The sequence below is a fragment of the Oryza brachyantha genome, chromosome 2, assembly GCF_000231095.2.
Source record: "Oryza brachyantha chromosome 2, ObraRS2, whole genome shotgun sequence".
Classification (NCBI taxonomy): domain Eukaryota; kingdom Viridiplantae; phylum Streptophyta; class Magnoliopsida; order Poales; family Poaceae; genus Oryza; species Oryza brachyantha.
In genome coordinates this window covers 24676335-24816391 of record NC_023164.2, presented here as the reverse complement: position 1 = coordinate 24816391, position 140057 = coordinate 24676335, and the positions used below count along the sequence as shown (strand labels likewise).

General features: G+C 42.4%; 15 protein-coding genes and 2 long non-coding RNA genes across 20 annotated transcripts in view; 9 read left to right on the top strand and 8 right to left on the bottom strand.

Moving 5' to 3' along the window:
• Positions 1-313, bottom strand: part of LOC107303684 — an 883-nt gene extending 570 nt beyond the window's left edge. Inside the window, exon 1 of the long non-coding RNA XR_001549642.2 lies at positions 13-313. This is a non-coding gene — a long non-coding RNA (uncharacterized LOC107303684). The remainder of the gene's footprint in view (positions 1-12) is intronic.
• Positions 1-1737, top strand: part of LOC102703186 (glucan endo-1,3-beta-glucosidase 12-like) — a 4628-nt gene extending 2891 nt beyond the window's left edge. The window contains exon 3 of the mRNA XM_006647914.2: positions 1323-1737. Coding sequence (XP_006647977.1) covers positions 1323-1357 — 35 coding nt within the window. The 3' untranslated portion in view covers positions 1358-1737. The remainder of the gene's footprint in view (positions 1-1322) is intronic.
• A 2731-nt stretch (positions 1738-4468) lies between these two features.
• On the bottom strand, positions 4469-7524 carry LOC102702913 (1-aminocyclopropane-1-carboxylate oxidase). The gene is made up of 3 exons (XM_006647913.2): positions 7363-7524; positions 6843-7072; positions 4469-5377 (listed from the first exon to the last, which is right to left on the bottom strand). Exons 1-3 carry the CDS (start codon positions 7474-7476, stop codon positions 4744-4746), a joined length of 978 nt encoding a protein of 325 aa, XP_006647976.1. The 5' UTR covers positions 7477-7524; the 3' UTR covers positions 4469-4743.
• A 15503-nt stretch (positions 7525-23027) lies between these two features.
• On the top strand, positions 23028-29186 carry LOC102702631 (probable transcription factor At1g44810). The gene is made up of 6 exons (XM_006647912.3): positions 23028-23344; positions 23489-23582; positions 26030-26087; positions 26181-26224; positions 26664-26809; positions 28249-29186. The coding sequence occupies exons 1-6, from the start codon at positions 23070-23072 to the stop codon at positions 28862-28864; spliced, it is 1233 nt and encodes a 410-aa protein (XP_006647975.2). The 5' UTR covers positions 23028-23069; the 3' UTR covers positions 28865-29186.
• On the bottom strand, positions 24796-26207 carry LOC107303711. Its single transcript, XR_001549714.2, has 3 exons — positions 25884-26207; positions 25390-25799; positions 24796-25217 (listed from the first exon to the last, which is right to left on the bottom strand). It is a non-coding gene; the product is annotated as an uncharacterized LOC107303711 (long non-coding RNA).
• A 1864-nt stretch (positions 29187-31050) lies between the features above and the next one.
• LOC102702351 (E3 ubiquitin-protein ligase COP1) lies at positions 31051-37200 on the top strand. The gene is made up of 13 exons (XM_006647911.3): positions 31051-31687; positions 32686-32763; positions 33525-33680; positions 33799-34158; positions 34322-34476; positions 34562-34627; positions 35004-35082; positions 35173-35328; positions 35401-35499; positions 35716-35820; positions 35894-36073; positions 36436-36546; positions 36684-37200. The coding sequence occupies exons 1-13, from the start codon at positions 31337-31339 to the stop codon at positions 36852-36854; spliced, it is 2067 nt and encodes a 688-aa protein (XP_006647974.2). The 5' UTR covers positions 31051-31336; the 3' UTR covers positions 36855-37200.
• A 6176-nt stretch (positions 37201-43376) lies between these two features.
• Positions 43377-46735, top strand: LOC102716852 (nitrate reductase [NAD(P)H]). Its single transcript, XM_040521120.1, has 4 exons — positions 43377-44460; positions 44563-44703; positions 44882-45114; positions 45217-46735. Exons 1-4 carry the CDS (start codon positions 43506-43508, stop codon positions 46546-46548), a joined length of 2661 nt encoding a protein of 886 aa, XP_040377054.1. The 5' UTR covers positions 43377-43505; the 3' UTR covers positions 46549-46735.
• Positions 46736-49257: 2522 nt separating this feature from the next.
• On the top strand, positions 49258-62275 carry LOC102702071 (separase). Its single transcript, XM_006647910.3, has 27 exons — positions 49258-49976; positions 50074-50251; positions 50344-50448; positions 50869-51003; positions 51102-51562; positions 51804-51918; positions 52739-52864; positions 52949-53248; positions 53324-53443; positions 53570-53791; positions 53872-53982; positions 54118-54264; positions 54361-54732; positions 54817-54906; positions 55064-55312; positions 55534-55657; positions 55847-56728; positions 57274-57517; positions 57620-57722; positions 57888-58079; positions 58170-58225; positions 58313-58542; positions 58636-58882; positions 59033-59426; positions 59884-60123; positions 60574-60661; positions 61230-62275. Exons 1-27 carry the CDS (start codon positions 49258-49260, stop codon positions 61736-61738), a joined length of 6759 nt encoding a protein of 2252 aa, XP_006647973.2. The 3' UTR covers positions 61739-62275.
• A 114-nt stretch (positions 62276-62389) lies between these two features.
• LOC102716577 lies at positions 62390-65982 on the bottom strand. Of its 3 annotated transcripts, none has more exons than XM_040520474.1 (2): positions 65752-65982; positions 62390-63657 (listed from the first exon to the last, which is right to left on the bottom strand). In XM_040520474.1, the coding sequence occupies exon 2, from the start codon at positions 63643-63645 to the stop codon at positions 62605-62607; it is 1041 nt and encodes a 346-aa protein (XP_040376408.1). In that variant the 5' UTR covers positions 63646-63657; positions 65752-65982; the 3' UTR covers positions 62390-62604. The 3 variants fall into 3 exon arrangements, with proteins under 3 accessions (XP_040376408.1, XP_040376410.1, XP_040376411.1); XM_040520476.1 differs by lacking the exon at positions 65752-65982 and adding an exon at positions 65326-65739 and having other exon boundaries at positions 62390-63661; XM_040520477.1 differs by lacking the exon at positions 65752-65982 and adding an exon at positions 65326-65738.
• Positions 65983-71460: 5478 nt separating this feature from the next.
• Positions 71461-74132, bottom strand: LOC102701792 (probable WRKY transcription factor 9). The gene is given in 6 exon segments (XM_040521413.1): positions 71461-72256; positions 72412-72525; positions 72621-73022; positions 73253-73399; positions 73535-73945; positions 73947-74132. Coding segments are annotated over 6 exon segments (1881 nt in total). The 3' UTR covers positions 71461-71635.
• An 8833-nt stretch (positions 74133-82965) lies between these two features.
• Positions 82966-86410, top strand: LOC102701515 (protein CPR-5-like). Its single transcript, XM_006647908.3, has 5 exons — positions 82966-83360; positions 84154-84210; positions 84301-84336; positions 84412-85086; positions 85173-86410. The coding sequence occupies exons 1-5, from the start codon at positions 83001-83003 to the stop codon at positions 85707-85709; spliced, it is 1665 nt and encodes a 554-aa protein (XP_006647971.2). The 5' UTR covers positions 82966-83000; the 3' UTR covers positions 85710-86410.
• A 1115-nt stretch (positions 86411-87525) lies between these two features.
• On the top strand, positions 87526-91051 carry LOC102701238 (proteasome subunit beta type-6-like). Its single transcript, XM_006647907.3, has 8 exons — positions 87526-87806; positions 88479-88555; positions 88866-88921; positions 89073-89145; positions 89272-89383; positions 89794-89867; positions 90247-90321; positions 90735-91051. The coding sequence occupies exons 1-8, from the start codon at positions 87665-87667 to the stop codon at positions 90864-90866; spliced, it is 741 nt and encodes a 246-aa protein (XP_006647970.1). The 5' UTR covers positions 87526-87664; the 3' UTR covers positions 90867-91051.
• Positions 91052-91725: 674 nt separating this feature from the next.
• Positions 91726-93317, top strand: LOC102700962 (pentatricopeptide repeat-containing protein At1g05750, chloroplastic). Its single transcript, XM_040520692.1, has one exon. The coding sequence runs from the start codon at positions 91792-91794 to the stop codon at positions 93265-93267; it is 1476 nt and encodes a 491-aa protein (XP_040376626.1). The 5' UTR covers positions 91726-91791; the 3' UTR covers positions 93268-93317.
• Positions 93318-93517: 200 nt separating this feature from the next.
• Positions 93518-98524, bottom strand: LOC102716299 (mitogen-activated protein kinase kinase kinase 1-like). 2 transcript variants are annotated; one of them, XR_005811099.1, is made up of 10 exons: positions 97188-98524; positions 96374-96458; positions 96190-96252; positions 95851-96008; positions 95651-95726; positions 95512-95571; positions 94932-95036; positions 94346-94565; positions 94160-94244; positions 93518-94068 (listed from the first exon to the last, which is right to left on the bottom strand). XR_005811099.1 is itself a non-coding variant. In XM_040520691.1 (9 exons), the coding sequence occupies exons 1-8, from the start codon at positions 98138-98140 to the stop codon at positions 94386-94388; spliced, it is 1680 nt and encodes a 559-aa protein (XP_040376625.1). In that variant the 5' UTR covers positions 98141-98524; the 3' UTR covers positions 93518-94244; positions 94346-94385. The 2 variants fall into 2 exon arrangements, 1 of the variants encoding a protein (XP_040376625.1); XM_040520691.1 differs by having other exon boundaries at positions 93518-94244.
• Positions 98525-99103: 579 nt separating this feature from the next.
• Positions 99104-101157, bottom strand: LOC102716019 (mitogen-activated protein kinase kinase kinase 1-like). Its single transcript, XM_015833999.1, has 7 exons — positions 100868-101157; positions 100444-100506; positions 100140-100297; positions 99932-100007; positions 99752-99811; positions 99550-99654; positions 99104-99465 (listed from the first exon to the last, which is right to left on the bottom strand). The coding sequence occupies exons 1-7, from the start codon at positions 101042-101044 to the stop codon at positions 99115-99117; spliced, it is 990 nt and encodes a 329-aa protein (XP_015689485.1). The 5' UTR covers positions 101045-101157; the 3' UTR covers positions 99104-99114.
• An 18059-nt stretch (positions 101158-119216) lies between these two features.
• LOC102715740 (lysM domain-containing GPI-anchored protein LYP6-like) lies at positions 119217-122220 on the top strand. Its single transcript, XM_006649018.3, has 5 exons — positions 119217-119892; positions 120904-121021; positions 121113-121274; positions 121348-121379; positions 121772-122220. The coding sequence occupies exons 1-5, from the start codon at positions 119217-119219 to the stop codon at positions 122056-122058; spliced, it is 1275 nt and encodes a 424-aa protein (XP_006649081.2). The 3' UTR covers positions 122059-122220.
• A 7720-nt stretch (positions 122221-129940) lies between these two features.
• Positions 129941-130818, bottom strand: LOC102715461 (auxin-responsive protein SAUR32-like). The gene has a single exon (XM_040521209.1). It carries the CDS (start codon positions 130641-130643, stop codon positions 130257-130259), a length of 387 nt encoding a protein of 128 aa, XP_040377143.1. The 5' UTR covers positions 130644-130818; the 3' UTR covers positions 129941-130256.
• Positions 130819-140057: the final 9239 nt, after the last annotated feature.

Here is a 140057-nt window from a genome sequence, read left to right as displayed (position 1 = left end):
TAGGAGGCAAACCTGATCTTCGACGTCGAGGCGGAAGGGGATTGAAATATTTGCTCGCTGCCACAGAAGGATTGCCAGCAGCAAGAGCCTTCAATCCTGCTGCTTTTTGTAAAAGCAGTAGGAGCAGCTAGCAGCAGCGCGCGCGGTGTGGGGCAAGGAGCTTGGCGCGCGAGAAGAAAATTGGCGCGCGTGGGGAGACCAGTGGACGAGCACGTCGACGGCGTCGATGGATATACGCAGGGGATCCAGACGTTGTTGGGAGAAGAGCCGAGGAAACCATTGAGGAAGGCCCAATGTAAAATATATCGTTTCCGGCGGCCTTTGGTCGACGAGAGCACATTGTTTCTGAGATGGGAAACGATTTCTGCTATTTCTCTTCTCTCTTTCTTAACTCATGTGCCACATCAGTATTTTTTTTGAGCTGACATTGGTATTTAATGCTATAGAAACTACATGTAGTTTGGGACTACCCTTAGAGCATTTATAGTATTAAATAAGTTGTCATATAAGATAAAAAATGACGTGGCAAGTGAATAAATGAGGAAAAAGAATGAAACTATATCTCGCATGAGACATGGTTTTTATAACATTTTAGATATCATGTGAGATAAGTAGCATTAAATTTAAATATAAAATAGTGATGTTTGCATTGAAAAACTAGTGTCTAGTACTAGTTTTGATGAAGATAGATAGTTTTTATAACATTTTAGATATCATGTGAGATAAGTAGTATTAAATTTAAATATAAAATAGTGATGTTTATATTGAAAGACTAGTGTCTGGTACTAGTTTTGATGAAGATAGATAGTTTTGATGATGATAAGAAAAAGTTTATAGAAACCATTTTAGACTGCCTGCCTGCGATTGAGTTACGAGTGGTACAGCCAGTGTACTGTAGTCGAAACCCGCACAAGTGCAATTATGACCGCGATGAGATGGGGTCAGCGTGGCTCGCAGCTCAACGTGATATGACTCGTCCTGTATTCTTTTACTAGTACTCCCCTCATCCATAGTGATACGTGCCATGGCTGGATGTTACAGGCCGAGTAGTATAGTAGGAGTAGCTTGCATTTGTACTATCTGCACAATTTTTTACATCATTCCTCCACTTGTTAGGCCTATATTCCCTCGGTTATTGCCAGTATACGCGCCTCTTCCTTTGGACCAGTACTAGTATACATATAGTGGAGTAACTACAATTGGTCTCTTGTTCACATGGTAGCAGCGACCATTGACAGTTTTTTAATGGCATAATCCTGCAGTATGATGCTTTCCTTTTAAACCGTGATCTTACTGTAATCTGTTTGTTCGATTGTTTGCAGAGATGGGCAAGTGCGAGCTCCCGTCGTCGGTCTGAACCGAGGCAGCAGTAGCGAAAGACTGAAGAAGAGCAGCAGCAGCAGCCATCTCGGGATGCGAGGTTTTATGAAAGAAAAATCAATCGGAGCGCAGTGAACAGAGGGAGGTCGGAAAAGAGGCAGAGATGTTGGAATCTTTGCTTCCCTTTTCGTTCCTTTCTTTACCTGTGGTGCTGTGCCCGGTGCTTGACTCCTGCCGAATGTTTGCTGCGGCGTAGAAACAGTGTAGGAGTACCAGTGCTGTAGTAGCTGTATCTCTTCCTTTTGCAGCTTTGGCTAATGGTGGGGGATATCTTTGTTTAGTCCATGTAACTATGATGCTATTGTTATTACTACTATATGATTAACCTAAATTACTACTATTATAGACTAATCTGTAGCCTTTTTGCTGGCCATTTGAGTGACCCACTAGTGCTTGCCCCGAGTGCTTTGGTGCCTTGTTTGACTCTTGCTTGCCTAAAACATCGCCTGGTGGATTTGTACCGGGAAATGGTGCTTTGCTTTGAAGCCAATTCGACCGGCATTCGAGTTTCAACTCAGGATAGCGTGCCTCGTCTTGCACGTTGCCGTTGTTTCACTTTCAGGCCACGCTTTTGCGCAAGACCGTGAATATGTTACTAATTCAGTTGGTAGATTGGTTTGAATCCGGTCACTGGGATTTCAGCATACTTTGTTGCGAGGAGAAATTTCGTACCAAACTGCTACGCAAAGATACGCAAACCAACTCCTTTTCTACATTATGTTTGTTAGGTTTCCATGATCTTGTTATGAGACGACTTTGGGACGAACAGGCCCACCCAGAAAGCGGCCACTGGCCAGGACGTTGATCTCAACTTCTCGAGACAACCACACTGCTCTTTGTGCGCGCAGCACCAGCTTAATCATGCCGGGCGAACACGCACTTTGTGACAAACACGACGGTGATCTTACTAGAAAAGTTCGCATAACCACCAGGCCTCCTAACCCAACCACGGCAGTACGGCACACGTTGTCTCGAGGCACATTTTGGGAACCACGCTACGTACTGTGGACGGGTGGGAGTCGCGTCCACGGCCACGGCTCCGGGAGTCCGGGTCACATGGGGGGCTTCGCTTCGTGGGACGTGGCCTTCCTCCGGTACAAACCGCAGCTGTGCCGTGCGTGGTTGCCTCCCCCGCGTGCGCGCGCATGTGAGGGAAGCTGCCAAGCGGAGGCGGCAGGCGATGCTGCACTGGACCACGAGATGGCGAGAGCGACGGGAGAATATTGGGTGTTTCACCGGTTGTTCGCTGTGAAATCTCGTGCCCGGCCGGCTCGAGGACCATGCACTGACATGTACTATGAAGGTTACATGTTTGTAATTGGGACTCGTGGAATCGCGGTGGATTCGTTTTGTACCTCCGCTTTGTTGTATCCAAGCCTCGAGTCGCTGTAGGCGTTACAGCATTGTCTCACATAAAAATGGTTACCCAAAACTGTCCTTCGCGTCCATAGCGAGGCCCAGGGCATTATTAGCTTAGTCCATGAGCCCATGAATGAGGCCCAATCTAGAGCTCTCCATAGAAGCACACGAGCCCATTACACGTTAAGGCTTATCTAAAGCTGGGAGAATAAGTTCACTTTGGGTCTCTCAAGTCTCAAGTTGTCATGAAGTATCAAAATCGTCCCTCGACCGTAAAACCTGTTGGCCCTCAAAGTTATGAAAACTGTTCAAATTAGGTCCCTTGACAGTATTGGAGGGTGGTTTTGCTGACGTGGCATCCTAGTCAGAAAAAAATAATTAAAAAATTCATGGACCTACCTGTCAGTTGTCAAAGTCAGAAAAAATCCTCAATAAAATATGGGGCCCACATGTCAGCCTAATAAGAAAATAAAAAATCCCCTAATCTCCCCTCCCCATCAAGACCGGTGGCTAGAGCGTAGGCGGCGGCGGCAAGCGAGGGCGCGGGCGGCGGCGCCAAGCGCGGGCGTGGGCTCGGGGTTGCTCGACCGCGAGCGGCCGCGGCGACCTCGGGCGTGGGCGCGGGGCGGCGACGGCAATACACATCGCAATCAACCACACCGACGAGCAGCCGCCCACCTCCTGCCGCCTGCTCCACCTCCCCGCTCGCGTCCACGTCGTCGAGCTGGCGCATCACGCCCGCTCCATCCTCGCCGACACCGCGCGCCGCCACGTGGAGCTGGACGCCGCCGTGAAGATCGTCGGCGAGGCCACCGTGCTCTTCTGGTCCCATCGCTTCTCCGTTCGCATCGACAGCCACATAGTCGTCGATCCCGTCTTCCTCGACGTCATCGACCAGCAGAACCACTCCGAGATACAGCTCTACCTCACCTGATTCCATTCCATTCCAATTCTGCCCCAACCAAAAAATACATCTTTCCTTACATTTGCAATGCAATCATGCAGTGAGATGAGATTTCAAATGCAATGTTCATCATTTTAACAAATCTTGACACAAGATTATGCTGGTCCAGTAATTACACAGAAAAACAACAAATAGCTACACATAATAAAACTCTAATGATGAGAAGATAGTGAGGTCGCTGGGGGTGGGGAAGCTGAGATAGCTCGCAACCCACAAGACAACAAGGACACTAAAAACCAACAATGGTGGGAGAGATTGTAAGGGTGCCGGTGCCATTGCCGTGCTTCTCCTGGAGGCCCCGCTCCCAGTAGCCCTTGAGCCCCGCCGGCATCTGGCCCGACAGTCCGCGCCCACTGCCGTCGCCGTCCCGCGCCCACGCCCGAGCTCGCCGCTGCCCCCACGGCCGAGCCACCCCGCTCGCGCTTGCCGCCGCCGCCGGCGCCCTCGCCTGTTGCCGTCGCCTGCGCCAGCTACCGTCGGTCTCGATGGGGAGGGGAGAGAGGAGGATTTTTTTTATTATTTTCTTATTAGGCTGCATGTGGGCCTCATGAATATTTTTTTTGACCCATGGATTTTTATTATATTTTTTTCTGACTAGGATGCTACTTCAACAAAACTACTCTCCAATATTGGCCAGGGACCTGATTTGAACGGTTTTCATAACTTTAAGGGCTATATTACGATCGAGGGACGATTTTGATAGTTTGTGATAATTTGAGGAACCTAAAATGAACTTATTCTAAAGCTGGGACAACACAATACCAGTAGCACAAGGCCCATATAACTTGGTACCCGCTGAAGCACAGAAAATACGAGTACAGGGCTCATTACACACCTTTCTTACGTCAACATTACACACACTTGAGTACTTGACACGATACTTACACCCAGATTCCGTACACAAACTAGTAGTCTTCTAGCACGTACAAACATTAAACAGGCAAACACGCACCGGCGTGGACACCATCAAGTACACTACCGTACTTAACCCGTATGTCTGGATCATGGCACGTGCGGCTAGGACATACGTCCGATCACTCTCAAGCTGTGGCGATGGGCGCCGCGTGGACGACCTCAGCGGAGGACTTCATGGCCTCGAAGCGGGGCTCCTTGGCCTCGAACTTGTGGCGCACGTACAGGTTCATGTAGTCCTCGAACACGAACCTCGGGTAGGACGCCGCGTCGGCGCGCTCCTCCTCGGCGCCGGCGACGAGCGCGGGCGCCGGGAAGATGACGGCGTCGGCGCCGGGGTTGTAGAAGGAGGCGATGGACATGCGGTTGCCGTCGGGGCGCGTGAGGACGCGGTGCATGACGCTCTTGTACCTGCCGTTGGTGATCACCTCGAGCTGGTCGCCGATGTTGGCGACGATGGCGTGGCGCATGGGCGGCACGTCCACCCACCCCCCGTCCTTGAGCAGCTGGAGGCCGCTCACCTGGTCGTCCTGGAACAGCAGGATGATGCCGCCGGCGTCGGTGTGGGCGCGGAGGCCGTCGACGAGGTCCGGACGCGGGCACGGCGGGTAGCTGCTCACCTTGGTGCCGAACGTTGGGCCGTTCGACCCGGCGAAGGCCTTCTTCAGGTACCCCTTCTCCAGGCCCAGGTTCTCACACAGCAGGTCCAGCACCCTCTCCGACAGCTTCTCTATCTCCGACGCAAACTCCTTCATCACTTGCCTACACAAACGCGACACATGGGCTTCAGTTATGACTCGCGAATATTACCAAGTCAATTGCTTGGGTAAAAGTGATTCCAGTTCTGATCGCTATTGATAGTTACTGCACGTAGTTCTTGCAAAATCTGTTGTGCTCCTAAAAAAATCGAATTTTTTGAATTTTATTTATTAAATATTTTACGAATGTAATTTTACATTTTAAAAATTTACATAACTAACCTCCTGCCGCCCTCTAGGAGGGCGGAATGCCGACGTGGCAAACGGCTAGCCGGTCCAGAGGAACGGCGGACAACGGCACGTCAGGCCAATTTTTCATTTAGCCCCTTTCCGCCCTCTGTAAGGGCGGAAAGGGGCTAAATGCAAAATATCCATGTGCGCCCCGGGAACTTTTTACGATCGAATCATGGTTTGATATATATATCTATAGCATATGTAATTGCTTAATCATAAATATTCTCTTGGCTCAGTGGTCATCGCAAGTCTCTTCTATCTTGGAGACTTGAGGTCAAATCCTCGTAGTAGCATATTTTTCTCTGATTTTTGCTTGGGCATTTTAGTTGGCAAAAATAGAATGAATTATGCTCCAATGAAGATTCGACCTCGGTCTTCGAGGTCTTCTAGATATAAAAGGGAATGATGACCACTTAGCCAAGAGAGTGCTTGTGATTAAACAAATACATATGTTATACATATATGGATTAAAACATGATTTAATTACGAAAAGTTCCCGGGGCAGCATGACTATTTTGCATTTACCCCCTTGCCGCCCTTACAGAGGACGGAAAGGGACTAAATGTAAAAATGTCCGACCTGTTGTTGTCGGCCGTCCCTCCCGGTCAGGTGGCCGTTTGCCACGTCAGCATTCCGCCCTCCTAGAGGGCGGCAGGAGGTTGGTTCTGTGAATTTTTAAAATACAAAATTAAATTTATATAGTATTTAATAAATAAAATTAAAAATTCAAAAAAAATCAAGTCTGACGAACTACCACACTTGGCCTGTTACTATCGCATAGTACAAAGATGTGCCACTGCGTCCGTTCAATAGCAGTCGATGCTGCGGATAAGGCACAGTAGAAAGGTAAGCATCTCCTTTTGGTCGATAATCCTGGTCACCTTTGGCTGCAATAACAGTCAGTACAGAAGTAGACATTTCTATAGTAGAGCGCGTCGTGTCAGGTGTAACTTTGTTGTGGTTATGGTCAGGCCTACACTCTACAGTAGCTAGGCCACAGCGTCAGCCTTTGCTTTCTGGTGTACACCGTAGTACTACTAGACTTCCGATTAAAATACTGGCGATTGTTCAGTAGAGCTGGGAACTCTGAAAGATGCGCTATCCATCCGATTAGCTCGAGCTTTTCTTTCAGAAGGATGAAGATAAATTAACAAAGACTAGGTTGTTTGCTTAAGCAGCTATAAGAGGATCGAGTGTCAACGAACGAACGACGATGGCGCATGCAGGTCGCGTACCTGTAGTGGTCGTCGACGTCGGGGAGGTCGACGAGGTTGGAGACGGGGAGGTGGCGGACGAAGAAGGTGCTCTCCCAGTCGACGTCCTTCACGTCGGCGCCCTTCTCGCCGGCCTCCAGCGTCCGCCGCGCGAACTCCTTGAACTTCTCCTCCCGGCAGTTGGCGTAGTGCGCCTTGGTCACCCGCTCCACCTCGTCCATCAGCTCGTGCGAGATGCCATGGTTCAACATCTGCATGGATGTTCAATTTCGACAGCAAAATTAAGGTTAATGCTAGATCCTGATGATCGAGCGGATTACTTGGGCATCGGCTGAGATGATAAGATTGGATTTTGTGGGTTAGGCCAAGATGGAGAATAAGAACATATTTCCATCTTTTCGGCTGGAAAGAATGTTGTACTTTACGTAGAGGTGATCGAAGAACAAAAAATCAAAACAAATCAACAAAGTGTGCCGCCGTTTAGGAATTAGGATCAGATTAATATCTTCATGCATGCGGTATATGTGCGTGGGCGTGGCACCTCGAAGAAGCCCCAGTTCTCGCAGGCATCGCGGATGATCTCCATGGCCGCACCCCTCTCCTCGGTCTCCAGCTTCTCCATGTTGATCACCGGGAAGGAAGCGCCAGTAGCCATCTCTCTCGCTCTCTGGATCTCTAGCTTAAGCTGAGTGTGTCTGTGTGTGCACTCTGAAGCCGGTGGCGAGTGCTCAATTTATAGGCGCGAGAAGCTAGCACGGAATCACTTCAGTACTTCACTAGACCCCAGGGCGTGGTACGCCGTACGAGTTTACGACACAGTTTAGTAATTTGGTCAAATAAAGTAGTGTGGACGTAAGCAAGCTAGCAGCGCCAGCACCAGCAAAGCTAAGCTAAGCAGATTATCTGATTTGATCACACTGTTGCGCGCCGCAGGTTGAGTTCGTGCGGGTTACCCGACACAGTCACAAAAAGGTTCTCTCCCTCAAGATTTGCGCTTACTAAAATTATGGCTAATCCTTAGTGATGTAGTAGTGCTATAGTATAATACTATAATGATAGTGGTGGTTGCTATTCTGTATACCTAACCTAAGTGATCAACTCTATTAAGTACAGAACTACATATAACAAGAGTTTGTCCCTTACTTTTTTGATTGATGATGACAGAATTTTGGGCATAGTATACCTGGCCCAGGACTGCATCAATTTTGGTTTGCGCAAATGTAGACTTCACATGGCTAGGGTCTAGGGACACATATATTCCTATACTAATATCACGTTCGGTCGTATCATAAGTTAATTAAGACTCTCTCGTTTTTCATATGCACATTTCTCGGACTGCTAAACGGTGTATTTTTGTAAAAAATTTTCTATAGGAAAGTTGTTTTAAAAAATCATATTAATCTATTTTATATTTTATAATTAATAATTAATTAATCATGTATTAATCTATTACTACGTTTTTTTTCAAGGCATAAGTTAACTTATATCCCCTGCCGAACGGGTTCTAATTGGTACCATGAGACACAAGAGATCAATGATCAGTGTAAGGTGTAGAATAATTACTTTTCCGATATCTTAGACGACTCCTTCTTTTCTTATTATTGACTATGAATTATCATGATCATGTGTTTTTCATACTTTTAAATGGCAAATTTTGTAAAAAGACATATAAAAGTGTCTTGTTTGATCTTTCTGAAGTAACCTTTTAATCTTAGTGGGAATATCTGTCAACCGCTTGAAAAAACTGAATCTATTAATCGATTTTGTTAGAGATTATATTAAAATCAAACGTCAACAAAAGAAATCAAAAAGTAGCCTGTGGACATGCAAGCACAACTCTTGAAGCAAATATAATGAACAAAAAAATTGATTGATAGATTAAAAAAATTTTAAACGATTGACAAATAGCAAACCTGATAGTTAAATGATTATTTCTACCCTCAAATGTTTATCACAAAATCAGGCTCCAAATTTGAAAAATTGAGCGTAAAGGACAAGGCCGATGTACTTCCTAACACGCTCTTCTGGATAATTTGACACCAAGTGTACAGTTAATCATTTCTCACACTAATTGAATTGTTTCAGAAAAAAACTCATCTTGAAAAATAATGCGTTTAAACAGATCCCTTTTCAATTAGCACAAGCCCTACATGATACACACTTGCATCCACAGGAACCAATTCCTCTTTTCACTGTTCCTAGAGCTGGACCCCCGGACCCACCCCCAGTCCCAACGATTGGCTGATTGTCCTGTCATCCCTCCCTGTTCAACTTCTGATCATGTCCCTTCTTCCTCATCTCTCCTTTCTCCATCATGGTAGGGGCCGGCCGGGTGAACTCCTATATCCATCGCTCCGATTCTCCACTTGACTTCTCTGGACTCCTCCTCGCTGGTGTGCGTACATGCATGGTGACGGTGCGCACTATAGCGTGGCGAGGACCAATATGTCTCCCGGCCGGTCGTGAGTGCGTTGTGCTTTCCCCTGTCCCGCCGGTTTTGGGGGGTCACCGGAACAAATGTGCCCTTACAGTTGATTTGCCAGTGCTGGGCTCACCGGTAGGTTCAGTGCATTCATCCGGAAACGAAAAATGAAAGAAGTGCACCTACCAAAAGAACGTCCCTAAAATGTTAGCTTTGGTATTCCGCTATCGTTGGACATTTTTCAAAATCTGAATAGACTAAAGATGTTATCTGTTTCGCAAATAGTTATTGGGTTCTACGTAAAGAAAAAGCATAGATGTCATCAATAATATTCACGGTGTGTGTCACTTTCTTAGGTAGGAGGTGGGAAAGAGGGAGAAAGAGAATGTGGGAGGACTCACCCAATGATGATGGTGGTGGTGATTCCCTTAACGAGCTCTCGGTTCAACCATTCTCCTGCCCAAAGTTGGAGACATCTAAACTCTAGCAAATTTTGTTGGTTTAGGTTTTTGGGGTGGGGTAGTGGTAAGACGGGGGAAGAGGATGATGACAACGCGTTTAGAGGAAAGACAAATCAGTGGAGGATATGATGTCTACAGTGAATACCCGGGTAGCGAAGAGACAATAGCAATGTCGGAGCCATATGGCCAGAGGGCGGTGGCGGGTAGGGTAGGCGATAACGAGGATATGATTCCTATTGCTAAGGTTGGAAACAACTCTAACATATATGCTTCTTTTCAAATCGTTCGACTAATTTAACATGCATATAACTGACTTGATGTATATATTACCATTCTTGTTAAAGTCTATTGAGCAAACCATCTTAGCAGATTATTTAATTGATTTTTATGTTTAGAGAGTTAAATATTCAACTTATTTCTATATTTAGGAACATCAACCATATTACTTTAGAGTGGTAGTAGTAATTTGTCAAAAGGGAAAAATCGTGCAAACGGTGCTCTATATAACAACTGAGCAGTAATGGGCCTAACCCTTTTATCTACAATATTTAAGGGTTAAGGTTCAAAATAGGATGAGGTAAAATTTTATTAAACTTTTAAGTTAAAATTTTTAAGGGTTAAGTAGCGTAGTGGGAAAATCCAAGGGCCTTGGCCCATACCACCCCATTATAAATGGTTCTATCATTTATTTTGGGCACAATAATTACATATGTAGGACCAATATTAAAGGGACTTTTGATCTAGTTGTAGTGGCGAGCTTGTGGAACAGTTTCTTTTGCAACAATCTCGGGAGGAAGATCGGTGTAGATGGGCATGCGGATTGGCAAGTTGCCTAGCTAGTTTTGCAGTTACCAAATACACCCGAATTGTGTGATTGTGCCCAACGGAGACAACAATAGTTGCTAAAACCAGATAAACCCCATAAAATTTTAGTGAGGGTAATCACCTAAACATCGTTCAAATTGCCTGATTGCCTGCACTGCTATATTAGAATCTTGCTCTCACAAAAACATGAAAAAAGAAGAACAGCCCAAACACTACTTGTTCATTTCAACCTTACCAAAAATTGGCACCGCCAAATTAACTTGGGTATGTTGACATGGGCATCAAAATGAACAGGTTGTAGTTTTGATCGATGTCTTATTAGCTGCCACATGTTTTGATCGATCAGTAACATGGATTTATATATAATTCAAGCTATTTTGTAATATTGTTCTCTCCATTTCAAATCTAAGTATTTCTACTTTGATTAGCCGATATTCATGTTAAGAAAAAAGTAACTATAATATATCTTAATAAATAAACAATGGTTATGATATGAGGGCATATGGGGATAAAGTGGAACAATTGTGTAAAAAGTAATTGATGTGATAATTAGTACGTAAATAATAATACAAATGATTATACTGCACCATAACACTTAGATTCTAATGCATAGATTCTGGGACGTTTTTGGAGAGACCAAGTGATACCTTGGTGAAGAGCAAGGTCAAATGAAGAGCTAAATACCAAAATCATTCCATGTCATTAGAAGATATGATGTCAATTTGTACAATAGTTAAACATAAACATATATTATATCATCAATATATAATCCATCTCTTATATACACTTAGGGCATTTTTGTTTCCCAGGAATTTTAGAGAAAACATGTCAATTCCTCTGGTTTTCCTTGTAAAAATCCTCTGAAACGAAGAGGCCTTTATTGTTTGTGTCGTAGCCCGTATTTCTTCTCCCTTTCAAATATGATATTTGTTCCAGTCTAACAAAAAGTACCTCGGGGTACTGGTACCTCGAAGTACCAAATTATTCTTTACCATTAGATCTAGTTAAGTAGGATGCGCACCATCAGATCCAACGAGTAGAAGCAATTTGATACCACGAGGTATCGGTATCTCGAGATATTTTTATTACTTTTTATTAGACTGAAGCAAATCTCATCAAATATCCAGTGGCAATTTTTAGAGCCGTTTACATCGTTCATTCGTCGTATTCGTTCTAAGGCAGTAACCATAGGAGCACTGTCACGTCGCGCTCCGCGGCGACAGTAAGATAACATACTATCTCTAAATATTTTAAAAGATAATTTTTTCAATGGTCTAGCTCTTAGCAATTAACTCATGTACAAATAACTCTATAATTTATTCTTACTTAGTATTAAAATATGTACAAAGAGACTATTAGTTTTTATTTTTTTCTATTAAAAAATATAAAATATATTTTATAGATAGTTTAACATTGAAGGTGGTCTTAACGATAGCTTAGCTATAGCTAGGCACGGACCGGTGACGGGTCGCCTCGATCGGATTTGCGACGGGGCCGAGGCCCCAGGAGGACGATCTCTGCGGCGAACCGGCGACCAAGATTGGGTTACAACAGTTGATCAGAAACTGGTGGGCGACAACTCGCGGCAGCTGGCTTGCATCCATCCGCCGTTGCGTCGGCGTCTGCGTCCAAAAGAAAAATCGCTGTAGGATGATATGACCCATAAGTCGCCGTTTGTGCTTAGCCACACTTTTCCGGAACACGTACCATTTTCTCTTATGACATGCTTCCTTTTGTCATGGGATATAAGGGATTATTAAAGGAGTACTAAAAGAGCCAGCCACGATACAAAAGACTATATTTAGAGAAATAAATGAAATTACATTAGTACAAAAGTTGATTGATAGAGAATAAATTAGTACAAAGTTCCATAGGTTGATAATAAAGTATTGTCTTGGGTTTAATCCCTTCTATTTTCACTTTTGCTATTGCACGCATGGATGCTGTGGTTAAACTTTGATTCAAAAGATATATAATACATATTTGTTATATATTCATCTTTATGTGAAGTCTCTAATATATATATAGAAAACGTTTGTTTTGTTTCTAAATAAAAAAGTAATTTCTAACGTATATAAACTATATAATTGGTATGATAAATTCTAATTTATATATTATATAATATATAGAAAATCTGCGTAAGGAGATGTGAGTCTGTTACATTCGGTCTTACGAAAATGATTTAGCCATTGGATTTAAATAATAGTAAATGAATGACGTATCATTAGTAAAATCAGTTACTGCATTATAGTTACTGCATTATAGAGTAAATAAACATGCTACGTAAAAAGTACTAATTAAATCCCTTGACAGTAAATAAGTTGTTTAGATTAATAAAACTATTTGTTTAAATAATGGGTAATCATGTTTTACTTAAACAAAAGTGACAGAGAATTATTACATTATTCGCCGGACCTCATAGCTGCTTAAAACAAGAATAACAGAAGACGTGACATGCGACAAGAACGTCACTAAATAGAAGGACATTATTCAGGAAGCAATCATATTATGTAAGTTGTTTTAGATTATGAACCATGCCATTAGCATTATGATTAACGCAATGAGACATAGTAGCATGTTCCTGTGTGCCTTACTTACATTAGAGGTGGGAGATCAATGTAAAAGATATTATCGGCGCATAGGCCAAGCGGTAGATCCATTTATTTTAATTGCACTGTTTTGGAACATATAACTATCGAGCATGTCTTGGGCTTTGGCAGTTTAATGTTTTTCATTCATAAAAAAATATCATAAGGTTTACACTACTCTTCCTAATGGAAATAGACATGATTCAAATAAAGAGTAATTTTACAGAGAAGTTATCATGAGGTACCTCATGATACCATGATATCTTCTCAAGAACTATAAAATTGCTTTCAAATAAACCCTATTTTTTTAACGATGATAGAAATATTTATGATTGATTTTAACTTTTTAGGCTACTCCCCACGTTGCAAATTAAGTATTTATCGCAAACATCCCTTGTTTGGAAAGTTTATAATCATTTATAAGTTTGGTGAAATATAAGTATTTATATTTAATTTTAGAAGTGTCCTAAACCATAAATATTTTTTTGTTAGAGGGAATATCAAAGAAAGGTAGACCAATTATTCGTGCGTCCACCCCTCCATACAACATTGTCTGGCTTTGCAAAACCTCCGGCCGGCAAAAAGCTTACAAGCATGCATGGCTATGCCATCGATCTATCCTCATTTCGAGTATCCAGAATCAAATTATACGTAAGTGCACCTGATGTAATTTCCACGCCCGCACGAAATGCAGTATTGAAATATAGCTAGTGGCCGTTGAGATTTTATTCTTCTGTATACCTCTATAAGATATGGGGAATTGCGCAAGTCAAGATTCAGATGACGGGCCACTGCACCGGCCAAACGCTTGAACGAAGCGGCAGACATTGAAAACGTTCACGAGCAAGCCATTGCTACTCAGAATAATAGCAACACTTTATTTGGACAATATATTGAGACAGTTCCACTACAAGCACAACTTAATTGTTTTATCTATATACGATTAAAATATTATTTATTAGATAAATATGGTCGTTAAATGATTGAGTCATACATAAATCGTATGATCGAGTCATACGTATACGTATAGTAATTTTCATATTCAGATCGACTTGAAAGAAGAGCTGACAGCATCTGCTCATGCAACGGACGGGTGCCTAGATATATATCGATCGTTCGCTGTAGCTAATCCAGATGCCGTGTGATCGTGCCGAGACGTTCGCTGCCTTTGCAACTTTCAACCTCAGTACCGGCCTGGATTTCGATCTTGCATATGGCCATGCAACTCCACTGCGAAAAACAAAAGGGAGATCTAATGGCGACGCCGAAAAGATCCTCCTCCCGTCGAGGCCACGGCACCGAGCGCAGCAAGATCGCGGGTGAAAGGGATGGAGATCGATCGGTGACGCGCGACACGCCGTCCCCCGCTGACTGACCAGTAGTCGGCTCGGCCGATCTCTCGCGGCGATGCGCTATTCATCCTGTCGCTGCTGTGAAACAGAGTCGACCTGAAGCTACGTGCCGTCGCCGTTAATTCCACGACAGCGATGCGAGGAGAAAGGTCGGGAGAAACTTTTACCGCCCGGTAGCTGACCAAGTTCAGAATACCGGTTTGGCCGCAATTACCGTCCCGGTAGTCTCCAATAAACAATAGGGTCATCGGTTTTTTTTTCATAAAAGAAGTCAAACGTTATATTTAAAAATAAAAAATAATTTATAAATGAAATTTTTATATACATATCCTTTAACGATCTAAAAGTTACTAAAGCTAGAAAATAAACTTCGAAAAAAACTCTAAAATCATACGCGAAAAGATGAGAGTGATTAATAATTCTTAGGACTGCGAAGTACGTGCAAATTTCAACCATTTTAAATGGTTGAGATCACATTAAGATTTACTCTGATAATATTATCATTTTCTCTCCTGGGATAATATTATAGTCATTTTTACCATAATTTTATTTTAAAATTCAAAATAACCTCTACTGTCACTATTGTCTTGCTGGTTGGCAACTGCCGGTTCTTGAAACATGAGCCGACCTCCCCTGCTTGACGACGCGTCACTATGAGTGCATGACGCCCGATCCCTGCTGCCGTCGCTGCGTTGGGTGCGTTTTCATGGCTTGATGGCGTATCGGCGTGGTGTGTGTAGCCTAGGGAATCTAGCGGGCGTTAACATCACCGGACGAGCCGTAGAAACGAGATCACATGTTTGGTTTGGTGCGTTGTCGGCAATGCATAGCAGATGGCATGGTGGATTAAAGAAAGCCCCCATTTACTTGGACTATGTTCGTTCAAGTGGACTTCCATGCATACTTGCAATGTTGTTGTTTTTTTTTTCATTATATACCGTCTACAAAAGTCCCTGTCGATTCGTCAAAAAATGGTCAGTGTCAACACAAGTGGACAGTTGATGACATTTGCATACTACAGTTCTATGCTTATCACTATCTATAGAGATCAAGAAGTATTCGAAACTCTTCTAGTAGGGATCCAGCCTCTTGGCGTCTATTCGTTAAATTATCAGCTACTGAGAAAATAATTCTCGAGTTGATTTTAGAATTTTTATTATAGTTTTTTTAATTATTGGTTTTGAGTTGTTATTTATATAGATATAAAAGTATTATTTATGAACTATTTTATTTTTGCTTCTTTTATTTTTTAGTACAACTTGTCAGTTGTCAAAATTATGTTAGACTTAAAGTATGTTCATCATTAGTTCATTCATCTCCTGTCTCATATACAAAATAGAGGACAAAGTGTAAAATTTGTGTTCCATCAATTCCTTCAACACATCCTATGTTTTAGAGAAACTCCAAATTTATATTTTCTCTCTCCTTACTTCAAATGAAAACGCAAGACTAATTCTTTAGTATATTTTTCAGGAAAAATAAGTAGTTGATATATATTAATAAAATATAGTTGTTTGTGCTATGAAGTGGTAATATGAATGTTCTGCTGAAGTTAAAATATATATGTATAAAGAATTTTTTAGGTGGTTCAAATAGAGATGTATGATCAAATTTAGATAAGATCATGGGTATACTCTTAGACATTGGTTTCAAAAAATTATATATATTTCAGACCCAGCAACGCACTCGCTGTACCCCGGAAACAGATCGCTTTTTACAGCTAGCCAGATGGTCCAGAGTCCAGACTTTCAAAACGTATGGTACCTTCAGTTGCAGACTTGCCGGCTATGAAATGAGCATGTGAGATACTTGGATTGTGGTCGCGAGGAAGCTTTCTCGTAGTTGTAGCTGCTTTTCGAAATAAAAAAAAAACTTTTGCCAACATGAGAATCATAATCTAATCCGTACTGCAGCCAGTGTTCTCGCAGATCACACACGACACGACCTTAATTAGCCAACGTTAGTAGACGGGAATTTTCCTTCCTCTTTCCCCAAAGAAAGCGCTTTACAAAAGCTACAAAATACTGCGATTCCATCGGGATAAAATTGTTCCCGTCGTGAACATGTTCGGCAGCTTCGTCTGTTCAGTTCGAGAGCTAGAGAGAGTTGGATGTTGCGCCACTCTTTACTTGTTAGTGCAGGAATATATTTGCATATGTGCTCCTGTTAACCTCTACGCAGAATTCCAGGCAGGAGGAAAAATTATTGCTCATCAAGACTTGCAAAATGTTCCGAATCACGAGGTTAACTGTACTATCATGTTGTCGCTTCACTCGCTTGGCATCTGCTCTATTGCTTGCCATGGAAAGCACTTTGTTTAAGGTGACAGAGAAGGGATAGGCACTTCAGATCATATAAGATGGGTCATCTTTTTGTTTTTTTTAAATCAAACTATATATTTATAAATACAAATAATCTGCTAATAAAATTTTATATATATATATATATTCATAACGACTTAAAAGTTAATGTTAAAATATAAAATATGATAAAATACCTCAAAATTAAATCTACAGTTAGAAAACTTAATTTTTGATTTACAAGCCTGAGGTAAAGTTAAAAGACGGACCGTGGGGGTGGAGATCTTTATCGCTTTAGCCACACAATTTCTTCAGCATTTCCTCATCTCCATCTCTTTTTTTTCCCCGGCACTGAGAAGCCAGAATCTGAACTCTGTTGTGTCAACTCCAACATCACACACAATAATTCGGGTACACGAGTACAACTAGTACATAAACAAGGCGTGGCAGGATGGCCAATCCTTGCAAGAACCAGCCTAACTTGCGATGTCCTGAACTGGCAGAAAATATTCGATGTTTCATCGATCCTGTTCTCCGGGAAAGTTGGAGAAAGGGCTAAGAGCAGGTATAATAGCATGCTATAAACTAATTATAAATATATTTTAAAGAGATAAAAGTGAGAGAGAAGAGAACTAAGCTACCTAATTTGTAGCTAGCTGCAGCACGTGCTTCAAGACACAATGTTTGTATGACATATGGGACCATGTATTAATATTTTATAGATAACTATTGTATAAGTTGGCTATTAGATTGACTATAGATAAATTGGAGCCCGTAGTTGACTATACGAGGAGTGAACGATAACGGATAGATAGCGAATCTGCGGCCCATGCGCTGTTTACGTGCAGTAGGGCCGGGCCATCGCGTATTCGGGGCATGGCTCGCCTGATCCCAATGAATAATGGATCATGGATGAAATTGTCTGCATGCATTCGGTGCAATCTGTTTGATGAGCCATTCCACAATAAACAAATATCCTTGCATGCATAACCAAAGATCATGTACTACATGAGTCTCAGTTGGCCAGTTTGTACATACTGTCATATTGATACACTGGGGCGGCACCGGCAGGTAGCAACTAGTAAACGTTCCATGCCAGCCACTTTGATACTTACCGTGTTACTTACCATGTTGTATACATATGCTTTTTTTTTGGTAAGTGTTGTATACATATGCTTTTTTTTTTTTGTAAGTGTTGTATACATATGCTAGTAGTCTAGTACGGGCGAGTGGCTGATTAGGAGTCGACATCCTCCCGGCCTTTAACTGCACCTCCTCTGCTGTTTCGCATACACGTGTTGTTGTGTGCGCATGCGAAGAGAAAGGAGAGATCGATATCCGCAGTGTACAATCAACCCCCACTTGCTCTGCTATCATAGAAAGCTCAGACTGCTTTCACTAGCCACGCACGGCTCGTTTTTTCCTGCAAATAGGACCCGCATACTATCTGTCATTGGCACAGGCTCGACCATTTCACCGGGTGCACTGTCGCGCCGGCTAACTCACCACGAATAGCGCAGCGCAGTCACCGGACCCCGCCACCGATCACGAGTAGACAGGGCGGCAAATTATTGGCCTCGCCTCCCAGCCCCAGGCAGTTTCCCCGTGGCGCCTCGCGAAGCCGCGGATCATTGGCTGGCACCCTGAAGAGATAAGCGGATAACGCGACCGGACTGTGGTACGGAGCACGTGAAGTCCCCGATCGATCGGCACGGATCGGAGACGACGCGTCGTGTCGTAAGCACGCAGGAACGCGCTGCTTTAGCCGGCGCCGGCGGCCGAGACCGCGACGTGATTGGACACACACTGACGCGAACGCCACGCTCGCCGGTGAGTGGTGGTGGCCACGCCGCGGCGTCGACGATGAGACGAGACTAGCTCCACCGGCGCTGGGGAATCCACGGGCGGGGTCACACAGCCTTCGCTCGTGGGCCTCGTGGAAGGCCGAGGGGCTCGTTGGTTGCCCACTGCCTCCTCGTGGATTTGTGCGCAACCGCGCTTCGATTTTTGCCGGGCGGGCCACATCCAGATGAGTCGCGAACTCGCGATTTGTACGGCCCACCGATTTGTACCGTCCAGAGTTTTTGTGGGCCGGCGGTGATGAATATGGGCATAGATTTCACCGCAACGTCGGCCCCCGAACAGTGCCACCGCGCCGATTAAACATCGATTCAACTGTAAACTTTGTGTGATTTCGAAAGCTGGGAAGGAGCCTAAAGTGACCGACAAATTGTGAACCAATATGTTCCTTTACAAGCTAGGAGAAAGCCATAGGTAGCAAAAGCAACCAAACATCTCGATCGGGCCCTGCAGCTTTGCGAGCCGAAGAGAAAAGCGGATGGATTTGGTAATCCAAAGGAAAAGGCGTGCCTGACCCGGCGCCAATCTTGGAGCGGGATGTTCGTTTCGTGCGTGCACCGTGTGCCTTTGCAAAGTGCCCGAGGTTTTGCCGTATCATTGGAGGATGAAGGATGAGGTTTGTTGGAAATGCCGTGGCAATCTTCAGATAATGTAATATACGGACGCACGGGCCACTCTGACAGTGCGTTTGCTTGCTGGTTTGGGAGTGTAGAAGTAGGACTGAATTTTTGGTTCATTGGTTGCTTGGTTCATTGCATTCACTCTAGGAACCCGTTTTTTCTTTCCAAACAGACGGAGTATCCTTTCTTGGTTTTGCTTATAATACCAAACAATGTTCATCCCCATGCTCCTCGATCGATCCTATACGGGGGTTTCGTTTTTCACCTATCGTCCCCGTGATTTCTTTTACTAACTGCATCATTGTAGCCTGAATAATTTGCTCAGTAGCCTTTACTCATCGTGTCTTTGTTTCTTCCAACCCAAACGCGCCCGATTTGCCCCGTCCGGCCACTAGGGCGTAATATATCGATCGAATCGCTTTCTCAAAGTAGACAACTCTGCAGCAACGTCGCGTCCCATCCATTGGCCCGCCTCGCATTTTGCATGCTGCTCACCTGTAATTTGATCGATTGGCCATGTGGATGTGGTATATACTGCTATTCATCAGCAATTATAACTTTACAACCAACTCGATGTCCTTTTTGTTAAACTTAATTATAGCTATAGATCTGAAAGTAAAAGGGCATGAACGGATAAGCGATACTCTGAAAATGCACTGTTAGTCAGAAACTTTTGTGTTCCTGAATATAAATCAGTGCCTGGATGCATTACTTGCATCTTTTCTGCCATAAATTAGGACTTGCGGATCGCTAGAGTTCATACGCAATGGGACTGCGGCTATTTAAATCGTCGAAAGGAACCATGGTCTCGCTGTCCGACGACTTAGTGTAACAAACGCCGCATGCATTTCTAGTACTTTTGATAACCTTGTTAACAGTGTTCAATTGTCTAAAACTATAGCAGCATTTGGAGTCCATACGGAGCAACTCACCTGATAGTTTGCAGATTAAGGCGAAGATGGCTAACAAAACCTCCTGCTGCAATGACTGTTAACAGTGTGCCCCCCAAATCTTGTCCTAAAGTGCAAAAAATGATATCTGAAGTATAATCCAAATTCCAAAGTGCTGTAAATAATTCAAAACATTGCACAAGCACTCTTATCTCTGTTCGGTAACCCACAGCCACCGTTTTACGTAGGTTAATAATCCACTGTTAAACGAGAGCCACACACATTACAAAGCAAAACAGATTTGTTAAACGACAGGATAACAAATCAGATTTCAGAGAAGAGGGATATCTTTTCCTTTCTTTTATTAGTGGCCTGATGCAGCCTCGCATGTTGCATGCAGGTTTTATCTGTTCTGCAACACTATAGTGGAATGCGACTGGAGAGCCACGCCTGCAATGCATCCTGACTAGGCTTGCAGATGGGAAGTTTTCGTTGGACTGTGTAAAGATTGCTACTTGTCACATTGGAATTTCAAATTTTCCTTTTCCGAAAAGTGGTTACTAAATACTGTAAATAAGAGGGAACCAAAGTAAACGGTGTTTCGTCGGTCGTCACTGGATTTTATTCAGGCTGGTAGTCTATTCGGACAACTTCGGTCAAAATCCTTACTTCTCTAGTCTTCTAGAACATCCGAGAGATGATTATTTGGCTTTATACTGAACAACATATTTATAAATAAACAATAATTTATGAATAAAACTTTATATATATATTTTTAGCGGTCTAAAAACCAGTGGTAGAAAATAAGCTTCGGCGAAAAAATCTTAAAATAAACTCCAAATTTAAGTTTAAAAGTTTATAATTAGGTTATAAATATAAGCAAAAGCGAAAGAACCGAGGGCGTGAATTTTTGACAGGGACAGTTTTACTGCGTATGTTTCTGTTGAGCTCAATGGGTGTTCTAGATACTGAATCTTCTGTTTGACCTACTTCAATTGGTGTTCTAGATACCGATGAAGCTTCTGATTGACCTGCTGCAAATGTTCCAGGTTCAAAGAGGATGGCGGTTGCTGCCGTCGACCGAACCGCCTGGCTGCTGCGAACTTGCAGTGGCTCGATCGATCGTTCACAGCGTCAACGAACGATCAAGCCACGATGCAAGCCGTACCGTGCACGCCACGAACACCGAGAGAGAAGACTGACCTGACCCGATCGATCGACCATCCCCTTCATATTTTCGGTTAGAACGTAAGCCCAAATTTAATCGTAAATTTAAAACTGATTTTAAAATTTTTTATCATAATTTATTTTTAATCTTAACTTGTATTTCATTAAGAAAACATAATTTATAAATTATTTCTTATTTATAAATATTCCGTTTCACTTATTTCTCAGATAAGCGGAAAAAAAGGCTACCTTGCTATAAACCGATGCTCTGCTCCCGTTCGTGGTGTTATCCCCATGAGGGGTTGCTTTCTTGTCGGTACCAAACAGCAGAATAGCAGATCAGTGGTCAAGGACGGGTTAAGAAAATAAGCCCATAGTCCAGTGAACTGGGCAGACGAGTCATGCTGTGATAGCAATGATTTTTTTCTATTTAGTACCCTAACCACGTATACTATTTTCTAACAAAAAAACTAGTGCCTTTGTATATTAGTTATCTTTAAGTAACAAAATTTTATATTTTATAGTACTAAAAATTTAGTTCGAAATACCAGAAACTGTGTAAGTGTAGACAGGGGTGGTTCCAGTGAGTCCATATAGACGCATGAAAACACTAGAATTTGGCCCAGGAGGACCCCTACCCCTGTAAAAAAGCCAAAGTTAGAGTCTAATAGAGGAGCCAACTAATTAAATCTATTAACTTCTGTAAAGCTTTGGACAAACAAACATGTTCTGTTTGATTTGATCTATTCGCTTATTAAATCGGTAGTGATATTACCTGTAGCAACCGCAAGGGATGTGAGGGTGTTTTCCGTATTGAGTCTCGTGAAGGAAGACGAGAGATATTACGTCTGATAAATTGCTGACTGATGGTTTAGTCACATTTCTTAAGCTAGGTATGTTCTTTCAAGTAGTTTGTAAGATATTTGAATTATTTATGTTGCAACTCTCCTGACTTCACTTAAATGATTTTAAGCGATTTGTGATACCATAAAATATAATTTCTATTTGTATGTGATATTTTTAACTAAATTATACATATGTATAGTATTGTTTGTGGAAATACAAAAGTTGGAGCGTCAAGTAGTAAGGGTCTGTTTAGTTTTTTTTTCCCTTAAAAAACATCACATCGAATCTTTGAATATCTAAAAAGAAAACTAATTGCACAGTTAAGAGAATTCATGAGACGAATCTTTAAGCCTAATTAGTCTATAATTAGCTATAAGTGCTACATTAACATACATTTGCTAATGACGGATTAATTAGACTCAAGATTTGTCTAGCGGTTTTCATGCGACCTATGAAATCATTTTTTTTATTTATACCCGAAACCCCAACCAATATCAGGTCAAACGTTCGACGTGATACCAAAATTTTCTTTTGTCGGACTAAACACGCCCTAAGTAACACCCGACAAAAAATTATTGTAGCCGTCACCGATTATAAGCATGCCTTGAAATTTGAGCACAGATTAAACGGCCCACTTCGCAGAATTCATCACCTGACCAACTCTGCACATTAACTAGCGTTTCGACACTCTGGTGAAATGGATCATTGCATCACTTTCACCTAAAATTTCCCCTCTCAAAGCACCGGTCACGTTCAGCCAAGAATTTACAATGCGTACACACGGTCAAAGTCACGTACTCACGTAACCCTCTTATCCTCCTCCCCCTATAAGTAAAACCGCCACTCTCGCAGAGTCTCTCATCCAGCGACACGCGCGCGCCAAACACGAGCACACAAGCTCGGCGAACACCAAGAGGATGCAGCTGGAGATCGCGCCGGCGCCGAGACAGAGGAGCCAGCAGGAAGCGGAGCAGGAGCAGCGGCAGCGCGCCGAGGAGGCGGTGGGCGGCGTCGCCAGCATTGAGCCGTGGCTGCACCCGAAGCTCCCCGGCGGCGACGACGACGACGCGGGCGGGGCGGCGCTGGTGCCCCCGCTCAACTTCGCCGAGGTGCACGACGGCATCTTCCGGTCCGGCCTCCCCGCCGCCGACAACTTCGCCTTCCTCCGCTCCCTCAAGCTACGCTCGATCGTGTGAGTTCTATACCTAATTATTACCTATTATCCTCCTCTTCCGTGGGCTTCTGCTGTGTAAGCATGGCGATTGGCGAGGCGGCGGTGAGCTCATCATGTTTTCTGGCGACGGCGGCGACGCCGTGGCGTGGCTGATCGGTGCAGGTACCTGTGCCCGGAGCCTTACCCGGAGGAGAACACGCGGTTTCTGGAGCAGAACGGGATCAAGCTTCACCAGTTTGGGATTGACGGCAGCAAGGTAAATAAACAAGTCGATCATATCATATCATCAGGGTTGAGTCTTTTAATTTTCTCCGTAATTTTCCGCGGATAGCAACAAAGGCGATCTTCGCATCGAATTTTTTTTTTTTTTTGTTTCCTCGGTCGGTTTGGTGCGCTCTGCTTGTGGAGCCAAATTAACAATCTGCATAAACAATTTGCACTGAAAATAGAAACCGGTATCGCAATTACAGTGGATTGCAAGGTTACTTTCGGTAGAGCGCGCTGTTTACCCGTTTGACATGAGCACGCGCACTTGCGTCTTCTGCGCGTTTGCGTCGTGTCGTGTGGCCATGAGCTCGTACTACTACTTTCCGTTAAAAAAACATGGGAACTGGCAAACTGATGCTGGTGCTTTGCTCCGGCAAATCAACGGGGAAACTAGAACAAACAAAAGTCCCTTTCTCGCTTTATCTTTTCACCCTTTCAGCTAATACTTTAGCCTATCAGCTTGAAAAAATACTTATCGGTTCTTGCTTTTGCTAGCCCAAATTGAGAATGTTACCGTAGTGCATGCTGACTATAAACATCCTGTTTAAGCAAAATGCATCTAGTGCACTGCTGTTTTTTGTTGTTGTTTCAGCAATTCGTTTTCCGTTTCTGCCACAAAGGTGTAGAAAATCCCCTTGTGGGAGGACCTCTATATGCAACACTGTCAATTAGCTGTCCCTGTGTCAGCACAGCATCCACAGGGGTTCCATAATTCTTTATAATGTTACAAAAGTTTCTCTTGATAATGGCCTACTCCATTACCAACAGTAAAGCTTATAATTTTTTTGATGATTATCCTGGTTAGGTGGGGTACGATCGTAAGTGTAGCAAACATTTACAGTACTATTTCATCATCATGAGTTTCAGGTCTAAGAGATCCCTGTCTGCAGTACGCCATTATGGTTTTGAGTTCTACCGAATTATTTAAAGCTTAGGTGATCAGTGACGAAGTACACCATCACCTCATCTTTTTGTTTTTCTTATATTTATAGGCCAAAATTTGAATTTTTAACTTTAAAATTCGAGTTGATTTTGAGTTTTTCTCACTAAAGTTTATTTTTCAGACTTATCTTTTAAACCTATATATATATATATATGATTTACAAATTACTTTTCATTTACAAATATACAATTTGATTTTTCTCATAAAAAGCCAAACAACCACAACAGTTGTAGATGAAAAAAATGATGACCTTGTGGAGTTTCCTCTGTGCATTTGGGCGCCTAAACAAAGATCAAGTTGACTTTGTCAATTATTATACTTTATGAAAACTTATGTGAAAAAAGGATCAAGTTGACTCATAGTATAATCGCACTGTCTTTTAACTGTCGAGTGACGTCTGACCAGCGTAATTCTTTCATAAATTTGTTGGCCGTGACTTTGATCCGTTATAACTAACCACACAAGCTAGCATTTTTCCTGTGTACCATGCAATATTTATTCCCATTTTCCTAGCTCTCCACTGAGCCGTTGCGATGGTTTTGTTTGGCGGTGCATATTAAAAGCTCATTTAGCCGTACTGACCTTAACTTTAGTACTCGTGTCACCGCGCGGTAGCATCCACTGCAACAATGGAGGACATATTCCACTGTCTGTTCTTGTTCATGAAGCCATGACCTGCCACTGCCAGTGCAAGTGATCAAATTTGGTCAGCGTTGGCAACTTAGCATTGATTGACATTTGGTGTTGCCGATGATTAACAGCACCAATGTGCTGACCAACTTAAGGCCTTTAGCGTTCCCCGAAAGAAAAAAAGAAACATATAGCCGAGGGAAAAGACACTGAAGTGGCTAACCTTAATCCAACTGTGAATGGAAACTAGTGCTCGCTTGACATTGTCTGGAGATGCTGCTGCTTTTTTGCCTGAACTAACCTGGTTATCTGAAACCACTGAATTAAGAGGGTCACCAATAATAATTATGTCACCATTAGATGGATTCTAGGGAAATGATCAGTAGTAAACCAAGCTTCTTTCCTTGTTGACTAACTGTACTGATAATGTAGTATACTTCAGTGGCATGGCAATATCTTGCATGTGATCTTTCAAGACAGGTGCACCTTATCAGTTACCGCAGTAGCCTGAAACTGAAACAATTAAAACATCCTTTTTTTCCATTTCTTTCTTAGATGGAATTAATTGAATTGTGCCCCACAAATAAGTCATAACCATCTTGAGTACCCGTGTCATGTGAAAAGTGACGTTTCCTGCAAGTTCAAGGCACAGAATTTATCTCTGAAAAGAGAAATTCTTTGTTTCATAATACTAGTGCTATTACTTCCTCAACTTACCCTACTGCCAGACCAGTACTCCGTAGATCATCAATATTCAGTATGTGTCCAACTGACCATCGTCACCATCCTCTTTAATCCTGATAACTCTTAAAGTTGGTGTAATGATGCATAGCATGACAATAACCTGAACCTTGCTACTACAGGAGCTGCTTGTCAACATCCCTGAAGAAAAAATCCGGGAAGCACTCAAAGTAATTCTTGGTATGTGCCTCTACAATGATCTATCCAGTCCAGTGCCTCAAAATTTCGTCACGTATTTGAAACATCTAACTCGTCTCGTTTTGATCAATTTAGACGTAAGGAATCGACCGGTGCTCATCCACTGCAAAAGAGGCAAGGTAGATTTTATTATTTAGGGGGTGTTTGGATACTCCTAGCTTTTTTTAAGTCCCTGTCACATCGAATGTTTGGACACTAATTATAAGTATTGAATATAGACCATTAATAAAACCCACCTCATATTCTGAACTATTTCATGAGACGAATCTATTGAGCCTAATTAGTTCATGATTAGCGAATGTGGTGCTACAGTAAACATTTGCTAATCATGGATTAATTAGGCTTAAAAAATTGTCTAATGAAATAGTCTTTATTTATACAATTAGTTTTGTTATCAGTCTAAATTTAATACTCCTAATTAACGTCTAAATATCCGATGTGACAAAGAACCCTGGATCCTAATAGCCCCTTAGCATTGCAGAGTCTATATCTTCAATTTTCTTGAAGCCTTTAGCTACATGGAAATTCGCCAGTTTCCTGACCTTGCACATGTTTCAGCACCGGACTGGCTGCGTCGTGGGGTGCCTGCGAAAGTTGCAGAAGTGGTGCTTGGCTTCGGTTTTCGATGAGTACCAGCAGTTTGCAGCGGCGAAGGCGAGAAGTACTGATCAGAGATTCATGGAGCTGTTTGACACATCAAGCTTGATGCACCTGACGGCCTCACAGTGTTAACTGAACCGAATGTTTTTTTCCATATCCGGTCCCGATCTGTAATCATGCTATCAATCTAGCAACATATTATCATGTTGCTATTGAAACAATTCACCAGAGAATAATGTTAGAACCATCAATATCCTCATAAATGTATCAATCAAAATCCAAATCCTTCATCTCTTTCTTTTTTGTACTTACAGCTAGTAGTCGCAGATTCTGATAACTAGAATGAGCATTGGAACTTTGGAGGCTGAATATTTGGAACTTACTGCATCGCCTAACATATTTCTCCCTGGATGCAGAAATTTGGGATCTTGTACTCTTCTTGAAATCTGATTGGAATGTGCAACAGTAAAACATCTGCTTTGGTACCTGTAGAAAAGGATGGATTGCACTGAATGCTCGGCTCTCGGTGCTCTAGCCTCCTGTATTTTGACTCCTGAACCCGGGAGCATAAAATCTAGAAGGGAAAAAATGTTGTAAATTCGCTATCAAGTCTAGATGAATCCTGGGCAACCTCAGCAACAAAAACACGAAGAAAATGAATATTAAAAACTGAGAGTTCAACACGAATAACAGAAGAAAAGGGCGTCATTGGAATTGGACTGCATGACTGCATCCATCAACCCTGAAGAAAGATCTTGGTTCAGTTCAAATCGCGAGGGCGACGAATAGTTTAGATTCAAAATTTGCAGATTAGTTGGATCGAAGTCTGATCAAGTGAATACGGAATACGAACCGCTCTCCGGCCTCCGCCTACTACCTGGTTCGCGCGCGTAACGCATGTCGGTCGGATCCCGCGATCGGACGGTCCACACACACCCGGATATTCGTATGGGCCTCATTCCGGCCCATGAACATGTATGGGCCTGGATTTCGGCCTACCCTAATAAGGCAGATGTATTACCAAGCAAGCAAGCAATAAAGTTGAATGAACTAGGATCGCTAGCACTGATGGGCCAATGGCGATCGAAATGAACGGTAGATGCGGGCTACGCACCCAAATCCAACGGTCCAAGTAACCCCAACAAGCCCTATAAAGTATACCGATACCACGCTGAGCAGGGAAAAGTCCAGAGACCGGCGCCGCCACGACCGCTACACACCTCAAACCCTAGGCTCCGGCGATGGTCCGCTCCGCTCGCCCTCCGCCGCCGCCGCCGCCGCCGCCGGAGGTTTCCTCTTCGGAGGAGACCTCCTCTGGCTCGGACTCCGACGAGTCGGAGGAGGAGGCTATCCCTACTCGGCCTGCACCCGTCGTCCCCAACAAGGGAGAGGAATCCGACTCTTCCGATGAGGAGGAATCGGAGGATGAAGAGGAAGAGGAGGACATGGTAAAGTCCTCCGCTACCAAGAGCAGGGCTCCACCGCCGGAGAATCTCGAGGGGGAGGATTCCTCCGAAGAGGAAGTGGATGAACCGTCCGAATCAGAGAAGGCGCCGCCGCTGCCGCTGAATCCGGCTCCGAAGCAGTGGGCGGAGGAGAATGGCCCGAAGAACTCGACGCCGAAGAAGCAGGCTTTCCAGCGCAGCTGGTCGACCGAGGACGAGGTGCGCATCCTCGAGGCGCTCGCGGCTCACCGTGAGGAGCACGGCGCGCTGCCACATGTCGACGCGCTCGTCGCCTCCCTCGCCGGTATCTTCGACAAAGCTGGCTGTGATCGCAGGGGGCTCCAGGTGAAGATCGGTTTCCTCAAGCGCCGGTACGAGGCCATCGCCCAGAAGGGCGAGTCACCCGGCAAGGGTCACGACCGCCGGCTCTTTGACCTCTCCCAGAGGATCTGGGGCAGCCAGGCGGCGAACGGCGCCACGAGGGGGTTCGACGAGATGAGCGAGTTGTACCCGCACCTCGCTGAGGAGGTGAAGGCGTGGGAGGTGAAGCACCCTGGCTTGTTCAAGAGGCACTTCGGCAGGCTCGACGACAACAAGGCGCGTGCGCTGGATATGAAGCTCAAGAAGCAGAGGCTCAGCGAGATTACCTTGGAGATGCGCGGTAGCGACCTGACCGAGAAGGTGGGCAAGGCGATTGCGGAGCTGATCGAGTGACAGGTGAACTGAAAAAAATGAACAGTCGTACACTCGTTCTAGCATGACGTTAAGGTGTACTACCTGCAAACCTGCCTGCAAACCATATGGTGAACAGCAGCTTTACCTTCAAAATGTTTCATCTTATATTAGTGATAGAGTTGGATGTTCTGTGTTCTTGCCTAGGCAATTTGGTTATCATCACCCGAGCTTGCATCTTATTAGTTGAGTTGGATGATCTATGTTCTTGCCTAGGCAATTGGTCATCATCACCTGAGCCTTGTTGATAGCTCTTTTTTTTTGTCTTGTCAGTTCAAATAGATCGATAATCCGGAATCCAGTAGTAAGATTGAACTTTCGTCTTTGGTGTCTTATCAGCTCAGTCACGCAATCCTGAACTCTTTTGACTCTATTATATTGATTATGGTGATAGCAATCTCGATTTCCATGGAGAGTGAGAGAAAGCTGACGTCTCATCTCTTGCTTATGCTTATGTGTTAAAATTTGAACTTTCAATCTTAAATTTGTAGTTAATTTTGATGTTTTCTCATTGTAATTTATTTTCTAGCTGTTGCTCTTAGACGTTAAAAACACCTATATAAAAGTTTTATTACTAAATTATTTTCGTTTGTAGTCTTTTTTCCCTAAAAATGACAAACCATCACCACACCCTAAGGCCGCGTTCGTTTGTGGGATGGGAGGGTTAGTTATCTGGCGCGAAAAATAAAAACGTAGCAATAGATTAATACATGATTAATTAATTATTAATTATTAAAAAAATATAAAATAGATTAATATGATTTTTTAAAACAACTTTTCTACAGAAAATTTTTATAAAAAATACACTGTTTAGTAGTTCGGAATGCGGCTTAAGTAGTTCATCTAAATTTCTTTAAAAGCATCAATATTTCAATCAAGTGTAACGCCCAATATATAAAGTTCGAGGTTAACCACATAGTTTAAGTTATAGCTTTAAAACATGATGAACAACATGGAATTAGGACATGATGAACAACATGCAACTTATAGAATACAGTTCAAATTCTAGCCATTTTAAATATATTTTCTATTCTTTCCAACATGGAACTTACACAAATACAGTTCAAACTCTAGCCTTTTAAATATCTTTTCTATTCATTCCAACTTTACAGCTAAAAAACTAACAGTAATTTAATTATTTTTGAAAAGTTTATGTGCGTTCAACAAGTATCATATTATCTATAGGATTCTTTTGATTCTTTCATTTTTCGTCTATTCAATTTTGAGTTTCACTAAAGTGCATCGAATTTCCGCTGAGAACTAATCTTAAACTGGATCGGTAAAAGGAGAACCCTGCTTATTGACCTACGATTGATAAGTTTAGGTCAGTGTGGGCAGTGTGTTTCCGCTGAGGTCTCGACTCCAACCTCTCGCATGATCAGAGATCAGTGATCAACAGATGAATCTTAAAAACGCAATTCTTAAGTCCAGATGGCATCTACACTACTCCTGTCCATCTCACGCAAAAACAACCAAGCAAGTAGCAGCGATGAGCCCACCCTGAATTCGTGTGGCGGCCACGGGCTCGGGCAGAAAAATAAGTAACCCAATGGCCAAATTGGGGGCCATGGAGATGAATGTACTGCTCCCTCATTTTTTTTTTATATAACGGCCGTTGACTTTTAAGTCCACGTTTGACCATTTGTCTTATTTAAAAAAATTATATAATTATATAATTATTTTATTATAATATGATTTATTATTATAGAAACTTTAATTATACATTATAATTTTACATATTTGGATATAAATTTTGAATAAGACGAATGGTTAAACGTGATTCTAAGAATCTAACAGTATTATATATAAAAATATGGAGGGATTACTGTACTAATCTTCTACCCTGACAGTGATCCTAGAAATACGGATGATTCTTGTCTGAGAGTTTTTTCTAACAGCATGTTGGCGACGGTAGTGGCTGCGTTTCTCACGATAACAACGGGAGCATCATCTCATCACACACCCACTTGTGCAGTGCACCGTTGTTTGTCTCGCAACCCACGAAACCAACCGGACCCAGCACGTCTCCAACGACGCGTCCGTTCGCCAGCCTGAGAAAAAGTTTTTCAGTTCGTCACCGGACCAGACCGATTAAGCAAAAACCAAACTGCTCAGGCTAAACCGAAAGCAAAATTTCGGTCTCCTTCCCGAAGGAGTAACGGGGGTCGCCGTCGTCGACGAGACGGTGGTGCACTGGTGCGTGCCGTGCCTCCCTCGCGGCGTCCCCGACGTGGTCTCCTCCCACCCATACACCCTTCCGCTCCCACGCCCACAGAACCCAATTCCCCCTCCAGCTCCAGGCGCTCTCCCTCCCACACACACCACACCATCTCCACCTCCACCACCACCCACCCCCCGCGTATGCAATTATTCGCGCCCAGTCGCCTCCGCCGCCGCCGCCGCCGCCGCCTGCTAGAGTCGCCGCCGTAAGCACAGTCTGCGTCTTTCGTCCCCATGGGTGACTCATCGGTGGCCGGGGCGCTCGTGCCGTCCGTGCCCAAGCAGGAGCCCGCGCCGTCCGGGGACGCGTCCACGGCCGCCCCCGCGGCGGGGGCGGGGGCGGGGGCGGAGGAGGAGGAGGCCGGGGCGCGCGCCTCCGCCGCGGGGGACGGGGAGGCCATGGCCGACAGGGACCTCCTCTGTCCGATCTGCATGGCCGTCATCAAGGACGCCTTCCTCACCTCCTGTGGCCACAGCTTCTGCTACATGTGCATCGTCACGCACCTCAGCCACAAGAGCGATTGCCCCTGCTGCGGGAACTACCTCACCAAGGCGCAGCTCTACCCCAACTTCCTCCTCGACAAGGTTCGGTGGCTCGCTGTGCTTGCACGCTCACCCTAAGCCTCGAGTCCTCGATTTCATATGAGATAGCTTGGCGTGGCTTCCATATTCTGCCGATCGATTAGGAATTTGGGATGCCTATCCTAGTTTCAAGCATAAGGCTTTTGAATTTGAAATGTCATTCGATGGCATGAGGCTTTTAATTTGAAATGTCACTCGATGGTAGAGAGCTGCCATTGCGGTTTTGTGTGACTATGGATGTGGCTTGGGTTACGAGTCTGAGTATAGCCAATTTTAATAAATGTACGCTGATTCGTTTGTAGCCTGACAATAATCCAGTCCTAGGTTTTTCTATTTTGAGATTAAGGGGTATAATTCAGACCTTTGAGACGAAAGGAGTATTCAACAGTAGTTAGCCCTTGTGCTGCGATCTTTGTACCACAGTTTATGGTAGCCTTGCAGTAGTAGCATGTGTGATAGCGCAGTTTTATTTGACTTGCACTTGCACGGTACGTTACAGTTTGTTGCAAATATAAGGTTTGTTAGGGCATTCCCAACCCAATGACTAGGATGGTGTCCATAACATTAAATAAGTTGCTATTTAGGATGAAAAATGATGTGGCAAGTAAATAAATGAGAAAAGAGAATGAAATCATGTCTTGCATGAAACATGGTTTCTACATAACATTCAAGATATCATGTGAGATAAGTAGCATTAATCTAAAGTATGAAACAATGGTGTTTGCATTGAAAAAGTAGTGTCTAGTACTAGTTTCTTAATGATGTGGAGTTTATGAAAATTATATCTAGTGTTATTTGTTGGGAATGCCCTTAGAATCATCAGCAGTAGACAATAATTTTGTGTCTGTTCTGGTTATCAGTACCTGTTATGTAATTTGCACATCGCTACAGTTCTTCTCTATTCCTGTTAAAACTTAAAAGCTGTAATTATACTAGTTACTTGATACTGGGATTATGTAAATGAATCTCTAAGCATGTTTATCACATTTATGTCTGCATAGGTCTTGAAGAAAATGTCGGCTCGCCAAATTGCAAAGACAGCATCACCGGTTGACCAATTTCGATATGCACTCCAACAGGTCAGTCACTTCACATGTGTTGTTTTTGAAGATTTGAACTTTTGGCAACTCCTTAAACATAGCAGTATGCACCTAAATGTTTCTATACAGTCTGAAAGTATTGTTTAAGTAAACATAGTGACTAGAATGGACGATTGTTTGTGTACCTTAACTGTGGTTCTGATCTTCAGTCCACAATTGCGTTCTACAGTAAACAGGCTTTTCTCTTGCGTTCTACTCCCTTTATTTCAGAATGTAAGACTTTTTAGTTTTGGCTAGATTCATATGGATGCTAATGAATCTAGAGACATATACAAATTATATACATTCATTAATGAATGAATTAAGGTAAGGGTAGAAAGTCTTACAATATGAAACGAAGGTAGTAGTAGAATCTAAGTTACTGTGGCCCCTATCAAAGTGTCTTTTGTTCCTTTGCGCTCATGACCTCATGATCTCTATTGTCCTCTTAACTGGTATAAGCCAGATGATAAACCAAATGCCGCAGAAGATAGATTTGCCCTACCATGGTTGAAATGGCGTCTTTGTAAATGGGAGTCTAGTTATGCAATCGCAAGTTCTCCTACCAGTATGCTCTGCTGGTTTTCTTTTGTCACTTAGTAACAACTTGATGAGTTGGTTAATTTTAAATTTTCATCAGACAAGTGTCTTTTGTTATTCTATTTTAACCACACTCACCCACCCGTGTTCTAAACAAGTAGCAGATGAATGATGACCGAACATTATCATTTTTTTTAGTTAAATTCTTCTTTCTTTTCTAGGGCAACGATATGGCGATTAAAGAACTAGACAGTCTTATGACTTTGATCGCGGAGAAGAAGAGGCATATGGAACAACAAGAGTCAGAAACAAATATGCAAATATTGCTAGTATTCTTGCACTGCCTCAGAAAGCAGAAGTTGGAAGAGTTGAATGAGGTTTGTCTATAAAAATTTTATATTATGCAGGGTTTTTTTCTTGCCACTTTAACAACAGAAATCTTTTCTGATATATGTTCTATTTAATGATATTAACATATTAACTCTTTTTATACAGATTCAAACTGACCTACAGTACATCAAAGAAGATATAAGTGCTGTGGAGAGACATAGGTTAGAATTATATCGAACAAAAGAAAGGTACTCCATGAAGCTCCGCATGCTTTTGGATGATCCTGCTGCATCAAAGATGTGGCCCTCGCCTATGGATAAACCTAGCAGCTTCTTTCCTCCCAACTCCCGGGGACCACTTAGTACATCAAATCCAGGGGTTTTACAGAATAAGAAGCTTGAATTGAAAGGTCAAATGAGCCATCAAGGATTTCAAAGGAGAGATGTTCTCACTTGCTCAGACCCTCCTAGTGCCCCTATACAATCAGGCAATGTTATTGCTCGGAAGAGGCGGGTTCAAGCTCAGGTTTGTTTCTCCTATTGTGTGGTTGATAGGTTGTTACCATATTGCAAGCATGTAGATAACAAAGACTAGATATAAGTTTTTTTTTTTTGGTTCTTATGTAAGATGAAATCATTGGTAATCCCATGCCATTTGTTGTTGTCTAATGCTATGAGGCATATTGCAGTTTAATGAGCTTCAAGAATACTATCTGCAAAGACGGCGTACTGGAGCACAATCACGTAGACTGGAGGAAAGAGACATAGTTACAATGAATAAAGAAGGTTATCATGCAGGACTTGAGGATTTCCAGTCGGTGCTAACAACATTCACGCGATACAGGTCTGTTGGTTATTTACATTTGTAACACTATATTCTGATGGTTATTTGCCTTACCATGCTTTTGTTCTCTGTCATGTATGCTCAGTCGCTTACGTGTAATTGCGGAACTAAGACATGGAGATCTGTTTCATTCTGCAAACATTGTATCAAGGTGAGTACTACTACAAAATGTGTTTTCTTTTCCCGTAATTTGATCTCGGCAGAGTTTATTTCCTGTGCTTCAACATGCTGTTGCCAATGAGCATGTTATCGTAGCTGACTCCTGATCCCTGAGGCCAACATTGGGGCTGAGGAGAGAGTGTGAGTTTTATAATGTATTATTGGCAAACATAACTTGTAATAGCAAACATAACTACTATCTTTATTGCTAGTATTTATAATGTATTACAGGTAACAAAAAGTCTGTCTGGTTTGTGGGTGACTCAGTGCATAATTTTCATTTCCTTGACTATCTGTAGTATTATATGTTTTTCAGTCACCTACCTTAAATGAAAATATGGAATCACATTGATATTTCTTCAATGCAGTATCGAATTTGATCGTGATGATGAGCTATTTGCTACCGCTGGAGTCTCAAAGCGCATCAAAGTCTTTGAGTTTTCTACAGTAGGTTTCTTTTTCAGGAAATTTCTTCTGGCCATTTCTGTATCCTACATATTATTTGAAATTGCTCAAATTTGGCCTCGTATTTCATAGGTTGTTAATGAACCATCAGATGTGCATTGCCCAGTTGTTGAAATGGCTACTAGATCTAAGCTCAGCTGCCTTAGCTGGAACAAGTACTCAAAAAATGTTATAGCAAGCAGTGACTATGAGGGTATAGTTACTGTTTGGGACGTCCAAACCCGCCAGGTATACTTGCTCTGTTCCACAGTTTTGTTATTTCGAACTAGGATTCAAGGTATTTATGGATTGCCTTTGTAGAGTGTGATGGAGTATGAAGAACATGAAAAGAGAGCATGGAGTGTCGATTTTTCTCGTACAGAACCCTCAATGCTAGTATCTGGGAGTGATGATTGTAAGGTATTTGAGATTTCAATGGTGCAATTACTACTGCTATTTCCATAAGCAAGAAAAAATAGTATTAGCTCTTAAAACAGAGTAAAATATAACCTGAACGCGTCGCAAATTATGCAACATGCTTTGGTGGTATATTGTTTTATTTTATTAGTTTGGCATGAACATTTTCATAATGGCACATTCTTCTACCTTGGCTAACCTACTGCTGTGTATCCCTAGGTCAAAGTGTGGTGCACAAAGCAAGAAGCAAGTGCCATCAATATTGATATGAAGGCTAATATTTGCTCTGTCAAATATAATCCTGGGTCAAGCCACTATGTTGCAGTATGTTCCTTTGTTTTTTCTTGACTCATTCAAATATATGATCGTTTACTTACCAGATGTTACATTGTTGCAGGTGGGTTCTGCTGATCACCATATTCATTACTTTGATTTGCGAAATCCAAGTACACCTGTGCATGTTTTTGGTGGGCACAAGAAAGCTGTTTCTTATGTGAAGTTCCTATCCACCAATGAGCTTGCATCTGCCTCAACCGATAGCACATTACGGTTATGGGATGTCAAGGAAAATTGCCCTGTATGTGTCATTGAGATCTTTCTTGCGCTGCAATAATGATATTAAAGTTTGACCTCTTGTGCGTCTATAACTTAAAAAGTCATGTTACGATACGCTCTATTTCCTGGGAAAAAACTCTTTTTTACCAATTATAAAAAAAACTATTCAAAAAGTTTTTGTTGTTTTTCTAAATCCTGGTCTTTAAAAACCTCAGTGAGGTCTGTAATTTTTGGGTAACAGTATTTGTGTTCACCTTACTTTTTTATTAGCCCATATATTAGTATTGCTTGGTTTAGTTGTTACTTCATTCTAGGCTTGAAAAAAATGTCTCTGGAAAAACATGTTGTAGGCCTTTTTTTTAAAAGGGTTTTCCTTTTTTTCAGGTAAGGACATTCAGGGGGCACAAGAATGAAAAGAATTTTGTTGGACTGTCTGTAAATAACGAGTACATTGCCTGTGGGAGTGAAACAAATGAGGTTTTTGTTTACCACAAGGTAATTGCAAGCTTTTTGCCTTCTATTGTTCCTGTATCAGCTATTCAGCATTCGTGCGCCATGTTAATTAACTGAGCAGATTAATCACCTATGAATCCATTTACCATTCTAACTTCAAGTAACATTGCACCATTCAGGCTATCTCAAAACCTGCCGCCAACCACAGATTTGTAGCATCTGATCTTGATGATGCAGATGACGATCCTGGCTCTTATTTTATTAGCGCAGTCTGCTGGAAGAGCGATAGCCCTACCATGTTAACTGCTAACAGTCAAGGCACCATTAAAGTTCTTGTGCTTGCTCCCTGATGGAATCAGTGGTTTTCGTGAGATCCCTAGATAGCTTGTATATTTGATGTATACAGTTGTTCCTTTTAGTGCCATTATAACCCCAAAAGTCGGAGTGGAGGGATTACGGATCTCCAGCATAGAAGGCGCGAAGTTTTGATGGTAATCAGCTGACATAGGGTTTCGAAGGCTCGAAATGTGCATAGTCAGAATTCTCATGTATAGATGTAAAACAGCCATGTTATTGGTTAAATATGTAACGTGAGAAATGAACTTCAAATAAGCTTTGTTTTCTACACATCGATGGTATATTGGATTGGATTGCCGGAAGACAGGTTGCACTGAGCCGGTAACAGCAACACCACAATCCGTTTGTCACGCTTTTACCAAATAGGAATGGTTCATTTATTCTTCTCATGATCTTGCGCAGGGCTAACATATTGCACCTGTTCGTGAAGTGGCAAGTCTCCAGATCGTTTCTTTTTACTTATTTAAGATTTTCCAGGATACGCCATCTACCATCTGTTCTTGTCGTTTCTCCATTGAAATTTCAATCCCAAGTCAGTTTTGAAATTCTCGGTATCAAAATGGTGATCACTGTCTGTAAGGGCTCCTTCAAAACACGGGATTGAGAAAATATGAGAACAGAAAAAAAAACATGTTTTTATAGAAATGTAGATGTAAAATAGATGAGTGTCATACATTAAAAAAAATTGTTTGAATAAACGCTGGGAAAAAACAGGAATTTATCCCTTAGAGGACTTGAGAAATTCCAATCATATGCTTTAAATATCTACATAGAAAAAATATATTCTACGTAAGATTTGAACCACACACAATTATTGAGGGATCCTTTGATTGTAAACTCTATTTTTAATGGTGGCTCAAGATCTACTTCTACCAGCACCAAACCCCAAATGTTAAGCCAAGCTCCTCTACTTTCTTTTCTGCTTCCATTCACAGATCTCATTTGAAACACCCACAGACAGCGACTATGCCGGCTGCCGCATCGCAGTTTTTGTAGGCTTTACTTACCCGTTCGGGCATTCAACCAACGTACACGAGACGGACGGAGAGAGAGAGAGAGAGAGAGAGGAGAAGCAGCTGCAGCTACAGCAGATACTGCAAGAGGCGTGTGGCCTTTCGAGCGCGCAAGCGTTCCCCCGGTGGGTTTTGGGGTTTGCGCGCCCGAACCAACGGAGCCACCGCCGACCGGCACCCCGCCCACCCACCAACGTCCAGTCGTTCAACTCCATCCGTCCGCTGATCCGCACCTCCGCTGCGCCGCTTGTGGGCCGCGGGTTTCAGCGGCACCCCTGATGGCGCCGCTGCACGTGTCCCCTCCCCCGCGGCCGCCTCGGCCTCTCCTCTCCTTCGAGCGCAAACGATGGCTCGTGTGTAGTGTAGTGGCCGTGCGATGCCGTTTTCACGGCTCCACGGCTTCCTGCCCTCCTACTCTCTCGTAAATGTGCACATTTCGATTTCAGCCGACTCTAGACGACGATGTTAACGCCGTAGCCTTGGTGGAGAGAGCGTGTGGCTGCGCTGTGGCTTTCACGGCGTGCTTGTTGTCCTGCCACCGCCCACACAGATCCGCTCCGCGGTGAATCCGCCGAACAAGCGGGGAGCACAAGAAATATCTCTGGCCAAGAGTAGATTGGCGTCTACCAATCCAGGAGGCCCGGTTTTGGCCCGTCGTGTTCCATTTCCAGCCATGGGTTGGGCTGGTTTACAATTCTCAGATTTACCTACCCGGAATTGCGCTTACTACACTCTTGATGTCTCTCATGTTATTCGTGCATCTCCTTTTCTTTGACGCAAGGATTATGAACGCAAGAAAGCTCCACATTGAAGAATATCTAAACAAGCCGGGTGACGTCAAGAAAAAAGGTCCCAGAAATCCAAAATAGATCATCATGTTTGAATCCCCATTATTAAAGTTGCACTTTTTATCACTTTTATGTTCTCTTTGGGGCTGCATTAGAGTGTAACCATTAGTTCTTCCAAAGGGCCGACTGAATTCGATACGGCGCTTTCGCTATACTGCAGTTACATCTCGGTTCGTTTGGATGTGATTGTATCCTTATTCATCATATTTTCTTTTCTGAATTGTGAAAAGCGCAGAATATTCTAGCTCTTTCTCTGAGTAAAAGATTGGCAGATTGGCAAGTTTTTTTTTGTCATGTAGCAGGTTTTCTTTCTTTATGAGACGAATCCAGCAGATGCTATGCATACGGTGTGCAGCACTGCAGCAGTGATCGTGATTGGATCGATTCTTATGTGAAGGCGTTTTCTTAAGCAGCTCTTCGCTTTCTCGAAGCTAGCTGGTATTCTGATGGGGATCTTTTTCTTATTTCTGCAAGTGGACTAGCCTAGCTTTGTATTACATATATAAGCAGTGATGTATCCTGCACAAAACAAGAATATCATCGAGCTCTGTGGTTGATTGAAATATTCTGTTGTCCTTGCTGTGTTTGCTCTGTGTCGTTCATGCACTGTGAAATGCTCATTGCGGTGTCCGGAGTCGATAGACATCGAGTGTGAAACAGCTGGAACCGTAACAGTTAATCGGCAGTATTGCAATGCTACCATTGATATAAAAAACCATGTGTATATTTGTAAATAAAATAAAATATATAAATAAAATGTTTATATATGTGTTCTGTTCTTAGCGATTTAAAAACAGAAGCTATAAAATAAATTATGATAAAAAATCTTCAAAATCAACTACAAATTTTAAGTTAAAAATTAAATTTTAAGTTATAAATATAAGTATAAGCGAAAAAATGAGGACGCCAGAGTTCTGTACAGAGGCCACCACTCCATGAACTCTGAGAAATTAACATTGACAAGGAGACGATTCTACTCATTACCATCGACAAATATGAGGTATACAAATACTATTGCATAAGGTTTTTTCCTCCATTTGTACCATCGTTGTCAAATGGCTGTTATCTGAGCTCCATTAATCCCATACAAAATGGCCATTTTATCCATAGAGGTGTAAAATCAGATTGGGAGTAATACTTGAGATATTCTAAGGGTAGAATGGACTTTTGGCATTGGGTAAATAGAGGTCAACGGATGTCAATGGCAAAAATGGGAACATACACTTGTAATATCATATTTAGTAAAATAAATTTCGTCGATGGCCATCCGTATGATTGATTACTTGTAAACTATAATTATAATGATATGCTTCGAACTAAACAAATTTGAGATAAGTGAACATTTGCCTCGATAATAGTAGTATGCTATTTTCTTAGAGAAGGATTTCGTATCGTTCTTTTTCTTCGTGGGGAATAGCTGAATCCGCAAACCAGTATGGTTTTGTCCAAAGTATTGCAGGTTGTCGTTTCAGAAACAGTGAATCCGAATTCCGAAAAGTGTACTGGCCCAGAAGGAAACTGGGTTTAGGCGGGTGTAGCAGCTTAGGTTAATTTAGCTAGCGGAAATTAACTTTTAAAAAAAAACCTTCAATCCTGTAATTTCAGGTTTTATCCGCCCTTCTCTTGCATCAAGAAACTGTTTATTTTCTCCTACGACAGCTACTCCCTCCCAACTTTTTTCATGACGTTGGCTGGAGGGAGTACTATACGATACCGGGGTTATACGATACCGGGGTTTGTCTTTTTCATTAAAAAATCAAATGATATATTTTTAAATAAACAAAAATATGAATAAAATTTTTTATACATATTTTTAGCGATCTAAATGTTAATGCTAAAAATAAACTTTTATGAAAAAACTCAAAATAAACTCTAAATTTAAGGTTGAAAAATCAAATTTTGACATATAAGTATAAGCACTTTTTACCAATATTGAAAAAAATACCTCGAGATACTATATTTTTCAGTATAAAATTTTAGTACCTTAAGATAGAATTTTATACTAAATATTTAGTACCTCAAGATATTTATCAAGGATGGTAAAAAAATCCCTAAGTATAATTATAAGAAAAAGATGAAGGTGTAATAGTTATTTCAGACAATGCTGCACTAATCGGAAAACAGTTGTACTCTTTAAGTAGTTTGCAAACAACAATCTAGACCATAATCGAGCCTAATAGTCATAAGGATAGATATTTAACCACCTACTCTACATAGGACTAGAGACAAGCCAAAGATGCCATCCTCCCATTGTAGACAAACCATCCTGGCCAACCACGTTTCTGATGGCGAGTCGAACACTTGAGCGTCAGGAACGCGGGAGGTTGTCGCATGCACCTCGCAAAACACCGGACCCATATAAAAGAGAGAGAGATATATATCTCAAGAAATCAAGAGATGGCATGCAGTGGCAGGGTCGTCAACTGGGGAAGGCTGGACTCCAGAAGCTAGCTACCAAGCCACCGCTCGATCGATCGCTAGCTGCTCTCCTGCCTGCCTGCCTGCCTGCCTCTGGACCAGGGCTTGGTCCAGTTGGCCCTTGGCGATGGCTGGAGGCAACTCCTGCTTGGAGTCGGCCGGCTTTGGGATCTTGAGAAGATGCAGCTACAGTGTAGCTGCTGCTGAAAGAGACCAGCAGGTGAGAGAAGTATCCTCCTAGCTTCCCACCGGTTACTTGGCCATTGGAAAATGCCATGCGCCAAGCCATTGTTAATTACTTACCCCGCTGCTGCTAACTTTGGGTGAAGTCAATCATTTGGTTTTTCATTTCCTTTTTAGTGGGAAAGTAGGTTCGTCTAGTTATCAAATGTTTAAGTTTTAATTCCATTAATTAAATTTGGTTACTACTGTTAGATAATAATCTAAAGTCATGTACGCAAGTCAAAAAGTCCAAACATACCTTTCTTCCAGCCTCCATGCATTGTCCGTCCGTTTAACAGTAGATGAAAAATCAAACGTTTGATAATAGCAAAAGTGGAAAAAGTATCTTACTATCTTATTATGTCTTGTGATAAGATACTCTTGCATCATGATTAGACTAACATTATTCCGTCTGGTTAAATTAACAGTGAACCGGTGTATCGCTGGTCATGCATTAAGGCCTTAATTAATTTTTGTGTGTCCGGCTTGAGAGCGAGCTGGGAACATGCTGGGTTTATGACTCTGTGCTCTGACTTTTGACTTAGTTTGTGAGAAAAAGATTCAAGTACAACTTGCCCTCGTAGTTACTAAAATTACAAGGTGCCTGCTCTGTTCATCCTAGAGGCGATCTCCATTCTCCATAACGACAACATTCAACTAACTCACCTTCTCAAACTAATCAAGAAGTTGTTTATCAACCGAGCAATTTTACCATCTTTAAGAATGAGGTACCACTGTTTTTTATGTAAAATTTGATATCTTAGATACTAAAAGGTATTAAATTTAGCATGGAAAATCGTAGTATTTTATAGTACCTACTCAAGGATGGGAAAAATGCTCTAATCAATCAGTTCTAAACGACGCCCATAGGACATGAGCTGCACCTTGTAAAATACTTTCCCTTAGACTAAAACATGGGGCATTTAACTTTTTACCACTCTTACGAACACATTACACAGAAAAATCCAACAGCAAAGCTACTACTAAATCATGAACTCCATCTTCACTGCTAAGCTAATGGAGGTCGGCTGGTCGAATTTTCCAATGCACGTACACATCCACCATGGAATGCGAGTAGGTGCTCAGGAGTCAGGACTAGTACATTCATTAAGAGCAATTTTACGGTTCTCGTATAGGTACTTTGATGTACCAAAATTTTAGTGTAAAATTTGTACTCCTAATACCTAGGTACTAGGAGGTACTAAAAATTTTACACTGAAATTTTGGTACCACTTAGTATCTTCTTAAGGACTAAATTACTCTTCATATAATCATATTAATCATTGAGAGAAGCGTAAAGGAAGCAGGAAAGAAGCGACGAAAGTGTACAGGCAGGATCACCAAATCTCCGAGCGGGTGGCAGTGGGGGCTCTCGTGTGCATGCCCGGTGTCCATGAGCTCCCCAGAATTCACCTGGGCGAGGTCAGTTCTCAGGCAAGCTGCATTCGGGGGTGGTTTGATCCAACACCAATGCCGTCTCATTTTTTTGCACCTAAAGTTGGTGTTTTTGGAGGTCAAAAACTTCCTTTTGAGCATCGATCAATTAATCCAGCAGCGTGTGTTTAGCAGAACGCGGCCACGGCATTTACCAAGCACGCGTTCACGTGTCTGAATAACAAGAGGTTGAGCAGTCCGAGCTGCTAATTCTCACCGGACTTAACAATGCAAATGTGCAGTATTCCCAACAGTCTGAAACTCCGAATTTGTCTGCCAAATAATGGTCCCTTTCTACGCGAGAAATTTGAAGGACGTACTGGATGATGTGAGGCTGCTACAGGGATGCATGTCGCGCCGTCGGTATTAATCTGAAAAAAATAAAGGGAAAAATCCGGCCAGATCATCCCAGAAACGAGAAGAAATCCATCGCCTGCCGCCTGCGCGTGTGGTGACGCCATCGATCTCGTGTGCTGCTTGGTTTCGTGCATGCCCCAGTGCAGAGGCCACTACTACGACCTCCTCTCAACTCCCGTTCCCGTCCCTATATAAACCCTGGACCACCACCTCCACGGCTTCCAAGAACAGATGCCATCCCGAGCCTCTAGCTCGTGAGTGATCTCTGCTCCTAGCTCAGTAGCCATAGCTACAACGTATAGTGTCCGTGGAATTGTAAATTTGTAATCTTGTGTATCACCTGCTGGCAACAATGGCGGCCTCGGTGGAGTACAAGCAACTTGCTCACCCGTGGGCGAGCAATGCGCCGTCGAGTGACCTCGACTTGTTCCCGTCCAACGGCGGCAAGCGCCGTTCCGGCTCCGACTCTGACTCCGACGACGAGGGCAATATACCGCCGGACTGGAGGTCGCTGTACCACCCGCGTCTTGAGGTGGAGCCGGCCGTCAAGGATCCTCGTGACGAGGCCACCTCCGACGCGTGGGTGCGGCGGCACCCGGCGCTCGTCCGGCTCACCGGCAAGCACCCGTTCAACTCCGAGCCGCCGCTGCCGCGCCTCATGTCGCACGGCTTCATCACGCCGGCGCCGCTCCACTACGTGCGGAACCACGGGCCGGTGCCCAAGGCGGACTGGTCGACGTGGACCCTGGAGGTGACCGGGCTCGTGAAGCGCCCCGCCAGGCTCACCATGGAGCAGCTCGTGACCGGGTTCGAGGCCGTGGAGCTCCCCGTCACGCTGGTCTGCGCCGGCAACCGGCGCAAGGAGCAGAACATGGTGCGCCAGACCGTCGGCTTCAACTGGGGCCCCGGCGCCATCTCCACCTCCGTGTGGCGCGGCGTGCGCCTGCGCGACGTGCTGCGGTGGTGCGGCGTCATGGGCGCCTCGGCCGGCGCGGCCAACGTGTGCTTCGAGGGCGCCGAGGACCTCCCCGGCGGCGGCGGGTGCAAGTACGGCACCAGCCTGCGCCGCGGGGTGGCCATGGACCCCGCCCGCGACGTCATCCTCGCCTACATGCAGAACGGCGAGCCGCTCACGCCCGACCACGGCTTCCCCGTGCGGGTCATCGTCCCGGGCTTCATCGGCGGCCGCATGGTGAAGTGGCTCAAGCGGATCATCGTCGCCGACAAGGAGTCGGAGAGCTACTACCATTACCGCGACAACCGCGTGCTGCCGTCTCACGTCGACGCCGAGCTCGCCAATGCCGAAGGTACGTGCCTGTCCTAGCTTCGTCAAACGCACCGCACGCAACACACATTGTGGTCCATCGATCGCGTGATCTCACCTTGTGTTTTTTGTGGATGTTGTGCAGCGTGGTGGTACAAGCCGGAGTACATGATAAACGAGCTGAACATAAACTCGGTGATCACCACGCCGGGACACGATGAGGTGCTCCCCATCAATGCGCTCACGACGCAGCGGCCGTATACGATGAAGGGATATGCATACTCCGGTAAGTCCCAAGCCACATTTCGTCACCCGCGATATCATCGTGTTTGTTTTGGGCTTCGGTCTGCTCGTTCTAAAAGCCCAATACGACCGCTTTTATGCTTCTACTATTGGGCCGTTCAAATGTCAGCGTCTTTTTGTACCCATGGTTGTTTAACGCTGATGGTTTTTGGTATTCTCAGGCGGTGGCCGGAAAGTTACACGGGTGGAGGTGACCCTGGACGGCGGCGAGACGTGGCAGGTGTGCAATTTGGACCACCCGGAGAGGCCGACCAAGTACGGCAAGTACTGGTGCTGGTGCTTCTGGTGGGTCGAGATCGAGGTGCTCGAGCTGCTCGCAGCCAAGGAGATCGCCGTGCGCGCCTGGGACGAGTCCCTCAACACCCAGCCGGAGAAGCTCATATGGAATATCATGGTAACCAATAAGCACCAGCAGACACCGTCGGTTTTGCACGGCTCGCGGCGTGTTCCGACGAACGGGGTGGCTAATGTTCGTTTGGTTTCACGTGTGCTGCAGGGCATGATGAACAACTGCTGGTTCCGCGTGAAGACGAAGACGTGCCGGCCGCACAAGGGGGAGATCGGGCTGGTGTTCGAGCACCCCACGCAGCCGGGCAACCAGGGCGGCGGGTGGATGGCGCGGCAGAAGCACCTCGAGACGTCGGAGAGCGCGGTGGGCACGCTGAAGCGCAGCACGTCGACGCCGTTCCTGAACACGGCCTCCAAGCAGTACACCATGTCCGAGGTGCGGCGCCACACGACGCCGGAGTCCGCCTGGATCGTCGTGCACGGACATGTCTACGACTGCACGGGCTTTCTCAAGGACCACCCCGGCGGCGCCGACAGCATCGTGATCAACGCCGGCACCGACTGCACCGAGGAGTTCGACGCCATCCACTCGGACAAGGCCCGCGGCCTCCTCGAGATGTACCGCATCGGCGAGCTCATCGTCACCGGCAGCGACTACTCGCCGCAGAGCAGCAGCGCCGACCTCACGTCCATCGTTGAGAGCCCCAGGGCGGCGCCCGCCGCGCCGGTGTCGACCGTCGCGCTGTCCAACCCGCGGGAGAAGGTGCAATGCCGGCTCGTGGACAAGAAGAGCCTGTCCTACAACGTGCGGCTGTTCCGGTTCGCGCTGCCGTCGCCGGACGAGAAGCTCGGGCTACCGGTCGGCAAGCACGTGTACGTGTGCGCGTCGATCGGCGGCAAGCTCTGCATGCGCGCGTACACGCCGACGAGCTCCGTCGACGAGGTCGGCTACATCGAGCTCCTGATCAAGATATACTTCAAGGACGAGGACCCCAAGTTCCCCGACGGCGGGCTCATGTCGCAGTACCTGGACTCGCTGACGCTCGGCGCCACCATTGACATCAAGGGCCCGATCGGGCACATCGAGTACGCCGGTCGCGGCGCCTTCATGGTGAACGGCGAGCGCCGGTTCGCGCGGCGGCTCGCCATGGTGGCCGGCGGGACGGGGATCACGCCGGTGTACCAGGTGATCCAGGCCGTGCTCAGGGACCAGCCCGACGACGACACGGAGATGCACCTGGTGTACGCGAACCGGACGGAGGGCGACATGCTCCTCAGGGAGGAGATCGACCGGTGGGCGGCGGAGCACCCGGCGCGGCTCAAGGTGTGGTACGTGGTGAGCAAGGTGGCGAGGCCGGAGGACGGGTGGGAGTACGGCGTCGGGAGGGTGGACGAGCGGACGCTCAGGGAGCACCTGCCGCCGGGCGACGGCGAGACGCTCGCGCTCGTGTGCGGGCCGCCGGCGATGGTGGAATGCACGGTGCGGCCCGGCCTGGAGAAGATGGGCTACGACCTCGACAAGTCCTGCCTTGTCTTCTGATCGAGACGTGACACGTGTAGTGTATAACACTGCAACTGTACATATACTTAGCGTAGTTGCATGATTTTAATTTTAAGTGCATATTTGGAGCTCTATCGAGTTCAATGGAAGTGTAGAGTGTAGAGCGATGCTTGTGCACATCAGCACATGGTTCATTTTGGCGTCGAAATGTATATTTCATTAATCATACGAGCAATAAAAACGAAAGATTATTACAGTATGCTGAGTTTGTGTTTGAAACACTCGCTCCTCTCTCTGGTAATTTTCAACAAGTTGTCAGCGACCAATGTTTTTGAACCATTTGAAAGTTGAGTCAGTCGCCAAAATTATTCCAAGTAATTGCGTTTGCCCAAATAAACGAGACCCAAAAAGGATTCATCAGAAGATGCCCATTTGTAATAGATCTCCCAATAATTCAATCTTCGATTGAAAACAAATCCACTATAGATGCCTCAACCGTACATCCAGTTTTCACTGGTCCCTGTAGCACAAATCCACGTCCAAAAAATCCTCTACTACTAAGGCTAGTCTTGATGTCTAGTTTCACTGTACAGTTTCCAAAACAACTAACTTGATTAAACGATGCATGAAACAACTATTCACTGTGCAATGTTTTATTGTACCATTTCCAAAGCTAAATAAAGCATTTAATTACTGATGAAAGTTTGATTACATGCAGACAATGTTTGATTGCATGAAACGTCTCAAGCCCCTCAATGCAAGTTTCACTGCGTTACTGAGGACTTGGTAACGGTGCACAGACGTTTCATAGCCATGAAACTAATTCTCTCTCCTCACAGTTTCATGCATAATATTCACTTTTGTACCGGTGTGTCACCTAATTAATGTGTATGACACCTCCATAAAACCCCCTATTGAGACTGGCATAAGATCAGTGCAAATCAAGTCTCTCAATAGTATTGAGGGGGTGGTTTTGGCTGACATGACATGTTGACTTGGTCTTTGAGGCGAGGTTGCAATGTGGCGTCAATATGGTGCTCATGTGTCATTCCAGCAGAAAAACATCCTAAAACAGACATGACTCACATGTAAGCATATCAATAAAAAATAAAAAATGGTCATGTCTTCACACCTCTGTCCTCCTCCCCTCTTATCTTCTTTTATCCTCCCTTCAGTGGCACTCAGCGGAAGGCGGCAGTCCGCAAACCTACATGACTACATAAGGTCGAGCTTATCCATGCACCCACGAGGAGGGAGACAAAAATGGTGGCTTTCAACAAGTACCTGATCGTGAAGAGGCTCGAGTCGAGCGCCAATAGTAGTTCACATCAATTGAATCCATGCATGCGGGGAGGAGAGGGGAGATGACAACAGGGAAAATAGGAAGAGGGCATCAATGGGCAACAATGATGGACGAGATTCACTAAAAAAAACAATGATGGATGAGAAGAAAGGTGAGGAGGCTTGGATGGGTGACAATGGTTGCTGCTATAGAGGAGGGTCAAGGACGCACGAAGATCGACTTAGTCAACACATGGAAGGACTTGCTAATCCCAAGGCTACCTCTCCTCTGTCACTAGTTGCTTCTTTGCTTAGAGCCCATTGTCATCGCGTAGAAAGAGAGACAGCTGTCGAGCTCAACAGCACTATGGAGATGATGATGCTAGAGACGACCCTGCCGGTAACGACGAGTGTTGTTGGTGACGAGGACAGTGATCCTGGTAGTGAAACATGGACGATGACCCTAGTGGCGACCTTAGTAGTAGCGAGCAAAAGGAGAATGGTGGTAGTGCCACAATGCATGCGGTAGGAGAATGGAGGGGGTCAATAAAGAAGAAAAGAGGCACAAGACAAAAGGAGGGAAGAGTGTAGGGAGAGACATGCACATTAGTTTTTTTAGTCTTTTTTTAAAGCTCTATACACCTTTTACCTTTATTTCAGGGTCACGTAACCATCATGTCAACACCACATAGGACGAAGATTGAAAATCAAATATGCCATGTAAACACCACAGCCAAAAACACGCACTTAATACCAACGAGAGACTCAATTTACACTGGGCTTATAAGTTGGGAATACTCTAGCTATATAACTTTGTATAATTTTTTCATCGGTTTTTGCACACACGCTTTCTAAACTGCTATTTTTAGAGTAGTTTTTTAACTCTGCGGTAGATAATTTCATCGTCCATACCATTCAGTGGGTATCAAATAATCAAATAATTATCGGTTGAGGCAGGGGCAGATCCAGATCATCAAATTAGGGGGAGGGCTAATTGCCTTCTTCCTCCTTTAATCCCCTACTCTTTATATTTTCTCTATTTTTCTTCCCTTCATCTTTCATATTTTCCATGGATCCACCTGTCGAGGGATACAAATGAAACTCAAGTACTCAACCTGTATTTGAGAGATCTAAAGTGAACTTCTCCCATCTTCTGCCGCATGCCTCGTCCCAATTAGATCCATACTGTAGATCCGAGCTAAAGCCTGCCCGCATTTATTTGTAAAGGGGCCCATCAGTTAATGGCCCATTTACAGCCCAATAATCGAATCTTCCACTGTAAGCTGCCTCCTCTCCGGTCCCCACCGTCCTCCGTCCTCCCTCTCTCTCTCTCTCTCGGGCGTGCAGAGATGCTCCCGCACCTCCGAAATCCTCTTCCTTTCCCGCCCATTCCCACCACCAAAATCCCCAAATACGCGCACAAAAAGTTTCCCCACGCGGCGCACCGCCGCAGCCCGCGCCACGGCAATGGAGCCCGCCGCCGCCGACCTCCTCGCCGCGCTCTCCTCTCCGTCCTCCCACGCCAGCCTGCGCTCCCGCTTCGCCGCCTACCTGGAGCCCTTCTCCCCGTACCTGCCCACGCTAAACCCTAGCGCCAAGCCGCCGCCGAAGAGGACGACGAAGCAGGGCATGCAGCAGCAGCCGCCGCCGCCGACCCCCGACGCGGCTACGGTGCGCCCGCTCGCGAAGCGCTTCCTCCCGTTCCTGTGCCGCGCGCTCCAGGTCCTGCCGCCGTTGCTCCGGCCCAACCCTAGTTCACGCGACGCCGGGTGCCCCGACGAGCTGCTCGACGTTTACGGCCTCCTGCTGGACTGCCTTGCGGTCATATCGACGTGCCTCGCCGGGAAGCCCTACTCCGTGCTGCTCCAGCGTGGCCGCTTCGTGTGCTGCCTCGAGTCGCGCGGCCACTATGCACGCGCTGAGGCGGACGCTGCTGCCACTCTCGATTCCCTTCGTTCGGTGCTGTCAGTATCGACAGCCTCAAAGTCTCGCCGTGCTGCGAGTGTTGCTTCCCTCCTTCCCGATCCTGGCGTCGCAAGGGAGGCTGGTGCAGACCCTGAAGTCACCATCCTCGCTGTTGAGCTCACCGTCTGCTTTGCTAACTGTGCCAGCAAGTGCAAGGTGAAGGATGCTGCCCCATACGAACGGGTTGTCAACCTTGTTGAGAACCTCCAGCCATGGCTTCGGTGAGATTATGTGCTCCGCTGAGGCGCTAAACTTTCAATTCAGTTTGATTAATAAGATGTGAAATGAGTGGTGTTATATAGCCTTTTGCTCGTGCAGTATTCTGGCTGAGGATGTCAGCAGGAAGTACCTCACACTGCTTGTGAATGCACTAAGTCGATGTGCCATTTTCCTGGCTGCTGAGTCTTCACTGTTTGATACCAACCTTGTGCGTGAATTCTGTCGTGCAACGTTGGGAGAGTGTATGAAGGCACAAACCATAGAACGCTTGCCAGCAGTATGTGTCATTATACAATTGATTACTCTCTCGAATTCTGTATTGTATCTAAAATGGTTGGTTAATGATGTGACTATATTTTTATGAATCAGGTCGCTCGCAGGATCTGTTCTTCTGTAGATGTGAGGTGTGTTGGAAGCACTCAACTTTTGCTTGATGTGTTAAATACTGTTGTTGGATCTTCCGCATGTGTAAAGGTATTCTCATTCTTCCTTTGTTTTTATTCAGTTGGAAATCACTTACCTTCTAATTTGCATAATTTGAAAGCCATGGATGTCCCTTATGTAGGAACATTTCCAGTGCGTGTTATTCCTGTATGTTAAATGTCCTAGAGGACCAGTAGGTGCTTTTCACACCATTTTGTTTTTTAAAATCTTTTAAGCAATATAATCGTCTGGCTGGCATCTGATGGGCTAAGTTATCATGAGTAGAAACGACTAGACCATGAATAGCAGATTGTGCTGCAGTCTGACCTGATATGTCTGTTTGTACTAGTGCACCACCAACTTTCTGTCTAATTCTTTCATTCCATAAAGAGCCAACAACCTTTTTTTTTTCTTGCCGAGACATCTTTACATGTGTAATGTTGTCATGTAAGTGATGTAATCTTTTTTCAGGCTGACTTACCAAGATCTGTAAATGAGATTGTAGAATTTGTAGCATATTTTTCTCGAAGCTTTATTTCTTCAAATCAGGATTTATCTGTTGGTGCTGCGGAGCTAATTTATAGACAAGGTGGTTATTTCTCTGAGGTACATGCTGCATTGTTTTGTTAGCATCATTTAGTGTGAATGCATAGCATCCCAATGTAATTAGTGTTTTAATTAATTCAATTATTTACTGTGTATAGGTCTCGTCTACCTCTGCCACTGCCTCAGTACTTATTCTTTATGCTATTGGATTATACTTTAGCGCTCAGCAAATTGAAAATGGAGAGCAACCTCATAAATCCACAGATTTTCTCAACAATGAAAAGTATCTACAAACTTTAAACAGTGCCCTTGCCACACTGGAACATCTTTTTTGTTTTGCCAATGGCAGATCCACTCCACTTGATACTCTGGGGAAAGCTTCAAGCTCAACAACGCACCCTGGGCATTCCAATAAGCACACTTTGTCTCACTCTGATGACCACATATCTTCTGTGGCATACTTGGATTCGCTAGAGTTTCTTTGCAAGATATTATCACAGTATGTGAATGCAGTTTGGAAGAATTTCTCTGATGGAACCACACCCCGCTATTCTAGAAACATGACCTATGTGTTAACAGCACTGCATCAGTTCATTGATTCCAGCATTTCTGCTTATAGGTAGGTCGATTAGAATTACACAGGCAGCATCACACTGTCTTGCAAGTTACTTTCAATTATTAATATACTATTAGTCAATAGGGTTGTCACCTATAATTTCTATATTAACACTGACCAGGCCAGGTATGTTGGCACTGCAATTAGTGAGGTTATATGCAAACAAATTTAGAATAATGATGTTGATATAAGTATTGAAACAAAAGTGATCCCTGATTCTGCAAGTCGATTTCTCTTGTGACAGCTGTACAAAAATGCCTGAAGGAGACAAGGAGAGACTAAATGAACAACATGGAACCTTACTGAAGGCCCTAGTTTCAGCAACTAAAGTTTCCTTTGTTACCAAGGAAGGTATCCAGGTACTCTATTCTCTTTTCCTATGTTTATCTTGGATCTAAGACTTCATTTGGTCCCTCAATTACTGTCCCTGGTTCACATTGGTCCTTCAACAATTAAATTGGTCAAATCAATCCTCAAATTTCATTAACTACTTTTTAGGCTGCGGTGAAAACTCCCTCGTTTCCCGTGAGCACCCTTCCTGAACAGCTAAAAAAAATTTCTATAGAAAAGTTGCTTTAGAAAATCAATTGATCCATTTTCAAGTTTGAAATAATTAATACTCAACTATCATGCACTAATGGCTCACCTCATTCTACGTATCTTCTTCAGTCCTTCTATCTCAAACTCAGCATTAGTGGTTGTGTGCATGTGATATCACACTTGGCCATGCCAAGTCAGCGCATAGGATCTGCGGCCAACCTAGAATACATGAAATGACCAAATAGCTTGCTGTAAAGCAATACCAAATTGCTCTCTTTAACATTATTTTTCCTGTTGTGTTTGTCCATGATGAGACCTTGGTTGCTGACTCAGCATATGGATGTAAATGAGCCAGCTAACAAAGTTCAGGGACTATTTTGGCCTGTCTCTTATGTTGGAGGACCAATTTGGTTGGACACCACTCATCACTGACACTGTCTTCTGGAACTACAATATACCTTGTTGCAGGCTGCTGTTTGGTTTTAATGTTGATACCTTTTTATTAAGTATCAAAACACTTATGACTTGAGTAAATCTGTTTGTGATTCTCCTATCCAAAGTATGTTAGTGGAATATTGTCTTTACTATTTTAAATTCCATCCTTATCTCCTATTAATGCATCTTGCTTTCGTAGTCCAGAAGAGCATGTCCTTCATCAATTTTGCCATTTCAAGTACATGGATAAATCTTGATGAACTCAAATATCTCATGTCCTCACTTGGTAACATTGGTGTGACACTTTACAATATTGGACATTTGGATGAGGTACACTTCTGAGATGTTCATCTAATTAATTGAACATGCTCTTGAGTTTACCCATAAATTCAAATTCATTTTCTTTCTTTTTAGGCACCAAAGGCAATAGAGCTATGCTGTCAAACTATATGGGTGCACACGAGGCTTTCTTACCATAGACTATCAGCAAGCCAGGAAGGACAGATTATTGTTGAGGATATACCAAAGGATACAATGAAGGACATCATTACGGATGCCTTTGCACGGATTGCAAAGATGGTTGACACTCTACATAAATGTGGAGTAAAAATGATATCTGATGTTATCGTGAAGAGCTTGTCTGAATTGTTGGCTGATGATGGCACAATTGAACTTTTAAATAGTTCGTTAGTCCTAATCAAGTTGTGGGTTAAGGTATTGATCTGAAAAGAATTCTTTTGCTACCAAGATTTCTATTAATTTTATTTTAACTGGTTATCCATACTACAGATAACACGCAAAGATGTTGAGGATGACGAAAGTGTTGATAGTGCTCCCCTTCTGTACCACCCTCTTATAGGTTACAGTCCTCCTTTGCCTAAGAAGTTGGTAGGCTTAATTTTAGAGCAGGTACCATGTTATGTTTTATCAATCATGTTATGTTTTATCAATTAGCAATGGTCAATGATGTATCTGAGAATCTGCCTTGTTCTGTATTTGATGCTAGATGATTTGCATGTACATTGACTTTTGCAGGAATTGTTGGCTTATGCATTAGTTGAATCTCGAGGCACTATGTTATGTGTAAAAATGCAAAAGAGGATCATAGACATTCTCTTGAATAAATTATACTGCTCAACGGAGCATTATTTGGAGAGATCAAGGGTCCTTGTAAAAAAGGCACGTGTGCTTCGTGCATCTGGAGTTCAAAGTATAAGCAGCTGCCTTGAGTCTTTATCTGAAGCCATATCCTTACTGGTGAGTTTGGGTGTATTGCCCACTCAATTTATTTAGATATAAATGGGAGATCTAAGATTCATTTTTCTTCATCAAACCAGCGAGGCCTCCCACTGGATCCTTCTCAAGGCAATGCACCTGCAATCCATCAACTGGCTATTGCGTACTGTCTGTATGCACATTGCTCGCAGGAAGCCAATCTTGGTGCCGAGGTGACTACATTAGACCCTATATGTTTTAGCAAGTTTATGAGCATAATAAATACTTGGACAATCTGCTGTATATTAAGTTCAAAATGCTGTCTTTTGCTTTGTCTGATCATGTTTGTCACATTGTCATCTGAATAGGTAATCTTTGATAACGCTCAGAATGTACGTGACCTGTTGTCAAAAGTCAGAACTTTTTGTTATTATTCTCCTGGTATGATTTCTCATCAGCCATCAGAAACTCTTGTACCTCTTCTTTGTTCTCTGGTTGATTTGTTGGCAATGAAGGTAAGGAAGGTTATATATTTTTATATTCAGTATGGAAGAGATGCAATTACTATCCTTTTAGCAACATAGTTATGTCATTTTACTCTGCCATATCAGGGCTGTTCTGAGCTTCAGTTTGATTTGTGCAACCTTATGATAAATATATGGAAGCAAGAAAACTTGCCTGTTGAAAAGTTATTTTCCATGTTATTTGCCAACGGGCGCCTCAATCATGCGTGTTGCCATCTCCCAATGGACCAACAATTTATTTCAAATGCAGAGTATCATCATGATATTGATTGCCACAGTACAGAGTTTTGGAGAAACTGTGTTAAAGGAGACCATCCTTCTCTTTCTATGTTTGTCCAGAGATTGTGGCCTATCGACTCCTTTATTTCTACATCACCCGAACCTTATTTTAGAAGGCTGTTCGGTTTCAGTGGTAGTGTTCATGAGGTCGATAGTGCCGCATCATCTCTGGTTTCTGAAGTAAGTTTTGTTATTTTCATTACGATGGCATTAATTATGGCTATTTTGTTTTTCAATTAACCATCATGTATTGTGAATCTACAGGTTTCTTCGAATGATCAATCAATTTTTCTAGCTGGCTATATGTACTTCGATTTATCAGATAGACTTTTATCTAGAGGACAAATTTTTCAGGTAATTGCCCTTAGTTCTTGAGTTCACCTTGTATATACCTAACTGTTTGAAACATCACGTCTTGGTGCAAGATCTTTATTTATAGGAATTATTGTTAACTTATTGTGGTTAATATTTTGGATTTCCTGTGATATAAAGTTGCAAACATCTTTTGTAGGCCTTTTCATACGGAAAAGAGGCCTTGCAATTACGCAAGAAACTCCTAAGAAAGAAATTCAAATTCAATGTTGGCAAGTTTGCAACTGAGGGAAGTCAATGTTCTGGAGGGCAAAGCTCTGTTTCACTCGAAGCATGGGGATCAACGATTGCTGAAATTTGGCCAGATCACACCAGATCAACTGGAACGGGAGATTATTTCCTAACTCCTTGGAATGTACTTCGATGCTATCTCGAAAGCATTTTGCAGGTACTCTTAAATGATTGGAAAAGTGGGACTGGTATACCACTGTAGCCAAACAAATGTGCTATCTGTCATGTTGATGTGACATTCAACCTGCTGATGGGAGGCTACTGTGGTGTATAAATGTCTGTAGACTTCATTTTCAATGCGCAATACACGAGTTGTTGGCATTTGGCAAGCATTCTAACTTTGTGCATGTTGCTCATGGTGCGATGTATTCACTACAGGTTGCTTTGCTGCATGATATGGTTGGTAATGGTGCCGAAGCAGAAGTTTTGTTACGAACAGGAAAAGATATATCACATTTTCATGGATTGGCAGTTTTTGGTATTACCTTCACATCAGCTTTAGGTATGCGCGCGCTTGTGTGTCTGGTCTTTTTGCCATCTTTGGATGTTATGAAGAGTCCCAAGAGGTTCTGGTACCTCACAAGTCATAAAAAGAACCTCTTGGGACTTTTCCCAAAAATAGTATAGGACAGTTGTTCGTGTGGCTTTCCCTGGTTTTCCACTCATCTGCCTCATGTTACCTATTTTTTAGGTCAAATATACCACAAGAGACAGCAATGGGATTCTGCAGAGAGTGAGCTTAAATGTGCTAGGGATCTTCTTGCACAAAATGCTGCATTCGTTTCGTGCAAGCTCTGCAAGTTAACTCTGGATATATCAGTTGATGTTCAAACTGGAGATCTATTTTGGAGTCTATTTGAGAAAGACTTTCAGAAACAGTCACCAGGCAATTTACCTAATGCTTTAGGCATGTACCAGTCTGCCATGGATAAATTAAAGAGCACCAAATTGGAATTACCTGTTGGCTCATATGATAAGCATAAAACTACTTGCATTGCTTGCAGCAAAGCTTTTATTTCAGAAACCAAGCATGAAGTGTGTAACAATGGGAAAGAACTATTAGCTGCAAATGATGGAGTGCTACCTTCATGTAATGTATGTGCAAATTTTAGTCAGACTTCCGGAGATCAGCCCAACAAGTTCTTGGCATTAAAATCTCAAAAGCATATCTTGAAGGATTATGAAGGTTGTCCACCCTTGGATGTTAAAGTCAAAAGGACAACCAGAAATTCGTCACGTTTAGCTAAAGAACAGAATGTGGAAGCTCATGTAAAAAATAGGACCCGCTCTAGTAAGCGAACTGCTCATGTGAAAGGTGAAAAGGCATCAGCTGAGCTAAGTAAAAATGATATATCTTGCAGTGATGAAATGCCCACAAATGCTTTGGACCATGGAAAAACAAACTGTTCTCTTGATGGTGTCGACAAGAGCATGTTTTACACATGCGATGCATTTGGATGTTGGAATTGCCTTTTTGTAAATTCACTCAACTCTGGGTCCATCCAGAATATTTTGCAACTCAGATGGGATTGGGTTTGGCATCAGAACAATGTGTCTATCCTGTTAAAAATTGGTACCCCCTCACTTTTCTATTTATGCTATTTCTTATGTGTGTTAAACAAATAAATTGCATACTCAAGGTAATAACATATATGCAACTAAGGACTTCACAATTCACGTAAACTTTGAGGCCGTACTTTCTTACATACGCACAAAAAAATTAAGTCTATTCATTCTGTGTGTGATTTCAGGTTTTTGTTCGTTAGGACTCATGGACCAGTTATGTTTCTCAATTATGTAAACGTATGGCTCTTGATCAGTTCACTGTAGAACATGGGTGCACATTATTTTCTGTGAAATGCTTAGTTTACACACATGAGATGGGAAATTCTCTTTTAACTCCAACAAATGTAATAATACGAAGTTAACCTACACATATATTCTAAGAGACTGGTATCGTGTGAAGGTCAAAAGAGGATCTTGTGCTACTGTGAGATGCAAATCATGTGATGATGTCACATATAGTCCTTTTGCTCAAGAAGTCTGATTGAATTTCATTGTGATTACTAAATTCCTACATAATCTAGTTTTTCACTTATGAAATGCTGTCTTTTACAGCAAGAGCCTTGGGTGCTCATGGAGGATTGCATGGAGCTCACGAAGTTCATAATATATATTGGCAGTGCATATCATCGTTGTACTTTAGATCCCTTCCTCAGGATTGTTATAGAACTTATGAGCTTAATTTAATTGGATTAGTCATGGATGAGAATACTGGTGATTTTCTTACTTCAGAGAGGGCAGAAATACTATATAGTATGAGTTTGTTTTTGCTAAAGGGCTTCCTTTCAGAACAGTCAAGGTTATTTCATTGGCTTGCTATTGTATCAGTTACATATCTGCATTGCAACAGTAGCATTTCATGAAACTTACTAAATCGTATCCATTTCATCACTATCTTCAGGGACATGTGCTGCCGCTTCTGCAGTGTGCAAATGCCTGATGTTGTTCCCTGGTTGCTGAGAGCTTTTGTGCTATCCAGAGAGAATCCCTTGCTTTTTCAGGAGGTCTGTGGCCATGCAGTATAATTTTTTGAGTGCTCGTTGCATATTCTTTATTTTTTCATCTCTCCATACCTGCTGAGTTCAGGTTATCGTTTCCTTTTGTTGTCAAGTATACACTTGTTTCACTGTTGATGGCTCTTGTGTTGAAATCCAATTCCCTTGGTTCAGGTTTGCAGGTTACTTGCATGTATATTCTTACTTGCAACAATCGATTCCACGGCTCAATTACCTTTATACTCCAACGGATCTCTCTCTTTAAGTCATTGGGCTGCATATTTTCATCAGAGTTCTGTTGGAACTTATCTCAATTGCCATTACTTTGCTAGCTTACAGTCATTACCCAGAAAAAAGAATTCGAAGGTTTGTACCTAATTCACTTCCAAATTAACATATTCCTGCAACCTTTTTACTTTATGGTTTTGCTCTTTAATTTTTACACCACATTTTCAGGGCCCTGTTGAAGAATTCAGATATGAGTCAGATGAGGGTATCTCAAAGTTTCTCAGGTTCAATTTTTTATGCAGTAAATTAGCTGAATTATTATTTACTATTGTATAAGCATACACATAGTCATACTTAAATTTCTCTGTCAGGTTTTCATCCACGGACATAGGGCATCTTGAGATACATATAATAGAATTTTTTGATAAGCTTCCTGATGTACCAATTGTGTGCATCAGTATGCTTGAAGGTGATTTTGTGAATGTTCTTGGGGAAATTCTTCTTCTTCCTTCTTTTTTCCCTGCTTGGATGTTGCTTTCGAGGTTTGATTCAACAAACAAACCTATTACAATGCTTTTACCAGTGGATGCAATTTCGGAAGGTTCGTTGATTTCGTATTACATTGCATATAATCTGTAGTATGATAATCTGCTTAGTTCTTTTTTCTACTCAACAAATGGTTGTTGCTTGACAGAAACACAGCATGAAGATTCCTATAGCAAAGAATTGGGCAATCCAGTGAGATCCTCAGATAAGAATTGGCAGTGCCCTTGGGGCTACACTATTATAGACTATGTGGCTCCTACTTTTAAAAAGATACTTGAGGAGAACTTTATTTCCCTCTCTAGTGCAACTCTCACTCTGAGTGATGGACAAGCAAATCATGTAAGGTGGTGGTCATATAGGATGAAGCTCAACAACCACCTTGATAAGATACTGAAGTAAGATTCCTTATGTTAGGGTAAAAATTAAAAATTGATTCCACAGCACTATCGATGTCTTGCTAAAAAATGTTTGAATTTTGTGTTTTTGAAATGGATCATATTTTTTAATATTTTTTGTTTCTGGCATGTTATCATCCTTTTGAACAGAAACATGGAGGAATCATGGCTGGGACCATGGAAATGCCTTCTCTTGGGCTACCATTCGACTGACCAACACATTGAGGCTGCCCTGGCAAACCTGATTGCTGCTCTGGAATCAGAATTCAAATTTGAAGTAAATCCTGTGCTCATTAAGGTCATCCTTGGTGGTGCTACATCAGTGGATGAAGTCCATGATTGTGTTTCTCAACTTATAATGTATAAAGGCTATTTTGGCCGGGGAGGGTGTTGCGGGAAAGATAGACTTAGAGCCTTCTCTTCTTGCGGTATTGAGTCTGAAGCTCTGGAGACAGTCGAATGTTTAATAACAAGTACAGTGAATGAGCTTACTGAACCAGTTGATAGAGATCCAGTCATTTTCGTTCTCGACACTAATGTGCAGGTGAATAATAAGATAGCCAGATTGTGAACTATCTTTACTATGTGAGTTAAAACATGTGCATATATTTCTTTGGGGCCTAGAGATAGTGTTATGGATGTTTTGCTCAATTTTTCAGTCTGCTGGTAGGGATGGATTCAGTATCATTTGTCTCAAGTTTTTATTGGTGTGAATTCAATTTTTACTTTTGTGGTAAATTGACTGAATACTGAGAGAAATGCTCACAACTTTAAGATAAATTGTGGTTATATTTCATATCCATTTTAGCATGTTTGCTGAATATATATTTCTTGGCAACAGCTCAGCATTACTGTGCTTCAAATTACTGCATCCTTTGTTAATTAAAATTGTAACTGGACTCCGTGTTATTCACTTGTAATTAGCAGTCCTTGTGACACATGTTCCCATCATTTATGCTATATCTTCATTAACCTATTTTGTCTAAAATGATTAAATGCAGATGCTTCCTTGGGAAAACTTGCCTGGGCTAAGGAGTCAAGAAATTTATCGCATGCCATCAGTGGGAGGCGTTCTTCTAGCTTTGACTAGAAGTAATGATTATTGCAAAGATGCCCGGATTATAGCCCCCCAATTTCCTGCTATTGACCCTTTCAACACATTTTATCTGTTGAACCCTAGTGGTGACCTGAGCAGTACACAAGAAGAATTTGATCAGTTGTTCAAGACTTATGAATGGAAGGTAACATTGATCTGTGAACAATTTAGAAATGATAAGAAACAGTCCTTGTCCAAACTACTACTTCTAAGTGCTAAAGTTATGAAAATAATTGCTTCCACCAACTGCAGAACTGTTTTTTGTGGGAGTCAAGAAATATTAATTTGTATGTCATTTATAAGTTGTTATATTTACTGTTTTTCTTACACTTTAGAAATATAAACGGATGGGAAATCTTGTCTACCTGTAGGTTGTAGCATTAGCTATAGTTGCTAGTGTTGGTTGCAATTAAATTTAACAAACTGCATATGTAGGAATCAACCAACTACAGTGTTTAACATGTATCACTGAGACAACGGGGGATGGGGTTTTGCAGGCCTGTTGGAGCATATTGCATGTTAAAGGATGAATTTTGGATGCTTATATAGTGAACCAACATATTTTTTGTGATTTGTGAATGATGATTGTATGCAGGGAAAGGCTGGGTATGCTCCAACGGCTGAAGAGCTGGTGTTGGCCTTGAAGAATCATGATCTTTTCCTCTACTTTGGTCATGGAAGTGGTAAGCCCTATTGATATAAAGATTATAGTTATCATTTTGGCATTTTTCTGGATGTTTGTATAAATACCTGTCCCATTTATGTCAACTCTGAAGTCTTCAGTCTTCAGAACTAAGTCTAGCACAATAATACCATATTTAATCAGTTTGCTAAACCAGTTTCTTTTTCCTGATTGTCGCAACAGTGATGCATCACAACCTAGGGTTGCTATTTCGCCAACGGGTTATAGTATAGTATAAACTGCTTAGTGCTGACTGGTCTAACACTCTAACCCAGCTTTATAAAAAACAACTAAAACTTGCACCGTTAATTCATTAGATACTCTTGAGTTCAGCTACACAAGCCGATCAAATGTAATAGCAGTGAATCATGTGTCCGTGGGAAAAAGAACAGCTGCTTCTAGGGGTAGTAGTGCCCGTGGCTACTTTCAAGAGTTGAATTGTGTTGATTACCTGTTGAGTAGACTATTCTTACTGAATACTATTCCGGTAGCTTTTCACTAATAGGGAGAAAGGCATTTTTATTAGTAGATAAACTGTCGTTTCCTAAGGCAGTCTGGAAATGTTTCAGGAACTCAGTATGTCTCTGGGAAGGAAATTGAGAAATTAGATGATTGTGCAGCTGCTCTTCTTATGGGTTGCAGTAGTGGAACACTGCATTGCAAAGGGGGTTATGCTCCTCAAGGGGCCCCTTTGTCATATTTATTTGCTGGTTCTCCTGCTGTCATTGCAAATCTTTGGGATGTTTCCGACAAGGATATTGATCGGTTTAGCAAAGCTTTGCTCGATTCATGGTTGCAAGAGAATCTCATGGCAGCCAAAAACTGCTCGAAGTGTTGCCGGCTAACACAAGAATTTGAGTCCATGACAATTGCTGCGGAGGACAACGGCAGACCGAGGCGAAGAGGCGCAAGAGGAAAGAAGCCTGAACAAGTGAATGATAGTAGTAAGCGTTGCACTTGTGGGGACAGACGAGTAGCTTCACATCTAAGTGAAGCTAGGCGTGCTTGCAGGCTTCCTCTGATGATTGGTGCATCTCCTGTTTGTTATGGTGTGCCTACCATCATTAGGAAGAAGTAACTACCGGTGCTATAATGGGAGATTATGGATGAGCAATGCGCCTGCTGTTCTGGGCATAGCAATGGATACAATGCTGGTGCATCGCGTTGACAGAAGTGGCATTATTGGCACCGCATTGCACGAGCTTACATGTGCTAGTTGATGCTGGTGAGATTCATTCTAAAGCAGGGGATGCAGGACAGGGAAGATGCGGATTGGCGGATTCCTTGAATCCATGGTTTAGAACCTGCTGGGCCATCGAGTCATCGACCGTCGTGAAGAGATACAAATCTTATTGAAAGTATATACAAGTAAATGATTATAATTACAGATGTTCTGCGGAATGTAGTTTTGAACAAAGTTGTAATGTTATGTTTTTGAGCAAGAAATTTGTAATATTATTTTACGGCAAATCTTTTAAAGCACGTGTATGTTGATGTCATGAAGTGCAGGGCACTTTAACGAGGAAGTGTCGAACTCATTGGCAATGAATTTACAGCCTTTTCTTGTTAGAACATGAGTTCATGTTCTTGAACTAATAGCGTCAGTTGCACCACCCATTTAGCAAACGCTTAAATCTATGTTTCTGTTTATTTAGCACAACACAATAACTGTATCTGAAGCAGGTGAGATCTAAAAACGATCCCCAGCTGAATTAACTGGATAATTCCAGGCTACACAAACCGCACAGATGAGTGCGGTATTTTTCCTTTTCAACAATGAATGTGAGATGCATACATTGAAGTGAAACAATGAGCTAAAAGGTTAAGACACCTACTTGGTACATGATCGTGAACAAGTAAATTGAGGTTGAAATTGATGAATGCTATGCACCAGAGAACCGATTGTGCAATGTACTTCTCTGGTGATGAAGCTCACTGTCAGTCTCAATTAGCACCTAGGAACAACCTCTCGCGGTTTCTACGGCGGCGGCGGCGCCGCCTCTCTGGTCTAATCATACCGGTGTTTCCTCCTCCGCCCATAACCAAATCATCTTCATCGTCTCCTTCCAAGGGGTAAAGGGGGTAAGGAGTGGTTCCATTTGCACCACCACTCACCGCATAATTGTCATCAGCACTGCCAGATGATCCACTTGTATTCTGAAGCCTTTGGTTTTGATGATGCTGAGCGACTTGGCGCATTAGAAACAATAACATTCGTCTAGCGTTATCTGTCCCATGTCCGTTGGCATTGTCATCCCCGTCACTTTCTACGTCATCCAAATCATCTTCATCCTCCAAGTCTAGCACATAATCACCAAAAACAATCGCCCTCCCCATTGTTGCTGTTATCGTGCTGAGAGCATCTTGCCTCTCTCTTTCAATCTCTAGCAATCTCCACTTCTGCTCAAGGATGGGATCCACTTCCCTTGGCTTTGCAAGAGGGTGCTCTGACTTGACATGATTGCGGAGTTCCTTGTAGGTACCTACAAAGGAGCAACCATCCTGCATACATGTCCTCCTTTTTCCATTAAGATAACTCCGAGCTGGTTCTACTATAGTCCATCCCTTTACCTTACCACGGCACAGTGGACATGCAAGATCAATGGACTCATCTTTTTCACCTGTGGTCAATGGTGCCGAATCCAAGTCCGTGCCAACAGTGTTGGCAGGAAGTTCCTCAAGCAATGCCCCCTTGGTGTAAGCTTTCTTGAACTGATCAAGGCAATTTGAGTGGCGGTAGCTAGTTCCACACATGTAAGGGCGACAACCTTTATCATGTGAGGAACAAAGGAGAAGAACAGCATTATGTGGATATTCCATGCATACAGAGCAGTTGGCATCTTCCCAGTCCGTCTTCTGGGCAGCTGGCAGAATTTTCTTTCTGTTCGATTCTTTCATTGCCTTCCAGCGGTATGAAGGAATGGGATATGGAGTAGATCTTAGCTGACGAGCCATATGCCTCCTTGCCCTTGCACTTCTTGCCATATCTTCAGAAACCTGTCTAGAAAGTAATTATCATGAGATTTGGACGGAATTGTTGATATATGGTCACAGTTGATTAGTTATAAGCAAAAACAGGACAGAGATTTGCAGGACATCGAAACACACCATGAAGACACAAATTAACCTTATGCAGACTGTAGTTTAGCAAAACAAAAGGGAAAAGGATGAATCGACTTTGTTAAGAATGTGCTGAGGACATTTGAGGAAAATAAACTTGCATAGATGAATCTCCCTCGACAAAGTCAAATGTTTCTAGATTCTAAATATCTGGTCACTTTTACCAATTGTCAAACAGAAGCCACAAGAAAACATAGTAATGAACACAGAGCTTTATGGATGGATAATTCAAAGCAACTAAAATCATGAAACAGAAACACAAACCACAACTGTCTAAGTTCCAAAGGCAGCAAATTCATTAGGCACAGGAATCACCATTTGCTATTGGCATAACGAGGAAAGTTTAATATCAAGATATCCTAACAAAAGAATGTAGACCCTGACATAATCAAACAAGGAAAAGAGACATCCACACAATTATCATCTGTGTAAGTCAACTCAAGCATATGAAACCAAGCGGAATTACTTAATTAAGGCAGAAAATTTACAGAAGAAAGAACTGTGAAATCAAAACTTTGGATCGTGAAATTTAAAATGGAAAACAAACAAAAACATTCTCCTCGATTGTTGCAATTATACAAGAACTCATGAGCAACATTACCACCCAATTGCAGCTTTACTCTTGCCGTAGCCTTCCTCCTTAAAATAAGTCAGCAAACTAAGATCCAGTGATCCACAGCAATGGGCAATGGCTAACAAGGAACCAAGGCAGCAGAAGTCACAGGCAGACTTTATGGATCCAACCACAGATGGGTAGGAACATAAACAAATCAAGTAGCAACAACCAGAAGCTTTTAAATAATCAAATCAATGAAACACATTAGATGTGATCTACATTATCCATTAAAAAAGTCACACCTAAGAGCCAGATAAGAGCTGAAAGGCAAGCCGTGGCCCACATGGAGCCTCAGATCTACCAGAATAAAAGAGAAACAAGGAACAACACAACTTTTTAATTGAAGAGAATCAATTGATACTGCACTTGGGCCAAGCATTCCATCCTTTAAGAACATGCTAAGTTACCAGCACAAGAAAAGAATTTGAAGCAAAGGTAGCTTCTTTGAGTTTCACTTCAATCCTGGTCCTCTAGCATTATTGCTAACACATGGATGTAGGTTGGCAAGGGGTTCTATTATGTCACAACTTGGTTCGAAGTTCACCATTTCCAACTTTAAATCAGTGGAAAATGCATTTTCCTTCATCTAAAAAGCAACTTATCCACTGAACAGTGTACTACAGGCACTTCAGGCAAAGAAATGAAAGAAGCCTTAGACTAAATAAGTGGTTGCAATTTAACCAACTTCCTATCTGCAGTGCTAATTTTTATATGCTAACAGCGCTACCAATTGACGTAAGAACAGAATCAGAAAATGAAGCATTACTGCCAGTTACAGTTCCTAATTACGCAACCCCTAAGATAAAACACAAGTACAGTAGCATCCTGGAGTTCATCATTTCCTACAGAATTGAAACACCGCAACAATTTTTTTAAAAAAACATTGTCAGAAGCTCAGAAAGGGTATTTTGCTAGGCTTGCGGCAATACCTCCAATCTACACGCAAAGAATCCCCCAAGCACCGTTGTCGTGTTACTGGTTCAATAACTCAAACTTTTGACAAAAGGGGGCCATTTTTGCTCAACCATCTTCGAATTTAGGCCAAATACCCCCAAAAAATCGTAACATCAGTCACCTAAATCTTCAACAGAAATGCCAAATTCTCTTCGATAAGATCAAATTTAGCCATCCAGTCCGAGATCCCGACCTATAACCACACCCATCACACTCCCATCAGAGAATTTCACAAACTTACCCCCACGAGCGGCTAAAACAAGCAAGCAAACAAAAAGCACCCCCAACCAGCCACCACCGGAGCACTCAAAATTCCCCCCAAGGCAGGCGAATTTCCTCCCACACACACACACACCCAAATCACAGACATAGAGCCACCATTCCAGGAAAAGGAACTTGACCTAGCAAAACGAGGCCACCATCCAAGCCACCAACCAGATGCCCGGCGCGGGGGCGGAGTTCAGCCGGGTTCCGGCGGCGGCGAGTGCGAGGCGACGACGGAGTTGGACCGACCGAGAGAGAAGTGGTGGAGACGAGGACCCCAAAGTGAAGCCAAATTTCCTCCTCTTCGATACGAAAAAAAAAGAAAGAAAATGGCGCAAAATGGAGTACGGAATAAAAGGAGAGGAGGAGTTGGGAAAATGGACCCGAAGATCTGTGGGGTGAGAGGGGGTGGGACCCACGTTTATGGTGGGCCTTCGTGCGAGTTTGCGTTGCAATTACGGGTCTGACGCCGGTTCGAGCCGCGTGGGCGTAGTCCATGCGCCGGCGCCTCTTCACGCTGGGGGCAAACGGGCAATAAGTTTAGGAAAACCACGAACCGAACGGAAACAAGACCATTCTCGTGAGATTTTATTATACGGTTTTTAACAGTATTATACTATTAAAATATATTTAATGGATGAATGAAACACGTGTTCTCAATATAAAATTCTACTTCACATTTTCATAGTCTAATATATATCTTAAGTATTGTATCAAAATAATCAATATAAGTTGATCGTAAGTATACAAACGAAACATATAATTCTCAGTTGAGGTTTCAATAAATTCTATGACATTTTATTATTTTTCATGTCATACCATTTAATAAGATCGGAACCATATAATACTCTCACTGAGAACGTCTTAATAGAAATTGACGCGGCTTTCACCGACCAGTTCGAATGGAGCACTAGAGCCCAACAAAAAGGTGGAACAAGTCACTCTCTCCAATCCCACACACGCCATGCCATGCCACTCCACTACGAGCTTCTTCGAATCACAGGAATTTTACAGAAATTTTAGAGAAAACAGCTTAATTCCTCCAAACCGAAGAGGACTTACACGTGCACCTCTCATTACCCAAGCCAATTTCATTTTGCTTATAAAGATGTGTTCAACACATTAAGCAAATAGATGGGCTTATGCTGGAAATTAGAGATGGATATGAGTCAGTCTACGAGTAATCCATAATCGGCTTTAGTTTAAATAACGGATTTTCTTTTTGATGTATTGGAAATAAAACTCAGTTCATTTATGTGAACCAGGAGCCAACCAAGGATTACCCGTTTATCGACCCGTGCCCATCCATACTAAATCCATCTTCGTAAACGACGAATTGATGGGTTGACTGCCTCCCCGCTAGAAAAGTGGATAGAAAAGAAGGCCGGTCACTGGTACAAGAAAGAGACATATGTTGGTTGTAGTCTAAATTGAGTAGTTCGGTGTTATGGGTAATATAAGTTGGTCTAGCGTTATGTCTATCAGTTATAGTGACTTATGCACATAGCCACATATTTTATTGTCTAAAATTTTCATAAAACCTCACCCTATGTCAAATCACAATTGATTTTATTTTAGCATACCTAAAACAAGATGAGGTTTTAGACAATAAAGTATTTCGTGATGAAAGTGAAAAGGTATATATATGATTTGTGAAACTTTAAACTCATAGTAATATTTACTTATATGTCACTAGCCAATGAATATATACCATTAAAAAAACCAGTGCATAACCGACGTATGTTCGACCTTCCTTCTCGGTTTATTTTCTAATTTCCCCCACCCTGTATTGGGCAGACGGGAGAGTGCCTCGGTCCATGGACACAGTCCATGACGCGAGAGAGGGCGCCGCGCGTCGTCACTGTGACGAAACCGCCGGAACCGGCGGTGCCTTCTACGGGACGTGTTGCATTTTGCCGTACATGTGTACGCCGTTGAGCTGTAGCACGTTGAAGCAAAGGGAAAAAAAGAAGAATATTCCTTCTATCGTTTATACTTTTAACGTAGGGTCGAGTAATTTTCGACGTGTTCGCCCGTATTAAACGGAGCAGATTCCTTCCGGCCAGTGGTCACTCATGGCATGCATGGACCTCTGTAAAGTTTAGTGAGTTTATAATTAGAGCAACTGAAATTAACCCATGAATAGTATTCAGAACGTTGCTTTTTCTAACTTGTGGTTAATTGGTTACTGGCACGGTAGCGCGACCATCATCAATTCATCATAGCTTGGCAAAGTAGGAGTGTCTCACTAAGCAGAGTTTTACTTGACCAAGTAACCACACCGTGGATAATTTCCTCGCTGTCACTGCGTGTTTTCTAGTTGAAGACGGACATTACGCTGGAAAGATTCTTGTAAACAAGCATGTGGAAGCGACGAAGAAACAGTAACGGGCTGGGATTAAATCAACAATATCTGATCAGGGATGGATAGGGTTGGATAATTGGATTGGGCCTGGCGTTTTTCGGATGGACCGAGAAGCGCGGCACGCACGCGCCAGTTTTATAGCCGATGGCTCGTATCGCAGCAGCAAAACGCAGAGGCTCCCGGGAGGCCGGGATGTGGGTGGCTCAGACTAGCGGAGAGGGGGCAATGGAAAAGGGGAGAGTTCGGTGGTGGGCCGCGGGCGGTGGCGGATCACATGATCTGCGGGACTCTGGCTTTGCTGCCGTATTGGTTGGTCCCCCGCCCCTCTCGGTTTGGAGGCTCCGGTGGAAGTTTAGAGGAGTTCAGTTTGGACTTTGGGACATGGTGCCCAGTTTGGGGTTGGGTAGCAGGAAATACTGACTGTACTGCTCATGGAAGTACATGCAGTGGGGGGGGGGGGGGGGGGGGGGGGGCTAACAACCGTGTAAAGGTATTAACGATGCACCTACTTGGTTAGTAGCTTCGTAGGACGATTAATATGAAAATGAAAGGATATAAAGGGCTAAAATAGAAAAACTTGAGTGTGGATTACTATGAAAACTTCAGCGACTGAAATGAAAAGTTAAAGCTACCAATTGAGGCAACTAGCATATTGATCTTGAAAGCTTCTAGGGCCGTGTTCGTTGAGGTAAGTTAGTTATCTTATCCTTCTTTTTTCACGCGTATGTTTCCCAAACTACTAAACGGTGTATTTTTTTAAAAAAATTTCTATAGGAAAGTTATTTAAAAAAATCATATTAATCTATTTATTATTTTTTTAATAATTAATTAATCATATACTAATCTATAACTACGTTTTCCGTGCCAGAAATAAGTTACCTTATCCCTTCACGCTAAACACGGCCTAGCAGCTACAGCTTTTCACAAAATCTCCATAAGCCTTTGAACTCTCCCAAACAATGCTAGCTTCCGAGAATATGGAATAGTAGAATCTAAAAAATAAACTACATACAAGAAGCTAGCTAGAAAACCCAACTTTCTATTGAGGAGTTGACTTTTCACCCGTTGTTTCTCATAATCTCACTCCCAAATAAGATCTACGTTGCACATGAGACCACTCAACTTAAGTGACTTGTATTGTGAATGCCCTTAAATATATGCAAAGTCCGAGGTTAAAAAATATACTCACTATGTTCCAAACTAATCCTCATGCAAATATAACCATTTCTAATGTTTAAATTTTATAACATAATATAAACAACTTTTGCACTGATTTTCATAATTTCAATACTTTCAAATTGTTCTAAAGTCAATCAAATACTTGAAAATGTAACCTAAGTAATTCAAAATTTAAAGATTCACCCCCGAAATAACTGAAAGAAAAATTTTCAACCAAAACTTAATATAATAATCTTTTTGAACTAAACCGGCAGAAGGACTACCGATTATATTTCATTAAGAAGAGTAATAACCGTAGACGGGTTACATAAAAGAGAAGGAACCCATGGCCAGAACACCTCACAACCCACGAGCAACAACACAACTCTACACCACCAACAAAAAACAAAAGCAGAACCCAAAGCGAAACAATGTGGTTTAGTTTGTCTGAAGGCGACATCAAGGTTCTGATTTTGCGATACCCATGTCATGTTGCGGAGCCTGCTGCCTGGCAGCACAACAGCTCTAATTGCACAACTATCGTGTCATCATTGCCAAAAAAGTTGCTAAGACTCATTGGTTGTTGAATTTCAAGCAGACGTCCAAGAAGTAGGTGACCCATGAACTAAAAAACGATGACTTTGGCCCAACTTCTACTTCATCTTTTCTACCTACACACTTTCCAAACTGCTAAACAACGTGCGTTTTTTTAAAAAACATTCTATACAAAAGTTGCTTAAAAATATATTAATTAAATTTTCATGTTTTTATAGTTATTGATTAATTAAATACTAATTAGGCATTCGATTTCCCATGCTAGGGAGAAGGTTTCCAACTCCCTCTCCCAAACACACCCTAGGCATTGCTTAGGGAGCTTAAAATTCTAATAAACAACTCATGAGAAGCCGTGCATCTTCTTAGAATATGGTAAACTAGCACTGTGGCCCACACAGACTATGTGGCTAACTTCGTTATAAAATTTGTTATATAATAATAAATATAGTTTCATATTATATTATAAAATATAAATATTAAAGTGGCAATGTAGTGTTAAACTCAGACCTAACTTAGATCAAACTATTATATTTGACGTTCCACGCAAATTAAGACAATGACTACTTTTATATTATCTTTAATAACATAACAGATCTAACAATAATATTACAATAGATCAAAGTTGTACAAAAATTATGGTATAATATCTCTTCTTTCCCCATCTTCTACAATCACATATATTTCATATATATTACTTATTAGTGATCGTTCATAACCTGTTTCAAATAACATAGCGCTCACTTATAAAATATATAAAAGAATTTTTTTAGGCATATGAATAAAAAACCCTGATTTCCCCTTTCCTTATCCCATTAAAAAATATTATCTTTTTTTAATCTTTTTTCCTTTGATGGCTTGATAAAAAAACCTGATTTTCTTCCTTTCAATCCAAAAAATCATTATCATTATCTTTTTTTGATTCCAAAAAATCCAAAAAAACACCTTTTTAATCCAAAATCACGTTCTTTTTTCTCCTAGAAAACTGTCTTTTCTTTTTTATCTCTTATTTTCCTTTTTTTTACCGAGCGATTGACGTAATCTTTTTTGTCTTTTCTCTTCTGATCAATTTGTTGGCACATGTACTTATGGAAACACCGAGCTATTGACGTGATCGTTTTGATCTTCTCTTTTTTACTGCTATAAACCAGATCTGTCCGATTTAACTTTTTCTCCTAAAAAAACTTAATTTTATTTGTCATTCTTTCCTTTTTTTTTTCTCGTTGTCCGATTCAATTTTTTTTTGCCGTTCTTTTCTCCTAAAAAATATCATTTTTTTTCTTATTTTCTTCCGATTAATCTCAGAATTTCTAGCCCGTGAAAGCCAATATGAAGGCTCCTTTTTTGGTCTGCCTAGTGATTAAATGTTTAAAAATTTCATCAGTCAAATTCGGTCACTGCTGTTAGATGATAATCCAAAGTCATTACGCAAGTCAAAAATCTTATACACACTCTTTCCCAGTGCCCCATGCATGGAGCGCATGTTTGACAGGAGAACAAAAAATCAAACGTTTGATCAATAGCAAAAGTTCTCTTTTTTCTATTACTTCATATATATAATAGATGGATGTGGATTTTTTTAACTTTTAGATTTGTTTATTTTATGGATTCTACAACTAAATATTCTCAAAATCTGGGTGAGAATCGGGATTGTTTGGACAAACTGGAGATCACACATTGTTTGGAAGCTCACCCAAGCATGCCCTCTGTATGTTCTGAACTATCATACCACTCTGTTAAGACAGTGAACAAATATTGTAATTTACGGTCAACAACAATTAAATCTGTTCCAAAAGAAAACCTGAAAAATTACAACCAAACGGCCGGTCCCCTCAAAAAATTATCCAATGTGTGATTTCCCTAGTTTGATTTGTTTACACGCAACAATTGTAATTGCTTTCCCAATCGTTGAATCTTTGTCACATTTGATTAGCTAGTAATTCTCACTACTCATGGGGCGGAAGTGATTCAACCACGCCCCACTTACTGCTACTACTCTCGCCGTCCTTCCCCATGAAGTTGTTGATCGCCGCCGCGATCGCCGCGGAGAACTTGTTCGGGTCTGACACCACGGCGCCGACATTTTCCGGCAATGCCGGCGTCGGCTTGTCGTCGGCTCCGGTGCTCCAGAACGGTCTCTTGCCGCCCCCTAACCCACCTCCGGCGCCGCCGCCGAGCGGAGGGTGGTTCAGAGACCACGGGTACTTGTTGGAGCCTGGCGCCTGCGGAGCTAGAAGAGACGATGACGACGAGTGCCCGAACAGGTTGAGATGTTGCATGCCGCCGCCGCCGCCGCTGCCCGAGGTGCCCGGCATTAGCAGCGGCGAGGAGGAGTGGTGCGAGGCGGAGTTGAGAAGGTACGGGCTGAGGTAGGACGACGAGGGCACGGTGGAGACGCCGGCGGCGTCGGAGACGGAGGAGGAGGAGCTGGTGCTGGAGAGCAGCATGAATGTGGCCGCGGCGGAGGTGGTGGACGCCATGGCGGTGGCGCCGACGGGGAGCGGGTGGTTGTGAGTGCCCTCGTACGTCGTCACCAGGATCGACATGTCCTCGAGGCATCTCTGCACCTGCGTACACGCGCCATCACACACTCGATCAATCCATGCACGCTGCACGAGTGCACGAACACGTAGGCATGCAACAGCTCGATCGATCGATCGGGCAGCTACCAAACCATGCAATCCAATGCTAAATTGGATGCTAACCAATCTGAAGAACTCACCTGCTTCCGCACCGGGCAACCCGGCGCGACGGTGCACCGGTAGTAAGCTCTCGGGCACGGGTTGCCCTTGGCGACCTTCTGCCCGTACTTCCGCCATTGACACCCATCGTTCATCTGCAAACGGTGCACATAACATCACAAGATTATTATCACCATGAATGCACGCACGAATGATACATGCACGAGGAGGAAGATGCATTGTATCTTACGGTGGGGCCTGCGCACCGGACGCGCACCGAAACCCTAGTTTTGCGGTTGGCCGGGTTGACGCTCTGGCTCGCGATGCCAGCCGCGGCGAGCTCGCCGGCAGGCGCGCCCTGCACCTTGCTGCTCTCCAGCAGCGCGTATCCCGGCCTCGCCTTGCCGTCGCCGATGGCCGCCGCCGATCCGTCGACGACGTCGACGTGCCTTGCTTCAAGCTTCTGATCCTCCTCGTACGACGATGCGCCCAAGCTAAGGGACAGCCCTAGATCCTCCTTGCCGTCGTCGGTGTCGTCGCTTCCCACCGAAGGCCGCCGCGCCGGCGCCTGCTCCTTGCTCTTCGCCTCCTGGAAGCCGCTGCCGGCAGAGGCGGCGGCCGTGGCGCCGAGGGAGAGGAACACCTCGGTCTCCTGCACGGAAATCGAATCACGAGTTCGCACATAACAAGGCGTGGATTAATTGCGATGGTAATTATGGTGTGTCACGTGGAAGACTAATTAAAATCATGCACGAGATGAGCGAGCGCGCGCGCTAGCTAGCCATAGCTTCAACATGGGTAGACTCAATTGGATATTTAGCCTAGCTAGCTTAATCAGCTTGGTTAATCACTTTAGCTTAATTAGCTGAGAAATTAAATTACCTTAGGCTCATCTGCGGCCGGCTGCTGCTGGTAGGCGGCTAGCTTCATCTGCAGCTCGTAGTAGTCGCGCACCGTCTTGTCGACGACTCGCCGGAGCATCCTGTTCTCCTCCTTCATCCTCTCCATCTCCTCCTGCATCTCGCTCAACTGAACACAGATGCGCATATGCATATATATGTCAACTCAATTGGAAGCATGGACGATAGAGAAATCTCTGCATCGATATTCTATCTACTCGCATCACATCACCAGCTAATAGTTTAATTACAAGTATGTGAGTACCTCGTCTTGCGCCATGGCGGTACGGCTATCGCCTCCGTCGTCGTCGCCGTTGCCGGCGGCCTCTGCTACGATGTGCTTCTCTTCGGCGCTAGCTCCGGCTCCGTCGCTCTCGCCATCGTCGTCGTCGTTTGCTGCTGCAGGTTGCTTGTCCTCCTCCATCATCTCTCCTTGTCGACTCCTATATTTGATCTCCTCATTGGAGCCGTCTTCTCCTTGGTCCACAACCACTTCAACTACCTTCTCCTCGCCGCCGGTTTCCTCTTTAGGCACTGCTTCTCCTTGCTTGACATCCTTTGCCGCCATGGCGCCACCATCGCTGGTTTCGCCATCGCCATCGCCTTCTTCAGGTCTCCTCTCTGCCTCTAGGGAGAGATCTATCGCCGCCCTCTTCTTCTTGGATGACATGCTAGCTCCTGGCCTGTTTCTTGGTTATCTTGTGTACCTTTTGTCTCTCTCTGGTACAGCTAAAATGGGGAACGGTCTTAAATCCTAATGCTAATTCTCCCGAGGCATCCAAGTCAATGTCTGGGTGTCCAAGACGTATTAAAGGGGTAATGAGGAGGGAAGACTCCTCCATAATCCTATTATCCCATGTCATCTCATATATTCAACGAAAATATATAGCATCTTGATATATATTTGAATGCGTATTCGACCGGCTACATGCGCCTACCGATATTTAATTATCTCTGGGCCATACTTGTCAGTGATGAATACCATATGTGTGTTTTTTTTATGACTCGAGATGTATTTTTTTTTGTGTGGAGATGGATTAATTTGGATAGTTGTGTGAACTGCGAAGTGCACGGTGGTGTGATCCAAATGACAAGGATACCGAAGTCAAGTGGGGGCTTGGTCATGTGCATGATGAGAAGAGCGCTTCTAACGCTAATGGATTAGTATTATTGTACGGAGCCTAGGTCAACTCTTGGAATTTCTCCAGGGCTGACGCTGCTATCATTTCACGCACCTTAATTTCCCCATTACCAAAATGATAGATTAAAATGTGAGCTATACATTAATATTTTCTTTTCATATGTATATATCTAGCATTCTAGTTGCACAATGTCAACTTACAATGCCATGTTTAGCAGTTTTATAGAACTCGCTATAAATTGAACTGTTGACTTGTGTATGTGACTATAGTTTAGTATCCCAGTGGTTCACAAACACTTAATTTTCATGGAGAATATAGCTGTCTACAGCACCTTAGGAATAGAGTAAAACAACATGCAATTTTTTTTTTTAATTTGATGATATATATGTTAGATATTTCATCCATGGCCTTAAGTTGTATAATTCTCATATAAGTAGTAGTGCCCTATTGCCCTTGATTGATGTTGCTTGGAATATGTAAACCTAGCAAAATCCAAAAAATAGTTCAGGAAAAGAAAAACCTAAGGTGTGAGACCATTTTGTTTTCTAACGCATGCCTTGTGATTCACAACTTAGTGTACATGATTCGATGTCTTAAGTCGGACCTCTGCAATGTGTTGACTGATATATGGCACGCCATCGTCTGCGCCCTGTAAGGCGATAGCCATTCCAGCGCCTAAATCTGATCTTCTTCTGTATCTCACTGATGACACAAGATATATATACAGTATAATGGAAAACTGAGGCCGGACTAGCAGTTGCGTCTCCGTATAAAATCTCGAGTCAACTTGTTTGGGCCACACAGAATTTCACTAACAATGTTTAGATATTATTCTAAGCACAACTATCCTCTCTCCCGTAATATAATACACATTTGATCCTGATTATTTTTCTTCTAACTCTTCGATCGTCATGATGATTGAAGGTCAACTGGTTGTTGGAACCAAAAACTGGCCAGTATATAAGCTGTGTGTTCCTTTAATTGGACGTTGGACTTGGAATAGATCTCAAGATTCTCATTACCACCAGCAATGCAACAGACATATGGATGTTACATTATGGATAATTAATCTTACAGCTAATTTATACTACCTTCATTTTATAATATAAGATGTTTAACTTTTTTGGTTACGGCGTTTAACCATTTGTCTTATTTAAAAATTTAGTATAAATATAAAAAATAACAAGTCATGCTTAAAGTTTTTTTTGATAATAAAGTAAGTCACAAGCAAAATAAATAATATTTTCATACTTTTTAATAAGACAAATGATCCAACATTGTAAGAAAAAAGTTAAATATTTTATATTATGAAACAAAGTGAGCATGCATGCTAACATCTATCCATCGATCTTACTGTGCATAAAGCAATAGTTTAGTTTTCTTGGTTAGAAAACTCTCATCAGCTCCTCGCGTGAGAGGAGGAACCCCGTACGAAATCCCAAGACATGGCTCGCTTCGGGATCAGGGCATTGCATATATGATATACATAATAATTAATACTAATACCAGGGCTAGAATTAATCAACATTTCACAACAAGACACACAGCTACAAGCAAGAGTCTCGCGAGACGTAGTTTTCTTGGAATTCTTGTGCGTGGGTGTGGTTTTTTAATGGTCTTCTCCTTAATTGTAACGTCTCATCAGCCGCGCGTCGCCGTCGTTAATTTCGGCGACGGCACGGCCGGCGACGACCGGAGTGCTCATTGGACTAGCTAGACAGAGAGATCAGAGGGTGAGTGTGTGTGTGTCGGCCATGGCGTTTTCCGGTTTTCCACGGGTCTCCGTTTCAGGTAGATGTGACCATCTAGGCATTCAGACTGGATTATTCCAGATCGATCGAATTTTAGTTGTGCATTTAGTCTCTGTACGATTAAATTGATTTTTATGTGTATTAATTACGTGCGATCAGTTTGGACTCTTATGCGTGTCACTACCGTGTGTTCACGCAACAGTAGAGTACGAACGTACTAGGCTAGCTTGCTAGCATGCATGCGTTTGATTAATTTTTGACGTCAAATTAATTAACACGGTAACATGTACAGTACTGGTGAAAATGCTCTAGTCAAAGGCGGAATCTTTCAACATCTTATCGTGTGGGGTCTAATAATTTGATCGTTCCATTTATGTACGGGCCATGGTTGAGAGCTATTTCTTCGATAGGTAGTCTTGTTGGTTTAATTTCTCCAGCTAGATCAACGATGGGATGCGCACAAGCATGATGCTTGACCTCATCATTTCCTTTCTTAATTTCTTTTCAGTCGAGATCAGGAAATTAAACAAACAATCTCAATATATGGAATTCTTTTTATTTAAAATGACTTATTTGAACATTATTGTTAATTAAAGTAGTATCTCAAAAATTGTGTTAATATCTAAAAATAGTTATATTTTAGGACAGAGTATCCATATAACTTTCAATGCACTTAATGTTAACTTGATCGTCCCAAATGTTATTGTCGCCGAGTACAGTACTGGTCATGCACGTTCCGATACTCTAAACATGGATGCAAACTAAAGATGTCAAATTAGTTCACACCAACTTGTATAGTTTGTAGCTCGTGCCTAGGAACATCATTAGCAAAATTAGGTATAGTAAACAAAGAAAAAAGGTCTTCGCTGGTGCTACGGTTGTTTGGCATAGCTTTAGCTCCGAATTTCAACTTACCTAGAGCTGGAGTTATGCCAAACAATATAGATTCTATATTTTTTTTTGAAGTTAGCAGATGTGCTCCTAAAAAATAAACTACATGGGTGCAGCTAGGCTTTTGGTGCTCCACAACTTCACTCCACCCCAAAAGACTCACTGTCCTCTAATTTATTTAATCTAATTATGTAAACTGCCACTTGCCTACCCTTAAAACCACAAGGGTACAGTCAACCTATCCATAATCTCTCTTTCGAGAGTTCTGGAGCTGACCAAACTATCCAAACAATTTGAGTTGTCCTCTAGCTCCCACTAAAGTGAGAGTTTGGAGTCCTACCAAACAGAACCTTAGAATATATGCAGAATATACTACTCCTAATAGATTATAATTTGAACTAAAGTTATGTATTAGGTGGTAGGGGTAGATTGAGTTAGTTTCACACTCTAGCCTGTAGACCTTTTTGATAGAGAAGATGCGGCACAATGTAACCATGGTGATGATAATGTAGCGTGGGCACACGTGGAAGGATGGCAACGAGGCCATGGATCCATAGCAACTAAGTGCGTGATGTTGGTTAGGGAGGAACATACATAAACCAGAGCCTTGGGATCAGACTTTGTTAATAAATATCGTGCCTTCTTGTGTCATCATCTCACTTATCTGAGATGACTTAGGGTTGGAAAAATTGAGAAATGTAGTTACTGTTTTGCTATACCAACTACCTTTTTGTAACAAGTGATATCAGAGTCAAGATTTAGAAACACATAACAATTTCTATGGTCACATGGGTTGATGTGACGCCAAGAGATTATTGGACCAAATGTGTAACGGAGGAGATTATTAGGCATGCCCAATATGTGATGGAGGAGATTGTGCGCCCAATGTGCAATGGAGGAGATTGCTGGGTTTAGACCCACATCAGTATAATGGTGGGAAGCCCAACTTAGAATGTGCGCTTTGTTCTCATTGATGAGACTAGTCTTTTTGGTTGATTAGGCTTAGGCTCTAAAGGTGGGCTCATGTGGGGCATGTGATGAAGCAGACCTAATGTGACATGGACAGAGGCAAATCCAGCGTGTGGGCTCCAATCCCCCTATACGTTGGATCCCTCGTGGAAAATAGGGAAGAGGGGAAGAAGAAGAGGGGGCGCTGGAGGAGGAAGAAGGTAACCAGCTCTCTAGCCTGAGGATCCTGGATCCGCCACTGGACATGGATAGCCTAGGGTTGATCGAGTTGCGTAATTATATGAATCTGATCATGAAGGGTAAGATGTGGGATGATCAGAGAAGAAGAGTTAATATTTTTGGGCAAGTGGAATATGAATAGTTTAGATAGTCAAATGGTAGGAATGCTCTTTGTAATTAAAGGACTACACCTGACGGTGAAGAGGTGGAGTGGTTTCAAGCCTAGGTGAAAAGATAAATGAGAGGGAGCGAAGAGAAGTGGGAGGCAGAGAGTAGACAATGGTGACAACCATGATGGGCTTAAGAATGGACAACGAAGGGCATCATAGTAATTTAGCAAATTTATGATATATACTATTATTAATATTGCTAGTGGTGGTGGCAGACCAACTCTTTGTTTTTCTTTATCTATACTCTATTTTTAAAAGAAAAAATAATGGTGGATTCTAGATATTAACTGTTCCCACTATACTTATTATGAGAAGAAAAACTGTGAGTTTAATAGATGAATATATATATATATATAACAATTAAAATATGCACATACAAAAAATAATATTAATAACATGTTATGATATTTTTTAAATTAAATCCTATTGCAATGCATGCATGGGTATATGCTAGTCTCCGTAACGCTAATAAATAAAAAATAATATGTGTGTTATTCAGTGACAAAGAACCAGGCCGACACTATGGTGTGCACACCAGTAAAACCCCGTCTTTTTTACGGTGTCCTTCTGATAAGCTTCACGTATTTTAAGCCCCATGTAGCAAATTTTGTTGTACTAATGATGTTTCAAAGTCATCGGGTGGCTTAGAGCAAGGCTAATAATATAGTCAACGAACTGGCTATAAGACTTCTTATAGTCTTTTTATAGCCCACTCATATAATAGTTAGCTTTTCATCTTTAATACATGACCTACATGTCTCTCTCACATGGTGTCTTGGTTCTTGTGCCTGAACTGACTATAAACTTATAGCCAGCTTCTCCTCTCTCTCCTCCCTTCTCTCTTCCACATCAGCATATAGCTGATTTATAGCCAGCTAATTATACTTGCTCTTACATGTCGTGGAGAGGCGACACGTACGCATGTTATCAACGATCTCAATCAAAGAAATCCATTCTCTTCCCACATGCATTCAACAAAATATTGCACAAATTAATAGTCTACAGTATCAGTAGAAACTGCCTGCGTAAAAAAAAAAACTGCTTAATTAGCACACGGCAACCGATGCATGTAAACAAAACAAGGTTCAACTTGAACTGTGCCCATAGTCGTCGTAGCCCAAAGCAATTAAAACGAAACGACCAATCACATGCAAATTCTACACTGCTAGCTGCTGGCATCGATCCTTCGCATGAACGTGTACGGCCCCTGATTGGCCATGATATTTGAAACGATCTGATTAGGCATGACGACGATCGATCATTACTCTTTCTTGAGTTTACCTTTCTGGGATTAGTAAAAGATTTAGTCGCAAGTTGGTGCCAATCTTGTGTGATCCATTTATGACAGTACGATACGTTGTGTGGTTAGTTATGCCATGGGTTTGAGTGCAGATTTGGATCTGGTTGGGTTTATATATATACTACAATGTTTATATATGCAAATGGATTAGCTATGTAGCTAGCTAGGGCTCTCGGTTTCTGAGCAACCAAGCGAGATCGATCGGCGATCCATCAGTAAACCGGCTCGGTATTGATCCGATCGATGCAGCTGGTTTAAGTTGGGTCAAGTACGAGTCGGTTTGACCCTTGTTTAGCCTATCAACCCCGTCCCAGGTCGAGGCTAATTAGCTAGCTAGCTTCTAGTATAAACTAAACTATATTATATACTACTACTAATTCCCATCATGTAAACGCACGGTGACCCCCGTTAGCTGGATGTGACAAGTTGCACGTACGCTCGCTCTCAAGTCTCAAGCTAGGATCTGTACGTGTGTAGGACAGTTACCTTACCTATTGCGTGCACTCCAGTTTAGAACTATAGTAGTAGTTTCTTCGTATTTTTTTTATAACACTGTTGACTTTTAGAATCACATTTAATCATTCGTCTTATTTAAAATTTATATCTAAATATGCAAAATTATAATACATAATTGAAGTTTCTATAATAATAAATTATATTATAAGAAAATAACTAATAATTATATAATTTTTTTAATAAGATGAATAGTCAAACATGGATCTAAAAGTCAATGACGTCATATAAAAAAATATAGAGGGAATATATAATTAACACTGTTACCACAGCGGCCATGCCGTGTGCAAACTGAGAGAGCAGTGGACCTAATGGATTAGCTGACCAATTACGACGAGCTGCGCCAAGAACTGACTTGCAGAGAACAGAGATGATCATGTGATAGCCTGCCTATCGGAAGCACCAGATGGAGGAATATGTCAAACATTTCGGTTTCTGAGAAATATAGCTAGCTGACAGCTGTGATATGTGATCGAGCCATCGACTAGGACAGGCGTGTCTGCTAAGATCGACACCAAGAGTGAGTTGGAATTTTTAAATGCATGCAGCTTGATATATATACACAGTAAACTATACCCACAGATCGCTAATGGTTGGTGCAGTTGTTTCAATGCTTTCAGCGCCACGTACGCGCGCTGTGGCTGAAGCGACAAGCATCAGGGGCTCTATAAAGCGATGAAGTAACAGTGTCCTAGCTAGGCCCAGATCTGACGGGTGGTGAAACAAATTCCATGCTGGTACGGCCGAAGTCGTGCAGATTATCCAATGGAAAAATGACGCTTGATTTTGACAACAACCATGGGATCATCTGTCTGCTTGATTGATTTTGCAGCTACTAGCTAGAGATGATTTGCCTGCGACAGGGTTTGAAATTTCGGTATACATTTTATACCAGGGATCGAAATTTTGGTCAAACTTTTTAAAATTCAAATGCTAATAACAACCGTTTTCTTACCAAACACAAGAGTTTTAAAAATACAATATATATGTTACTAATAGAATTTAGAAAAAATAAAATCCACATATAGCTATAAACGAGAAACGGTAAGAAACACGACACTTTTATAGAAATGACATCTGGTTAGCTACGAACTTCCATGACTGTCCCCACCCCTACGCAGCCGATGGTCTACCTTGATATCAGTACAATTTTGGAATTGAACTGTTCTTTCAGTTTCCAAAATTTCCATGATCATTTTGCCTCTTGAAAGCAACAGTAGGGTATAAGCGAGACGCCGACGTGAGCTTTCGGATCGAAGAAGTGTTCTTTCGTTAGTGTAAGATGAAAGATTATTTGATAGTTATTTAATAGTATAAATGATGTAATTGCCTATAATAAAGTTAAAAAATCTATTCTAAAAAGGTAGGTAAAATGATAAACTTGTATGTATAAATATATTTTTTAAAAATACACTGTTTAGCCATTTAAAGAACATGCATCTATCTAAAGCCGAGGGAAAAAATTACAGATGGTTTTGTTCACATTGTCATTCACCGACCTAAATCACTAATACGGAGGGCCCATTTGGTAGAGATAAGAACTTTAGATCCTAGCTCCGAACTCCAACTCCAGTGATAGTTGCTTCTGTGGGAGTTGGAGAGTAGATCAAAACTATTTAGCTAACTTGGTCTGCTCCAGAACTCCTAAAAGAGAGGATACGAAGTATATTGACAATAATACCCTTGTGGATCATATAGAGTCATGATTAAGCCATAATTTAATTATGGTTCTTTTTCATATAATTAAATACTGATTATTTTTTTTAATTTGAACAACACAACTATATGTTACAAAATCCTATATGGCAGTTAACATATAATATAAACGTTTAGTAATAATGTATAGTCCTACATGAGTGGCAAATTCGAGTAATTATAATAAAATAACAAAGGGTAGTGGGTCTTTTGGCGTGGAGTGGAGTTGTGGAGTAGCAAAAACCCAACTCCACCCTGTAATTCATTTTTTAGGAGCAGCTCCGCCAGCTCTGCTCTAAAAAAAATAGAATCTATACCGTTTGGCACAACTACGACTTTAGCTAAATTGGAGTTGTGAGCTGGAGCTATACCAAACGGACCCATAATAACAACTGTTGGATGGTTTTATTATCATCGTCATAAACTCATAACGATCATGGCTGCACTGGACGGGTAGGCCGTAGGCGATCCAACCATGGTGGCATCACCATCGCTGCCCCCGAAAACCCTTGCACCATTGTCCCTCGTTCGTGGTCATGGGTGCTGAACCCGTTGATAGCCGAGGATCCAGCCCAGCCACATGCGCACGGCGCCACGGCCCACGGCCTGTACCCACCAAATGGCAGTGCACGGCCCAAATATCGAAGCAGTCAAAAAGGCCCCGAAGTTTCTGAGGAACTTCTCTTGAAAACTTGGGCAAGTTTTTTGATCTTACATAACATGTTTTTGCGCGGCCAAATGTTTCAGTAAAAGTTTGCGAAACACACGTCGAAACTTCATGGCTCACAGTAAACCTCGTTGATACCACATTACTTTCGACGATTTAATTTAACACTGCTTTCCTTGCTTACAATCTTTTTCTGAATGGAAACTAACAAATCAGAGTCGAAAAGAGCAATTTTTTATTCCACTACACGTAAACACAAGCACAAGCGCACAACGGCCCAAGCCCAAAAGTTGCTCAGAATTTCCGTGGTTGCTTCGACGGCAGCCTTGTCGTCACGCCGCCGCGCCGTTCCGCGTCGCGTTCCCATTTTAGTTGCCTTTCCTCCTCGTAGATCGCTCTCCCTCCCCCGTTCTTATGAAATCCCACCGCCACCGGTGGAGAGAGACGGAGCGACTCGCAAATTTTGCAGGGAAGCAGCAACTAAACCCTACTAGTCCCGCTGCCTCGCCGGCCGCTCCCGAATCCCTTATGGACGGGGCCTGCGCCTGCGGCGGCTCTGGCTCTGGCTCGTCGGAGGCCGCGGGGGAGTCCTCGTCGGCGTCAGTCTCGTCGTGCGGCTCCGTGTCGCGGCTGCAGAAGGGGGTGCGCCTGCGGCGGCGGGGGCGGCGGCGGCTGGTGGTGGTTGCCCCGGGAGGAGACGGGAGAGGCGCGGCCGGCGGCGCGCAGGACCTCGCGCTGCCTCTCGGGATGTCCTTCGCGGCGGTTCTTGCCCAGGTGCGCGTTTGCTCGGGTTCTTGGACGTGTTTCTTGTTTAGTTGCGGCGGAAAAGGTTCGTTTTTTACCCTTGTCATGTTGTTTTCCCGATTCTTGCCTTGCTGGGACGGTAATTAGATTAGGGCCTTGTTTCTTTCGCCTTAGGATTATTATAATCTAGATTATTGGGAGTAAGCCGAAAGAAAATAAAGTAGCTTATTATAGTCTGGAGCTCAGCTTATTATAATCTGATAAGCTCATTTAGGTGAGCTTTTTCTAGCTTATTAGGTGAAAAATTATCTACCACGCCACCCTACTCCCTCTTTAGACTTGCAAACATAATAATTTAGGCTATAATAATCTTAGAAAAAAACAACTCACGGCTTATTCTGCTACAAATTATAACAATCTAGTTTATAATAATCTGACTCAATAATCTAGATTATAATAATCTTAAGGCGAAAGAAACAGGGCCTAGGATGACGAAGTAGAGATGTTATTTTAAGCTGAACTCATTCAAGGCGTCTTTCACATTGCCTCTAAATTCAACTAAAGTCGTTTAGGCACCAAGCGAAGCATAAACTCAATTCATCATCTGTAATCCTTCTGTTCACTGGATGATCATCTTTCTTTAGGATAATGGAACACATTCAGTCCAAATTATCAAATGATTTTAGTTGGGGTCTCCAGTAACAAACTGCCCTTTTGGAACTTGGAAGCATGGGCTCATCTTGTTAACTGTAATATTTTGTTTTCGCTAATCCGTTGGATCCTACTCATAAATAACAAGGACTATGACCTTAACCTGTTTCAGGTTCTCAGTAGGAGCAATTGTTCTGGACGAAGCTTACAACCTGATTTCCTTTCAAAGGTACACAATTCATGTCATTTTTCCTTCTACAAATGATGGCTGTGGTCTATAACAAAAGTTCAGGTGTCCTAACTCTGAATCTTGATGCAGATGTGCACGTCCGCAGTGAAGGAGTCCTTAACAAATGTACAAATGTTTCATTTTCTTTTCCACTTCATTTTTTCCATAGGTTTTGCATATCTGACTTATGTTATTCTGTAGATATATGGTGACAGATTCGACAATTTCATGAAACTCTTTGAGAAATCATTTGGCAGTACATTGAGGACACTTCAGCTAATTAATGAGACACCTGTCTATGATGAGCAAGATAAACCTCGATGTTCTCACCAAGATGGTACTTCTGTTGCTGAAATCAAGATAAGCGGTGCTGATTCGCAAAGGCTGGTACATGATATCCAGCAGAGTGAATCGTTAAATTCAATGGATGATAATCAAATTATTCTCCATGCGGATGCCAATCAGCAGCTGGTTCAACTTCCTTGTAAAAAAGCGAGCCCAGAATTTGATCGGCACATTCTTAATGCATTTGAGAGATCCCTGAATGAGCAGGCTCGTTCAAATGAGCTCAAGGAACTTGAAATAGGACTAAACATGAGGAAATTGCAATTAAAGCAATCTCAGATAGCTCTCAGCTCATACTCACACATGCTAGAGAAGATCAAAATTTCTATGGGATTTCAGAAAGCTTCTTTCAGAGAGGAAAAATTTAGGATGCAAATGGAGGATATAAGACATGCTGAACTCCTCAAGAGGCTTATAGATATGCTCCTTGCGGCAGTGGTATTTATGTCAATCTGTTTTGGTTATGGAACCTATATTTATTCGTATCAGCGTATAAAAGCTGTTACTGCAGCTTGTGCAGCAGCTTCAAGGGTATGTTCCATCATCTTTCGCTACTGACTTAACTGCTACTAAACACGTGTGTTATTGGCTCATCTCCTTAACCCGCTTTTTTTCAGGAGCCCAAATCTTGGTGGATGCCAAATTCAGTATCAGCTTTCAATTCAGGATTGCTGTTTTTCAGGTGTCATTTCATAGCAGCAACAAGGATCTCATTTGGCATGTTAATGATTCTTTTAATTGCCTGGTTGATATTCCAGCGTTCCGCAATGACTGGACCAAATATGCCAATAACATTCAATGTTATGTTATTGGGAGTTCTCTGCGGTTTTGTTGGAAGGTTTTGTGTCGACACACTAGGTGGGGATGGAAATGTCTGGCTCTTTTTCTGGGAGGTTCTCTGCTTCGTCCATTTATTTGGGAACAGTCAGCCGTCTCTTTTACACCGCATGCTTTATGGTCCTGTTACTGTGACCGACAGAACGAAGGCAGTTGGTTTGCCATATTGGGTGCGCCGATACACATTTTATGCTATCCTGTCGATCATTCTCCCATGCTTGGCTGGTTTGCTGCCTTTTGCTTCCTTGTCAGACTGGAATGGGCATGTGGTAGAATATATGATGTCCAAATTCATTGGAATTAATACTGAGGTTTGAGAGATTGGATGCAGCTATGAGCACAACAGAAGATCCTTGATATGTTTTCAGGTCGGATGGATTGCACTTGCAGTGTTGTTATCAGATATTTATCAGGTCTGACTGTTATAAGAAGGGCTGTATTTTTCATGGGTTGCTCGGTTATGTAGGTTATTGGCGTGAGCAGAACTTGATTGTTGAATTGTCAGATGGAGCAGCCAAGCAGGTTTTTGGTAATTGTGTTCATCTGCGCACCATTGTCAAGTGCAAGATGCTTCATTTCCTACATGTAATTTCTTTTCATCAGAGAAGTTCAGAAATATCAATTAGACTACAATCGCCTCTTTTTTTGTGGCTCTGATGCATATGGGGTTTGTCCTCCATATTTGGGTAGTATATGTTGATTTCTTCTTTTCTGATTATTTTCATTTCGGTGTACACACTGCGGTTCCATATGCTGCACTTTGTACCTTCAACTGAACCAGAAAACCAGGCTGTCGTACTTATTCAGGTATAGTTACTCGGTATGTAAGTTGTAAATTGTAATTGCAACATGTCCGATTCATTAATTCATATTTTGATGCCAATGTACATGATGGGGGCGTTTGTTGTATGCACATGTAAACTTCTGTAAAACATTATGCAGATGATGTACAGCCTTTGGTTTGTGAATACTAAATCAAAGAATTTGTTTTTTCAGTTTTGTTGTATGAACCAACTGGTTAAGCATGTATATCATTTTTTTGAACCGAAGTATGTACTCCCTCTGTCCAAAAAAAAAACGAATTCTCTGATTTTCGTATCCAACATTTGACCATTCGTCTTATTTGAAAAATTTTCAGGAAATTAGAAAAAAATTAGTCACACGTAAAATACTATTCATAATTTATCATCTAATAAAAACAAAAATATCAATCGTAAAAAAATTTTGAATAAGACGAAGAGTCAAAAATTGAAGGTAAAAAGTGAAAAATTGGTTTATTTTGGGACAGAGGGAGTATGTCAATATTAATAAAAGCATTTGATTTCTGTATATTGCTTTGTGCCGTTCTGTATGATGGTCGTGGTTTATGTGCAATGTTTTCCGTAATGCTGTTTTGCCGAGCTTTTTCTTCGTAGTGCCTTCACTCCTTCAGGCACTACCTGGAACACCGGTAGTGTGGTGTGGTGGATTCAAATTGACAGCCAATGAATATGTGTTAAGGGATGTACTCGTGTATATGTGTACTTTTTCCATGTTATTCTATCAGCACGTTTTACAAATAGCTAAATAACGTGTATTCTATGAAACTTTCTATAAAGAAACTACTTAGAAAAATCATATAAATTTGTTTTTAAAAATTTTTAATAACTAATATTCAACACTAATTGCATTTCTCGTTTTAGGGGTGACTAATTGGCCAGAATGAACCGATTAAAAGGATGGTGTGCCAGCATAGAACCGGACTACAACATCTATTTAAAATATAAACATTACTACATTGGTTAGCATACACTAAGTAAATGTTAAAATAGTTTCTTTAATTCAGTGGTTAATTTTAAATTTTAGATTAATTAGATTTCTTTCTAAACATTTGATCAACTCTAAAATCGTTAAAATAATTGAAACCATAAAATCAGTATAGAAATATAGAAATGATATAAAAAAGTTTTTTTTTTTTTTGAAGTAGGGAGTACGTGTCTACGCCAAAGGCGAGAGCCGGACTCAAATCTCGTGGTCGGGCTCGGGAAGCCGGGATGTGGGTGCACCCGGCTCGTGCCCCATCGGGTCGAGCCGCACCAGCACGCGACCGTCCACGTCCCGTCTCCTCTTCGTGCTCTTTCTTGCGGGGGAGGCCACAGCGCCCTGGACCGTAGCATACACAGTTGAGGAGCTCTCTCGCTTCGCCCACTGAAGAAGGATCGCCTCGCATCTCGCCGCCGCGCAGCGCAGCGCATCCCTAGGGTTTTCTGCCACCGCCGATCTACCCGCGGCCATGGATGCCACTCTCATGGGCGCCCCCTCTGTCGCGGCGGGGGACTCTCCCGCCTCCGGGGAGCACCGGATGGGGACGACCATCGTCGGCGTCTGCTACGACGGTGGCGTCGTCCTCGCCGCGGACTCCAGGACCAGCACCGGTACGCCTCGATCCCTCCCGATGCGGGATGTTCCCTCCTCCATGCATGTGGTTCGAGTTGCCGTGCACCCGGTGGCGCCGCGCTGTCTAATTTTGGTGCTAAATCGTGGGGAATGGGGGGGAATGGAAGTAGTGATTGTAACCGACCCTCGCTCATGTTTTAGGTTTGCGACTTGTGAGATTAGATGAAATATATAGCGTCCGTAGCGGATTGCTTAATGTAGTATTGATGGAGAAATTGCTCCTTACCACTAATTTATCCTGTTTGAATCTGTATGTGACGAGTGGAACGTCCTAAAACTTGTGTGGCAGATATGCGAAAGATTGGGACTCTGTTGTTGGGTTGCTGTAGCATTAGGGGAAACTAGAAACAACATCGAATGTTCCAATTGTATTATCTGTTTGTATCGTTCTCGTATGGTACTGAAGAATCAGAAAAGTGTACTCCCATGGGTGTTAAGCATGATGTTGCTGTTTTGGGAATATACAAACTTGGCTCCCGTGTCTACATGATTAGCAAGCTTTCTTAGATGATTTTGTTGCACTGACTTATTGTTTTAGGTATCGTGTCATATGTTTAACAAACTGGAATCAATGTCAAGTTGATGTGTTGTGTGGGTATCTTTTTGTTGCTTTCCTTTAATACCCTTTGTTGTTTGGTGTTATTTCTTAGGAATGTATGTGGCGAACCGTGCGTCGGACAAGATTACTCAGCTGACAGACAACGTGTACGTCTGCCGCTCTGGTTCTGTAAGTGTCTATATTATTTGGAGACGTTAGTCCTCTTTCATGTTGTTGTCTCAACACCATAAGATGTAGGGAAATCATATGCTTCCTGTTCATTAACATATGGTTATAGACTTATAGTGTGGCATGTCATCTTGATCGGTTTTTCCTTGAGTAGGAGACTCTGCTTCTCATGAGTTACATTCTTAGTCTCAATATTTTCTTTTGATTCATTATTCTGTAGTAGTCAGTAGTCAACTATTAATTATTATCTGATGATGCATCTCCAGGTGTTTAGTGGTATTAACATGTAATATGTTTCTCTGTCTAACAGGCTGCTGATACACAAGTCATTTCCGATTATGTACGTTATTTTCTCCACCAACACACGTAAGTTTGCTCGAGTTATTATAAGCCTAATAATGTTGTCCCCTTGAAACTAAATAGGAAGAAATCGAATTAACTGTTTATATTATGATCTATACTAGTTTCTGGAAACATTTAATGTGTAAGATGGCTCATGCTTTCCCTCTATTTGCAGAATTCAGCTTGGGCAACCAGCTACTGTGAAAGTTGCAGCCAACTTAATTAGGTTGTTGGCTTATCAGAACAAGGTATATTTTCTGTAGCATTCTGCAAGACAATAATTTCGTGAATACATGAGATGAGATTCTTTCTCTGATGCATGATTTTAATCTATTGTTTTGTTTCTGTAATGATTTTTTTTCACCAATTTTCAGAATATGTTGCAAGCTGGCATGATTGTTGGTGGATGGGATAAATACGAGGGAGGCCAAATTTTCTCAGTTCCCCTTGGTGGAACAATTTTGAGGCAACCATTTGCAATTGGAGGTACATCTTCCCCACAGATATTATGGAAAAAGGTCTTATCAGCGGGCTGACAGTAATTGAATGGGAAATATAGTTCGCTCTAATAGATTGTGCCTATTTTAGTGTATCTAAATTTTGTTAAAGAATAATTATCAGTTCAATAGTACAAGCCTGTATTTATGAAATTTATTTATAAACTTACCTGAGCAGTTCAATTTTTTCAAGCAATGCAGAAGCAATTGTTTGCAATGAGCATGATTCACTTCTTTCTTTATTTGTTGACATCTTGAATTAGCCTGCCATACTCTTTACCATACTACTACTCTTGTGCAACCTGACTCATAAACATTTACCATGAAGTTTTCCTGATCCCTGTTTACCTTATATCAATCACAGTTTCTGACACTAGATGTTATTTCTGAGTTTTGCAGGTTCAGGTTCCAGTTACCTGTATGGATTGCTTGACCATGAATGGAAGGAGGGCATGTCCCAGGAAGAAGCTGAGGTACTCACGAACCATGAGTAATAAGAGACAGTTTGTTCAATGTATTAGGTAGAGTAAAGTGCCTGCAGTTTTGTTCAGTTCTCCCTTTTAATCATATATTATTGCTTGTTTGGAGACCCTATTTTTGTGAGCAATGTTACCTTTATTTGTGCAAAAAAAAAAGAAAGGAAAAATTAGCTTTTTCATGGCATTTGCAGGAGGATATGTGTTCAGTTAATTATATTGTCAGCATGTTCACATGATTTAGTAAAAAAATCATAAATTGTTTTGCAAGTTGAGAATCAGAGCGCAAGTTCATTATCCTTCATTTCAGCTTTCCATATATATGATTGCATTTCATCTCTTATATAACTTGATTCTTTTCTGTTCATCTTTACAGAAGTTTGTAGTTAAGGTAGTTTCCCTTGCTATGGCCCGTGATGGTGCCAGTGGAGGGGTAGTTCGTACAGTCACTGTAAGTTCTCTCTTCTTTTCATCCTTATTGCCATTGTTTGTTCCTTTGCTGGATATATTTTGAAACATCAGAAATTGAGCAGATTGACTTCATACAAACATATAAATTTCTGCGTTGTGTCTTTTGATGGATATGAAAGTAGACAAGACATTGGGAGCACTAATATCTAATTCTCTTATGTCTTTGTTGGCCATCTGTTTGCTTCTATTGCATTTTCCTGTAGCTCTTCCTTTTTTTCCTGAAAAAGATATGCTTGGTTTGTACAATTATCATGGTTTTGCAGTGTGGTAAAGTAGATTGTAAGTGGGGAGGCCCTGTCCTGTTTCCTCTGTTCTATTTATAGTTGCTTACAATTTATTGTGTATCTGGAAGACCAGTGGATTCTTAAACTTATGAATTCGATAATCTTGCAGATAAATGCAGATGGTGTTTCAAGGAAATTTCACCCTGGAGATAAACTACCACTGTGGCATGAAGAGCTGGAACCCCAGAACTCGTTGCTGGACATTCTTGCGGCTGGGAACCCTGATCCGATGGTCCAGTGAATCTGCTCCAGCCATACACCTCTCATTACCATCTTTCTACTGTATGTGACTTGCACTAGATTTTTAGTGAACTACTGGGTTTCCGTATTATGTTCATCAGGGCACCATTATCAAGTGCAAGATGTGTCATTTTCCATATGTAATTTCTTTTTATCAAGGAAATTGAAAAATATTATTTAGACTTTAATTGCCTCTTCTTTGTGAGTCTGATGCATATTGGGCATGCCCTCCATTTTTGGCAATATGTTTGGCTTCTCCCTTTTCTGCATGTTTCATTAGGGTGTTTTCACTCCATCTCCATGGGTTGCACTTCGCACTTGAAAACCAGACTGTTTGTTCGGGCATAGTTACTCTGTCTATGTAAGTTGTAAACTATAATGCCATCATGTTGATGTTGGGTTTATCGATTTCATACTTTTCATGCAATGTACATTATGGGGTGTGTGGCATATGGACATGCAAATGGTTGTAAAACAGTCTGCAGTTGATGTACACAGTTTTGTGAATGTTAATCAAAGATTTTATATATTCCAATTTTACATATGGATCGCTGGCCAAGGGCGTGCATCGTTTCCAATCCATGTATTTGATTTGTGTGCATGCTCTGCGCCTTCGTTCTTTACGTTTTTTTATTGTGAACTGTGATCTACATCCATGCAATTTCGCCGATTCTGATTCACCCTTCCCCCTTTTGCCTTCAGAGTTCAGTGATAATCAATGGGCAACAATTGCCTTGAAATAGCAACATGGTTTTGCTGCATTGCTGCTGGGGAAACTGCAGTTTTTTAAGGGGTTAGTTCATGAAACTGGGATAAAAAGAGCAGGATTTTTTGATGGATTTTGAAGAAAACCTGAAGAAACCAGAGCACAGAGCAAAAGGTATAGCAGTAGCACCGCGGAGGTGCCTCAGCCATAGACTTGCTTCATGGCCGTCGTAGCCCCTCCCTCTCTTGCCCTTCCCCAACCCCAAAACCCCACCCCGAAGCCTCGCCGCCGGCCGCCGCGAGACGTCGCCTCATGGACGTCCGCCATCGCGCGCAAGGCGCGGCAGGGCGACCTCCCCGCGGCGGCCGCAGAGCTCTCCGCCATGCTCTCCTCCCCCGCAGCGCCGGCCCCCAACGACGTCACCCTTCTCACCGTCCTCTCCGCTTGCGCCGGCTCGTCGTCCTCACCACTCGCCCGCCGCCTCGCGCTCTCCATCCACGCCCGCGCGCTCAAGCTCTTCCCCTCGCACCTCCTCCTTTCCACCTGCCTCGCGCGCTTTTACCTCACGTCTCGCCTGCCTCACCTCGCCCTCCAGCTGTTCGACTCCATGCCCGTCAGGTCGGCGGTCACCTACAACACAGTGATCTCCGGCCTCATGCGCAACGGCCTCGTCGACGAAGCGTTCGAGGTGTTCGACGGAATGCCTGCCCCGGATAAGGTCTCCTGGACGGCGCTCATCGACGGGTGCGTAAAGAACGGGCGCCACGACGAGGCCATCGAGTGCTTCCGCGCCATGCTGCTGGATGGCGTCGCGCCGGACTACGTCACGCTGATAGCCATCATCGCCGCGTGCGCCCAGGTCGGCGCGCTCGGGCTCGGGATGTGGGTGCACCGGCTCGCGGTCCGGCGGGGGCTGCAGCGCAACTTCAGGGTCGCCAACTCACTGATCGACATGTACGCGCGGTGCGGGCAGGTGGCGCTCGCGCGGCAGGTGTTCGGCGGCATGAGGAAGCGGACGGTGGTCTCCTGGAACTCGATGATCGTCGGGTTCGCCGCCAACGGCCGGTGCGCCGACGCGGTCGAGCATTTCGAGGCGATGCGGAGGGAGGGGTTCAAGCCGGACGCGGTGACGTTCACCGGCGTTCTCACGGCGTGCAGCCACGGGGGCCTCACCGAGCAGGGGCTGAGGTACTACGACCTCATGAGGGCAGAGTACGGCATCGCCGCGAGGATGGAGCACTACGGCTGCGTGGTCGACCTGCTCGGCCGGTCGGGGCGCCTCGAGGAGGCGATGCGGGTGGTGACCTCCATGCCAATGCGGCCGAACGAGGTTGTGCTCGGCGCCCTCCTCGCCGGCTGCCGGATGCACGGTGACGTCGTCATGGCCGAGCGGCTGATGCAGCACCTGCTCGAGCTGGACCCCGGCGGCGACGCCAACTACGTGCTGCTGTCGAACATCTACGCCGCCGTCGGCAAGTGGGACGGCGCCGGGAAGGTCCGGAACCTGATGAAGGCGCGGGGGCTGAGGAAGAGGCCGGGTTACAGCGCCGTGGAGGTCGACGGCGGCGTGCACGAGTTTGTCTCCGGCGATCGGTCGCATCCACAGGCTGAGGAGATATCTCACATGCTCGCGTTGCTCATTCATGAGATGGCAGGGCATGATTATGATCATATCGATTTGTTGAATATGGAATGAACTCAGGAGCTTGGAGTTGGAGAATGCAGAAAGACTGACATTTTGAAGTCCAGAAGATGTCCAGCGTTAGATTAGAGAAATGCGGTAAACTTGTAATATCAGTAGGTCAGTAGATGTAGCTGTCCTGGCATTGTGATTTCTTCTCCAATTGCCAGTATAGCCACATGAGAAAAATCCAACGTGAATCTCATTGTTTTGTGATTTTCACGGTGTGCCTATCAGCTCAGTCAACACCAAAACACATAATTTCTGGACAAGACAAATTGGATTTCCTCGTCAAACAGTCGATGACAAACAGAATGCAGCTAATTTGCATCAGGAACAGAGACAAACTACTACACATACAGAAACACGGTCAGAAAAGTGAACTGTAGCGTGAGCACTGACCATGCCCCACCGTCAAGGCGTCAATTGTGCTAGCCTCCACATCACTTGCTTTCATACATGGCCACTAGGCTGCCACAATGCTAGCTTCCACATCTCTTGCTTTCATATATGAACACGAGACTGCCACTTGCTTACATATGAAAATGGCAAACAGAAAGAGAAATATGTACAACTGTGAAGCGTGGCACTGTTTGTTGTGCAGCCTTTGGCGAGATCCCACTAATCCTCCTTTTGAACCTTCCCTATTATTTGGACAAGAATGTGAATCATAGTTTGATGGATCACGATGGAATTCATACTTGCCAATCAGCACTCATAAATTTGGCCAACCCATTGTTCAGGGAGTGCCAAACCACTCCATTCTGATGGTCGCAAGGCCGGACAAGCTATCGTCAATTCACATGATCCAGCAGCCTGAAAAGTATCTTCAGTTGAATATAGCTTGCCCATGCAAGTTCCTCGAATTAAATGTCAATAGCGCAGCAGATTGGAAGCGATTTCAAACCTCCCACAAACTACCAATGTATGACAGCGAGGGATTTAGTATCATCCTCAGTAACAGCTACAGGTTTCCACAGGTGAGGTAAAATCTATAAAATAAAACAGAGATAATTCCATTAATATCTGCAATAAAGGACCATAGCATCCTGTTTCTTGACATTTTTTCTATGAGGAAGAATGGAATACTTACTAGCTTATGCACAAGCAAGTTTGTTAGCAACACGAGTGCATTAGGCGCCTTTATGTTGCAGTGATCTCTGGACAAAAGGATGGTCGAACAGCTGAGCAGCAGATGGCCGATCATTTGGATTTACTCTTACACACTTCATTATGAAATCACGAGCATCTTCTGACAGTGTAGTGGGGATTTCGGGTGGTATTCCTCTACCAATTGTAAGCAAAGCATGCGTCTACATAGCAGAAGAAAAGAGTGCATCACAGAAAGTAATGATACATATTGCCGGAGAGTGAGATTAACACAACAAAATAGACAGATGATGTCCTGTTTGCAGTTCTGAATAGAAATGTTTGATTCCCAATGATATTTTCAATATTACCCAGTTTTTTCGAATGAAACTAACATTTCATTTTTCCACTAGGATTTATATTACATACATACTGATGTAAGCAAACGAGTCATCAACATGAAGATTGAGGAAGTTCTCATCAATATTTTTGGTTCTTTAATTTAATAGCGTGCAGCCCGTGTATATCAGTACATTGGTACTTTGAAATGAGATGCTGTTAATAGAAAGTAAGATAACAAAGATACTCACCCATTCCATATCAGGGTATGGAACTTTGCCTGTCAGCATTTCTAAAACTGTACAGCCAAGACTCCAAATATCTGCTGGAGGTCCATGAGGCTTTGCCTTAGCAACCTGAAAGAGAACATGACATCAGAAAATGTACATGCTTGGTACAATATGGATACACGTACTATTGTATGCAAATAATTGATTGTAACTTGCAAGAAAGTGACATTTCAATCACAGAAATGTAATTATGTATCCGTGCGACATCTTACAATTATTCCACAGTGTTTCTGTTTTTGAAACTCTGACTCATCAAGCATGACACTTTCCATTTTCTAAAGTACCTACAGACACAAGGCAGGACTCGCATGATAAATGCAAATGGTCCTCCACATGCAACGCTTGATTTATGTTTTAGATTGTTTATTCAGGTCAAGAGTAAATATCTGACACAAGTATAACAAAGTGAACAATATGAACATAATAGATCAGGCATACAATTATGATTGAAACATAAAATGATACTGCATTCACACTCTTCTGAACAGGAGTCTAAGATAAATGGATTGTACAAAAAGCATCAAAGCGTGATGAGACTAACCTCAGGGGCCATCCAGTAAACAGTTCCCTTGCTAGATCTTGCCTGACTCAAAATTGACATCTGGGACGTGGCAAATTTGAAAGTGTGAGGACAATAATAATCTAGTAACGAATTGACAGGCATTTGATAGAGCAAGTACCTCTTTTGCAAGTCCAAAATCTGCCAGTTTAACTAACCCATTTGAATCAACTAGGATATTCGCACATTTAATATCTCTGATCACGTAGGGAAAAAATGTATCAATAGGCCAGAAAAAAATATAGTTATGCAAATCCTTCACAATAGAAACATCTAAGCTAAAGTATACTATCACATTGATAGAGTCTTCTAGTAATGCACCTGTGCAACACGTTCCTCTGGTGTAGATAATTCAAACCATTCAAAATCTGCCTTGTGTATGCTGAGACTTGTGAGTCTTGTAAACGGTATTTTTGATATAGAGCTGCCAAAGAGCCTTGAGTTACGAGTTCAAGAAATATATACAATTTTCCATCTTCCTGCAAGATGGTCATTCAACAAATTAAATGTAGATACACAAATCAACAATTCAAGCCATACAACTATGTTGTTTACATGAAGATGGCTTGCAGAGTAAAAGCAGCATAATATTGAAACTAGATGAAATGATAGAATTCATAACTGTACTGTTAATGGACGTAACATCCATAATAGGAATACCTTGTCTGTTCCAAAATACTGAACTATATTGTCATGCTCCAAACGACTCAACAGAGAAATCTCCTGAAACCAAATGATTCACCAGTATTCTCAATGGATTGAAACAAAACAATGGTTGCTTGGACATTAAATACAACCAGGGGTGTCCAATAACAAACATAATGTTTGAAACAGGGTAACTCACATGCTCAAGTTGGACAATGCGTTGTTTTGCATTGATCCCTTGATCAATCAATGACACCTCCTTGACAGCGAAGAAAAAACCATCACTGTAAAATAAATGTTAAAAGTCGATTATGAAGCTTTTTATTAACAAAACTAGGCACGGTCATATAGTAATTGTCAACAGGAGTTACATTTTTCAAGAGTGGTTTAGATGGAACCACTTATCTTGCAAAAGAGATACACAAGGGTTCATCTAGATAATGCAAATTTATCGTATGAAGTGCAAAAGGAGAAGTTCCACAAAAAAAGGTGCATAAGCAATTTAGGATGTGCACATGATTCAGGTAATATGCTGCATCAGTATGTTCAAGTAATTCAGCTAACATTTAAATTTTTAGGTCGTGGTTCACTCAACCTGTCATAGAATTAAAAAGCCCAACTAGTTTGTGAAATCTCAGCTGATGCCTTGCTGAGTTCCCAAGAAAATGAGAGGTTGATTATTAATTTAATGTCTGCCAACATCGAGACAATTGTATCACAGAAAGTAGAGAACACAAAGTGGACACATGAAGCTAATACTCTGTTCCTAACACACCACAAATTAAGTGAACCTAGATGACACATTGACACATCATATCATTAGTGTAGTGTTATAGTTTCAGCAATGATACCAATAATGAACTTTGAATTTGATTATGAAACATCAATTCTTATTTCTCTGCATAGACCAAAACCATTGATATTCTATCTTTATTGTATTCCTCCTATAAAATAGTGGCAAATGCAAACATATTAACGAATTATGCAATCAGAGTAGGAACATGGACACTTACTCACTGATGGCCTCATACACTGACCCGAACGATCCGCTGCCGAGATGCTCTCCCTTAAGCCAGGACTTGATGGTTCTCCTAAACCGCCTATGAGGAGACGGTGAAATCAAATGCTCGATATCACGTGAAGTGGACTCACTTGTCGCCTCCACAACCAGAGTCGAGGCGCCGGTGGTCTCCCTCGTTGCCTCTGCAACCACCTCTCTTCTTCTGTCCACTCGTGATCTGTTCACTCTGACCGATTTACTTTTCTCCTTATCCTCGCCTGCGCTACCATGCTTCGGCACAGCATGGACTTCTCGTTTACTAGTAGAAGCTACTGATCTGATGCTCGATTCTGTTCCAGGCGTTGCATATGCTCGTGTGGGAACTTCTATAGCCTCTGCTTGAACAAATTTGATAGCCGGCGAGGCTACAACTCTGATGGTCGATTCTGCTGGAGGAGTTGCATTTGCGTAAGCTCGTGTGGAAATTTCTATAGCCTCTGATTGAACCAATTTGGGGGCCGGCCCAGCTTCCTGCCCGTTCTCGGTGAATGTTTCCGGATTCGTTGTAACCGCAGCTGTGCCTCGAGAACCTTCTAGAAGTTCCGGCGGGGCCGACCTCTCGGTGACAGCTCCGGCCGACTCCTCGAACGACGCGCGGCGTCGGGCAGAGCTGGAGAGATGGGACATGGCGGCGGCGTAGACCGCGGGCGGGATGGTGAAGTCCTCGGGGCCGGAGAGCCCGAGCTTGCGGAAGATGGCGGTGACCTCCGCCGCGCCACACCCGCCGCGGATGCGGAAGCTGGTCTGCGACGCGTACTCCCCTCCGGCCCCGCCGTCACCGACGAGCTCCTGCACGTCGTCCGCCACGCCACCGTCCTCCTCCGCCGCGGAGTAGGAGTGCCTCATCGCGTTGATCCGCGCCAGCTGCGGCCGCGGCCGCTGGCGCGGCCGCTGCGGCGCCGCCATGGGCAGCGCTTCCCTTCCCTTCCCTTCCCTTCCCCCCACCCCGCTCCGGCGGCGCGGCAGCGGCAGCTTGCGTGTACGTGCGGATCAGAGGAGCAGGAGCAGCAAATCGCGAGAAGAACGGGGAGGGATCACGGACGCGTCCGCCCCACTCGCTCGTGGCGTTGGGGGTGGGGTTTGACTAGGCGCGGGCGGGCACGAGCTCCCGACAGCGACGCGGCCGTGCGAGGTGGCGCGCTTTTGACCCGGTGCGCTGCTCGCCGTGGCGCCGAGGGGTGGTCGTGAGGAGGCGAGGTGACTAGGCGATGGCCGGAAAGAGACATACGATGTCGCTCCGCGCGCAAAGGCGGGGGAGGGAGGCGGTGCTGCGGATGAGGTCATTTTATAACGGCGTGGACCCGGCTAGCCCCGAGAGCGACCGGAGCGGCGATCGAGACCGACGGCGTCCTCGATGGATGGCGGTCGTCTCCCCGTCACGGCACACGTCGGCAACTGCTCCCCCTTACGACCAACCGCTGGTACCAGGTCGTGTGCTATGTCTCTACCTGCATCGTCAGTTCAGACAGACGCAAGTCTGAACCATAAAATACATGGATTGGCTGATTGCTCCCCCCAACTAAATTGTCAAACATGGATAATAGGCCTTAGTTGCCAAAAATTTTTGATAAAAGAGTCACTTCGAATGTATGACCGGATGTCAAAAGGGGTTTTTGGACACGAATGAAAAAACGAATTTCACAGCTCGCCTAAAAACCGCAAGATAAATCTTTTGAGCATAATTAATCCATCATTAGTATATGTTGGTTACTGTAGCACTTATGGCTAATCATACACTAATTAGGCTTAAAAATTCGTCAAACGATTTCCCTATAACTGTGCAATTAGTTTTTATTTTTATCTATGTTTAATGCTTAATTTAAGTGTCTAATGATTTGATATGATATTTTTGATAAAAGTTTGTGGGAAATAAACAGGGCCTAAATACTAGTATTCACAGGACAGAAACCTGAACTAATTGACAAGCATTCTGGCCCTGAACTTCCAGGAAGGAAACAATGAGCAACTGGATGACCGGATTTCCCAAAAGTATTCTTGCCTACCAATGTCAAAGCTAATCTCGAAGAGTACAATGTCAGCCCAGGCCAGCATTCAGCACACCAGTTTGGTTCTGGAAGAGCCACAAAGGGATGGTTCAAAAGTTCATCTGCAGAGGGCCGATCGTCAGGATTCACCACCAGGCAATTGTCGATGAAATCGCGCGCCACTGGCGATATGGAGGCTGGAACTGGAGGAAGTTGACCGCGACCAATTTGGTAGAAGACTGAAACCTGATAGAACTGAACCAGTAAATAATTTGAAGAGAGAAAAAAGAAGAAAGTGAAAATGAGGGAGGTGTGGTAGGATTTACTGACCCAATTATCATCAGGATAAGGAATTCTTCTAGTAAGCATCTCCAGCACAGTGCATCCAAGGCTCCAAATATCAGCAGAATACCCATACGGATTGCCACAAACAACCTGATCAATCAGATAACCAATATATTCTACTGGTCCGGAAAGTTCTTCATAATGGCATTCACATAGATACTGTGTAAACACAAGTCAAAAAACGTACCTCTGGAGCCATCCAATATACACTTCCAGTACAGGATCTTTTCTGCTTCCAGACTTTTATCTGGCATTATATTAAACAGGTTGAGCATTGATCAACTAATTAGTCTGAAAACAGCATAATTTCTCAACCTGTCAGTCAAAGCAGGGGAAAAAAGGACTCTGGAATGAAAATGGAAATGACCTCCTTTGCCAGTCCAAAATCTCCAACTTTCACTATCCCATTTTGGTCAACCAAAATATTTGCACACTTAATATCTCTGCATTGAAAAGGGAAGACACTACAGATTTAATTTACCATGATAAACAAGTATTTCACTCATTAGTCATTTGATCAAGTACATTTTCAAATGAGCAGGACAGCAGCAAGAAATTTATTGTGGAAATATCACCTATGCATTACATTATGATGATGCAAATAAGTCAATCCATGGAGGATCTGCCTTGTATAAGAGGATATTGTTGATTCTTCAAGCTTCTGCTTCTCATATACAGATACCAAAGAACCTTCACTTACATATTCAAGGAAAATACATAGCACCGTTTCTTCCTACAAGTAAATCCAAACAAGAATAATTAGCTCGACCGAGGAAAATACACTAAAATGCTGTTGTTAGGGAGGTAATAATTTACAGAGGTGATTGCCAATACAATGAAAACACTTCTTCCACTGGCATCTGATAACTATCATACTACCTTTTTGGCACCAAAATACTGTAGTATGTTCTTGTGCTCCAATTGACTAAGAAGCAAGATCTCCTGACAAAAATTGCAGTTGAAAATTGCTTGATTAGGTATGATCAGCTTGCCTAAATGAGTAAATTACAAGGGTGGTGATCCTTTGGTTTTTTGAGGGAAAAGGCGAAACGGCATTTCGTAAACAAAAAATAATTTGTCAGTAAAACTTTTATATACATATTCTTAGTGATCTAAAAGTAAATGCTAAAAAATAAATTATGATTAAAATCCCCCAAACCAACTTTAAATTTAAAGCTAAAATTTAAATTTCGGATTATAAATATAAGCAAAAGCGAAAAGACCATGCTCAAGCATAAGCAGGTAGTCTGCTCAATCAGATTGCTGGTTAGGTCTGTGGAATCATTCTCACTGATATAACTACCTGCTCTAGCTGACCGGCGCTTTGCTTCGCATAGCTTTCTGGGCCAATCAACGACGCTTCTTTGACAGCAAATACAGAGCCATCCCTGGCAAGGCAATACAAAGTAGCATTACACATGTAACTCAAACTGTCAGTCCACTCAGACTCAATGAAAGAGAACACAACGAAGCATTGCATCAAACAGTTCGCGTGCGAGTGCGAGGCAAACTTCACTCAGCCACAGCTTTGTACACCCTTCCGGACGATCCCGCCCCGACAAGGTCCACCTTCCTCCACTTCATGATGCTCCTCCTGATCACCATACTCGCGTGGACAGACACCATAGACGATGTGGAAGTCGACGCCTCCTTCTCCACCACCGGTGCGATCGCATTCGCATCGGCTGTGTCTGCTTCCACATGATCTCCGACCTCATCTTGAGCAGCTCCTAGAACATCCCTGTCCTCCAGAACGGGTTCTGGGGCCGAATCCCACAAGCCGGGCCGGTCCGACGGCGGCGAGGGCTGTGCCGCCGGCGGGGCCATGCACGTACGCCGAGTGCCGCATGGCATTGCGGCGGCTCAACCTCGGCGGCCGGCGGGATCGCTGCGATGCTTGCTTCATTATCTGTTTCGTTTTGACTGGATGATTCGTTGACTGTTGGTGTTTCAAGAAAAAGAACTGTTGCTTGTTAAGTTGGGATTAATCGTTGGGAGATGGTACTACACTACTACTTTCGTGGCGCTGGTAGCAAGCTGCGTGGAGAAATGGGCGTACGCGTCACGGCATCCCGCGAAAAATATATACGAGTACTCGTTTGGATTCACGGCCCACACACGCGGTCTCGTTTGGTATGGACTAAATTCTGGCCCATTTTAGGCCAGTAAAATCTATTTATATTAGAAAAAAAATCCACAAGAGATCTCTAGACTTAAAGCCGAGCTTATTTTTTTTTGTCTTCTACCGTAATACAGAAATGTGTATCTCTAAATTAATAGAATCCGTTCAAAAAAGATCTCACGATAGTATTGATCTATTTTTTTACCGATTTTGCTAACGTGACGTCCGGTAGGTCTCACATGACATGTTTTTTTTTTATTTTTTAACTCTCTCCTCTCCCTTTCTCTCTCCTCTCTCTCTCTTCTTCCTCTCTTTCCTGTTTCTCCGTAGACCATAGCACTGCCGATGGGGGTGGGGGCGAGCGGCAGTAGGCGCGGGCAAGCGGCGTGCAACGGTGGCGTGGGCGAGCGCGTGCAACAGTGGCGCGGGCGAGCGGCAGCAGGCGCAGGCGAGCGCATGCAGCGGTGGCGCGAGCGAGCGGCCGCAGGCAGGCGCGGGCTCCGGCGACGTGGATTGACGCGGGTGGCCATGACGTCGACGCGGGCTCCGGTGGCGCGGACGTCCGACGACGGTGATCGACGCAAGCCATGGCTGCTCCAGTCGACCGACGAGGCTTCTAGGCTGCCGGCGACGGGGCGCCGGAACGGATCTCGAGAGCAGTGACCGGCATGGTTTCCAGGAGGCATGTCGCTGGTACGTTTCTCTTTGTGAGGACCACGTGAATTTGCCTTCTGCAGAGCAAGGCATCCGGAGCTTGCTGAAGACGCGCGGAGCTTGCTGAAGATACTCGTTTTCTCCTCTCTCTTCTCCACCTATGCTCGGATCCGACGTGTTTGGTTGAAACCGCTCGCGAGAGTGGAGCATAGTACATGCCCTAATGCGCAAACCAGACAACCAACGGGTGACTTGCGCCGCGTCGTCGTCGTCGCGCGGCGTGCGGGATATGCGAGACCGATCGAATCGAAGATGAATACGTACGTACGTACGTACGCACGGGTGGTGTGGCCCCGGCCGCGTCTCGTCTCCCCCACCTAATCACCGGCGCCATCATTCGCCCATAATTGACCGGCCCGCGCCGCGCAGCTGCTGCTGCCGCGACGCCTGCAGGCTACCCGACGGCCAGGGCTCCCCTGACCGCCGCACATGACCACTGTCCCGGCCCGCTCGCTCTCCTCCTCTCTCGGGTTCCTCATCCTCTGTCTAGCTCTTTGTCCCATGCTGCATTATGCTCAACTGCGTGGAGACATCATATCTACCCAGAGATCAGAGAGGCCTCGATCATTTGGCTTTGCATGGCTAGGTAGCCTGAATCATCATCATGCATGTATGCAGCCGCTGAGCTAGCCGATCAATCGATCGATCGAGTGCGTGCGTGGAACAGGAAATGACAAGGGGAATCCCCTCATGTTAGCAGGTTGATGGATGGAGTCAGCAACCTGCAAACCACTCGCTTCGATAAGCAGGTGGTTACTGATCGGCTTTGTCTTATGTAGCATTTGTGCAGGAGTACTATGTCCAAAGTTGATGGCTCAACTGGTCACACATGCACTCATCAGTTCATCATCACCATTCACCAACGACTCTCACGTTGTCCGTGGGCTCGACAAAATTTGGAGGAGAAACCAGGGGCTCGCATGCATGTGAAGCTGGCAGGCACGGTACGTATTACTGGACCAGTAGAACACAACTTAACAGCTGATGGACACGTGTACTGTAGTCTATGTGGTCCACAAACCGTTTCTTCCTTTTCTTTCTCGCGCGTGCATGTTCACCGCGAGAAGAGCAGGTACGACCGGGAGATAGTGCTTCGCCAACGGGAAAGCGCTGAGTGAAGCATCGCGCATGCGGACCACGTAGGCCGATCGCGTGTAAGCTTCACTAAATCCTGGCCGTCGATACCTCTCGTCCCGGATCTCGACGGGACTCTATATGTGTCCAGTCCGGTCATACATTAACACAGGAGGTTGCGATTTTGAGCGGATTAGATAAAATTTACATGAAAAATTTCTGATTTTTATAGCTATTTAATGATATAGACGATCAAATTAACTATTACGAAGTTGAAAATATATTTTAGAAAAGTATGGTGATAGACTTTTATATAGATTTTTTTTGAAAAAAAAATTATTTAACAGTTCAGAAAGCGTGCGTGCAAAAGCCGAGTAAAAACCAAGAAAAACTTAAAGGAAGAAGCGAGAGTGGAAGATTATCTTATTTTTATAATAACTATTTAATGGTGTAAATAATAGGATTAATTATTATATAGTTAAAAATGTACTTTAGAAATGTAATATGATAAACTTTCGAAGCTATTTTTAAAAAATTATACCATTTAGTAGTTTAGAAAACATGCTCACAAAAGTTACGTAAAAAAGTGAGAAAAAATTAGAAGAAGAACACACCCTAAATTCTAAAAGAACATAATAAGCCTGAAAATGGATGTTTTTTTTTCATTAACACAACTACAACTACAAATTGTTGGCTTCATTGGGTAGGCAACCCTTTCTTTTAGCTAAAATTAAGTATAAGTGAAATGGCTTATTAATAATTAAAAAATAAATTGTGGGTATAATTTATATATATGCACTTAGAGCAAGTTCAATAGTATAGCCAACTACTAGCTCCAATTCATCTATAGTCAATTCATACAATAGTTACAACTACAAAACATCAATACATGGCCTCACATGTCATACACATATTTTGTCTTAGAGTCTACGTGCAGCTGGATACAAATAGTAGTCCACCTCCCTTCTCTCTCCTCTATTATCTCTTTAAAATATGCTTATAGCAGACTTGTACCTGCTCTTAGCTATCTAAAAGTAAATGTTAGAATAAACTATGATAAAGAAAACCTAAAACAACTCAAAATTTAAGTTTTAAATTCAAATTTTAGCTTATACTCCCTCCATTCTAAATTATAAGTATTTTAGGATTGAATGTTTTCACCATGATATAAACATTTATGTACTGATTCGCATGATTTCAACCATTCCAATAAATACAGAGCCAATCAAATGCTTTAAATAATAATTTAATCAATTTAAATTCAAAAATTAATCAGTGACCATGAGTAAAAGAGAATCATTTGACATCTTCACAGTATATTTTGGAAGTAAAAAAATAAGGCTTAGAAAAAGAAATGGAATAGTCGATTAGATAATGTCACGCCACCTACAAGGATTGAAGGCACTCAGTCAGGCACGCCGGCAGGCATACCTTACAGCTACTAGTAGTATTAGCTCGCACAGTACGGCATGCAGCTGGCCCTTCCTTCAATTGACCGCTCCTGCAGCTCGCCCTTGCCAGGATGCCACGGCCGAACGGGCGTGTCCGGCCGGTGCGGCGGTGCCGTGCCTCGGGACCCGGCCCCCCGCGCTGCCGCTACTGCTAGCTGCTGCTGGCAGCGCGCGCCTCGGCCTCGCCGACAATGCCAGTCGCTGCCGCCGCTGTCTCGCGGCGCGCGCGCGCGCGCGACGCGCAGGTGCACAGCCACTCCACTCGCGTTCTCCCGGCCGGGCGCGCGCGCCACGGAACCGCGCGCCCCTGCTTTCTGCTTGCGCGCGGAGGCAGCGCTCGCTGCGCGCGGTTGCCCATCCCAGCGGGCAACACGCCCGGCAACGACACGCCGGTCCATGTCTGCATCTGCACGACTGCACCCCGTTACTCTGCCCGTCCTTGTGTTCACTGGCCTACCAATTGGCATAGTGTTCTTCGTTTGTGCATACACATGGAGATTGGAGAGAGTTTTGGTTATCTATTCCACGATTGCTTGTGAAACCTGAGCGTACATGTACACTTTGACCATCTGCGTGCGTTCAAAACAAATAAAAAAATGATCAAAAGGTAGGCAGATCGGAAGCGTGCAAGCATTGCATGGAGCGTGCAGCATGTATATGGTCTCACCCGCTCAGGCTAGGGGCTGTTGGGATCACGAATTTTTTTAGTCCCTTGTTACATCGAATATTTGGACGTTAATTAGGAGTATTAAATATATACTAATAATAAAACTAATTGCATAAATAAAGACTATTTCATTAGACAAATTTTTAAGCCTAATTAATCCATGATTAGCAAATGTTTACTGTAGCACCACATTCGCTAATTATGGATTAATTAGGCTTAATAGATTCGTCTCACGAAATAGTCCAGAGTATGAGGTAGGTTTTATTAATAATCTATATTTAATATTTCTAATTAGTGTCTAAACATTCAATGTGACAGAAATTAAAAAAAAGTTTGATAGAACCAAAAAAAACCCTTTAGGATTGTTCATTCACCCTCCGTTGTTTCCCAAACGAACTCATTACGTACTAAGGCATTGTTTAGTTCCCCAATTTTTTTTCTAAAAACATCATATCAAATTTTTGGACACATAAATAAAGCATTAAACATACATGAACCAAAAAACTAATTGCACAGTTATGGAAGAAATCTTGAGATGAATCTTAAGCCTAATTAGTCCATGATTAGCTATAAGTGCTACAGTAACTAACATGTGCTAATGACGGATTACTTAGGCTCAAAAGATTCGTCTCCCGGTTTCTAGGCTAGCCGTAAAATTCGGTTTTTCATTCGTGTCCGAAAACTTCTTCCGATATCCGGTCAAACATTTGACGTGACATTTCTCCCAAAAATTTTCTCAATCTAAACACCACCTAAAACAAAGTTATTTACCACCCGTACTCTGTGTCGGAATGAAGTTAGGCATTGTTTACTTTGCAAAAACATTTTGCAAAAACATCACATCAAAACTTTAAACATACATTTAAAGTATTAAACGTAGTCTAATAACAAAACAAATTTCAGATTTCGTCTGGAAACCACGAGATGAATCTTTTAAGTCTAATTAATCCATCATTAGCATATGTTGGTTACTGTAGCACTTATGACTAATCACGTCCTAATTAGGCTCAAAAGATTCGTCTCACTATTTTCTACATAACTGTATAATTAGTTTTAATGTTTATATATATTTAATGCTTCATTTAGATGTCTAAAAATTCGATGCGATGTTTTTTTAAAAAAAATTCGAAGTAAACAGGGCCTTATTTCTTCACGCTACTCATTTTTTCAAACAACCACAACCGTAAACATTTAATTTTCTCACATATACTCCTTTATTAACCAATCATAACGTTTTTAAATCATTCGCATTTTTAAATCATTCGCACATAATTTCTTAATACATGTACTCAGCTTTAGGAAAGTTAGTACTCGTATCTCCTTTTTCATTTGGCATCATTGATTTTTATATCTAATTTGATCATTTATGTTATTCAAAAATTTACATAATTATTAATTATCCTTTATATTTAATTTATTACTATATAAAATTTAAACATAACATATAATTTTGTATATTTAGATAATATTTTAAAATAAAACGTGCGGCTAGACGTAGATCTACAACTAAAAATATTTTTGGAGGGGAGGTGTATTAAAGGAAGCATAGAGTGCTCAAGCCAGTGGCTACCTGTAGCTAGCTTCTCGCACGACGAGGCACGTGCCGGGGAGTAGGAGCTGAGCAAATCAACAGGTAATGATGGTGATCATCACAAGCTCTGTCGGGCTACGTGGGAGGCCGAGGCCACTGCATCTGCGCTCTGTGTAGGCGAGTAGCTACTGGTCAAACACTGCGAGGTTGACTGGGAGCAACTGCTACTGTGGTACACGTACAACTGCACATGCATACGTACACACATCTTGATCGGTTTGAGCTTTGAAGCAGACAAGTCATCCAAAGAGTTATAAACTTTTTTAAAAGAGGATAATATGGATTAATAGTTTATGTGAGATATCACTCATACAAACATCTCACGTTCATTAATTCACCTATAGAAGTTATATTTAAACTTAGATATTTATAAAGTGAGATATCTCATATTGATGGTATATACATTGCTTTTCTTTTAGTTTTTTATAATTATTTTGATGACATGATATAAATAAATGGTCATCCATACTTGTGATTAAAAGAGTTCCTCAGTGCGTGCGTGAATTTCAATGTTTGATGTACATGTTTCTTTGAATAGATATTACTCGTTCTTTCCCGAAATAAGAGCATTGGTCCATATTATTTGTCTCAAAATAACTTTATCTTTGACCAAATATTGCATTAAAGTTTGTAAAATTAGAAAATAAATAAATTAAAACTAATAGTACAGATAAAGTGGGGGAAATTGCATTGTCATTTGATAAGGTTGATGATATTATGGTTCTTTTGTTTTGTATTGGTAGATGTAAGTTGGATAAGTGAAAAAATAGCATTATTTTGCGTACATATACTTACATATTTGCATGTACAGGAAATCGAATAACCCAAAGGTAGAAAGCCTCTGAAATCTCTTTTGGAGAGGTGGCGTTGACATTTCGGTGATGCAATTACAAACACTTTTGTGCTGTTGAGCTAGCTAGCTTGCCGTGAAGGACATTTTGATTCTTGTAGCTTGCTTGCGTCAAGTCATCCAAGTCTCATTCCTATTCGTCATCCTTTCCGAGACGGAAAACGTTTAGAAATTTGAGCTACTATAGCAAATTATAGCTAGTAGAGGTATGTGGGTACGACGCAGTTTTCAGAAGAGAGTTTGAACTACTATACTATAGCTAGTAGAGGTATATGGGTAGAATACCTTTAGGTTTGGGCCAGGTAACTTCAGAGCAGTAAAACATGGAAGAGGGGCTAGTAGAGCTCAGATGACTTAGATGAGGTTATATTTGGTGTGGTAATTATGAGTGCTTTCTTCCTGCAAGCCTTTCACAGACATTCCACTGCCTTTAATTTGCACTGAATTGGTTCATTTCACGAGGCAAAAATGGACTCTATGTACTGGGTTGGCTCAAGGGGGAAATTGCAGGTGAAGGCAATTTTTTAAGCTATTGCACTTCGATGTTGTTGATAGTGTTTTGGTCACTCCTACTAAGGTTATACTCCCTCCACTCCATAATATAAGGCATAACTATTTCTTTCTTTATCTCATAATATAAGGTGTACATGCGAATATGCATCAACTAACACATTTTTCATCATCAAAACATCCAATCACATTACATGCATGCTTACATGCAAGATGGTCATAACTCTTTCCTAGTCTTCGGGTTAGTGGTGGTTGTGTCTTATATTATGGGATAGAGGGAGTATCATAATATTTTCTCCTCAATTTCGCTATTTCATCTCTTGTGAGCCTATTTTGAAAAGAGTAGTGATTCCTCAATTCTAAATTTCACATGAAAGTATACACTCTCTGTATCAAAATAATTTTAACTACCTAACTTAACTATAAAAATATAATTATTTTAAGACGGAAGAAATATATTTTTCGTCGCGAGCTCTTGTCAAAGACATTCCATGCCCAAATGGACGAGAAGAGAGGTGCACTTCACGAGGTATTTTGTGGGAATTCAAAGCAGTGGAGTCAGCTGTGTGTGTGGACTCTCTCTGAGCGAGGAAAGCGAGCAGAAGAACTGCAAAGGCAAGTGACGAGCAGCCGAACTGCAAAGCAAAGCCCTGCACTGCACTGCGCTGGCTGGCTCGAGCGCGCAAGGCCAGGGACGTCGTCGTCGTAGTCGTGCAGTTATTGGGCTTTTAGGGCACCCGCTGTGCCAAATGGGGCATGTCACCATAAATTGCCATTACTGCGTCCAGTGTCCTCGCTCCACAGCTCACACCCCTAGCTGCCTTGCCCTCTCCTCTTCAAAACCCTCATGTCCTTCTCCGTTCTTGCACAACGATCCATTGCAGCTAGCATGTGGCATCCTGATGCTGCTCTTCTTCGTGGCTCACCATGTCCATTCTCTTCATTGATTGGCCGTGGTGGCTTGTGGGGAATGTTGGCTGGCTCGAGGCATCCACATGCATCTCCTCGCCGCCGCCGGCGATCTGGCTCCGGTGTGTGGAGGCGTCGGACCAGGCTTCATTCCTCGCAAGCTGATGCATCCATGGCGTCTCTAGGTAAATGTATCCTGCGTTGTTTGCTTGGATTAGGCTAAGGGGATTGTTGTCTGGCTCGAGGCATCCGGTCTGCTTTCTTCTTCTTCACCAGGAGGCGTCGTCCGGCGAGCTCCATCGGAGCCTCGGACCAGGCTTCAATCCCTTTAACCATGCCGCATATTGTCCTGTGCGTTCGATCCCGTCCTCTTCGTCTCCCTCAAATTGTGTGAACAATCCACTGCATGCCGAGAGTCGGTAAGACAGCTAACTTTGGCAGATTACTGCATGTCTGAGTGCATATCTCTGAACATTCAGCTTCATGTCTTCAACTGTTTATTGACACCTGATCTGCATGCAGGGTTAGGTGTTTTAAATCGATGCCGATTTGCTTTGCAGCTAGTTCTTCGACCTGCTTTCTTCTTGTTTGCTATCCAGCTAACTTCAGAGTGCAGGTAACATATAATTCAGCAGGAAACTGCTTGGGAGTCTTGTGGATGACAGATCATAGTATGCAGATTGCTAACACTACTACTACACTCTGCATTAGTATAGTTCCAACATCCTCAGTGCATATATATGATCTTATCAAAGTGCTAATTGATAAGGTTTCACTTTAACTCATGCATTTTGGCAAAGAGGAGTGCGAGGCAGACGGAGGGCGAGAGGGGAGAACAGATACAGCAAGATGAGAAGCGTTTTGCTACATTACGCATTATCATGCAATCATTCGAGCGGCTAGGCGGAATGATGCGCGCATAATTGTGGGCAAGTGGCATACTCCATGCGAGCATCCAAGCACAGCTGCATGCGGAGGTGACAAATTTCTTTCCCCATGTCTTTTCCAACAACAGTAGGCCACTGATCATCCAGGACAGGTCTTCTTGAGTGTGACAGGAGAGAAAAGAGGCCGGGGAGCAGCCCTGGCGACATGGCACCCTCCTTAAATACGCTAACCAGCTATGGAGCTCAGCTCAGAGTGAGAGTCGTAGCTAGCTCATGGGTGTCATGGTGAACAGAAAGAGATATACCCACATCGAGGACATACTAGCAAGGACTTGTGTATATTTTTTAGTACACTGATACTCTCTAGAGCTGTTTTCTCATATAGTAGTACTCTACTTGTTTTTACAACTTTGGTCTAATCATGTTTTATATTGTTGACTAACGTTGCAACAACTTAACTTTTCATACATAAGTGTTGCATGCCATATATAAATTGTGACAAAAATTATTTGTTGCCAACAAATTAATATAACAATGTTTAGCTAGAGAATGGGTATATGATGTGTGCGGGTCCATGTACCAATAAAGTATGGCTTATCACACTAGTTGTAACAACCAACCAACAGTAGAATGATGAAATGTTTAGCATGGCACAATGTGAGACTGAACCAAACATGCCAAAGATATGACAGAATGGTTCTCTGGTAACCACAATAATTTTGCACCCACCAAAAGGGACAACTTAAGGTTGTCTTCTTTTGTTAATATTATCTACATTTTGTAGCCATTTAGTAATATAAATGGTAGAATTAACTATTATACAGTTAAAAGTCTATTTTAGAAAGTTTAGGTTGATGAACTTCTATATATTTTTTTGAAAAAATACACCATATATTATTCATTTGGGAAACGTGCACGCAGAAGCTGAGGAAAAAACTGATAATAATTTGTCAAAAGAATGCAGATTAATCTATTTTTCCTCCTACGTCTCATCTCTACTAATCAGTTATAATTTCACCCAGTTTCTAAATACGGATGTAAAACTCTGGAAGTCCTTAGACTACTATCAATGGAATTTTTATTTTTATTATAAAGTGACTTTATGATGTTGCAAGTAACTAATTAATGAAGAGAGATGGGATGAATTTTATCTAGGTAAAAACTATGTGTACACTATTTCCTGCACTATATGATTTATTTCAACTATCAACTAAACATCATGTTAATGAATAAAGAGAAGAAAACTATGCCTTGTATAAGACATGGTTTGTACACAACACCTAAAGACATATTGAGAGTGAGTAACATTAAATTCAAATGTGAATATTAGTATTTGCATCGAAAGAGTGATGCGAATTATTTGTGTTTACGCCGTAAAAGTGATGTCTATTACTAATTTCTTTATGACATGAGGATAGAAATGATGACTAATGTCTTGCATTAGAATTGCTTTAAAAAACATCCCACTATAAATGACCATATATTTTGCATTGACAATTTACTGAGAGTAAACTAGGGGTAGTTTAAACAAATTTTTATCTGGGCTCTCAAACTGGAAATAAGCACAGCTAGCCTTTTTTATTTGGAAAATAAGCACAGCTAGCTAGAAGCATGAAAAATTTTATACTAGAATGTCACACTGATATAGTACAGTATACGGGATAGCTGATAGCTAGGGTTTCGAGGTTACAGGAGGGACTAGGGAGGAAGGAGGGAGAGGGCCGGGGGGCCGGCTTAAGAAGAGAGGAGGGGAGGAGTAATGCTTTGGGGAGCTTTGGTATCTCTTGCGTACGTAGCTAGAATTAATGGCTATGGCAGCATGGGCACACCACCGTGGAGTAGTAGCACATGTGGGCCACCTGTGTCTGTGATGGAGCACATCATGGGCCCCTGCATGCAGTGCACGATACTGAATACTCGGGTGCTCTGGCCCAGAAAAAACTAATTCTTCGGTTTACATGTCCAACGTTTGACTATCCGTTTTATTTAAAAAATTTTTAGAAAATTAGTAAAAAGTTAGTCACACATAAAGTACTATTTATGATTTATCATGTAATAAAAAATAAAAATATCAATCATAAAAAAAATTTAAATAAGACAAAGAGTTAAAAATTATAGGTAAAAAGTAAAAAATTGATTTATTTTGGAACGGAGGGAGCAGTGCTATCTACTGCGTACTTTACGCTGCTCACATTTCGAGCTGATCGATGGATCCATGCCATGCCGATGCATGACCCTGTTCCACATGATTTTGATATGATCGCGTATGCATGCATGGATGAAACAAATCATTCACGCAAGAATTGCCCAGCCTGTCTCCCTGATTGTGCGCGGCTAAAATAACGAGTGTTTCGGCAGTGTGTTTCATCTTTCTGATCGATCGTTTTTCATTGCAGTACATGTTAATTTATCATCAGCGGCAGAATGGCACAGTGGACACGCTAGTACTGCAGTACATGAACCTTATCTTTTCGCTTCTATTTATTAATATATGCTTATAAATTAAATTTTAAAATTTTAAATTTAGAATTGATTTTGGGGTTTTTTTCATCGAAGTTTATTTTTTAGTTTTAGTTTTTAGATCGCTAAGAATATATAAGTTTTTTTCATAAATTATTTTTCATTTGTAAATATATCATTTGACTTTTTGCATTAAAAAATCCAAACAATAACCCCCATGTTGCTAGTGCATATGTAGGCCTATATTGCTTAAAACTTTTAATCAAGGTAATCAGTCAGTATCGGGATATTAGCCATGATTGTTTTTCTCTGCTGTCATAAAATTGTAAAACTATCGTAGGATCAGGATACTCTCGAACTTTAGAAGTCATTGGTTTAAATAAATATGTGATATGTTGTATAAATTGAAGCATATGATATTGTCTTTGGTAAATTTAACTCATTTTTAAAATTCAGCATAATTATTCACATAATTTTTAATCCAATGTAGTTTATCATATTTTTGTAGGATCATAGAATATGGATATATACTATCAAAAATTTGGTAGTATCATGTGTAAGTTTATAGTAGGATGGGGATACTTAAAAAATTATTTCCTTCGTTCTTTTTATTTGGCACACTTGGCTTTTGGTTCTATGTTTGACTATTAGTCTTACTTAAAAAAATATAGTTATTAATTATTGTGTTATGATTTGATTTCTTACTAAAGGCATTTTGACCATGACTTATAATTATTTTGCATATTTATATGAAAAATGTATAAAATGAATGGTCAAACATGGATTCAAAACTCAATAATGTTACATAAAAAGGCAAGAGGGGCTAGGTGGGATCAATATTATTTCATCTTGGTGGGGTACTAGTATTGTAAGAAACTAAAATATGCATCGGGAGACTGGCAACCTTGCTTTTAACGTTTGTATGCGGTGGATTTTCAAGAGCACTATTTACAAACTACTAGACGGTGTGTATTCTCATCGAGCATTTCTAAAGTATTAGTCAATCCACTTTTATTAGCTAATTCAATCTTTATACCCTCAAAAAACTATCATAAAAATTAGATAATCTGTTAATCCTTCCCTCTTAGCTATCACAAACAACACCTAAATCATTGTTTTTTTAAAAAAATATTTACAATTGAAATGATTTATATCTCTGACACGTAACATTAAGCATGCAACCAATCATCAATTAAAGACCTATATAAAGCACAACATCGATAATGAAATTAAATGTTTTAAACACGATATCAAGCTTGATCAACCAGCTAAACCAGAGGCTGGTCAGTTGTTAGATACACCTCTTGATCGGCTTGGTCGGGTAACCACTGATCAGGTTACTCGCCTGTCTCTCTACTGTCGATTCCTCTCTACCAACTGCTGTCAACGTTTTTAAAAATACTATTGGTCGTGAAGAAACTCTGTATTGGCAGCTCGAGCTCGATGGGGATATGCCTCTAACAGTTCACAAATGGATCACTTGGGTCACACTGGTCAAGACTGTGTCGCGTCATTTGCATGCTAAACGAAAGGGAAATGGAAGAGGAAGACGCATGCAGTCAGATGGTTATGCATGCAGTTCTAAAAGAAAGAAAAGTCAGATGGTTTGCAGTACTCCATGCTTGAGGCTACACTGGACGGCCGGCGTTGTGTATCAGGTAGCTTGTGCCCCGTTTTTGCTGGGACTGCGAGGCTATAGTGCTATGACGTGGTTGAGTTTCTATCACTGATTTCATGGCCTACTGACTTTCCTTCTTCCCACACTTCAAAGTAGCTATGGTCCTTCTTAGTTTACGCAAAGAAAAATTTTAGCCGTCACATCAGACGATTGATCGGGTAGAGGAAGGGGTTTTGTACATAAATAAAAAAACGAATTTCATAACTTGCCTAAAAACCACAAGACGGATCTTTTTAGCCTAATTAATCCGCCACTGGCTATATAGCACTTATGGCTAATTATGGACTAAGTATATATGTTTAAAAGATTTGTCTCACGATTTCTTCCCTAACTATGTAATTAGTTTTTTTATCAATATTAAATGCTTACTTAGTTATCTAAAGATTTGATACGATTTTTTTAGGGAAAAATGTTACGAGCTAATTAAACGGACCCTATATGCAAGTTACTAGCTACGAATATTTCTCGACTATTCTAGCTGCGGTATAGCCGATTAGCAGTACTCAGGCGTGTGGCTTCTGCTCTGGCTATGTTGGCCGATGAAACCACAGAATAGTTTGAGGGTGATTGATTGACTTTTTTAATTAAAAACTAAACGATATATTTGTAAAAGAAAAATAAATTATAAATAAAAATTATACATATATTATTAGTTATATAAAAATTAAAACTAAAAATTAATGACTATGATGAAAAAACACCTTTAACTTTAAATATAAAGTTTAAAGTTTGAATTTTGGCTTATAAAGCGAAAGATGAGGTGTCTGTCTATTGCTCAAATATTACAGTTAAAAATTTGTTGAACCTTTGGGGCATCGATCGAATCAAGATCCATGGTATAGTGCATTTCGGGACGTGTGTGGGTCATTACAGGAATTAATGACGGAGAATTAAGAAGTGGAAATCACAATAGCAGCTGCTATCGTAAAACATCCCATTTTAAAATGGGGGTGATTTATAGGAGGTACTGATACGATATCTCACCGATATCAAATCTAATATCACATTGGATTGTCGATACTAACTAATACTAGAATGGTAACCGACAATACTCAGTTGGTATTAACTGATACTATGGTGGTAACGACTATATCAAGACATAATAACAATACTCATCAAGACAAGAATACTACTCTAAAATATGAATAGTATCTTTAAATATCTAAATTTTAATAAATAAATAAATTAAAAAATGAAAAGGACAAAAAATTCAACACATGTAATGAATTGGGAAGTTACTACTATTGAGAAACCGTGCTATCGTGAAGTGCATGTGCGGTGACTGTATTCTAATTTTTCTATTCAACTTATAAAGAAAAGTAAAAATAAAAACTAAAACATGTTCGTATGATGCTAGCTTCATGTTGACTAATCAAATCATTTGACATGCTAGGAAGGCGGCAAGAGCCTTGCGATTTTGCGAAAGGACAACGTGACAATGGTGCGCTAGGTGTTTGTTTGGATCTAGAGACTTTTTGGTAGTTTCTTTTTGGTAGTTTCTTGTCATATCGAATGTTTGGACGTTAATTAGGAGTATTAAATATAGACTGATAACAAAATTAATTCTATAAATAAATGCTATTTCATTAGACAAATTTTTTAAGGCTAATTAAGCCACGGTTAGCAAATGTTTACTGTAGCATCACATTCGCTAATTATGGACTAATTAGGCTTAATAGATTCGTCTTACAAAATAGTCCGGAGTATGAAGTGAGTTTTATTAATAGTCTATATTTAATACTTATAATTAGTGTCCAGACATTCGATATGATAGGGACTTATTTTAAATCCCTGTGATCAAAAAGGGTCGAAAAGTCACGCCATCAGCTCAATTTGGCCTTATTTAGTTCCCAAAATTTTTTTCGAAAACATCATATCGAATTTTTGAACACCTAAATAAAGCATTAAACATAGATGAACCAAAAAACTAATTACACAGTTATGGAAGAAATATTGGGACGAATCTTTTGAGCCTAATTAGCTCATAATTAGCCATAAGTGTTACAGTAACCAACATATGCTAATGACGGATTAATTAGGCTCAAAAGATTTCATCTCGCGGTTTCTAGGCTAGGCGTGAAATTCGTTTTTTCATTCGTGTCCGTAAACCCCTTCCGACATCTGATCAAACATTTAACGTGACATTTTTTCTAAAAATTTTCTCAAACATAAACACCACCTTTTATCTGTGCACCGTAGGGACGATACACCGTACTCCGTGCTATAGCAAATCCCCTTATAAAAATAGACGCTATATGGATGAACAAGCTAGCTGGTGTACGTAGCATTCACGAGCAGGCGATCCAAAAGAACGTAGCATCAGGCACAGTACGTGGCCCGTCCCGTAAGGCACGCAGACCAGTCGGCCGTGATTTGATCGGGATGCTGCCTCTCCGATCGATGGGATCGCCTCGCAACCATCCCTAGCCAGCGAGTTTGTCCCCCCCAATCTGTCTGAACCTCCTCAAGTCTTCAGGAGTAACACTGTGCTGAACTGCTGATCATCGATTGGCCGGCCATTAGCATGCTGGCTGTGACCCTAAAACGTACGGAATGCATCGCAACCTACCCGTACGTACGTATTTTTCTTCACTCCAGCTTGCTATACATCGACGGACGACGGTAATACTAATTGCGACAGACTTGAAGTACAGTATACCGAGTGGCTGTTTGGATTCGGAAGTTTTTGGATGTTAATTAGAAGTATTAAATATAGACTGGTAATATAACTAATCGTATAAATAAAGGCTATTTCATTAGATAAAATTTTTAAGTCTAATTAATTCATGATTAGTAAATATTTATTGTAACATCACATTCGCTAATAATAGACTAATTAGGCTCAAAATATTTATCTCGTGAAATAGTCAAGAGTATGAGGTGAGTTTTATTAATAATTTATATTTAATACTTATAATTGATGTCAAATACAGAGGAAAACGTGGACCGGCATATCTTTTCAGTTATTGTATACCGAATACGACCGTGGAATATTATAATGCACGAAACTGTCTGCGAATACGGAGGAAATATTACAATATGTTGTCGTGTCAATCCTCGTATCCCTTCTCCATCTCGCGTCTGGTCTTGTCGCCACAGGCGCCGCGCCGGGAGCGCCGCGGTATCGTCCGTGTGTCCGGTCCCTCCCGTGCACGCTCCTGGCACCAGCAAGCTAGCTTTGAAGTTTGCACACGCGACGCGACGTCGGCGCGGCCAGGCATGCATGCACCCAGGAGCCTACGAGTCAAACGCCCGCTGCTCATACGAGTACGACCGGTCAGTGCAGCCACTACGACATCCTCGTATTCTTTTTCTTTCAGTCGCCGATACTAGTTCGGTCCCAAAACAAATTAACTTTTCAGTTTTTCAGTTTTTATATATCATATTTAACTTTTCGTCTTATTAAAAATTATGATTAATAATTTTATTTTTATTAGATAATAAAATATAAATAGTAATTTATTTGTGACTAATTTTTTTAAAATTTTTTGAGGATTTTTCGAATAAGACGGATGGTCAAATGCTTGACACAAGAACTAAAAAGTTGGTTTTTTGGGACAGAGGTAGTATAGTCAACTACTGACTTTAAATTTAATAATCAATTCATACCATAGCTACCTATAAAATACACCTCCGTCCTATAATAAATCCATTTTTCGTTTTTCGTATCCAAAACATTTTGACCATTCGTCTTATTTAAAAAATTTATCAAAAAATAAAAATTAGTCACGTATAAAGCTATCATATAGTAATAATAAAAATGTTAATCACAAAAAATTTTTAAATAAGATGAAGAGTTATCAAAAAACTTAAAAATGATCTTATTTCAGAGCGGAGGTAGTATATACTATCATGTTATGCACACGTTATGTGAAGTTTGTGCTGCATGTGGCTATAAATCTGTAGCACACTGCTCTTCTCTCTACTTATTTATCTTCTTAAAATATGTTTATAGGTGATTTATAGTTTGCTAATCTTAGCACATGTACGTTACTCGAAACTACCCCACGATGGAGTACGATTATAGTGGTTTTTTGAGGTTTTTTCACCTGTTTTGTATACCTACGCGTACCATGGCTGACCTTTTTTTTCTTCTGGGCAGCGTTTTCTAGCTGTACTTTTTGAGGCCATCTGTTCATGGGCTATACGACACCAGGCCTAATGTGTCGAGCTCATTGGGCCGAGCCCGTTACCATGAGCCATGCAAACTCGTCGTAGCCCAGCCTGAAACACAGTCAGCCGCGGGCCGCATCCGCCAATGAGGGACCGTGACGGTGACAGGTCGCAGCCCGCACGGCAGCGGAGGCCGCCTTCTCGCGACGCGGCCCAACTGCGTCCTCCCCGACCGTTGCGTCCTCTTTTCGAAAGGCAGGCACGCATCCCCGCCACCCTGTGAATGACACGTGGGCCCGGATATATTTCCGGTCCCACAGAGCAGTGGCACAGACTCGGAACGCGCGCGTGGTAGCGGCGAAGAGCTGGGGGTGTGTGGCTCTGGTACCTTTCCCTCTTCCCCTAGCTTGGCACAGATTCCCGCAGCGCTGCAAAAAGCGGACGCCCTCCAGGCTCCAGTGTCCCTCCCGCCAAACCGACGCGGCTGATCGGTGGGCCATACCCACCGCCTCCTCTGCTCACTTGCTCTGATCAGCATCAGCTTGTATACCACGCCTTCCCTCGTCGGCTCTTCCGCAGAGTCACGCTCTCCACAGCTCTAGCTCGCGTCCCGAGGCCGGCGGGGAATGGCGGGGGTGGAAGCGGCGGCGGCGGCGGCGGTGGTGCTGGTTGTGATGGTGTCGTCGTTGATGTGTGGCGTGGAGGCGAAGACGACGATCGAGCCGTGCACGGGGTCGGACTCGTGCGGTGCGCTGCTGGGGTACACGCTCTACGCCGACATGAAGGTGTCGGAGGTGGCCACGCTGTTCGGCGCCGACCCGGCGGCGCTGCTCGCGGCGAACGCGCTCGACTTCGGGGCGCCGGGGGCGGCGCACCGGATCCTGCCGATGGGCCTCTTCGTCCGCGTCCCGACCCGCTGCTCCTGCGCCGACGGCGTCCGCAAGTCGGTCTCCGTCCGCTACGCCGCGCGCCCCGCCGACACGCTCGCCACCGTCGCCGACGGCGTCTTCGCGGGGCTCGCCTCCGCCGACCAGATCCGCAACGCCAACGCCCTCGCCTCCGCGGACCCCGACGCGCCGCTCGACCCCGGCCAGAAGCTCGTCATCCCGCTGCCCTGCGTCTGCTTCAACTCCTCCGACAACAACCTGCCTGCCATGTACCTCTCCTACGTCGTGCAGGTCGGGGACACCGTCCCCATCATCGCCGCCAGCTACGAGACCACCGTCACCGACATCATGAATGTGAACGCCATGGGGAGCCCTATCGCCGCGCCGGGCGACATCCTCGCGATCCCATTACCAGGTGCATACTGATCTCAAACAGCAATTGTTCTGATTCTACCACGGACTACAGAGTAACCAAATCTGTAACGAGCTTGCTCGATCAGATTAGTCATAAGTTTTATTGCATTGAGTTGAGTTGCTTTGAGCTTAAACTTGCGAAGGACCCCATTTTCTGGAGGCAAAATGGGTCGTTAGTATATTTTTTTGTTCTAAAAAAATTACTTGCAGTTAATCATCAATAGCTTGGTAGTGGACCAAGGGCAGTGGTGCTTAGCTTAATATATCTGGTTGCTTCAGAGGCTGAATTCTAGGTTTGAATTGATTACCACAATGAAATAATCACATCATTCCAATGTTGGGCTTCACCATAGGACTTGCTATGGTTTTTGAAACTTTGTAATCTTTCTCAATTACAGTATCCAACTACTTTGATGCTTATTTGAATACTGTATACGCCCATTCGTCTTCAGTTGTGTAATGTAGTGTTTCAATTCGCTAACGTACTTGGATTCATAAATGGAGCTCTGTTTAGGCAATCGCTTACTCTTCAATAGAAATTAGGAAGATTACAATGGAGAGTTATGCATGAACTTATACGTTTATCTTCCCATTTAAGAACATCATTTTACCAAATCAGGGTAAGCTAATGGCACACGACCACTTATCCAGTGTCAATGAATTTAGCCATTTGCTGTTACAAGCAACCTTAAGCAGTTACTCCTAAAACTAGATCGAGCCCTTTAAATTTTTGAATCGAGCACTTAGTAAGCTAAGATAAGTAACATACAATTCTGAATTCTGACCTTTTAATCTTCCTTGTTATTCATTTATTGAGTTTTAAATTGTGTATCGTCTAAGAAAACATAAGCAGCATACTGTGGAGGGCCTCTGCTTTTGTGGGCTCTATCTTTTTTTTTGATTGCTAATTCTTCTGTTCTGTGACAACAGTTGGGCTGCGTTTGTCTTTTCTGAATAGTAACAATGTCTCCCCTGTTCTTCCAATGACAATGGCTGTTTATTTCTGTCTTAGCATGTACATCTACATTTCCCAAATCTGCTTCAGATCATGGATTGGTTGTGGCAAATGGGACTTATGCACTTACTGCTGGAAACTGTGTTCAGTGCAGTTGTGGGCCAGGGAATCTCAAGTAACTTTTAACTGAAGCTTTTATGTTTAACACAATATTACTGATGGAACCATTTTGTGGGTCATAATCTCTGTCTTCTCTTCTGTCTCAGTTTATATTGCACACCAGCTTCATTGACAGCATCATGTCCAAGCATGCAGTGTAGTCACAGCAATGTTTTGCTTGGCAACGTAAGCACTCGCACCACTAGCGCAGGCTGCAATGTTTCTACTTGTAGCTACGGAGGTTTTGTTAATGGAACCATTACCACATTGTAAGCAACATGTTGTCAGAGTGTTTTTTTCTACTTCAAGAACCAGTTGTTACATTCTTCCTTTCCTTTGCAGGCTAAGCACAGGTCTTCAATCCAGATGCCCAGGTAATTATTGTTGCTGTGACCTGCATAATTGGCTTACAGGGCAGTAATATAGCACATTCGAATTAGTATTATTAGGATTTTCAACTGGAAAACCATGCATTTTTCTCTTCGTACAAATAGTACTATATTGCATCAACAGAATAAACATCCCACCTGAATAGTTGCAAAAACTGCTTTTTGGATGCCATAGCAACCTACATCATACTTTCTGAATGAATACATTCATACCTTCACTTTGGTTGATGCCACCCTGCTCAGAACAGGGAGTCAGTAACCTGAGGAGCAACTGTTCGTTTTATGATTACAAGCACTTCAACCCTGACTTTTTTAGTCAGCATTGCCACCTTTCACTTTGATACATTCCGTGTTTCTTATTCTTCTTCTGACCGCAGGACCACATCAGTTCCCTTCACTCACGGAGCCCCCTACCACAGTGAACCATGACTCGACGTTTCTCCCGCCGTTATCGGCACCGGGACCTGCAGAAGCCGGTGGAGCCATTCCCTCGCCGAGCTCAAGCTCACCATCAGTGCAAGGAGGGTCTTTCACACTGCCCAAAGTTTCTACTGCAAATGCAAATGGCCCTGCCGGAAGCGTTTCGGCGGCTCCTTGGATGAACAGGCCGCATCAAATCCTGTCCAGTTTCATCTTGTGTCTACTTCTGTACTCGCAGATGTAAATCGCCATGTGTAGTCAAAGGAGTGATTCTTCGTTGTACTAGTAACTGTAATCTTGAAGCCTCATTTAGGCACGGGAGGTGGACAGTATCATATCGGCGATGTTTTTGGAGCTCCACATCTTTCTAGGTGCATCAGTTCATACCATGACTTGTGGCTTTCTTGCCTGATCTCTCCCAGCTGTCTTCGTACTCGATCTCATCTCTGAATATATATCTTTGCATTACTTTGCAGCCTTTGCATCATCGGTGAGATTTTCAGGTATGCGTTTGCACTTCTCTCTGACGACTGTCAATTCTCCTCAAGATTGATCGTATTCTTTGCCGAGGAGCCAACGGACATGCTCCTTTTATTGGACCCCTTCTCTGCCGGCGTTGAAAAAGAAACTCACCAGTGTGTGATTTTTTTAACTGCTTGGAATCAGGTCTCGTTGCTAATCTGTCGTCTACAAAGTAATTTTGGGCTATGTGATGCTCGCTTTCATGGTCTGCTTTGCTTTTTATTCTATTTAGACTTTGGCCTCATCTTTGGTACCTTTCCGTCCCCACTGTGGTACTTTCAGGCTTTCAGCTGAGCTCATTTTTTTTCATGTAACTTCTTGCCTAACGCACCACACTATTTGATCTGCAGTTGTGCACATTTCCAATGCTGAATTCCCTGACCAAACCAAAGTAAAGTCAGTCCACACGATGATGCATATCTCACATCCCAACCAACCTAGTAGCACCATACTATCGCTGTATCAGGCAGAAGTGAAATGCCATTGCTCATCTCTGAACTCAGATGCTCAGCTACAGATAACCTCTCGCCTTTCAGAAGCATCTATGCAGGTTGCAACAAGTGTCTGCTCATGTGCCGAAAGGACAATGGATAGCTCGTCCAATGGAGAAAAGAAGAGGAAATGGCCCCGAGAAGGATCGATCGGCGCCAGAAATCAGAATAAAAATCCAAGAAATGCAGGAATATCCAACGGCGCCAGGCTTTCTGAAGAATATAATGCTGCTGCCATAATCTGGTACAGTAGCTCCCTTCACTTGCTCCGTGTAAATACAGTCAAGAGTGATACGCACGCTTTACCAAGTGCTTCTATCGCCTTAAGATGTCAATCTCACGTGGTGTTTATCCACTTTCGGTAATGGAGCAAACTAGCAACTTATCTTCTTTAATCATGGTGAGCAGTGCTTTTCCCATTTTCCTTTTGACTAACCAAACCTATGATGGTACGGACTGCAGGATCAGTTTTTGTTCACTAGTTACTTGGATTATCTCACATGAGAATAAGTTTTTTTTTTATTATATTGAACCTGTGATTTACAGGGAGGAAATTGATCACTACACACTACAAACATACACAAACTGTGCCTGGTAGCTTATGTATTAGCTTACCATTTATTTTCAGACCAGCATAATATTCTTATTTACCTACCAAATATTATCTCCATTTTACCTTGCAAGATGTTCATACTAATGAACCTGGACTGGACACTGTTAACACCAAAATTTAGTAATTTCCGTATTGGATTCGGATAAGAAAAGGTGTAATCGCCGATAGAAAATCTTATCCACAAGAAGCTGAATTCGAGAAGGAATCGTGAAGACCCAGGGCTTGGCGGTGCAAATTTATCTATTAATTAGAGTTAGTTATGATTTTTATTTTATCTCTAAGGGAGTTGGAGTCCAATCAGGACTTGTGTGTTAGAGAGAATCTATCTAGGAATTTGTTATTTCTTTTTATCTATTAGGAGTTGTATGTCGTGTCCAACACGGTCTAGCCTTAACCCGAGGGTATAAATATGTATGTCCGGGGTCATTGTTTTTCATCTACACATCAATTATATCAATTATCTTCGACATATCGCCACCCTCTTTCGAGATTTCAACTCCGGCAGAACTTGGCACCTAACGCGGGGCTGCATTGTTCCGCCGGGCCACGGTAATCGTTCAACTAGATTAGAACTGTCTCGGTTCGGTCTGATCATCTAATCTAGTTGCGCGATTGCTAGTTATCGTATCAGTTTTAACTTAAATCACTTTCGTGTTTTGAGTTGATCTGATCGACCACTTTGAGCGATCTACGTGGGTTTAATATTTGCTACTTGACATATTTAATCTAGTACTGTCTCGGTTCGGTCCGATCTAGTAGATTGCGTTTGTCAGATGGTTTATATCAGATCGATGTATTTTGTTCATTGTTTTATCGGAGTACCAGCCAATAAGTTACTAGTCATCGGCTCATTGGCTTGATAGTAATCTAGATCTGTTTAGTATCTATCCTAACATTGCTAGGTTTAATCTTGAACTGTCTCGGTTGGGTTCGATCTTCTATGATTATTCTTAGCAATCTAGGCTAGGTATTTTATAGATCTTGGTTGTTTGTCCGCCATCTATAGCTGATGATTTGTGCCGATCTGCATGCTTATCATATTCACATCAATAGAGTAGCCGATTGTTTTACTGCATTATTTCTATACCAATCGGCTTGATTGATTTAGATCGATAGTTATTTATGTTGCATCGGCTTATGAGAATTACATGTAAATTGGTTTTAGCCGATTGTAATACATGATTCATTGTTTATTTCAAGTAATTCGTCGGTTTATTTATTAGCCTTATCGATCTTCATGTTTCCTATAATCATATCGTGCTTGACTGGATACTGTATTGGTTAAGTCCAATCTCTGTACGTCTAGCTCGACCTGGTTATAGGGGCTTGTCCGATCGATTAAGATTAATAAGTAACTTGGCGAATTACGTTGGTCTAATATTTATTTCAAGTCTATTTCTAGTGGTGTTTCTAGTCGATCCATGTTTTTTACGGCCGATCGTTCATCCTATCGGCTAACCGTTACAGCATCAACATCCGATCGGCTAGATATTTTATTATCTATCGGCTCGATAGCCGATCGGCTTGTTTTATTGTTTATCTTGTCAGTTGCAGGATCAAACTGATTGGCACGCCCGCGCATCATTATAAGAATTTAGGTCCTGCACTGGAGCTATCTAAGATTGACTCTCATGCCTTCGTGTGTGACGCCTCAATGTTCACATTTTGACGTCAACAGACACATATATTAAACATATTGACTGACCGATGGATAAATCTAGATAGGACAAAACTTTACTCATATCTTTTTTTTTTTATCACGAGGTACTAGTACCATGAGATATGTTTAATATATGTTTATAATACGGAATAAGATAATAACATATTTATTTAATACTGTATCGCATTCCATTTAACAACCGTAGTTAACATAATCAGCTCTATTTCAGCTGTTGTACTTCTCATCATATTCCCTGACATCATTTCAGGAGAAAACAGTATTCAAAATTACCATATAAAAGTCATCAGCCATTTCACTTTGGTGACATTATTCAGTCCTTGAACAGTACTGTCAACTCATAAAGCAAAATCAGACAATTGGTGTGCACAATCTTTTATATTTTCAGAGTTCATTTTTCAGTCCTTGAACAGTACTGTCAGGACCATTTAATGGCACTCCTACTGATGGGACAATATAAAACACAAAGTCTTATCGTAAGATTTTGCTCTACCGACGATGGATGGAGATTCAGCAAGTCCAATCTCACCAGAAGAGAAGTTCAGGAAGAGGACTCGTTCACGAAGCTTTTCAAAATCTCAAACCAAATTCCAAAGAATTTAATTGTTCAGCTGCCAACATCACCTCCGATACGGACGTACGGACTTCCAATGGCCGCCGGCGGCGGACGGGCGACGGCCGGGGACGGCCGGCGACGTCTAATCCAAATTTCCAAACCTATATATACAGGCATATAGCTGGTTTGATACGGCGACATCTTCCAAATTCATTTGCACTCGTATAAAGACTAACTTCGTCGGAGTTCTTGTAAGCCATCGTTTTACGTTGTAAACTCATCCGACATAGTAAAGATATTTACTGTCTAGCGTCCGTGGTTTTTTCTTTTATATTTTAGGAGGTTTTTTATGTTAGATCTCGTATCTTTTATGATTAATCTATTGTTGTTTATTGTTTATTTGCCGATATGTGCCTAACAACGTCTAGCCGTTTGACTGGCCTCTTGGACAAATCTATCTAACCTGATGGCCTGTTGCAGCTGAAGTAGCACACCCTGTGCTGTACAACCATGACTTGTGCTAACCTGCACTTCCGTACTCCTCGTCTCCTCCCTTTTGGTTGAAAGAGAGAACGATCGAAAAGTAGTAATTACGTGCTCGACTGATCAATTAACAAGAAGTATACTGCATATTTGTCTCACTGAGGGATTCTGAGAGAAGATATATGGACTTCTTTTCAGAGATATGTAGCATATGAGACACTGCTCCTGACGCAGATGTCAGAAACATGAGAGTTATAGGATCATCCTTTATGGTTATTTCTCATTGTCGCTGTAACTAAAAACTAGTTTTATTGGATATGGATCCTCTACAGTACTCTACAGTACTGCTGTGCAGTAACAGAGACTGACATGTGGGCCTATGGGATGCATGGCCCACATACCAGCTGCACCTACTGCAGACAATCCCGCCGAGCTTTACTAGCTTCCCTTGACAGTCAGGACCAATCTTTAGAGCGATTCAATTCATTCTTTTTTGGGCTCATGGTACTAAATTAATTTTCTGTTGATAGGTTGGTACTAAAATATTTGTGAAAATCCCATTTGGAAAAGTATACTAAATTAATTTTCGATTGCGAGAATAAGACGAGGCATCCAATGGCAACTCGTTACGCTGGCTGGGCTCCGAAATTCCAATCTCCACTTGGGCAGCACATCCTAATAAACAAGCTGCTTATGTTGTCATTCCTGCCCTTTGCTTTACCCTGCATTTGCTTCGTGAAGATCGCTATCTGGAACCTGGATCAGAACAATCTAGTGGCAGCAAGATTAATTGCTGCCATTATCTTCTAATTAAAAGCTAAGACATGCTCAGGTTAAAGTGCAAAAGGCAACTGACAGAACAAATGAGCGAGCTGAGGATTAGTTCTGACTTCTGTAGGGATGATAGTTGAAGTTAAAAAATGATTAACTGGAGACCACTCATGCATGCATCGAGTGAGCTGAACTGCACTTTGGTTGATTTTTACGCTAGTAGTATATCTGATCTGATCTTTGTTTACGCTGAACAAAGCAGATCGACTGCACAATTGGAGTGAGATCACGCGCCTCTGCTAGCCTTGCAGCTGGATTAGTACGGCAACTAGTACAAGTTGACAATGTCTTCAATACAGAATAGTTACAGATAGTGGATCCAGTTCGTTCACAGTGATCGTTCTTTAATAAACGATCATTTTAGGGGAAAAAACAGTTCAATTTTGTGATTGCTGAAGATTCCGGGCAGTTAAATTTATTGAATCTATAACAATAGATCAAAAAAAGTTGAAAATGAAATATCCGTTTTATATATGATATAATAAAACTTCAGATCCTCGTAGTTATGCACCGAGAATATGCTGGAAATGTGCTAATGGAGAGCAGAAAAGTTGATATTGGGCAAGGGGCAACTTGAAGAATGTACTTATCAAATAGCAACTGTTTATCAGTTGTCTAGCTTGTTTCTTCCTTGGGCTAATGGATACATGTAATGTAAGCTTTCTAATTCAGCTCAATATACATTAGACATATTGTGTTAACTTTCTACTTTTTTCCCAGAAACTGTAGTTCGTTAAAATCAACTTGCATAGTGACTGCTGGTTATTGCTCAAAGATAAGTGCCCACTCTACATTTCTATTATGATATTTCCCATTGTTCCACCAGATCATGATATAGGATCCTACTATACAAGTCCAATTGACTTCAAGCTTTACATCTTAAAAACAAAAGTCTCGGTGGCGTTTATGACTTGCATCCACTGACTTGCAAGGATTACTTGATTGTATTCCCTCCTGTCACAGAAATAATGACTATATAAAATGTATATAATCATACCGTGTTAATTTTCAGCTAAAAAATGTCAAATTTTGACAAAAAGTAGCGTATAGAATTATAATTCGGATGTACACACATGGTACAAGTAAGCCTGTCATAAAGTTGCCAATAAAGTTGTATCTTGTTGACTTCATAACTCAAGAACACCGTACTGTTTTTGTGGCTGTTGGGTGGGCAGGGTGTAGGTTTGGCGATGTGCCCAGTGACCTAGGAAGCTAAGAGCCTAAGACCGTGTTCAGTATCGGGGTGGGTAAAAATAAGTACATAAGTAATTAATTATTAATCATTAAAAATATAAAATAAATTAATATGATTTTTAAAAATAACTTTTCTATAGAAACTTTTTATAAAAAATATACCGTTTAGCAGTTCGAGAAACATGCACACGAAAAGCGAAGGGTTATCTTATAAGAGGGGACGAACGCGGTGTAAGAAGGAGAAAACTGATGCACTATTGAAAAGGCCCTTTTGGGTTAAATCTGTTTTTGCCATAATATGGTGAGGTCTGAGGTCTATTCAGCCTGCCTAGGCTTTGGCATCAGTATATATCACCTACAAATTCGCCTTAAAAAATAAAAGTAGTGGGCATTTTGATGACAGTTAATTTGATTTGATGTAGTGCAAAGAAAAGAAGGAAAAGAAAGGAAGAGGAAAAAGAGAGAGACAAGATGCACTGAAGATCAGGCTGGATGAGTGCTGTCACCTCTTCGCAATTGCCTCGACGCTGAACCAATCCTGATTCAGTGATTCCTGATGGACACGACATGAATCGTCCAGAGGAAAGAAACGCAGCACCAAACAAAACCACAAAAAAAAAATTAACCCTGGTGAGAGATCATACTTGCCCTTAATTGAACCCATCGACAGTCAAAAGATTACTACTTTTTTTTTGTCTCGATACATTAATCAAGCATCAGGATTTTAAGAGCCTGGAAAACAAAAGGGAACTGATGGCTTGATTGATGCGTGTTTCATCTGGCTTAGAAGCGCTTAATTCCATGCAAACTAACTCAAATTATGTTGCAGAAGACAGAAGCAAACCGTTCGTTTTGTTCCAGGAGCTCGAGCTAGCTCGCCGGAGCTCCGGCGCCGTTAAACCTGGAGGAGGTGGCAATCTGCCGGCCTCGCCGGCGTCCGAGGCCAGCGTCCTCGACAGAAGAGCGGATCACGGATAATCTATGTCACCCTGGCATCTATCTTATCTTGTTGTCTTTAACAACCGCTTTATATCTTTTATATCTTTTAGTGTTAAAAAATAATCTTTCTACATATTATTAATATATTATTTCATCTATAGAATATAAGTTTACATTTCTCAAAGAATCTATGAAACATTTGATATACCGTTGCAAAGTATGGGTATTTGCTACTCTAGTAATACATTAATACGAACAAAGGGAGGGTTCTATACAAAAAAAAATGGTCATCCCCTTTGCTAATAGGATTTATATCGACCGTCAAATGATAATCGGACGACGATGGGTGACCCAAATGGACGGCAACCGTTTGGTACCGATCCGAAATCTCGAATGGGAAACGTCCCACCACCCGCCAAAACTGACCCATCTGGACCGCAAATTTTGATCGGACGGTGAAGAGGGATCCAAATCTGATCGCTGCCATCTTGGTAGCGACCCAATTCTCGGGGATGCAAATGACAAATCGACATAAAGCAGGGTTTCGTGTGTAAATATCCCTCCACCTCTCAACTACTCTCGCAGACAGGCGGGCGCACCCGCTGACCCGCAGTCAACGGCGTCTTCCACGAGGAGCCCGGCCTCTTCCCGCCGCCGCAACGCCGGCAGGTAGCAGCGGTAACCAAACCACCTCGACTTCGAGCTCATAATATCTGAATCCTAATACAGTTCATGCTTGATCAAATCACCTACCCGTCGATTCGTCTAGCTTAGCAAGAAGCACACAGACAAATCAAGCTATGATGCTAGATACGCCGGTGAAGAGAAGAACTGTGTACTGTGAAACTGTGAGTTCAACTGATAATTATACATCGACCGATCTGTCAATTCTATCTACACAAAGATCGATCAAAGAAAGAAGAAGAAAGTAAGCGGAACCAAGACCAAAATCATGAGAAAACCCGGACTAATCAGCTATCAGCTAGCTAGCTCCTGTCTCTCCTCTCGTGTAGTACTGCCTCTGCTAATCAACTATACACGCGGGGCGTCCTCGCCGGCAGATCGACTCCGCCCGCGCGCTCTTCTCGCAGCCGCCGACTCACCATGCGCGCGCGCACGAAAGCCAGGAGCTCGATCAGGAGCTAACTTTGGCGCGGGTGCACGGGGAGAAGGAGTAGTGGTGGTGCTGCGACCCGCCACTGGCGTGGACGCGGTGCGGCGACGACGACGACGACCCCCCGCCGCCGCCGGCCGCCTGCGTCTCCCGCTCCACCAGCGAGCGGAGGCGGAGGAACTCGTCGACGGAGCACGGCAGCCGGAGCGGGCCCGCCGCGTCGTAGCCGTAGGCGTCCCGCGCCGCCTCCAGCAGGCGCTGGAACAGCGGGTGGTAGAGGTAGGCGATCGGGATGACGAACCGCCGGAACCCGCCAGCTCCCTCGTCGCCGCCGCCCTCCACCCCGACCCGCACCGCCAGCCACCCCTTCTTCACCTTCCCGCCCTTCTTCTCCTCCCCCTGCAGCATGGCAGCACCAGCCACCAACACAGACGCCGTCCTCTCCTCTTCCTCCTCGCCAACCGCGACGGCAACCTCGCCGCCGTTGCGCTATACCTCGATCGCCGTGCAACCAAAGCTACAGCTACCTCACACTCCACGAGCTGCCGCTGATCGATCGATCGATCTCAAATTGAGGCGTGGTTGTCCCCAGCCACGCGTGGTCTCTTTTATAGGACGCGGCCCGTGCGGCCGAGGAGTAGTGGGCTAGTGGCCAGTGGCGTACGTACGTCCTTTGCTACGGAAGAAGCTAGCCGCGCGCCGGCATTGTCATGGTGTCGTGTCCTCCCGGCTTCCCGTGTCGCTGACACGCGGGCCTCCAGGAATATCAGGGTTCAGGTGTCACTGCACCGTGCTGCACCGCGACGCGTCAGCTAACTGTAGCATTTTCCATCAATCATATATGGCTACGTTATTTTGACTGATGGAAGGTGAAAAAAATATATAATATTTATAGCTATTTAAATATATAGATAATAAAGTTAATTAATATAAAATTTAAAATCTACTTTGGATAGATGAGATGATAAACTTCTATATAAAAATCTTTTAAAAAATCGAGAAAAAACACTAGAAAGAAAATCAATGCAAAACTATAATATTTCTCGTTGTGTTAAATCTCAATGTAATTGTTTCCTATTTATCTACCATAATTTTCTGCTTTCGTAAACTCTGATACAATAGTTACTTAAAATAAAATTATTTAGAAATAAATAAAAAAATCTTTATTTAGAAGACGATGCATTAGCTACAGACAAGGAGGGTGCACTGCAGGGGTCGTCATCGTCGGCGACGACCCGGCCGGTGTGGTGGCGCCCACCGGCGGCGGACATATCGATCGAGTGGGGGTGGCCGTGGAATGTGGAGGAATTGATCCGGCCAAGTGGGGAGAGGGATGGGGATCGACCGATCGAGGAATAGCGCGTGTGCGTGCTGCAGCTGCTGCCCCACGAGAGGCGCGAGGCGGTGGTGGGGATCGGCATGCAGATCATGACGGGATTTGCTCGTTAGATTGTTGCTGTTGCTGTTGCTGGTGTACTAATCACTGTTTGAGTTTTGGTTCTTTCTGCTTCAGCTTCTAGCTGTTTCGATCATCTCCTTTCTTTTTTTTTTCTCGGCGGTGGTGGTGGTGGAGGTGGAGGAGGATGCGTGATTAATCCAATCTGTAGCGCGCAATCGATCGATGGGTCGACGCGACTGCAGATATGGGCGTTCCCGCCCTTTAATCGAGAATGATGCACGTACGCCACAATAATCTGTGTGTGGTCGCAGTTAACAACTCTGTTCTTCCTATCATTTCTTTATCGTCCGAAATATCTGTCGTCTTGAATATTTGTTCTGAGGTTAGACTTACTCTTACTGCTAGATAGGGAAGTTGTCCGAGGGAAATCTCAGATCATTCTAGCTCCAAATGACAGGGGCTCTGACAGAGTGTGATACTGTGATGGATTAGCTATCTATCACAGGGCCACAACGTTCTTTAGGGTAATTGTTAGTTTTTCTCATGAAAAAGGTTAAAAAGTATATTTACAAACAAAAAATAATTTATAAATAAATATTCTATTTATCTATTTTAGTGAAGCTAAGACTAGAAAAATAAATTTGTGTGAGAAAACCTCAAAATCAATTTTAAATTTAAGGTTAAAAATTTAAATTTATCAAATAATATAAAAATAAACAAAGAGATGCGGTCTTGTTTCTTTCCAGAGAACTAATGACAGACCACCATGCACACAGATATATATCTCGTTCTCTTCCAGTTCAGATAAATACGCAACAACCTACGAGTTTTCTATAACTTTAACAGACGCACGCGCCTAATGGTTGTCTATCTCGAAAGGATACATATCATTTCAAGATGAGTAGACCGACATCTTGGACTGTATGACTGCATGATCAGGGACGGATCTAAATCATCAAATTAGAGAAGTCTAATTGTCTTTTTTTTCTCCTTTAGCCTCCTACTCTTCATATATTCTTTATTTTTCTCTCTTCATCCCTCTTATTTTCCATAGGGATCCAGCGGATAGAGGGGCTTGAGCCCCTCCAGCATCTACGCTGGATCCGCCCCTATGCAGGATTGCTTATCTAGTTGTATAGCATGGTAATTGCCTATGTCGGCCTACTTATCAATTTGTGGTCACAACTCACAAGATGTGTTCAAAACTTGTGCTACTATAAAGCTAACCAAAATTCACACAATCTACGCAAAACCAGATCAAGGTTTAATTAGAAGTATAATATAATTGCATATATTTGCTAATTAGGCGCTTTAGAATTTGTTGATTTCGGCTCGCATATAATTACCCGTTGTTAAGCCTAAAATGCGCCATGTAATGTGCTATTTTGTTCATTTTACCTACAATTTTCCTTTATATTTAGCTAAATACGAAATTTTTTTCTCTTTTAGGTAAGTAAAAAAATATGAGTTATAAGGTTATTTCGTATAATTTATAAATTTTATATTATAATGATTTGTTTTTCAACTTTTTTATCTAAAAAAGGGACTGTGTTAAATAAGTAATATACAAGTGATGAATAAGGACCATAGAACTGTCATTCATGGGTCAGAGAAGTGATCGAAATCTTTAAAATTTCCGGGGCCCAAAATCTATACACTCCCTAGTTGTATTTGCTACACCTTTTCCTTTTGTTTCTGTTGAGAAAAAAATCTACTTCACCCCTGAACTATAAGGTTAGTCTACTTAACTCTCTAATATATAAAAATGGATATTCCATCCCCTGAAGTACGCAACCAGTTCGAATACCCCCAGAGTGATTTTATAGGTAGTTTTGCTGAGTACATGATGACATGGTGGGGGTTTTGGCCATGTGAGTATAGAGTGGGCAGTGATATGGTGGTAGCTAGTTCAGTATTTTTTTTTCCATAAATGAATTGACTTGAGAATAATAAACATTAATGATAATATGTAATTTTACGATTGTTGATCAATGAGTGAAAAGAAACATTTGGTTCAACCTGGTATTAATGGGTCAATCTTTATGCCATGTAAGCAATAGTACTACCACATCGGTATCTCCATAGCAAAACCACCTATAAAACTGCTTCGGAGGGCTATTTGATCTAGTTTTTGTACTTTAGGGGTAGCATATCCAGCTTCATACATTAGGGGTTAAGCAGATCAATTTTGATAGTTCAGAGGTGAAGTAGACCTTTTCCTTTCTACAAATATCTATATTTCATATGTACAAATCGATCAATATCATTAACCAACCACAATGGACAGCGTAGATCTCTGTATTTTTTTTTCTAATTAACATTATTCTCTACTTCTTAGGCTAACAGAGTAAACGTTATGTTACTTTTTAGGCTAACAGAGTGAAATTATACTCCCTCCGTCCTAGAGGGTAATAAATTCTACGAATAAATTTAGACAAGCACTTGTCTGCATTCAAACCTAGAATCACTTACCTTCTAGGCTTCTAGGACAGAGGTAATATAATTTTTATAAGATTAAATTTCGCAAAACTATAAATACTTTGATCAAACTATCATAAAACTGTATATGATCAAATTTTAATTTAACTATTATTTACCATCTAATTTATCACAAAACTATAGTATAACATCTCGCATCATAAAACGAATATTTTTTGATGTACTACATCTGTTTCACAAAGCAAGTGTCTTTTAACTTTTTCTAGATTCATATAGACACTTATAAATCTAGACATATATAAAAATATCTATTAATAAAAATAAATCTAAGCAAACAGTATAAAACGGAAGGAGTAGTTATAAAAAAATAGACCTTATAGTTTAGAGGCATTTTTATAATATACATAATTAAATATGTAGATCTGCAACAGCTTGATCAATCAAAGTATCTGTAATTCAGGCGCCGTTTAGATTGAAAAAATTTTTGGGAGAAGTGTCACGTCAAATGTTTAACCAAATGTCGGAAGATGTTTTCGGACTCGAATGAAAAAACGAATTTCACGGTTAGCTTGAAAACCGCGAGACGAATTTTTTGAGCATAATTAATTCGTCATTAGCACATATTGGTTACTGTATCACTTATAGCTAATCATGGACTAATTAGGCTCAAAAGATTTGTCTCAAGATTTCTTCCGTAACTATACAATTAGTTTTTTGGTTTATCTATGTTTAATGTTTTATTTAGGTGTCTAAAGATTTGATGTGATGTTTTTGGAAAAAAATTAGAAACTAATAAAGGCCTCAGTGAAATTTACTCATTTTATAATATGCTTTTTATGATTTTTTATATCGGCTCCCCGTGAGGAGGATAGTGATATGTGTTAAACTAACAGCTAGCTCGAAAACCTAGCCTCTAGCTAGAAAAGTAGTAACGCGTAGTAGAGTAGTAGCTTTTTTACTGGTATCAACTTTAGAAGATAACAAATGAACCAATAGATTAAAATAGAAGAAAGCATGCACGTCTTGCATGGTTGCTCCAAAACAACTTATAGCCGTGGTTTTGATCGCAAAACTTCCTATTCTTGACGATAGAGGACTTAGGATGTACTTTTCATTGAAATATATTCACATTTTTTTTATATATAAGATCATGGAATAGTAATAGTGCTTTTTATGAATTTTTTATACGTGAAGACGAACTCTGAAATGAACATGATGAACCTTGGCTCTAAGATACCTCTAAAATCCAATTATAGATTCTGGATTTTCGTGGTCACACATTTACCAAGCAACTAAATGATAAATTTCTTGCAAAACTGTTTTATATAAAATTCCATCATTTAATTTTTGCAAAGCAAAATTTTTACTTTGTTATAGTTATTTCGATGAGAAACACCTAGAGGTCTTTTGACAAACTCCACAAGTTGGTGGGCTAACCGATCTGGGTTCGAAGTCCCACTCTACTTGTTTAATTGATATTAGATCTTTTCTAATATCTAAGGTAATTCAAACGCAACTAGTACTAGGTTAAGCAAGCATAGGTGTTAGCCCACCAGTTGACCACCGTGCGTGCATGGTTTCTAATTAGTTGATCTAAATATTTCTTTTAAAAACACGACATAAAAACATATGCTCAAACGAACAAACACCCTCACTCCGCTGGCCTCAATATCATGCCGATGTCGAAAAAAAATTAGCATGCAAGTATGCCCCCACTGCTCAGGATTGTAGACACATCTCCCCTTTTATTCTCCTGTTGGTGCCACTTTTGCTATTCACCCACAGCCACACGGATAGCTAAGCTAAGCGTAGAGCAATCCCAACATCACGTGTATTTCACCGTTCTATTGAAAATAGATGATATGAAGGAAAAAATAGGCTATACCGGATCATGTACCCCGTCATGCAAAAATAGATGGTCATCAAAATTGAAGAGGGTCATCTAAATTTTGAAGTTCTCTCCTCCATACATATTTCAACATTCCATCACAATAAAAGAAGAGAGTAATATCAACATAAGAGTAAGTGATTACAAAGTATTAATATAATAAATATAGATGATCTCTTGAAGTGCAAGATGATATGGATGGAAGATTTTTTTTAAGATGGTTATTCAAATGAAGATGATCATATGCATGAGCTGCTCGATTTGCTCTTAGCCCTCTCCCATCTGGCCCCGGCCCTGCGACAAAAGGGCAAAAACAAGCAATGGCAACGGCAAAAAAAAAAAAAAAAACAGCAACCGGCCGTTGTACGTCCGAACAGCCAAACGTATACCCCGACCCACGAACATGGCCACAGTCGCGTCACACGGAGCCATCGCCAGCAAACATACGTGCACCACTGCACTCGGCATCCCGCCCGGCATATCCATTACTCCCCACCGCTAGGGCCGCTACGCCCGTTCGATATAGCGAATGGTTGCCGGTTGCATGCGGTGGTGCTTCCACGGCTCGGCGCAACGCAAATGTTGCAAACCCCCACGCGAGTCATACCACGTAACGTACGTAGGGCTTGCGCGCGCGGGGGACGATAAGGCGGAGGCGGAGGCGACGGCGCGGCACGACGGGTGACGGGTGGATGGGTGGGGGATACGCGTGCTCGCGGGTGTGGCCGTCGCGGTCGCGTGCGTGACAGCGAGTGTGCGTGCGTGCGTGCGTGCCTCTCTCTCTCTCGTCTTCGGTGCGCGCTCCGCCGGGGCGGGCGCCACACGGTGTTCGCCTCCTCCTGGAGGTGGTGGGTGCGGATCGCGGAAGCCGTACGGGGCTGGAGCGCGTTGATCGGGAGGGGTGGAGGCATCCATCATTTCGATCGGGCCGATCTCGGCTGTGCGTGCCGGCACGCTGCCTCATGCCACGTTGGCTTTGTCGGGGGTGGTTACCGTCCTCCCGTTTCCGGCATCAGGTGGGCAGGGCGCCTTTGATGCGTGATCCCAATCCAACGCTACGAGAGCTCTCCTGAGGTGCGTTCTGACTATCCGCACTCAAAATGCGTGATTACAACGTAATTAATTAAGCATGGATTATTATAAGCTTGAAAAATAAATTTATTTGATTTCTAAAGCAACTCTTACGAACAAATTTTCCATACAAAATACACTATTTTATCAGTTTAAAAACATGATAACGAAAACCAAGAGTAGCTAAGTCATTTTTTAGCTGAAAAGAACGGACCATCTTGATTCTTGACTGAGATGGCTGAATTCAACGATTGAATGACTGGTTTATTTATACCCATCTGAGGCTATAAACAAATAAATCAACCACTTCTCAGTTCTCTCTTTGTTGATTTTACTATCTCGTTACAAAATATAAAATATAAATATTTTTAGGATTTAAATTTTGAATAAAAATATTGGTATTTCTAAGATTATTTAGAGTACTACTCGTCGATTCAATCACTTCACAGCTAAATTTATTCTCATTTTATCCCCACTCATCGTCCTACCCAGATCCATTCATTATTTATTGAGGAATGATAGGATATTTCCTTCTCAACCTTAATATATGATAAATAACTTGCAAATGCTTGTATTTTGGAAAGGAGATGGTAGATTGGAAGACTTTTTCAAGTCATACTTATATATTTATAGATATATTAATGAATCTATGCACATATATAAAATATACAAATTCCTTCGTGAAAAACCTAGACAAGACCAAAAATTATTAAAATATAATATAGACCGAGTGCAATGCTAAAAGCTATCAAAAAGATTAATCATGAAACTTTTATTTATGTACAATTTTTTTTCTTATGCAACCGTATATTTATGTGTTTGGAAAGTGTGTCTGAGAAATCTAAGGGCTAAGGCCATGTTTAGTTCTCAAAAATTTTCTCAAAAACATCACATCAAATCTTTAAACACCTAAATAAAGCATTAAATATACATGAACATTAAAACTAATTATATAGTTATGAGGGAAATCGTGAGACGAATCTTTTGAGCCTAATTAAAACATGATTAGTCATAAGTGCTACAGTAACCAGTATGTGCTAATGATGGATTAATTAGACTCGAGATTCGTCTCACCTATACGGAATCTGAAATTTGTTTTTTTCATTCATTTCTAAAACTCCTTCTAGCATCCAGTTAAACGTTCGACATGATGCTTTTGCCAAAAAATTTTAGCAACTAAACATGGCCTAATATCCATAAGATCTCAACGGGGCCTAAATTCTTCGTGGGAAAAGAAAGCTAAACTATCAAAGCGTCGATGATACCACTGAAGCAGATATTGCCCGTACGTTCGTCCAGGATGATCCATAGTACGATGCTCTTTTATCAGTGGTCATAAGATAGAGTAAAATAATAATTTTCTATAGAAAAAGCAAACATGATCGGCTTCGCGAGTTTGTCATGAGACGACGGGTACACATGCTTTGGTACTTGTTTGGCTATCTCGCTCACCACACAAAATAGAAGTGAACTGGCATGCCGTGTCAGTGGAAATGGCCCGCAATCAACTTCGTCCCCTTCAGCTAGCTACGGAGCAGCACCTTTTACAGTAACCAATCAGGACGTAGTACATGTTATCCGACCCTCTCATTTAGCACCGGTGTCCCGTCCCAGAATCTAAATATTTATATATTATTTAACAACGATTAATATTAAAAGAAAAAAATATGATGATATTTAATAAATAAAGAACTAATGACAATACAAATAGGTGAATAGATTTTTGAATAAGATGTGATTGATGAAATAAATATTATTATAAAAGTTCCGGTATTATATATTGTAATACAATATTTAAAACTGTAGAAATATTTACGTGCTAGAACAGTGAATAGAGAGAATACTAGCTTAAAAACTCCCGATCATGTCCTTGTTAATTAATTAGCCTGTAACTGACAAAGCGAGAGAGCAACACACACTTGGGCCCGTTTAGTTCCCAATTTTTTTTTCAAAAATATCACATCGAATTTTTGTACATCTAAATGAAGCATTAAATATATGTAAACATTAAAACTAATTATACAGTTATGAAGGAAATAGTGAGACGAATCTTTTGAGTCTAATTAGGATGTGATTAGCCATAAGTGCTACAGTAACTAATATATGCTAATGATGGAGTAATTAGACTCAAAAGATTCGTCCCGTGGTTTTCAGGCGGAATCTAAAATTTGTTTTATAATTAGACTAAGTTTAATACTTTAAATGTATGTTTAAAGTTTTGATGTGATGTTTTTGCAAACTAAACAACCCCTTGGATTAGCACAACTGGCGTGTTTAACTCCAGGACAGCACTGAGATACGCCTCATGATTAGGCAAGCACACAAAGTTTAGCCGTACGAATTAAAAGCAGCAACCTCCATGCAACGAGCCAACAAAGCCGGCAGAAAGTGCCCGGCCCATTCGACGATCGATGGCCTGCCTCGTCAAGCGGTCAACAACGAGATCTCGAGCTAGCGCGTGGGCATCATCTCCTCTCCTGGGTCCTGGCTATCGCTTGCAAGCGAAAGAAAGCTACCGGCTTCGATCTCCACTTCCCCGAGGTGCACGGCACGCCTCCCGTCCCATCCACCATCTCGAACCGCACAGCTAGTCGGAGTAGCTAGCAGCTCATAGATCGCAAATGATCGATCACGATGTCGTCGTCGTCACCGAGACCTCGCAGGAAGCAGGATCATCAGAACGATCGAACTCACTGCGAGTCTGCAAGATGGATCGATGGAGACGACGAGAGTGAGTCGATCGATCACGGATCACCCAAGCAACCGCATGCAACAGGCAGGGCACCGAATCATCTGCGCTTTGGCGATCGATGAAAGCAACGGATCGGATATATCGGTGCCACAGCCACACGCCGAGCCGCGGATCGAATCACTCGCTTGGCCGCCCTGGCACACGTACATCGCCGAGGGAGATAGCACATGTACAGGAGCAAATATTCTTTCCACCTTTCTTTCCAAAAGCAACAATTTGCTGGCGATTGGTCAGCACTGTTCCATTGGTCCCAGCCAGATGCCGACCCAAGCT

Coding starts and splice junctions, on each gene's coding strand:
- LOC102715740 (XM_006649018.3), top strand. CDS start 119,217: ATGGCGGGGGTGGAAGCGGCGGCGGCGGCGGCGGTGGTGCTGGTTGTG. Junction 119,893..120,903: donor CCTCGCGATCCCATTACCAG/GTGCATACTGAT, acceptor TTTCTGTCTTAG/CATGTACATCTACATTTCCC. Junction 121,380..121,771: donor TCTTCAATCCAGATGCCCAG/GTAATTATTGTT, acceptor TTCTGACCGCAG/GACCACATCAGTTCCCTTCA.
- LOC102700962 (XM_040520692.1), top strand. CDS start 91,792: ATGGCCGTCGTAGCCCCTCCCTCTCTTGCCCTTCCCCAACCCCAAAAC.
- LOC102702351 (XM_006647911.3), top strand. CDS start 31,337: ATGGGTGACTCATCGGTGGCCGGGGCGCTCGTGCCGTCCGTGCCCAAG. Junction 35,329..35,400: donor GGGACGTCCAAACCCGCCAG/GTATACTTGCTC, acceptor TTGCCTTTGTAG/AGTGTGATGGAGTATGAAGA. Junction 36,547..36,683: donor AGGTTTTTGTTTACCACAAG/GTAATTGCAAGC, acceptor TGCACCATTCAG/GCTATCTCAAAACCTGCCGC.
- LOC102701238 (XM_006647907.3), top strand. CDS start 87,665: ATGGATGCCACTCTCATGGGCGCCCCCTCTGTCGCGGCGGGGGACTCT. Junction 89,146..89,271: donor TGTTGGCTTATCAGAACAAG/GTATATTTTCTG, acceptor ACCAATTTTCAG/AATATGTTGCAAGCTGGCAT. Junction 90,322..90,734: donor GGGTAGTTCGTACAGTCACT/GTAAGTTCTCTC, acceptor ATAATCTTGCAG/ATAAATGCAGATGGTGTTTC.
- LOC102701515 (XM_006647908.3), top strand. CDS start 83,001: ATGAAATCCCACCGCCACCGGTGGAGAGAGACGGAGCGACTCGCAAAT. Junction 83,361..84,153: donor TCGCGGCGGTTCTTGCCCAG/GTGCGCGTTTGC, acceptor AACCTGTTTCAG/GTTCTCAGTAGGAGCAATTG. Junction 85,087..85,172: donor CTTGTGCAGCAGCTTCAAGG/GTATGTTCCATC, acceptor GCTTTTTTTCAG/GAGCCCAAATCTTGGTGGAT.
- LOC102702913 (XM_006647913.2), bottom strand. CDS start 7,476: ATGGCTACTGGCGCTTCCTTCCCGGTGATCAACATGGAGAAGCTGGAG. Junction 7,073..7,362: donor AGAACTGGGGCTTCTTCGAG/GTGCCACGCCCA, acceptor ACATCCATGCAG/ATGTTGAACCATGGCATCTC. Junction 5,378..6,842: donor GACGTCGACGACCACTACAG/GTACGCGACCTG, acceptor GCGTTTGTGTAG/GCAAGTGATGAAGGAGTTTG.
- LOC102716299 (XM_040520691.1), bottom strand. CDS start 98,140: ATGGCGGCGCCGCAGCGGCCGCGCCAGCGGCCGCGGCCGCAGCTGGCG. Junction 96,459..97,187: donor GTGTATGAGGCCATCAGTGA/GTAAGTGTCCAT, acceptor TTTATTTTACAG/TGATGGTTTTTTCTTCGCTG. Junction 95,572..95,650: donor ATTTTGGACTTGCAAAAGAG/GTACTTGCTCTA, acceptor GCCACGTCCCAG/ATGTCAATTTTGAGTCAGGC.
- LOC102715461 (XM_040521209.1), bottom strand. CDS start 130,643: ATGCTGCAGGGGGAGGAGAAGAAGGGCGGGAAGGTGAAGAAGGGGTGG.
- LOC102702631 (XM_006647912.3), top strand. CDS start 23,070: ATGCAGCTGGAGATCGCGCCGGCGCCGAGACAGAGGAGCCAGCAGGAA. Junction 23,345..23,488: donor CTCAAGCTACGCTCGATCGT/GTGAGTTCTATA, acceptor TGATCGGTGCAG/GTACCTGTGCCCGGAGCCTT. Junction 26,810..28,248: donor CTGTTTGACACATCAAGCTT/GATGCACCTGAC, acceptor ACCGTCCGAATC/AGAGAAGGCGCCGCCGCTGC.
- LOC102702071 (XM_006647910.3), top strand. CDS start 49,258: ATGGAGCCCGCCGCCGCCGACCTCCTCGCCGCGCTCTCCTCTCCGTCC. Junction 54,907..55,063: donor CTAGAGGACAAATTTTTCAG/GTAATTGCCCTT, acceptor CATCTTTTGTAG/GCCTTTTCATACGGAAAAGA. Junction 56,729..57,273: donor GTCTATCCTGTTAAAAATTG/GTACCCCCTCAC, acceptor TGTCTTTTACAG/CAAGAGCCTTGGGTGCTCAT.
- LOC102716852 (XM_040521120.1), top strand. CDS start 43,506: ATGGCGGCCTCGGTGGAGTACAAGCAACTTGCTCACCCGTGGGCGAGC. Junction 44,461..44,562: donor CGAGCTCGCCAATGCCGAAG/GTACGTGCCTGT, acceptor GATGTTGTGCAG/CGTGGTGGTACAAGCCGGAG. Junction 44,704..44,881: donor GAAGGGATATGCATACTCCG/GTAAGTCCCAAG, acceptor TGGTATTCTCAG/GCGGTGGCCGGAAAGTTACA.
- LOC102716019 (XM_015833999.1), bottom strand. CDS start 101,044: ATGCAATGCTTCGTTGTGTTCTCTTTCATTGAGTCTGAGTGGACTGAC. Junction 100,008..100,139: donor CATCATAATGTAATGCATAG/GTGATATTTCCA, acceptor TTTTCAATGCAG/AGATATTAAGTGTGCAAATA. Junction 99,812..99,931: donor ATTTTGGACTGGCAAAGGAG/GTCATTTCCATT, acceptor ATATAATGCCAG/ATAAAAGTCTGGAAGCAGAA.
- LOC102716577 (XM_040520474.1), bottom strand. CDS start 63,645: ATGGCAAGAAGTGCAAGGGCAAGGAGGCATATGGCTCGTCAGCTAAGA.